At 37.2% G+C, this 144179-nt stretch overlaps 1 pseudogene; it reads right to left on the bottom strand.

Annotated features, from left to right (window-relative positions):
• Positions 1 to 45177: 45177 nt before the first annotated feature.
• LOC100353700 (ubiquitin-conjugating enzyme E2 E1 pseudogene) lies at positions 45178 to 107814 on the bottom strand (annotated as a pseudogene).
• Positions 107815 to 144179: the final 36365 nt, after the last annotated feature.

Raw genomic sequence — 144179 nt, 5'->3', positions numbered from 1 at the left:
ACAGAAAGATCATAATCATTATGAAAGAATAATAAAGCAGAAAATCACCCAGTAAAAGTACAAAGGAAATCCAAAGAAAACAATAGGAATATTTATGGAAAAATAGCAGGGCCAAGTCACTACTTATCAATAGTAACTTTAAATGGATATGACCTAAATTCTCCAATTTAAAAATACAGACTGGCTGAATATATTGAAAAAACAAGACCCAACTGTTTGCTGCCTTTAAGAAATACACTTCAACAACAAAGATAAATGCAGACTGAAAGTTAAAGTAAGGAAAAAGATACTCCATAATAACATCAACAAAAAGATCAAATGTAGCCCTCCTAATATCAGGTACAATTGACTTTATAGAAAAGACAATTAAAAGAGACAAAGAAGGTCATTATGTAATGATTAATAGCTCAATTCAACAGGAAGTTGTGACTACAATAAATGTACATGAACCCAGTGCCTTGGCACATGGCTATTTAAGTCAAATGTTAATGGATCTAAAGGGAGACATAAACTCCAATTTAATAGCAACTGGGGACTTCAACAACCTACTTTTATCAATGGAGAGATCAACTGGACAGAAAATCAACAAAGAAACAACAGGGCTAATCTATACTATGGACCAAATAGACCTAACTGATACCTACAGAATATTTCATTTCACTGTTGCAAAATACACCTTCTTTTCATCAGTGCATGGAACATTCTCGAGGATAGACCAAAAACTGAACTCCTATCATGCATCTTTTCTGATGACAAGGGAATGAAGCTGGAAATTAACAACCTAAGAATCTCTAGAAAACATGCAAACACAGGAAGACTGATCATTGCTCTCCCAAATAAAAAGTGATTCCCAGTAGAAATGAATAAGAATATAAAAAAATTCCTGGAAAAGAATGAGATGACAATATAGGATATTAAAACCTATGGATTCAGCAATAGCAGTGTTAAGAAGGCTTTATAACAATTAGTGCCTTCATCAAGAAATTTGAAAGGCATCAAATAAAACAGCTATAAATGTATCTCCTTTTTTTTTTTTTTTTTTTTTTTGACAGGCAGAGTGGACAGTGAGAGAGAGAGACAGAGTGAAAGGTCTTCCTTTGCCGTTGGTTCACCCTCCAATGGCCGCCGCGGCCGGCGCACTGCGCTGATCTGAAGCCAGGAGCCAGGTGCTTCTCCTGGTCTCCCATGGGGTGCAGGGCCCAAGCACTTGGGCCATCCTCCACTGCACTCCCGGGCCATAGCAGAGAGCTGGACAGGAAGAGGAGCAACCGGGACAGAATCCAGCACCCCAACTGGGAATAGAACCAGGAGTGCCAGCGCCGCAGGCGGAGGATTAGCCTAGTGAGCCGCAGCCATATAAATGTATCTCAATGACCAAGAAAAACACAAACCAAACCCAAAATTATTGAGGAAAGAAAGAATTAACATTAGAGAAGAAATAAAAAATATTGAAACCAAAAAAACAATCCAAAGATCACTGAAATAAAGAGCTGATTTAAAAAAAAAAAATCAACAAAATTGATTGAGTCAACTAACCAAAAAAAACATTCACTTCTTGAAAACCAGTTTTAAGAAAAGGAGTGCTCTGCGCTTAGTGGCACGTGCCCAAATACCAACCTGCTGCGTTCTCACTCTTCTCCCTGTGAGGTTCCTGCTGCATTGCCCTGTACCCAGCCATTAGGGCCCGTGACCAAGACTGCCCTTAGCTGCCCCTGCGCACACCAGAGGCCCACCAGGCCCGGAGGCCTCATGCTGTTCTTGGAGGAATTGTGGAAAGCAAGAACAGAGAGTCACGCCTGGCCCATCCGGTCACTTCATGGCAGTTGCAGCTTGGGGGAGCAGCTCCCTCAAAGCTATTTCTTAACCTTGAGAATTCTAAGAGTTACTTTGCTGGGGCCCGGGCCCAGGAAGCGTGTCCCTCGTTCACCACAGCTCAGGCACATGGGGAGTAAGAAGTGGCACAGGGCTGTGTGTGGAGGTGTGGGCTGGCGATGCACAGGGTGGAAAAGCAGGTTGATGAAGTCGCCTTACTGAGACTCATTCCTGGAGTTAGCTGGGCACAAGTAGTAAAGAAGATTCCTTCGACAGATACAGTGTTCTCAGCTCAGAGCAAACATAGCTCCCACAGGAAGAGTGAGTGCCAGGGTAAGCAGACTGAATACAGTTCTGTACCAGGACGTGCCCCTCAACCCCGGAAACGGCTTCTCCCGGCTCCCCAGTGGTGAGGAACAGCTGCTGTTCTCCGCTGACCTGAGCCTGTTCTTGAGCTCTTCACTTTTGGGGAGGCTGCCTCCCAGCACGCCCTGCGCCAAGGTAGGGAAGGCGTCTACTTCACTTTAAAGGGGCTCTCCACAGCTTCCCGTTGGTCTCCAGGTTTGGCCAAGGTTGCCCTCTGTGTGCCCATCTCCTCTGCCTCAGTGTGTCCTTGTAACATCAGCTAGTGTCATACAAAGGGCAAGGGAAGCAAACACACACCCAGAACTCTTGCTGGTCAGAGATTCCCTGAGTGTCTGTCCTCACCCAAGCCTGATCCATGTGCCTGTGTTGTGAACTATGGGACTCTGGAGAGCGATGGGGTGGGGACGGGGAAGTGTAGTTCTGTGAATGCCTGTGATTCTTCTGTTCCTGTTGGGGTCTGTTCTTAGGGAAGGGTAGGGGGAGCTTGACCTTGTGTCTTCATCAATAAACTCATTTACACAAAAAATAAAAAAAATTAAAAAAGAAAAGGAGTGTTCTGGTGCTGGCACTGTGGCATAGTAGGTAAAGCCACTGCCTGCAGTGCCAGCATCACATATGGGCACTGGTTCAAGTCCTGACTGCTCCACCCTGATTCAGCTCTCTGTTGTTTTCTGGAAAAGCAGTAAAAGATGGCCCAAGTCCTTGGGCCTCTGCACCCATGTGGTAGACCCAGAAAAAGCTCCAGGATCCTGGCTTCAGATTGGCATGGCTCTGGCCATTGTAGCCAATTGGAAAGTGAACCAGTGAATGGAAGACCTCTCTCTCTCTCTCTGCCTTTCCTTCTCTCTATGTGTAACTAATTTTCAAATAAATAAATCTTAAAAAAATAAAATCAGAGGTGAAAAAGGAAATTAACACAGAAATTTAGCACAGAACTAAAAACAATCATCAGGAATAAGTATAAACAGTTGTATGCCAACAATTTGGAAAATCTAGGAGAAATGGAAAATAAATACCTGGACACATACAATCTACCAAAGTTGAGACACAAAGTCATTGAAAACTTAAACAGACCAAAAATCATGACAGAGATTGGATTAGTAATAAAGACCTTCCCAATATAGAAAGGCCTAGGACTAGATGGTCTCACTGCTGAATTCAGGTAGACTTTTAAAGAATAACAAATTCCAATTTTTCTCAACTATTCAAAACAATTGAAAATGAGAGAATCTTCCCAAACTTCTTCTATGGGACCAGCATCACTTAATTCCAAAACCAGAAAAAGGTAAAACAGAGAGAGAACTATAGATCAATAAAACTAATGAATATAAATGCAAAAATCCTCAACAAAATACTACCTAATTGAATCCAACAACATATCATAAGCATCTTTCACCCCAACCAAATCGGATTTATCCCTGTTATGCAGGGATGGTTTCACATTTCCAAATCAACAAGTGTGATGCATCCCAGTCACAAACAGAAGAATAAAAACCATAGATTATCTCAATAGATACAGAGAAAGTATTTGATAAAATACAACATCCTTTCATTATGAAACTTTAAGCTAATTGGGTATAGAAGAAACATTTCTCAACACAATCAGGCAATATATGACATAAAAACAGTTGCATCATATTGAATGGGGAAAGTTAAAAGCATTTCCACTAAGATCTGGAACCACACAAGAATTCACTGTTTCATCATTACTATTCAATAGAGTCCTGAAAGTTTTATCTGGAGCCATTAGGCAGAATAACAAAATCAAATGGATACAAATTGTAAAGGAGGAAGTGAAATTATCCATGTATGTAGATGACCTGATTCTATATAAGGGAACCAAAAGAATCCACGGGGAGGCTATTTGAACTCATACGAGATTTTTGTAAGGTTGCAGTATTTAAAAATAAACACACTAAATCAATAGCCTTTGTATATACAGGCCATTTCATGGCTGAGGAAGGACTTCTAAGATCAATTTCATTTATAATAGTTACAAAAAAATTAAAAACCTTGCAATAAATTTAACCAAAGAGGTAAAAGATCTCAATGATGGCAATTACAAAGCATTAAAGAAATAGAGGAAGACACACACACACACACACACACACACACATAAGGAAAAAATCTTTCAAGTACTTGGATGAAAATAATTCATATAATCAAAATATCTGTACTACTGAAAGTAATTTACAGATTCCGTGCAATCCCAATCAAAACACCAACTGCATTCTTCCCAGATCTAGAAAAAAATGTCAAAAGTTATATGGAAACCTGAGATCCAAATTAGCTAAAGCAATTGTGGACAAACAAAACCAAGCTGGAGGCATCACAATACCAGAATTCAAGACATACTACATGGCAGTTATAACCAAAAAAACAGAAATGGGTACAATAATAGACATGTACACCAGTGGAAAGAATAGAATCCCCAGAAATCAATCCATGCATCTACAACTAAATAATATTTGGCAAAAGAATTAAAATCAGTCCCTGGAGAAAGGACAGTGTCTTCAACATATGGTGCTGGGAAAATTGGATATCAGCATGCAAAAGTATGAAACAAGGCCCCTACCTTACAACTTATTAAAAAAGCAACTTAAAATGGATCAAGGATTGGGGCCAGTGCCATGGCTCATTAGGATAATCCTCCACCTGCAGTGCCGGCATCCCATATGGGCTCTGGGTTCTAGTCCAGGTTGCTCCACTTACAGTCCAGCTCTCTGCTGTGGCCTGGGAGAGCAGTGGAGGATGGCCCAGGTTTTTGGACCCCTGCACCCGCATGGGAGACTGGGAAGAAACACCTGGCTCCTGGCCATAGCAGCCATTTAGGGGGTGAATCAATGGAGGGAAGACCTTTCTCTCTCTCTCTGTCTGTAACTCTACCTGTCAAAAAAAAAATGATCAAGGATCTAAATATCTGACCTGATACTGTCAAATTGCTAATGGAGAACATTGAGGAAACTCTGCAAGACATTGGCATGGGAAGACTTCTTGGAAAAGATGCCAGAAGCATAGGCAATCAAAGTAAAAAGAGACAAATGAGATTATATCAAGCAAAGAAGCTTCTGCAATGCAAAGGAAACACCTAACAATATGAAGATACAACAGACAGAATGGGAGAAAATATTTGCAAACTATGCATTTGATAAGGATTAATACCCAGAATCTATTAAGAGCTCAAGAATTAAACAACAAAACAAACAATCCATTTAAGAAATGGGCAAAGGACTTGAACAGGTATTTTTCAAAAGAAGAAATTCAAAAGGCCAACAGACACTTGAAAAAATTTTCAAGATCATTAATGATCAGGTTAATGCATATAAAATCCACAATGAGGTTTCACCTCACCTCAATTAGAATTGCCCTCTATAGTAATAATAATAATAAAAAAAAACAATAAATGCTGGCAAGGATGTGGGGAAATAGGTTCCCTATCGCACTTTTGGTGAGAATGCAAATTATACAGCCATTGTGGAAGACAGTATGGAGATTCCTCAGAAAGCTGAAGAATTGATCTATTGTAAGACCCAGCCATCTTACTACTGACAATTTATCCAAAAGAAATGAAATCAGCTTATGAAAGAGTTTTCTGTACTCCTATGTTTATTGCAGCTCAATTCATAATAGCTAAAATATGGAATTAACCCAGATATTCATCAACCAATGGTTTTGAAACAAATGGAATGTGCATCATTATAAAACTTAAAGAAATAATAAGAAAGGATTAGGTAGTGTGGGAGCATGGGCTGGGAGGGAAGGCAAGTTGGGGAGTATCACTATGCTCCTAATTCTGTATACATGAAATTTGTTCATCTTATATAAATATAGAAAATTGTGAAAATGAGAGAAACAAACAGTATGGTATTAGCATAAAAAAAACAACTAACAGATCAATGGATCGAACAGAGAACCTGGAATTAATACATATACATACATACTGCCAACTGATTTTTGATGAACATTCCCACACCATACAATGGAGAAAGAATACTGTCTTCCATAAAGGATGCTGGCAAAAATGATAAAGAGTGACATTATATACAAACATATGACCATATACAAAAATCAACTCTAGGTCACTTAAAGACCAGAATTTAAGACCTGAGACTATGAATTCGCTGAAAGAAAATGAAGAGGAAATACTTTAAGATTTTGGTGTAGGTGATAGTTTCTTGTATAAAACCCCCAAAGCATAGGAAACAAAAGCAAAACTAAACAAATGAGATCCTATCAAAGTCAGAAACATAAATTTGCAAGCTACTTATCTGTCAAAGGATTATATCAGCAGCTCAAAAAATTCAGCAACAGAAACAAAAGACAACAATTCCAGTTAAAAATTGGGGAAAGGACCTCAGCAGAGAGTTCTTAAAAGAAGAACAATACAAATGTCCAACAAATAGATGTAAGAAAATGCTCAACATCACAAGATACCGAGAAATACAAATCAAAACTGAAATGAGATATCACCTCAAACCTTTTCAAATGGCTATTGTTCAAAAGACAGAGTGTAATATATGCTGGTAAGAATTTGGAGAAAGGGGAATTTTTATACAATTTTGGTAAGAATGTAAATTAAAAAAGCCACTATGAAAAGCAGTATAAGGTGTTCTTTTTATATTTTATTTTATGTAATGAACATAAATTTCCAAAGTACAGCTTATGGATTACAATAGCTCCCCCCCATAACTTCCCTCCCACCCACAACACTCTCCTCTCCCACTCTCTCTCCCCTTCCCTTCACATCAAGATTAATTTTCAATTATCTTTATATGCAGAAGATCAATTTAGCATATATTAAGTAAAGATTTCAACAGTTTGCACCCACACAGAAACACAAAGTGTAAAATACTATTTGAGTACTAGTTATAACATTAATTAAGCACCTAAGAGTAATTGTGTGTTAATTACAGAGTTCAACCAATAGTTTTAAGTAGAACATAAAAAATACTAAAAGGGTAAAGTATTAAGTTCTTTTTTTCTTTTTTTTTGTTTGTTATATAGTTTTTTTTAGTTTTCTTGTTTTCTCTGCTTTTTTAAAACTTTTATTTAATGAATATAAATTTCCGAAGTACAGCTTATGGATTACAATGGCTTCCCCCCCCAATAACGTCCCTCCCACCCACAACCCTCCCCTTTCCCACACCCTCTCCCCTTCCATTCACATCAAGATTCATTTTCGATTCTCTTTATATACAGAAGATCAGTTTGGTATATATTAAGTAAAGATTTCAACAGTTTGCACCCACATAGAAACACAAAGTGAAAAATACTGTTTAAGTACTAGTTATAGCATTAAATCACAATGTACAGCACATTAAGGACAGAGATCATACATGAGGAGTTATTTTTAAGTTTCATAGCAGAACACATTAAGGACAGAAATCCTACATGGGGAAAAGCAGTCTTAAAAAACAAAAAAAATCCTGCCATATGACTCAGAAATATTATTACTGGGTTTATAGCCAAAAGATATGAACACATTGTATCAAAGAGATTCCCGTGCGACCTTGTTGATTAGTGGCACTGGTCACAATAAATAAAATTTGAAATCAGCCAAGGTGCCCATAATAAGATGAATGGCTAAAGAAAATATGGTATATATGTATAATGGAGCATTATTCAGCTATAAAAAATGAAATTCTGCCATTTGCAGCAAAATGGATGTAATTGGAGGACATCACATTGAGTGAAGTGAATCAGAAAGGAAAGGCAGATACTGCATGTTCTCCCTTTTATGTGGAGGTAAAATTTTAAAAGGAAAAAAAAACCTCAAAGACAAAAACAAATAAGAAATGCTTATGTATATAAGAATTGCTGCAAATGTAGTTTTTTCAAATGTTGTTGTATATCTTTGTCAAACCCATGGTGAAGAATGATATAATACTATAGTTTTAATGATATATGATTATTTAAAATATACCATATGTAGGTGAAATGGTTATCTTTTCATTTGATTATTGCTTATAGCTTTTACCTATATCCCCACTGAACCATCATCTTTTTACTTTTTACTTGCTGAACACTTTATTTAATGGAGCACAAAGCCTTTGACTATAATGCAAATTTTTAAAAAATGTTACCCCAAAAATAAAAAGGAAAGGGAGATGCAGGGAAGAAAAGGACATCATAATATTCTCCTTTTTTTTTTTTTTTTTTTTTTTTTTTTGACAGGCAGAGTGGACAGTGAGAGAGAGAGACAGAGCGAAAGGTCTTCCTTTGCCGTTGGTTCACCCTCCAATGGCCGCCGCAGCCAGCGCGCTGCGGCCGGCGCACAGCGCTGACCCGATGGCAGGAGCCAGGTACTTATCCTGGTCTCCCATGGGGTGCAGGGCCCAAGCACTTGGGCCATCCTCCACTGCCTTCCTGGCCACAGCAGAGAGCTGTCCTGGAAGAGGGGCAACCGGGACAGAATCCGGCGCCCCGACTGGGGCTAGAACCCGGTGTGCCGGTGCTGCTAGGCGGAGGATTAGCCTGTTGAGCCGCAGCGCCAGCCAAGAACATCATAATATTCTTAGAATTGTATCTGTTAACTACATTGAATCTGTTCTCTTGATATTAAATCACATTAACATGAAAATAAAATAGTACTAAAAATAAAAAGATAGCTTGTAGTTGGATGAAATTCTCAATGTATCCTTTGGCAAGAGTGATATACTTTAAGCAAGTAGGACTTCTTTTTTTAAGTACAGCTTTAGGAATATAGCAGTTCTTCCCCCCATACCTGCCCTCCCACTCCCACTCCCACTCCCATTCCACCTCCTGCTCCTCCCATCCTATTCTTCATTAAGATTCATTTTTAATTATCTTTATATACAGAAGACCAACTCTATACTAAGTAAAGATTTCAACAGTTTGCACCCACACAGACACAGAAAGTATAAAGTACTGTTTTTGAGAAGAAGTTTTGTAGTTAATTCTTATAGTACAACTCATGAAGGACAGAGGTCATACATGGGGAGTAAGTGCACAGTGACTCCTCTTGTTAATTTAACAATTGACATTCTTATTTATCACGAGGCTCTTGTCATGAGCTGCCAAGGCTATGGAAGCCTTTTGAGTCCCCAAACTCTGTCAGTATTTGGACAAGACCATAAGCAAAGTGGAAGTTCTCTCCTTCCTTCATGGAAAAGAACATCCTTCTTTGATGGCCCCTTCTTTCCACTGGGATCTCACTCACAGAGATCCTTCATGTAGATCATTTTTTGCCACAGTGTCTTAGTACGACTTCTAACCCTTGAGTTTCAGTCAAGGGGAGCAGGAGATCCCCTAATACTTCACTGAGAATCATGGTCACTGGGACTGCTGTTGTTTTCACTACGTGGTCCCCATTCCATGTACTATTCCTGCTGGGTCATTGCACAAAACAGTGGTTTCTGGTTCTGCAGATGTAATGCACCATGGAGATGGAAATGCACTTTTTTAGAGCATTGCTCCTGATGGCACTACTGTCGCATTTACATTAGGCCATTGCAGGGTTCTATCAGGCTGGCGGTTTTAAGATGGCACTGCATACAACATAGCCAGTGAATTTCACAATTTTGAGTCCCCTCATGCATAGCTATTGCTGTAAATTGGGCTCCCCGATTGAATGAGCTATTGGGTAGGATTTCATTTGGGTGAATCAGGGAATCCATAAACTACCCAGATAGTGGTTATAATGATAATCTGCTGAGAGAACAGGTAAATCAACTCCCAGAACGTCAACATCCATGAGAACAAATCATTGCCGTTTCAACATGAAAGGAGCTGAGCACAGCTTGTTATTAAATAGCCTTTTGGGTTCTCACAAAATAAAACTTTGTCAGATACCCAATATTGATTGTTGCCCTGGCCAGTTAGGCAATCACAGTCAATAATAAATACTATAGAACTGCAAAGTAGATCTCACTGTTGCACAATCCAGAGCCTCATCTCTGCCACTGAGGCTACAATATTCACATCCTGTCTGGCCAGTTTGGAAATGGTCAATAGCAAACTTTGGCTTTGCAAACTGACTGATTTTCTCTATTTGGAAGTCCATGACTTTCTCATGGTAGATGCTTTCTACTGAGCATTAATATTGAATACAAAAACCTATAGTGATCCCACTTCAGTCATATACCTCCAACCCAAATCAGATCTCCTTATCACTCATCTTCTTGTCTTTCTTCCCCTTTTCTAGACTTAACCAATTGGCCAAGTCATTTACTGCCTTGAAACAATCTTCAATGCATTTTAAATATAACTATAAATATTTTAACCTCAATGTTTTTAATGGTGAGGAAAAGGTATTCATATTCCCCAAATTGTCCATTGAATAAGTGGTAGAGCCAAGGCTTTGAATCTAGGCTCTATGATGCCTGGGTCCTTAAAGCATATGCATGTTCAGTAGTTTAGCTCTGTCAGGCAAGAATTACAGACAAATGTGCTTGCATGTGATATACTTGCCAGGTAGCTCATCCCATTTAAGAAGCATAAGAATGTGCAGAGAAAACAAACAAATGTGGGGAAGAATATACTATCTTAACATCAGATTTACTACTTCCATTTGAGTTTAGCTCTTCTGTGATTAGTTAATGATTTACTTTTATCAGATGTAAGTATAAGTTATTTTTACAGATATTGGAGGACACCCTATATAGTTTCAAAAATCTTCAGTGTAAGTGAAGGCAATGTTGATTCTGGCTATGGTGATACAGAATACACAGCAGCAAATTAGATGAGATCCTAAATTCCTCTATGCCCAATCCTAGGATTGTGGTGGAACTGCATATTGAAGTAAAATGTGTTTAGAATATTATTTGTTCTTGTCCATGACTAACATGGCCCATCATGTTTAATTTCAATTAAGAGATATTCAATTTAAATGCATATTCAGTCTTAATTTTAGTGCATTTGTCTATAAATAGAAGGCAGTGTTTCTCAACAGTATTTATTTATTTATTCATTTATTTATTTTTACCAATAGTAAGGGAAGTCTTGTGTATTAAAAAATATGATCTCAGCATTTCATAATCTTTGTGTAATTTTGAATTAACTGGCTCAAAGTATATGTCTGGCTCAAAGGAAAATGAAATTTAGTATCAGAATTCATATGAATATAAATTATACAGAAGTTTTGTTTTACATATTGTAAGGAACTGAAGAAATTTGATAAAGTTATCCATTGCTTTGCTTTTTTATTTGTCTTTTCCTAGTGACAAAAGAGATAAGCCATGGAGGAAAAACCTAAAAAAATTGAAAGAAGTCTGAATATCTTCCCTCTTTACAGACATATGTAGTAATTGGGGGCAGTATCTTTTAGCTATCTTCAGGAATTAGATTTCAGTTTTATCATTTCTGAGCAAATTTGCTTATAATAAGAAAATCTTCCACATACACATAAAGCTTAAGTTAACAAAAACTGTAGAATTAACATAAATCCCAATCCAACTCAGGTCCTCTGTGGATTTTCTTTTCATTAAATGGTATTTTTTTTCAATTTACCAAATTGCAGCATATCTGGTACTAGTTGGGGCTGGAATTCACGTGAAAAATGAAACAGCCATGATGCTCAGTATGCAAGTACAGTTTACCCAAAGTATGCAGGAACAATCTCAGAACGGGATTCAGTGGGAAAGAATGTGTTCAGTTTCACAGAGAATGTAAAATTCAATTGAACCCTTATTTTGTAAAAGCTTCAAAATACAAGGAGAGTCCTATGTGTTGAGACAGTAGGCCAAAGAGAATTAGATATGTAAAAATAGGGAAAATATTTAGAAAACAGAGAAAGTTAGCTTGATTAAAGGAAAGTGCTCAAAAGGGGAAATGTCTTTATTCTGTTATCTGATTTCCTCATCCACTTTATTATTATTTTTACAATGCATTTATTAGTTTAAAAGAGTTATGGGGGGTGGAGAGAAAGATCTTCCACCCACTGGTTCACTCCTCAAATGGCAACAACCGCTATGGCTAGATCATACTGAATCAAGGACCCTCATTCAGCTGTCCAATATGGGTGGCAAGGACTCAAGCGCTTTGTCCATCTTCTGCTTTTCCAGGCACATTAACAGGGAGCTGGACTGGAAATGGAGCCCTCAAAAGTCAAACCTGTGCTCATATGGGATGCAGGCATTGAAGGCAGTGCTTTAGCCTGCTGTGCACAGTGCTGGTCCCACATTCATTTTATTTTTAAAATATTTTTGTTAGGGATGGAGGAGTGGCCTAATGGGTGAAGCTCCTACTTTGGCACTGGTTCAAGTCATAGCTGCTTCACTTCCAATACAGATCCCTGCTATTGTAACTTGGAAAGCGGCAGAAGATAGATGAAACCTTGGAACCTTGCCACCCACGTGGAGGACCTGGAGGAAGCTTCTAGCTCCTAGCTTTGTACCGGCCCAGCTCCAGCTATTGTGTCCATTTGATGAGTTAGCCAGCAGATGGAAGATCTCAATTTCTCTGTCTGTCTGTCTCTCTCTCTGTAAACTCTACCTTTCAAAAAATGGAATCTATAATACATACATCTTGTCAAAGTCACCAGCTAACATTATACAATCCAATGATTAATTCTATGCCTACTGGGGGCTGGCACTGTGGTGCAGTGTCTTACCCTGGCCTGAAGCGCCAGCAATCCATATGCGCATCGATTCATGACCCAGCCACTCCACTTCCGATCCAGCTCTCTGCTATGGCCTGGGAAAGCAATAGAAGATGGTCCAACTCCTTGGGCCCCTGCACCCATGTGGGAGACTCAGAAGAAGCTCCCAGCTCCTGGCTTTGTATCAGCACAGCTCTGGCCATTGCAGCCAACTGGGGAGTGAAGCATCGTATGGAAGACCTCTCTCTCTCTCTCTCTGCCTCGCCTCTCTCTGACTTTCAAATAAATCAATAAATAAATCTTTAAAAAATTTTAAAAAATTCTATGCCTACATATTGAACACTTATTAGCAAATATCAGCTCAACTATTTCCTCCATGTGAAACATGATGTTCACTGGCTTTTTGCAATAGCATAATCCCTAATTTCTTTCTACCTCACTAGCAGCTCCATCTGAGTTGAATTATATTTACCTCTAATTTATAAATGTGGTTATATTTTAGAACTTGCTTAAGGCCTTCCTTGTCTTTATGTGATCTCTTTACTAGGTGATATCATTGGAATCAATGGTTTTAAATGCTATCAATACATGATCACTCCAAAACTTATATGTCTAATTCTATCATGTTGGATAAACTACATACCTGAATAATCCCTTGAGTGTTAAATAGATTCACAAATTTAACTCTCCATATTCAAAATGTGTCTCTTCTCCTAATTTACATCTCCTTGATTTCCTTATAATAAACAATCCATACATTAATTTTCTCAAGTTAAAAAAAATAATTCTGGAGCTGGCATTGAAGTACAGTAGGTTAAGCCACCACTTGTGACACTGGCATCCCATGTTGGAGCACCAGTTCAAGTCCCATCTGCCCTGATTCCAATCCAACTTCCAGAAAATGGACCTAAGAAGGTAGCAGATGATGGCTGAAGTGCTTGTGCCCCTAATATCATTTGTGGGAGACTGTTATCGTTGGCCTGGACCAAGCCTGGCTATTGTGGCCATTTGGTTAGTGAACCAGCAGATGGGAAATCTCTCTCTCTTTCTTATTTTGTCTCTTCCTCTCAGCTACTCTGCCTTTAAAATAGGTACTATTTTTTCTAAAAAACGTAATTACTATTACTTTACATAAAAAATCAAGTTGTTTGCAGTTTTATCTTAGAAATATATTCATGATGAGAATTACAAAACATTAAAGAAAGGAATAGAAGAAGACACAAAAAAATGGAAAAATCTTACATTTTCATGGATTGGAAGAATCACTATCATCAAAATGTTCATTATCCAAAAGCAGTTTATAGATTCAGTGAGATACCAATCACAATACCAAAGACATTCTTCTCAGATCTGAAAAAAATGATCTTGAAGTTCATATGATGGAGGCATAGGAGACCTCCCTCAAATAGCTAAAGCAATCTTATACAACAAATACAAAGCTGGAGGAATCACTAAACCAGATTTTAAGACATAATACAAGGCAATTATAGTCAAAACAGGCTGATACTGGTTCAAAAACTGATAGATAGACCAATGCACAGAAAAGAAATGCCAGAAATCCATCCAAACATCTACAACCAACTTATATTTGACCAAGGAGCAAGAACCAATCCCTTTTGCAATGACAGTCTCTTCAACAAAGTGGTACTGGGAAAATTGGATTTCCATGTGCAGAAGCATGAAGCAAGACTTTTACCTTACAGCTTACACAAAAATCCACTCAACATGGATTAAATATCAAAATCTACTACCCAATACCACCAAATTATTAGAGAATATTGGGTAATCCCTGCAAGACATTGGCACTGGCAAAGAGTTCTTGGGAAAAAACCCAGAAGCACAGACAGTCAAAGCCAAAATTAACACATGAGGTTATATCAATTTGAGAAGAAAACGCTCAGAAAAGTGAAGAGGCAACTGACAGAATGGGAGAAATTATTTGCAAGCTGTTGAAATGATAAAGGATTAATACCTAGAATATATAAGAGATCAAGATCAAGATCATATAGTTCTGTATGGATTCCTACAGACTTACTTCTAAGGGTATAGCTTACAAACTTGTCATGGGACTCCAAATCCCATTAAGCTTGGTGGTAAAAATGCCACCTTAATTATTAAAGTGATCATATTAAGTGTTAAAGTGAACATATAGATAGGATCAAGTGTCTAGTAATAATAATAGAATTAAAAAGCAGAAATGATCCAACATGGCAAGCAGTCCACACAGCAGACTCATAGAATAACAATATTTTTAAGTAATACTCTAACCTCAGAATCAGCCCTTAAGGCTTCCTGATCTGCCTGAAAAGCCTGTGAGAGCATTTCAGGCATGGAAAGCCAAGACACTGTGGCAAAAATGTTCTGCATGAAGGATCTCTGTGAGTGAGACCACAGCAGAAGGAAGTGAACATCAGAGAAGGATATACTTTTCTCTAAAGGGAGGAGAGAACTTCCACTTTGCTTATGGTCTTGTCTAAATACTGACAGATTTCGTAGACTCAAAAGGCTTCCATAAACTAGGCAGCTCATGTCAAGAGCCTTGGGTAATCACTGACGTCGTACGTAAGAGTGTTAATTGTTAAATTAACAACAGGAGTCACTGTGCTTTAACTTCCCATGCTGGGCCTCTGTCCTTGATGAATTGTATTATGAGAGTTAACTGTAAATCTAGTTCTTGAAGAGTTTCGTGTGTATGTGTGTGTGTGCGCGCACGTGCGCAAATTGTTAAAATCTTTAGTTAGTATATTGTTGGTCTTCTGTGTACGAAGTTAATTGAAAATGAATCTTAATGGAGAACAGAACTGAGAAGGGGAGAGGGAGGAGGGAGAGGGATGGAAGTGTGGGGGGCAGAGGACAGGTATGTTGGGAAGAATAACTATATCCCTAAAATTGTACTTATGAAATTTGTGTTCCTTAAAAAATAATAAAAAAAAAAATCCAAAATCCCACATACTTTAACCCTTCCACAACCAGTAATCAGGTGTAAGCTATCCCACCTTTAGCTGAGCAATTACTATAACCCTACTTCAGTCCATTTCTATGTACCAGAAAATGTAATCTTTCTGAAATTTAAGTCTGGAGGATAATTTCCTTTATGGAAGAGTAAATTATTAACAAATTAACTCTGTTACAGATAACCAAGTTAATTATTGAATATATAAATATAGAAGCCAACTGAAATAAAAGAAACTTTCAGAGTGTTCTGGAAAGTGAGAAAAGCATGCAGCAGATTTTAGATAGGAAATGAAGCATGGGAAAACAACCTGAATTGTTTTGTTTTTTTCTGACTTCTGTGCCTCTGCTATTAAACTCAGAGACTTTCTGGATTCTGGTTTCCAGTATCATAGGGTGAAATCAATCAGGGTTCTTGGATAAGACATTCACTGATGCAAATAGTCAAGAAAGTTAATCACAAAATCTATGTATAAAGCCTAGCAGGTCTAAAGTTGGCATCTAAACAATGTATTCAGTGTCATGCACAGATAGCCCTCAATTATGGATCCAATTAGTTCAGTCTGAACTGAGACTTTATTACAAGTCACTGGAGGTAAGAGAGAGTTTTCAGTTTGAGTCTAATACAATTAGTTGCCTAGTAAAACAAACATACGTATTGTTATCAGAGAAATAGAGTAGAATCTTTAATCTGCATGACTATACATTTTTATTGTTAATCATAAATTAGCTACTTAATATGAGAGACAAAGAGGGACAGATAGAAAAACAGATAGCTTCTTTCTACTGGCTCACTTTCCAAATGCTGCCAGGGCTCAGGAACTCAATTCAAGTCTTGCCTGTGGGTGACAGAGTACTGAGCTATCAACTCATACTTCCTATAGTTAGTTATCACGAAGCTGGAATCAGGAATCAGAAGCTGAGTTGAGGCCATGCATCGCCATATGGGAAATGGTGTTCCAAGTGGACTGTTAACCACTAAGCCAAACATCTGCTGAAAATACACACATACACACACACACACACACATCGTATGATAACCATGATATCAGAATTATAAATCAAGGACTCCATGGCAGCTATTATAATAATGATAAATAAGGTAAAAGAATTTACTCTAATAAAAAGATAGAACATATACAGGAAAGAGAAAATATAGATTAAAATCAAATATAAATTAGAGAACTGCAAAACCAACATTTCAAGTTAAAAAAATCCTGGATAGATTAAGTGACAAAAAGGAATTTAATGAGAAATTTCAGTGAACTCAAAAATAGATCAATAAACATTATCCAACCCAAATAAGAGACAGAAAAAATGTGGAAAAATAATTAAGAGAGTGTCATAGTTCTGGGGAACACTATAGAAGATTTAACTTGGGAGTAACTGAAATCTTAGAAGGAAAAGGATATGAGGAAGAAAAATTATACTTTAAAATCATCCCCAAATACTGAAAGACATTATTTATTAACCCAATGACCCAATGAAGCCAAAAGGGTTTAAATATGAAGAGAAGCATTCCTATCCACAGCTTAAATAACAAAATCAAGAGAAAGTCTGAAAGTACTTTTCAGTCAGTTACAGAGGGTTACATGGAGTTTCCTAATGTCATGGTTAGCACCCCAGCCTGAAGTCAGGTTACCTGTGTTCAAACATTGCCTCCACCATTAGAAGTGTCTGCCTCCTGGCAGAACAACAGACACGGGGTTTTTCAGGAATGACCAGATGCGATTCCAAGATTAGACCTTACAAGGGAAGATGCCTGTCCCACATGACGCTTGAAAGTAAAGCCAGTGTGTTATAGAATTTGAGGGTAGTTGCAGTCCAAGATAACCCCACTTGGACACATTTTTGTACTCCTAGTCCAGGTGCCTTCATTCTTAGGACTCTTCATCTGAGGCTTTCAGCCAAGTCTTCTCCAAATAGATTAGCAAAGGCATCATGATGGTTGGCAGGGGAGAAAGCTGAAGACATTTACCCCGTTCTGATTCACTACCAACTATTTTTCCATTTCTAGCCTTCTCCTTTTGTCCCCAGACGCAACAAATGATTGAAGCCTTTTATTCAGGGCTCTCTTGGCAGAGAAATTACCTTATGATCTGTGCTAGTGCACCTAACTCAAATCAGGTACACTCTTCCATGGCGGAAAACGGAACTGCTAGTGTTCTTGCTTTCGTGATTGTAGCCTCTTGCTTATGTCATTGCAGTAAGTGATTGTTACTTGTGTGTTGGCTTGTTGCTTTAATTGGATGCTCCAAAACCTGGCAGCTTAGCTCTCTCTGTAGCTCAGTTGAGTTTCTGACAAATTGGCTTGGCAAGCAGGGTAGTCAATTAAACACAATGCCATTGCAAAACCCAGAAGTCCTAAAGATGCTGAAGGGCACTTGGGTTGCATTAGCAGAGTCAGTTGAACCTTCGAAAGTGATGTTAGTGGATGTTTTTCAAGATTCTGAGTGTCCCAAAGAACATTTCTCAATGAGTGTTGGGCAGTGCTCGTGCAGTCAGTGGGTCACTTTACAAGCTCATTTGCCTCAGCGAGTGCCAACAGAGACAGTAGAGTATTCTTGGAGGATGCAGGCAGATTGTTCACGTCAGCATTTTGAGTCTGAGAGGGACCTTCCCTCCTTCTGTTTTGTCCCTGTCTCCCTTTGAAACTCCAATGATGGAGGTCCAACAGGGAAATTTGAAAATGCGAGGGAACCATGTTCTGCTTGTGACTCTCCAATATGTGACTGAATATAGAGCAGGGGTGTGTGGGAACTGTGAGGCCCCAAGCAGGTCCCTAGATCTGATAAGATATTAAAAAAAATCTGTTGTACAGGAACCTTATGAAGCCTCAGAACAATGCAATGCAATCAAATAAAAAAAAAAAAAGTATAGAATTTTTTTTTTAAACAGGCAGAGTGGACAGTGAGAGAGAGAGACAGAGCGAAAGGTCTTCCTTTGCCGTTGGTTCACCCTCCAATGGCCGCCGCAGCCAGCGCGCTGCGGCCGGCGCACCGCGCTGACCCGATGGCAGGAGCCAGGTACTTATCCTGGTCTCCCATGGGGTGCAGGGCCCAAGCACTTGGGCCATCCTCCACTGCACTCCCGGGCCATAGCAGAGAGCTGGCCTGGAAGAGGGGCAACCGGGACAGAATCCGGCGCCCCGATCGGGACTAGAACCCGGTGTGCCGGCGCCGCAAGGTGGAGGATTAGCCTAGTGAGCCGCGGCGGTGACGGTCAGTATAGAGTTTTAAGGTTGCTTTGCTCAGTGTCTCAGAAAAGACCATTGAGATTTAATAAGATCTCCCACCCAGCCACCGGGAGGTAATTTTGCTAAAGCTGGAAAGCGAAAGTGGCATGTGAGGTGCGTAACTACAGACACTCTCCTCGGAGTGACCTAACAACAGGTCTGTCATGACAACACCACACAAACAGCAGCAGAAGCAGCTGCCGCAGTCTGCCCCATACAACCTCTGAAAGAACAGGCTGGGGAACAGCTGTCCACCCCTCCCAGCTGCTCCACACAGCTCTCAGCCTTCTCCCCACCAAGAAAATACGTGGCCAAGTCCTGATGGACAGCATCTGTGACAGTCTTGGGTTCTGTTTATTCGATCTGTCTCTGTGGGCCTGGGGGTGAGTCAGAGGACACTGCCAGTCTTTATCTGGACCTATCCACTTTGAGAAATGAGCTGGACTTGGGCTAAGCTCAAGTTTTTCTCTCCTCAGACAGTACCAGAGGCCTGATGCCAAGGTTAGCCTCCAGCTGAGAGAGAAAGAAAAGTGCTCTTTGGTCCTTTTAGATAATGGTGTATAAGTGACTGTGACCCCTTAAAACGGGACACCAAATGAAGTTAATACAGTTAACGCTCTCTGGTTTGGAAGTTGATGCTACCACCACTGATAATCTTGCCCAGATAGGATTGTGGATAGTCCCTTTGTCAGTGTAGACCACTACTGTTACAGTTCTGAGGACACCACTGCTATAAAAATGATGTCCCCATGGATTTGGTCTACATGCATTTCTACTACTTTTTGCCCTACATTTTTCAGTTGACAGCTATAATTAAATGTGAAATTAATTTAAAATTATTAATGTTATCTCTAAAAACAAATAGTAATAATTAAATTATAATTTTGTAAGCATGAGATTTTACTATTAATATTATTTCAACATACCTATCTATGGCATGTGCACAAGTCTTCATTGAATCAATATAAATGTATTAGGCAACTATAATGTTTCAGGTTGTACTGTAGACTCAATCGCATGTAGATGAATTTCTAAAACAATGCTAATAGAAGTAGTTCCAGATAAATGATTAAGTAAAATTTGAAAAATGGCACAAATGAACATTAAAGTTAAGATGGGCCAACATACCTGCTTGCTTAATGTAGTTGCTACTATCAAATGGGAACAATCAATACCACTCATTTTGATAGATATTATGCTGAAAATACTGAACAAATTCATTTTATAAGCTCATTGAGCTTAGAATATTACATTAATTAAGCAGACAAATGAAATATGTTATAAATGCAAAGGGCTCCACATTGTGTTCTGTGAGCACAAAATGAAAGGTGTGTGCAAAATCAAGACAGCAAAGAATTTCTTGTGAGGAAATGATTGGAAAGCATAGTTCTAAAGAAACACAGGCATGTTCCGAAAATAAAGACAGTTGGCTGGTGCCACGGCTCACTTGGCTAATCCTCCACCTGCAGTGCCGGCACCCTGGGGTTCTAGTCCCACGTGGGGCGCCAGACTCTGTCCCGGTTGCCCCTCTTCCAGGCCAGCTCTCTGCTGTGGCCCGGGAGTGCAGTGGAGGATGGCCCAAGTGCCTGGGCCCTGCACCCGCATGGGAGACCAGGAGGAAGCACCTGACTCCTGGCTTCGGATCAGTGCAGCGCTGGTCGTAGAGGCCATTTGGGGGGTGAACCAATGGAAGGAAGACCTTTCTCTCTGTCTTTCTCTCTGTCTAATTATGCCTGTCAAAAAATAATAATAATAAAAAAAGAAAAGAAGGACAGTGGAGGAAAATTCCAAAGGGAAGGAAAGGTCTGAAGACATGCCTGGTGACAAGAGGTGACATCAGTCATTTGAAGAGTTAGAAGGGCCAAAGAGAATGAAGTGAGGCAAGAAAGGAGTAAAAGGCTGATGGAACCAGGGAGAAACCCACGGCTCATGCTGTGGATTTTAGTCTTTATGCAGAGAGCAGTGTGAGTTTTTAACTTGTTTTACACCTCAACTGAGGGGCTTGGTTTCATGCATTGAAAATTCTGCATCATGACTTGTGAAAACATATCGGGAAAATAAAGTGGAACAGAGGGCTGATTATTAATTCAGGTCTCAGAAAAAAAAAAAAAGATCTAGTGATGTGAATATACATCTTTTGTGACATATTTGGTAAGTAATCCCAGGAGCACAGAAAATAATGCCTATGGACAAAATGTGGATAGAAATAAAATAATAATGAGCATAAGACTAAGATTTGATGTACAAATGTGTGTGTGTGTGTGTGTGCATGTATTAATGTGTTTCTTCAGTGTCTTTGTATGGTTGGGGGTATGTATTCAAAATTATCCAGAAAAGTAACTCAAGAAAATAGGAACATTATTGACTTTGGAATTTATGGCCAAAATAAACTGTTCCAGAAAGTGTAGTGTTTTTCTTTTTAAAATTGATTTAGTTATTTGAAAGTCAGAATTACAGAAAAAGGGCAAGAGAGAGAGACAGAGAGAGATCTTCCATCTGCTGGTTCATTGCCCAGCAATGGTCAGGGCTGGATCACGCCGAAGCCAGGACCTAGGAGCTTCATATAAGTCTCCCGCATGCGTGGCAGGGGCCCAAGTACTTGGGCCATTTCCCAGGCCATTAGCAGGGAACCTCAGCGCCAGCGCCAGGGCTTTTTTTTTTTTTTTCCTGCGGTAGCCCCTTACCCTCTTTAATCCAGCTTCACTTTCCATGGTTTCAGTTACCTGTAATCATTCAAGCTCCCAAAAAACCTAAATGAAAAACACCAGTAGTAAGCAAGTCAACCTTGTGATTATTATGTTGAAATTCTGCATTGTCCCTCCCTCCCCTACCAGGGAGTAATCTTCCCCACATACAGCATCTCCATGCTATACATGCTAACTTACCCTGAGTCACTTAGCAACCATCTCAGGTATGAGATGTCTGTGTCAGGAACACAGTGCTTGTGTTCAAGAATTCTTTATTTTACTGACTAAGGTCCCAAGGTGCGAGAGTACTGATACTACAATTTGTATATAATAACAGGAAGCTGTAAAGTGCTTCCTTTAAGTGAAAATGTGAAAGCTCTTGATTTAACATGGAAAGGAAATAAATCTTATGCTGAGGTTGCTAAGATTTACAGAAAGCACAAATCTTCTATCTGTGAAATTGTGAAAAATGAAAAAGAAACTCATGCCAGTTTTGCTACCGCATTTCAAACTGCAGAAGTTGCAACCACAGTGCAGGAAATGCTTAGTTAAGATGGAAAAGGCATTATATATAGTGTTCAGTATTATCAGTACTTTCAGATCTGCACTGGGGATCTTGTAATCCATCCCCCAAGGATAAGTGGAGATTATTATTCAACTAACTTGTGATTGTCAAACAATAACAACATTTGAAACTATGAAGGTTTTGACCTCTGAAGGAAAGTAGCTGGATGAAAAATCAGAGAGAGGGTTGCACAAGATTTTTAAATATCTGCACTGCTTAGAAACACAGAATCTCTCTCAAATTAGCAGCTCAGACAATCACTGTCTCTACTGGGAAGATAAGCCTTGAGAGGAGGGCAGGGTCGCTTCCAGACACTCTCCAAATCTACCTTAACTTTTAAAATTAATGCTATAGGCTGTGATTTAAAGATGTCTTTGCGTGGCTCATTGTAAACAGAGGTGGTTCTTATCAATAAGATAATGTGGGAGACAGTAGAAAGACCCTGATACACTGAATTATAGTTGCACAATTTTCCATGTGTAGCTCCTAACAAACTGAAAAACAGAAACTCCCTAAAACTAGCAAAATTTAAATTTCCTTATGGCAGAAGGAAATTGGCAGTGGGAAAGAATATTTTCAAGCTATATAGTAGAATTGTTCCATAAAAATTCCTAATAGAAGCCAATATTCCAAGAGAGTTTGACATCATTGTAAAATTCATCTCAAATCTAAGTGTATTTTAAGTCTAAATCCTATCAACACCCAATTGTAAAGTGACAGATTCAAAGAGAAAGCATAGGCTATGCATTGGCAAATAAACCTATAAAAATATTTATTTAAAGATTTATTTATTTATTTGAAAGCCAAAGTTACATAGAGAGGGAGAGACAAAGGGAGAGGTCTTCCTTTCACTGGTTCACTTCCCAAGTGGCTAAACAGCTAGGATGGAACCAGACCAAAACCAAAAGCCAGGAGCTTCTTCCAGGTCTCCCACATGGATAGCAGACATTTTCTGCTGCTTTTCCCAGGTGATCAGCAGGAAGCTGGATCAGAAGTGGACTTTAACCAGTACTCATATGAGATGTCGGCACTGCAGGGAGCAACTTTATCTGCTATTCTATAATACCAACTTTCTGAGTTCAAAGATGAGTAGACATACACTCAATAATTTGTAAAGCCAAAAACATTTTGTTTCAAAAAACAGCTGGAATAATGAAAGACAAAATAAAAATATTACGAAATTATTTATCAGGGGTAAATTTTACACTAAATATGTATCTGTTTTTGCATTACCAGCCAGTAATAAAGAAAACATGAAAGATAAAAAGGCTGAGATAGATGAGACAAATAGTTAAAAACCAAACAAAATATTATAACATGTAAGAGATGTAAATAATTCCTTCAATATTAAAAAGATATACCTAAGAAAATCCCTTGAAATGCTCTTTAAAATATGAAAAATATTCTCATTGCCTTACTATTCGGCAGTTTGACCACAATATGGTTTCAAATGCTTCGGTGAAATTCTTCTTAAAGAAGAAAGCTAAATTGAAAATGTTTTAGATAAATATAGGCTGATAGAATTTACCATTAATAGATATACTCTAAATTATATTCATAATAGTATATTCCAGTTAGAGGGCAGGGTCACTTCCAGACACTCCTCGATTTTGCTGAACAAACTCCAAATCTACCTTAACTTCTAAAATTAATACTATAGTCTGTGATCTGAAGATGTCTTTGTGTGGCTCATTGTAAATAGAGGTGGTTCTTCATCAATAGGATAATGTGGGAGACAGTAGAATGATCACAGTACACTGAGTTAGAAGAAATGTAATCTCAGAAGAAAGTCTGTGATGCAAGAAAGTATGGCCATAAGTAAGCAATTATTTTATAGGTACATATAAAAGGCACTAAATACATAAAACAGTAAAAATAATGGACAAATTACAGTCTAATAAAGAGAGAGGGAGTAATTATTAAAATAAGTTAAGGGGGGACTGGCATTGTGGCACTGTGGTTAAAGCTGCTGCCTGTGATGCCAGCATCCTTTATGATTACAAGTTTGAGACTTGGGTCCTCCACTTCTGATCCAGCTCCTTACTAATGGACCTGGGAAAGTAGTGGAAGATGGAGCAAGTGCTTGGGACCCTTCTACCATGTGGGAAACCCAGATGGAGTTCCAGGCTCTTAACTTCTGCCTGGCCCAGTCCTGGCCATTGAAGCCATCTGGGGAATGAACCAGCAAAAAGAAAACTGCTCTCTCTCGCTCTCTCGCTCTCTCTCTCTCTTTGTGTGTGTGTGTGTATTTCTGTCTCTCAATTCTGCCTTTAAAATAAATAAATCAATAAATCTTTTAACAAATAAGTCAAGGAGGAGTATTTGATTTGTTGCTTAGGATGCCGTTGGAGATGCCTCTTTCCAGGGGGCTGGTTTGGGTTTGTATTTAACTCCCCACTTAGGATGCCTGCATCTCACATACCTGGATTTGAGTCCCACCTCTGCATCCTACCCAGCTTTCTAATAATGCACATCCTGGAGGCAGCAGGAAATGGCTCAAGCAGTTGGATCCCTGGCACCCATGTAGGAAACCTGCATTGCATTCTGGGACTCTGGCTTTGCCCTGGCTCATCCTAGGCAATTGCAGGAATTTGGACAGTGACCCAGCAGTTGGGATTTCACTGTTTTTACTTGTTTCCCTGTAGTCTGTCTCTCTCTCTCTCTCTGCTTCTTCAATGAAAAAAGTCAACAAAGACAGAAACATAGTTATTATGTTTTACTCACTTAAAATAATAATAGAGTAAATAATTTGAGAATAAAAAATTGGGAAGAATGGAAAATTAAAAACGAAAGCAATAAAAGAGTGAAAGATGAATATGAATGCTGGAAATATCATTATATGTGTTAAACCTATAAAATTGTCATTTAAAAATCATCATGTAACTGAAAAATAAAAATACTTCTAAATAAGTAGTGGATCAAAATCATAAGAAAAAGTAAAATTATTTGGAGTCAAACAACTATGAGTATTACATATTTAATTGGGAAGAATGAAATTAAAATAGAAATTTTTAGAATTTAAAAGAGGAACTTTAAGGAGCTTTCCTTAAATCTACAACTTACAATTTTAGTAAAACATAAAAAGACAAACAAACCTACACAAACCAACAGTAGAAGAAATGAACTAATTAACATGAGAATATGAGAGCTGAGATTAATTTGAATATAGGATTATAATGAAGAGACTGAGAAGTTTAAGAACATTCTTATTAATTGAAATAAATTGCTAAAATTGTTAATTTTTTTCAAAATGAATAAAAAATTAAAAAGTTATAAATAATATTCACTGGAAGGAGACAAATTTCTAGTATATACAACATGAAAGCTTACTAAACAAATTAAGGGAAAAAAAAGCTTTGTGTGATACTATAATCACTTAAAACAATTAGTAGCTTAAAATTTTCCAGATTTAAAAGGAAAAAAATTGAATTTCCTTTTATAATTTTTCCAGGAACAGATTATTTACCACCAAAAGTTACAAACCAAAACAACACTTTCTATAATACTTACAAATTAGTTTGAACTCCATTCCAAGACAAGATAAGAACAAATTAGAGGGGGCCGGCCCTGTGACGTGGCATGTGAAGCCACTGCGTACAGTGCCAGCATCCCATGTTGGTGCCGATTCGAGTCCAGCTGCTGCACTTCCGATCCAGCTCTCTACTATGGCCTGGGAAAGCAGTAGAAGTTAGCCCAAGACCTTGGATTCCTGAACCCTCATGGGAGACTTGTAAGAAGCTCCTGGCTCCTGGCTTTGGATTAGCACAGCTCTGGCTGTCACAGCCATTTGAGGAGTGACCTTTCTTTGTTTCTGCCTCTGCCTCTCTCTAACTCTGTCTTTCAAATAAATAAATAAATCTGAAACAAGCAAACAAAAAAGAACAAATTAGGAAGGAAAATTGTAGACCAGTTTCTCTTATGAACTTGCCTGCAAAATCTGTATATTAAGATAATCGAAAATGAATCTTGATGTGAATGGAAGGGGAGAGGGAGTGGGAAAGGGGAGGGTTGTGGGTGGGAGGGACGGTATGGGGGGAAGCCATTGTAACCCATAAGTCGTACTTTGGAAATTTATATTCATTAAATAAAAGTTAAAAAAAATCTGTAATAATAAAAATGAGAGTCATTCCAGAGTTGTGAAACTGGCCGGAGGCCTATGTGGCCTTTAGAAAGATCTGCACAGATTTTACAAGGACAGAGGCCGAAATTCTGAAAGAACAGAGGGGAGCAGTGTCTGCATGTGAACTGCAGGGCACAGGGAAATGAGGTCTGTATCAGACTCGTAAGTCTGAGAAGTTTCTACATATCCAGGTGTGACTGGCAGAGGGCGATTGGACGTATGGCACGGAGATAGAGGTGTGCCCCAGGAATGGTCACCATGCTGGAGCTGCTGAGAGCCCAGCCTGAGGAAGCGCACCTTGGTGCAGTGGGGAGCCTCTGTGTAGATTTTTCTGCACCCCAGCTGGAAGAGCAGATGAGAAGGCTGTCCGAGTAGGGCAGGAGGCCCACAAGAAGCGGGTCGGATCCCAGAAGCTGATGGGGGTGGCTGCCTCCGGCCGAAGGACAGAGAGCAGACACGGGGAGATGGGGAGCAGCCCTCTGCGGCTGGGACTCAGAGCACCTGCACTGCACAAGGAGGCCACAGGGGCCCGGCTCACCAAAGCCACCCGGGCTTCAGTTCGGCAGCCCTGCTGGGTGTCCTCACCCCCAGGTCTGTTGGCGTCCTGCTGTCCCTACACTGCCAGGTCCTCACCTGTCATCCTTGTCATGCCTGTGCATCGCAATCCTCTCCATGGAGGCTCCATTCTGGCCTCGTGGATTCACAGCACTTCACCTGAAATTTCTGTGACCATTCATTGTTCTGAAAATCGAATTCTTTAACACCTGGTCAGAATTGGCCCCACCGTTTATATGTGTTGGTCAGTCCCTCTTTAAGATGGAATTTGGCTGGGCCTTGGCACACAGGTTAAGCCCCTGCATGGGGTGCCCACATTCCAAATCAGAGCCCTGACTCCCCAGTTCACTGCAGATGCCAGCTTTGTGCTAGTGTGCACTCAGAGAGGCAGCAGGTGATGGCTCAAGTACTTGGGTCCCTTTACCCACGTGAAAGAACTAAACTGAGTTCCCAGCTCCTGGCTTCAGCTTGGCCCAGACCTAAATGTTGCAGGCATTTGGGGAGGTACACCAGCAGCTCTGTCTTTGTCTCTCTGCCTTTCAAATAATTATGATTAATAAATATTTTTTATTAAAAAAGTGAACCTAATAGTCTACATTCCAAAATAATGCATCATCATGGCCAAACATCGGCACCCTGAGCGGTGAAAAGCAGGGTTTCCGAGCAGACGGTGATTTGGAGAAGTCATGTGCATGGAAGGTGTCTCTCCTGCTGACGGAGAGGCCGAATGCTGGGAAGGTGGACGTCTGCTGTGGTGCTGCACTCCAGAGCACAGGCATGGGCCACTTGAGGCAGGGGCGTGGAGTGTACAAGCCTGAGTTGCTCACACACATCAATTTTTCTCCCAAATATCCTAAGAAGCAACCATTGCTACAAGTTACAAAGTCACAGGTGGCTTTTGGTCATGTTCTGCCCAGGCCCTCTCCCATTCGGGAATTTCTCTCCCTGTCCTGCAACTGCTTCATTCTTATGAAATCTTCTACTTCTTCCTTTTCGCCTTCATTTATTCCTGGGAAAAATGACCTTTCCCCCCTTTATTCTACCCAAAGGCTCCTCTTCATCTACCTCTTCATTGGCCTCTTACTATCCTTCTCCTTAATACCTTTTCAACTCAGAACTTAAATCCTTAGCCATTACAAGTTTTAGTTAAGCTATTGCCAAAGGCAAAGGAAGTTTAATTTGAAACTTTCCAGGAGGCTAAGAAAAGATATTTTAATATCGTTAGCATAGAGTATCTTTAGCATTGAAAGGGACTCTTTAAAAGTAAGTTTACACAGGGGCCGGCACTGTGGTGTAGAGGGTAAAGCCAGCACCTGCAGTCCCGGCATCCCATATGGGCTCCGGTTCAAGACCTGGCTGCTCCACTTCCTATCCAGTTCTCTGTTATGGCCTGGGAAAGCAGTAGAAGACGGCCCAAGTCCTTGGGTCCCTGCTTCTGCATGGGAAGACCCAGAGGAAGCTCCTGGCTCCTGGCTTGGGATCAGTGCTGTTCCAGCCACTGGGGCCAGTTGGAGAGTGAACCAGTGGATGGAAACATGTCTCTCTCTCTCTCTCTCCCTGGCTCTCCTTCTCTCTCTGTGTAACTCTAACTTTCAAATAAATAAATAAATCTTTAGAAAAAAAAGTAAGTTTACACATTTTGGGGCCAGGGTTGTGTCATTGCAGGTAAAGCTGCCACCTGCTGTGCCAACATCCCATATGGGTGCTGGTTCTAGTCATGATTGCTCTACTTTTTTTTTTCCTAGTTACAACATTCATGCCCCTTTATTGAATCAGAATTCAGAAATACAAACTGTTAACAGTGATAGTTTTAAAAATAATCAGGGAAAGTAAGGACATTTGGCATTAATAATTATTACCAAATTTTGGTAACTTTTGTCTCAGCACCTTTATTTATATTAGTCCTTCTTGCCTCTCTTTTCTATACCAAATCATATCATAGCTCTTGGCCAGATTCTACTTATCTGTCAAATCCTGTTCCAAATGGCAATCTCTCTACTCTACGTCACTTTGTTGTCTAGTTTACAGAGGTAAACACTGCATTACATCCCGTCTATCTGTTTGCTCCTCACCTTGTCATCTATAGATTTGCATGCAAAGGTAGAAATATGTATTCAGACATAGATATATGCAGACAAATATGTAACACACATCCTTATATAGGCAATGGTCTATACAGTATATTTTTTAAACCTTGGTCTCATTGGTGATTACTTTACTTCTTAATCAGCTCCCTGCTAATGGCCTGGGAAAGCAGTAGAAATGATCCAAGTGCTTGGGCCCCTGTATCCACATGGGAGACCAGAAAGAAACTCCTGGATCTTAACTTCAGCCTGGCCTAGCGCTTGCCCTTGCAGCCATTTGGGGAGTTAGCCAACAGATGGACGATGTCCCTCTCTCTGTGTGTCTCTCCCTCTTCTGTAACTCTGCCTTTCAAATAGATAAATAATTTTTTAAAATAAATAAATAAATGAGTTTATATATTTAAAAGAAAAAGACCCAAATTCTTAATCACATATACATGATTTAAGTCTCTTAATTCTTGAAAACATACATCTTTGCTTGGCAGCATGAGTCACATTGGAGTTTTAAAATGTGTGGCTACAGTTTTCATTGCTCAATGGACATTTTCTGATAAAAATTTTACCTCAAGGCAGCTAAGCCCACAGTACAAAAACTTTCTCTCATTTTAGAAGAGTGTGTAGAATCTACAACTAAAGAACAGAAAACTCTCCAGACAATGACAGGAGTTTTTAAGCTTCAGTGTCACGGAAAACCAAACATGTATGTTTATTTGAATTATGACTAAGAGCATTTTAATAAACACTAGATCTGTCTGTAAGACCTATGTTGATTGAAGAAAGAGTTTTAAAACTTTGGGGATGTTTCTTGATGTGAAAATACATTAAAATATGCCAGAAAAGAAAACTCTGCTTCCCTTAGTTTGTGGAAGCGAAGTATTTGTTTGGACTGTCTAATATTTATTTTTCCATATCCCAATCAAATGTTCTAATTACCTAGATGTTACATTCTGAATATTAGTATATATTTAAATTTGAACTACGTAAAACTAATGGTATAAACTTGTGTTCAAGCTAGAGTGCATGGAGATTTTATTTAAAGAATAATCCCTCTCTTATTTTGCCTATATACACATGTATGTATGTCTTCTTAATTAAACTAGCATCTCTACACATGATTTTCTATATACATATGCTACTTTGTTCAGCTATCTTTGTTATGAATATGTGCATAATATTTGAATAGGTGAAAAGTCATTTTTAAATAGGTGTTCTTTTTCACAGTAGTGTACTTACATACACAAGTATGTGTTGGATTATTCACTGAACTCCTTTCTCTCAAGAAAAACTCATCATAAAAGATGATGTGGTAATGACTTCCATATAATTTCTAACAAATAAAAGAATAGTTTTCAGATTATGGGGCATTTTTTCCCTCTTAGGGTTAACCTTAGTAAGATATTTAAAACATCTTTAAGAAAACGCTTATATAACGATTACTTTGAAACTGTATTATTTGCTGTGTTAATTTTAATTTTAGTATGTCAAAAATCACTTTTCCCAAAATGGAGTCATACCGTTTATATTTTACTTATGTTAAATAAAAATACTTATTGAAATATGCATTAAGAATAAAATGAGGAGTAAGATATTTTCTCACCAAGAATAGTCTTCCTAAGATTGTAAGAGAAGAGATAGATAGATGTAGATAAAAAGTAAAACTGCTAAAGGCAATGTACTTCAAGCAGACAGAGCAGCGATCTCAATGGCGGCTATCCATGAATTTTAAAGGAAGCGAACAAGAAAACCGGTGAACCTTTAACTGACATTTTTTAAAGTTCACTAGACTTGGGAGAGATTCTGGAGGATTTGAAAGCAGCAAACATGACTATGTTATTTCAAAAGGGTCAAGATAGAAGAAAAAAATATTATGAGAGCAGCAGGTTGAGAAAAGTCCTACTAACTGAAGCTCCATATTTAGAGAATATTAGAAAAAAAAGATTTCTTTTAATTTAAAATAACCAGTACAAATACACTCATTGGATAAAGGGCCTAAATAATATAAACAGCATGCAAAAAAAAATATAGATTTAAATTTAATGTCAAGATTGATACTGAAATAGGTCTTATTCAGTGGAAAACAGTGAAGAAAAGGAGAATAAAATGTAATGCCTGAAACGTTTTGAGAGGGTAGAGGAAAGAAGAAAAAGAACACACCTTAACTGTGCAAGACCGCTGGTTAATGTATGTAAAGGAAGACATCTGGTAAAGCATCAGAGGATTGCACAATGACTTTCTGGGTCGATTCCCTCTTTTAAACGTTTCTCTCTCTTTTTCTCTCTGTCAGCCTTGTTCTTTAAGGCTTTCAAATCTTATTTTCTCATAATAAGGAAGTGAGTTGTCACTTGCCCACTTCTGGGCTTGACTAACACCTTCATTCCAGTGACTGTCACTACATACAAATGTGCTTCAAAAAGTTTATGAAGATGGGATAAAAAAATGCTTATTTTTCACCTGCTGCCCACCCATGATGTGTATTAGAAAGAAACTGGAATTGGGAAGCAGAGTTGCGACTCGAACCTAATCACTCTGATTTGGGACCTGAGTGCCCCAAGCCGGGTCTTTAACTGCAACACGAAATGTCCTCGTAAAAGTATTGTTATATATAATGGTAAACAATTAATATTTGTTGAATGAGTAAATATACTATATGTTCAAATTTCCTTTTTTAACATATTAGAGATAATAATAGTTCTCAAAAATCATTTGCTTTTACTTAGAAATCGTGTACAAATGAAAAATAACAGTATTAGATTGGTGTGCCTATCTGGAAATATTTAATTCACATTTATATTTTAAATCTAGTAAGTGTATAGAGTAAGAACACAAGCATTTTTCTTATATATTAAATCAGTATTTTAATTTTCTTTTGTTTCCGGGCCTGCGCTGTGGTGCAGCGGGTTAAAGCCCTGACCTGAAGCGCCAGCATCCCATATGGGCACTGGTTCGAGTCCCAGCTGCTTTTCTTCCTATCCAGCTCTCTGCTATGGCCTGGGATAGCAGTAGAAGATGGCCCAAGTCCTTGGGTCCCTAGACCACTTGGGAGACCTGGAAAAAGTTCCTGGCTCCCGGCTTTGGATCGGCGTAGCTCCTGCTGTTGTGTCCATCTGGGGAGTGAACCAGTGGATGGAAGACCTCTCTCTCTGTCTCTACCTCTCTCTGCATCTCTGTCTTTCAAATAAATAAAATAAATTGTTAAAAAATTCTTTCTATTCTTTTGTGTCTTTTTCTTATTTATCCTTTTATACAACTCTTTAAATATCAAAACTTATTTTTAAGCTAATCTGTAAAAGAGACCTCCATGAGATCTAATGTTTGTTTTTGGGTTTCAGTAGCTTTTTGTCACAGTTCTCATCACAATTCTGTCTATGTTTGTAGCTTTAGCCATCATGCATAGATTCATTAACATGATATTAAAGCAGTAAAATGAAGACCATGGTATATCGTCTTCTCTCTCTCTCTCTCTTTCTCCCTCCCCCTGCCTCTCCTCTCTCTGTATAACTCTGACTTTCAAATAAATAAATCTAAAAAAATAAAGAAACAAAGAAATGAACTCAAAACTGTAACAAAAGAAGATAGGTAAACATTCATAGACACGGGCATTTGGTAGTTGGTAAGACACCGTTAGGGATGCCTGCATCTCATATCGGAGAGTGTGGGTGCAAGTGGCAGCTCCACTCCGGAGTCTAGCTTCCTGCTAATACAGCTTTCGGAGGCAGCAGGAGGTGTCTCAGGTGTTGAGTTCTTCCCACTCCACATGCGGTACTCGCATTACTTTCCCAGCTTCAACCCAGCCCCATTCAGGACATTGTGAGCATCTAGGGAGCGAATGGGTGTCCTCTCTCTCTAACACATTGTCTTTATTTCTCTCTTTCTTTCTCTCTCTACCTTAACAAATAAATAGTTTATAAGTACATAATTTTATAAAGAAGAGAAGAATGAAATTCACACATAGAATGAAAACTTATTTAAAGTATGTTAGCTGAGCTTAGGAAAAAATGTGTATACAGATTTTCCTTCAGGTAAAAATCTGACACTGGTAACATGGTGGAAAGCACCAGTTAAAAAATTGGAGAAAAAAAGTGCATCATGCTAACACCCTATCGCTTTTCAGAGAAAACAAAGATGAGCTAATGGTTTCTTAAATGAATATAATATTTAACATTTTGTTAATTTAATTTAATTCACATTCTGAAAATTCCACATTTATAATACTAACTTCAATATTTTATTATAAAGTTGCAGAATATTGTGGGACCATTAACATAGTTTATGATTTTTTTTCAGGGCTGGCGCTGTGGCATAGCGGGTAAATCTGTCGCCTGCAGTGTCGGCATCCCATATGAGCACCCAATCAAGTCCTGGCTGCTCTACTTCCAATCCAGCTCTCTGTTATGGCCTGGGAAAGCAGTAGAGGATGGCCCAAGTCCTTGGGCCCCTGCAGCTAGGTGGGAGACCCAGAAGAAGCTCCTGGCTCCTGGCTTCAGACAGGAGCAGCTCCAGCCATTGTGACCAACTGGGGAGTGAACCAGTGAATTGAAGACCTTTCTCTCTCTCTCTCTTCCTCTTCTTCTCTCTCTGTGTAACTCTGCCTTTCAAATAAATAAATAAATCTTTTTTTTAATATTTTCCCCCATCATGGACATTTCAGGTGAATGGAGCCTTGTTTCTTTTGTCTTCTGTCCTGTTTTTTCACTGTGCATAAGGTTTGCACAGTTCACATATGTGGTGGTGTATCAGGACTTTGTCCTTTTCTATAGCCAAATAATAACTGCAGCATTAAAATGTCACGTGTTTTTTCTCTACTTATCAGCTGAGGACATTTCAAAAGTGTATTTATTTATTTATTTTCCATTTATTAGAAGGGAGGTTGGGCAGAATCAGACACAGATCTTTCACCAGCTGTTCATTACAGAAATGCCCACAACAGCCAGGATTGGGCAACACCGAAATCCTGGATTCAGTCTAGGTCTCCCATGTGGGTTCAGTGACACAAATACTTAAGCCACTTACTGCCTCCCAAGGTGTTCATTAGCAGGTTATGAAAACACAAACAGAGCAAGAACTTAAACTCAAGTACTTCAATATAGAATGTAGGCATCCTTCATAACATCTTAATGGCTACAATAAATGCCTAACCCCAGCTGATGGACATTTGTTCCCATATGCTTACAATTATGAACAGGAACAGTATGAGGATTCCTGTGCAACATTTTATGCAGACCAATTTTCCTTTCTCTTTGATTTACAGCTGGGAATGGAATTGCTAGGTCATATGATAAAAATGCTACCATTTTGAGGGAAATACCAAATTATTTTCTGACATGGCTGTGTGGTTTTACATTTGCAACAAAAACGCATGCAGATTTTCCCCTCTCCACATCTCTACCAACTTTCTTTTGCTTGCTCGTTGAATATGGCACTCATAGCGAGTGTGAAATTTGGAGCCTCACTTTGATTTTGACTTGTGTTTTCCTCCTGGCTGATGATCTGCAGGATCTTTGCATGCACTTCTTGCACATTTTGCAGAACTTCTTTAGAAAAAATATATTCAGTATCTATACAACTTATTTGTTCATTATTTAATTAGGTTATTTATCTATTTATTGTTGAGTTGTATCTGTAATAAAAGTGTACTAGATTTTTACCAGTTATATGATTTGCCATTCTGTTGGTTGGTGTGTGTTTGTTTGCTTTATTTTCTTTTTGTTTTAGATTTACTTATTTATTTGAAAGTCAAGGTTAGAGAGGGACAGAAGGAAAGACAGAGAGAGAGAAGTCTTTTGTCCAGTGGTTCACTCCTGAGATGGCCGCAACAACCACATCTGGGCCAGTCTGAAGCCAGGAGCCTGGAACTTCTTCCAGGTCTCCCATGTGGATGCAGGGGACCCAAGGACCTGGTTCATCCTTCACTGGTTCCCCAGGCACATGTGCAAGTAGCTGTATTGGAAGTGGAGCTGGCGGGCTTAAATTAAAACCATATTTGATGTGAGTACTTCAGACTGTAGCTTTAACCTGCTGTGCCACAACACTGGTCCCTGTTTTACTTTCTTGATGCTATCATTTGTAGCATAAAGATTTGATTTTTAATTCAGTTTATAATTTGTGCTTTTGGTAGCAAATCTGATAAAACTGATTTACCCAAGGTCTAATGTTTTACTTTCTGTTTTCTTTCAAGAGATTATCATTTTAACTCTTACATTTAGATCTATGATACATTTTCAATTAATTGTATGTATGTGAGAAGTAGGGATACAACCTTATGCTGTGCATGATCTACAGTTTTCCTGGGACAACTTACTGAAAATAACTTTTTGTTCCAAATTGAATTATCTCAATACCCTTGTCAAAAATTAATTGTCTATAATCATATGACTATTTCTGGAATCTTGATTCAATACCTTTGATTTAAAAGTCTATTCTTATGCAAATATTATATTGTCTTGATTTTGCAGTTTTGTACTTAAGTTTTTTAATTGAAAAATATGAATCTTTCCAACTTGATTTTTTTCCAACATTGTCTTGGCTACTCCTTTTTCTTATATTTCATATGAGTTTGGGGATTGCATTATTAATTTCTTTTCAAACATCAGCTAAAGTTTTGATAGGAATTACACAGAAAATGTAGGCTAATTGGGACAGTATTGTCACTTTTACATGATGAAGTCTTTAGTCAATCAGCATTTGATTTTTTTCTATTCATGTATAATTTCAATAATGCTGTGTAATTTTTCATAAGTAGCTTCTGTGCTTAACTTCGTCTTTAAATTTTTCTTTATTTTAATTTTTTTTTTAATTTATTTGAAGGGCAGTGCAACAGAAAGGAGAGAGAGACAGAGGGGGAGAGAGAGAGAGAGAGAGAGAGAGAGAGAGAGAGAGTTTGATCTTCCCTCTGTTGTTTCAGTCCCCAAATGGCTACTACAGCTAGTGTTGGACCAGGCCTAAGCCAGGAGCCAGGAGCCAGGAGCCAGTAGCTTCATCTAGTTCTTGCATGTGGGTGGCAGGGCCAGGAACTTCCTCTGCTTTTCCCAGGCATATTAACAGGGAGCTGGATAGGAAGTGGAATAGCCAAGACGGGAACTCGTGCCCATATGAGACACCAACCCTGCAGGTTGCTTTATCCACTATGCCAAACTGGCCCCTAGAAGTTCACTCTCTGATGAATAATTAAGTTTACTGTCATGAATGAGTAATGGATTTTATTCAAATGCTTTCACTTCATCTGCCAAAGTGATTAAGATTTTTCTCATTTATTCTATTCTAATTCATATATGACCTTCATTGATTTTTATATTTTAACCAACCTTACATTTCTAGGATAAATTTCAGTTGGTCATGGTATAAAATTCCACTTATATGTTACTGGGTTTGGCTTGCTAGCATTTGGGGGCGGGATTTTTGCATCTATATTCACAGCAGATAGTGATCTGTCACTTTCCTTGTCATGGTGTCCCTGTCTGCCCCTCTCCCCCTGGCCTGGACAATACTGACTTCATAGGATGTGTTGGGAAGTACTCACAAATGTTGTTATCTGGAACTGCATTTTCATTTGTATATTTTTTTTTAAATTACTGATTCAATCTCTTTAAACATTATAGGCTTTTTCAATTTTACTATTTGCTTTTGAGTTACTTGATTATTTTCACCTCACTAGGAATTTGTGCATTTCATTGAGGTTACCTAACTTGTTAGCACAGACTTGTTTGTATTACTTTATTTCTGACAATTTGGCATTAACGGCACCTGTCTTCTGGTTTTAGTAATTTGAGTCTTCACTCTTTCTAAGTAGACCTAAATGCTTGTTACCATTGATTTTTTTAAAGAATCAATTATTTTTGATTGCTTATTTCTATAGATTTTCTATTTTATTTATTACGCTTCAGTATTTATTGTTCTAATATTTGTTTTGCTTTTTCTCTTCCATACAATGGATTTCTTTTTTTTAAGACTTTTTCCTTTATTTGAAAGTCAGAGTTACAGAGAGTGATAGAGACAGAGAGAGATCTTAAATCTGTTGGTTCACTCGCCATTTGGCCTCAATGGCTAGTGCTGGGCCAGGCCAAAGTCAGGAGCCAGAAGCTTCACTCTGGTCTCCCATATGCTTCACAGGAGCTTGAACACTTGGATCATCTTCTCTTGCTTTTCCTAGACCTTTAGCGGGGGACTGGATTGGAAGCAGAGCAGCCAGGACAAGAACCAGCACAAATATTGGATACTAGCATTGCAGGTGATGGCTTTACCTGCTAGTCCACAACACTGGCCTGAGGAATGAGCTCCTTACAAGTATTTATAAATTTTCAAATTTATTTTTGTTATGAATTTTTAATTTAATTTTGTTTTCATTGGAGAGCATACATTTTATAATTTGAAATAAATGTAGGACTAAACATTAAACATTTATTTTTTTTCAAAGATTTATTTATTTGAAAGACCCATATGAGATGCAGGTATTGTAGGTTGTGGCTTAACCCACTGAGCCACAATGCTGGCCCCTAAACAAGTTTAGATAGAAGTCTGAATATTATGTATTCAGAAAACACAAAATGATAGCTAGACAACTTAGTACAAAGAAACACTTTGAAGACTTGTGGTAAATAAAGATAAAACAACACTATGCATTTGCTCTTTTAAATAAATATTATGTTTTTATAATTTTTAAGAGTTGCTCTATTCATATTTTTCAGAAAATGCAATAAAGAAGAAAATGTGTACATATATCAATATAGGAAATTGAAAAAATATCTAGTTAACGTTTTTCTAGATAATTATTAATATCAGTCGGATCAGAAAGATCATTTATGGAAATCTGTTTCGGATACTTCAAAATGTTTTTTTTTTATTTTTTATTTATTTATTTTTTTATTTCACAGGTAGAGTCATAGACAGTGAGAAAAACAGAAAGGTCTTCCTTCCGTTGGTTCACCCCCCAAATGGCCGCTATGGCCGGAGCTGCGCCAATCAGAAGCCAGGAGCCAGGAGCTTCTTCCTGGTCTCCCATGCGGGTGCAGGGGCCCAAGGACTTGGACCATCCTCCACTGCCCTCCCATGCCACAGCAGAGAGCTGGACTGGAAGAGGAGCAACCGGGACTAGAACCCAGTGCCCATGTGGGATGCCAGCGCCGCAAGGCGGAGGATTAACCAAATGAGCCACGGCTCTGGTCCTGGATACTTTCCTTATGAAAGGAAAACATAATTAATAGTCCTATGTTTCTATCTACATGGACTTTTTTAGAAGATGACAGGATTCAGTTCCAAATGGAATCCAATATAATGGAATAAAGATAAAGAAAGTAACAGGATAGAAGTTTATAATAAATTATAGAAATGCTATAAACAGTTGACCTGAGAAGAAGGATATGTAATATTTATGGACTTAATAGTTGTAATTAATTATATGTTGAGCTGAAGAGCACAGATGCCATTCCTATTTCTGGTTTAGGTGAACTTTGAGTGAATGGTTGAGTCAAAATATTAAACACTAAAGAGGTGGGATGTGCCATAAGACTATCATGGGAGAGAGATTGAGGGATAACATGCATAAGGTTAACTTTTTTACTCAAACAATGGTAACAGCAAATTTAAACCAGAAAAACAAGCAAGACTATTGGAAAGTTGTAGAACAACACAAAATTAATGAGGTCTCCAGAACTAGATCTTCATAGTTGGCAGAGGCTATGGAAGGTCAAGCAGAGAACTCCCACAAAGTCATGCCACACAAGAATGGTGTGAATAGCATACCTTTGTGGCATGCCCACGGCTGGTCTCTTGGCACTGTCATGGCCTCCTGCACCATTGAAAGTTTCCATTTTTGAAACCTGAATTTCCCATGATTTCAAATCTCAGAGGGGTGCTCAGCAACTTGCCAAACCAACACCACATGTGGTCTCTTAGCTGCCAGAAAACATGGAGGGTGTTTTTGGCTTCCATCCCAGAAGACAAAGTCATGTTCTGCCACCTAGAAAGACATTTTGGATGTCCCACACCAATAAAATGAGTTTTCAGGTATTAGTTGGCCGAAAAGTAAAATAACAAATAAAATACCAATGTCCCCTACAGAGAGTAAGTGAAGTGGAGACTTGACCTATACAGTTGCCCATGTGACGGGAGCCTAAAAGGGTGCTTCTGACTTTGCACTCATCAGCTTTTGCTGCCACTAGAGTGGGTGTTTACTGAAGCAGTGACAATGGCTCAGATTATCCAGATAGTAAATCTAGATCAGGCAGAGGGACAATTGCAGACAAATCCAGGATCTGTGATACTTAAAACACTGGAAAAAAACACTATAGCAAAGTGGATTAGAACACAAAGTGGATTTCGAAGAAATAATCAGCAAAGCAGAACAGTAGCTTTCAACAAAATTCAAAAATTGGAATTTCAAGAGGAGAGATTAGAAAGTAGTGTTGAAAGCTATTGTAGCAAAGCAATACACCTATTGCAAACTAAAGTTAATGTCAGCATGTCCTGGACTGCTGTTGATTCAGTGAAACCTGATAACTGAGTTGATGATGAATGAATTAAAAGGATACTGAAAAATTTTCAGAAACTGTGAACAATGAAAATGTCTTCTTTGTTTTTACTGGGAGAGATGGAAGTGAAGAATGGAGCACAGGAAGAGAGATTTTGTTGCATTTTTACACCTTTGAATGTTTATTTAAAAGAAACATTAGGCCGGCGCTGCGGCTCACTAGGCTAATCCTCCGCCTAGCGGCGCTGGCACACCAGGTTCTAGTCCCGGTGGGGGCGCCAGATTCTGTCCCGGTTGCCCCTCTTCCAGGCCAGCCCTCTGCTGTGGCCAGGGAGTGCAGTGGAGGATGGCCCAGGTGCTTGGGCCCTGCACCCCATGGGAGACCAGGAAAAGCACCTGGCTCTTGGCTTCTGCCATCGGATCAGCGCGGTGCGCCTGCCGCAGCGGCCATTGGAGGGTGAACCAACGGCAAAAGGAAGACCTTTCTCTCTGTCTCTCTCTCTCACTGTCCACTCTGCCTGTCAAAAAAAAAAAAAAAAAAAAAAAAAAGAAGAAGAAACATTAATATGATGGTGGACATCTTGGAAAGGAACTGCAGATTTGGGGACCGAAGTCATTTGTGAGAGAGAACTTTGGAAGGAGATGGCTATAATTAACATTTTATAATTAAAGATTATAGTTATCAAAGTGTCTTGTTATTCTTTTTTGGTTTCTCCTCTCAACTTGAAACAGTTTCAAGGCGGGGGAGGGGGAGTGAGAAGGAGGGAGGGAGAGAGAAAGTAGTAACAATATAAGAAAATAAGAAGAAAACATTTGAAAATTGAATCACTGCAGAGGAGCAGACACAATGTATAATGTATTCTTCATTGCTATCTATCTATCTCTCTATCTATCTATTTAGGAAAAGACAAATACTTCTCTCATATAAGCTAAATATTTTGTAATAATACCTTCAGATAAGAAATTCACTGATGTCTTCACAGGCAGAGATGTCTTTACAAAGCATAGGTAATTAGGGTCTCAGGTTACATAGGAGCATCTAATGGTGCAATTAGTCCTTTAGGGAAGCTAGTTTCATTCCTCTATTGTTTCCTCTGTGGAGCATCCAATTTTAATACAACCTCCCTATTTACAAAACTTGCTTTGTACTTTGAAAGATTGCACTTAATAATTAAGGAATTTTTGCAGTTAGGATATACATATATATATAGTATATACATATACTATATATATAATATATACTTATATATACTATACTATATATACACTATATACACTATATATACTATATATATTATATATAATATACATAATATATAATGAAATCAGTATACATAACAGCATACATAAATTCTGATAGGTTCTATTCCTGACTAAACTTTTTTTTTTTTTTATAGGCAGAGTGGACAGTGAGAGAGCGAGACAGAGAGAAAGGTCTTCCTTTTGCCGTTGGTTCACCCTCCAATGGCCGCCACGGCTGGTGCATCGCGCTGATCCGAAGCCAGGAGCCAGGTGCTTTTCCTGGTCTCCCATGGGGTGCAGGGTCCAAGTACTTGAGCCATCCTCCACTGCACTCCCTGGCCACAGCAGAGAGCTGGCCTGGAAGAGGGGCAACCGGGACAGAATCCGGCGCCCCGACCGGGACTAGAACCCGGTGTGCCAGCGCCGCAAGGCGGAGGATTAGCCTAGTGAGCTGCGGCGCTGGCCTCCTGACTAAACTTTAATCATTCTCCTCTCAGGTCTTTTCTTGACTAAGCGCCACCCTTGCTAGACCTGCATAGTACAGTTTTTGCAAGAATCCTGCTGCTTCAGTCTAGCCAGAATCTCTGATGCTGGATAACCAGTCACTCTCAATATCAAATTAAATTCTTCATACTTCATACTTCATACTTCATACTTGTTTCAAACTTAGTGTTATTGTTCTGCTTAAGCATATGTATCAGTGGTGTTCGGACATACCAAGCTGTTAGTAGTTCACACACCACAGAGGAGTGGAAATCCTTTCGCTGTAGTGCTGTAAAGAGGTGTACATGTTAATTTTCCTGCACAGGCGGGGAGTTGAGAGTGGAGCTGTGGAACCTATAGCACTGGGGACAGGTAGACACTATGGGTGCTGCTCTTGCTCAATCTCTTCTCTATGTGAGAGCACCACTGTAATAAGGGCTTGATTGTACTGTGTTTCCTTTGGTGACTACAACACCAATGTGCAAAAACTAGAAGGGTTTGTACTTCTATGCCTTATGGTTGTCATAGTGATGATCTTTTCTGTCTTCTACATATTTGTAATCCTCCTCTGCTGCTGGAAACCAGAGCACCATTTTCTGCCTGACATGACAGTGCCTAAAAAAAATCCATTTTTATCGCTTTAAGAACTGTGCTTTGATTTTATTTAACATTTCTTTTAGTTTTAACATCATCTTAAAAGAACACTCATTCATATACTCTATAAATACACAAATATGTTTATTATATTATCAATAAAATAATTTTGGCTATAATTTTGTGTTTTCATTTAATAATAACTATATTCCTTGATAACTTTTCATTCATGTATGTGCCAAATTCACAGCAAAACTCAGTATCTTCAGGGTCTGATATTGTGGCATAGTGAGTAAAGCTGCTGCCTACAATGCCTCCCACATCCCATATGGGTGACAGTTTTGTTGTTGTTCCGCTTCCAATTCATCTCCCTGCTATTAGCCCAGGAACAGCAGTGGAAGCTGACCCAAATGTCAGCGACCCAGATGATTGCCCTGGCTCCTGGCTTCAGCCTGGCACACCCATGGATGTTACAACCATGTGGGCACTGAACCAGTGGACAGATGATATCTCTCTCTGTGTCTCTTTCTCTCCCTCTCTTTGTGGAACTCTGACTTTCAAAATAAATTAATAAATCTTTTAAAAAAGCTTCAGTATCCTCTGTCTGCCCATTTTACCTTCAATGACTGACACCAATTTAATTGACTTATTTGACCTTAGACATTTCTACGTTCTATAATATACATAATATACATTTTTACATAATATACATTTTAAAAAACTTTGGCTTAGATTTAATGAAATAATAATCATTTGGTTTCAACCTTTCTTATTAGATCAAAAGCAAACTGTTTTATGCTATGTATATTTTCTTTTACTGAAGGAAGTGATATTAAAATATAGAATATTACTTGAATTGGCACAATAATTATAATGACATAATTTCCCTCAACAGTTTTTATGCAATATGCTCATTCTTCTTTATCTTCTAGAGTTGAAATGTTTAAACATTTATATTTATTTGAAATTATTTCAGGGAAATGTATGGATGTGTATATCTTCCTCTTGAGTGTGTTTATTACCAAGTGCTATACAAATATCTAGCAACTTAACTAAAATTTTAAATGATCTACAGTATTTACCCTCATTGTCAAAACTTCCATTCTCTGATAAAAATTAGATAGAATGAAAGAATCAAAAAATTTACAAGGAATCTTTAGCCTATATTGGCAAGCTACTTTATACCAAATTTGCTGATTTAGAAAGTCAGGGAAGTACATTCTGTGGACAATTTTGCTCTTGAAAAATATCCAGATTAGTCTTCTATCTTCTTGTCACAATGATTCTTTGCATATTTCTTGCAGTATCTTTGCACAAGTCAAAGACATTGAATTCTATTTCTATTTAGACCAGTATGGCTGCCCTCTTTAAGATCTGGTTCATTTCACCCAAATGGCTATTGGAGTTAAAAAGGAATTGCCAATTTAGTAATCTCCTACTCTGCCCACTCCCTGCCAGTTTCCCCCAGGTCAACCTTTGATTGGATGAGAAATTTATGCAGTTTTGCACAAGTCTAATCAGAATGCATGCAGAAAAACTCCAAGGCACAATGGAGATGACTGCAAAAGCCCAGAGTTTATGTAAATAAGGGGGTGTTTGAGGCAGCCAATCTAGGTCTCAAAAAGCTTGATTTGAGTGTGCCCAAGAATAGCTAGAGAAAGCATTCCTGGTTTGCATTTTAGCAGATGAGCTCCTCTTGCTGATTTTTGCATCAAAGTAAGTTAGTTCAGCTCTTTAAAGAAATACAAAAGCTTATAGAAAACACATTTTTAAAGGAACTGCCAGCTAATTAAATTCATCCACATTTTTTGAGAGCTTTGTTATTACCTATAGAAAATAACCATAAGTGCTCTCTTTGTCAGGAATCAATTCAATCATCATTAAGTCAATCAAAAGAATCTACCTTTTATCCCCACTGACATTGATATGCAGCCATATGCTAAATTCTGTTTATTTTTTAATGTTTCTATGCAACATATTGAGTAAAACTAGCAGTTTCTCATTTCCCATTTTGCATAACTTAGAACAAGTATATTCCAAAGAGAATTTTTGGAAATTGCTTTTGAATATCATTATTTTACATGATTTGTTAACTTTAAAATATTGTTTGTTAGCACAGCAATAAATGAGAATCAAAGTAGTCCTCAACATAAGATCAATTCACTGAGCGACTCCTCATCTTACAGTTATTTCACTCATGATATTTCACTACAGGTTTTCATAAGTTTAATTCAAATCTTGAATCTTTTCACAATAAAGTAGATTGGTATATATATATATATATCAAAATACAATCATTACTCATTTCCTATATGGTGTCTTAGAGCCACATGTTCATTATATTTATATTTAAATATATGTATATATACACATAGAGGTTTCTATTTATATATAGTGACCGTCTCTAAAATATATGTTAAATATAAATATTCCTTTCCAAGAAGAGAAAACAAATTCCACATTTTAAAAGCTTTTACTTGAAAATCAGACTTATATAGAGAAAGGGAGAGACCAGGAGAGAGAGTCTCCCATCCACTAGCTCACTCCCCAAACGGCTGCAACAGCCAGGGCTGGGACAGAGGGACACAAGGTGTGGGGCCACCCTGCTACGTTCCCAGGTACCTTATCAGAGAACTGGATTGAAAGTGGAGGGGTCTGGACTCAAACTGGTTCCCATGTGGGGTGCTGGTTTCACAGGCAGTGGCTTACCAGGTACCCAATTTCCCCAATTTTTTAAAAAACAAAACATAGGTAGTCATAGAGGGAGTTTACATCAGTGGCCATCTATGTAACTTGCACAAAATTAAGCTGTTTTACAGACTATACACCACCAAATCCAAATGTCTAAATGCATATTCTTATCTACTTTCCGTTAATACTGCAAAACTAATGACAATTATGAAAGTCACCTTTACCAATTCTATCCACTATAGCAAGATGTCTTGTTGGCCGGCGCTGCATCTCACTAGGCTAATCCTCCGCCTAGCGGCGCTGGCACACCGGTTCTAGTCCTGGTCATGGTGCCGGATTCTGTCCCGGTTGCCCCTCTTCCAGGCCAGCTCTCTGCTATAGCCTGGGAGTGCAGTGGAGGATGGCCCAAGTGCTTGGGCCCTGCACCCGCATGGGAGACCAGAAGAAGCACCTGGCTCCTGCCTTCGGATCAGCGCGGTGCGCCGGCTGCAGCGCACCAGCCGTGGCGGCCACTGGAGGGTGAACCAACAGCAAAGGAAGACCTTTCTCTCTGTCTCTGTCTCTCACTGTCCACTCTGCCTGTCACAAAAAAAAAAAAAAAAAAAAAAAAAAAAAAAAAAAGTCTTGTTACAACAAAATCCTAGGAAATAGGACTAAATAATATATACCCTTCACTTTAACAACTCCCACTCTCCTCTCCCCATCCCTTAAAAATCATAAGCAGCTCTCTTCTGTGACAGACAAATAATATAAGAATTGTGAAAACCTAATTTATGTAGTGTAGCTCTTGCTCCACTACTGGGCCATTCTGTCACATTCTGCACTGTTGGTCACAATACTTCCCACCAAAGGGGTCAGCAGAATTACAGTCTGTAAGAGATGAAAATATGCAAGTGATGACTTTAGAAATGACGAGTGTTGGGCTCCAATAATCTTTCAGTACATCCAAGGAAATCATGCCCTGACTGTTTTAAGTTAAAGCAATGGATCCTTATGCAAAATGTATCCTTTAGAGGCTTGTAGGGATATTCAGGTATAAAACTATTACAGGACAGGACACCACTCATTTAACCCATCCTGGAGATCCTAAAGTGGGTGATCTCCATTCATAGAAGTTATTACCATTGGGACCAGGTTTGCATTGGAGTGATGGGTCGAAAGGGATGTCTGCCACTTCCTCTGAGTCCTCTTGGTGCTGCTGGAGAGGACTTTGGAGTTGTTGCTCATGCTGACTTTACCCTTCTTTTTCTTTATGTTTGTTTCTTGGTTCTCTGGTTGGAGGCTATAGATCAGGAAGAGCTGCGGTCGGCCCTTGTGTCATCATAGTGAAACCCCACCCTCCCTGCAAACAGCCCCTCTCTTTGTACCTGGTTCCTGTGTGCCACCACAGCAGCTGCTGCTGAGGGTCTGGTACTCAGCATTAACCTTGCTACAATATAAAAAAGTTTCAGTACTCTACAAATAATATATAATTATGTTATTATAATGATATTATAAAATAATATAAAAATATTTGGTAGTGCTTCCCTGTCAAGGGTTGAAGACACGTATTTATCAATAAATTATATCAGTTATTGCCACATAAAAAGATCATCATTTAGAGATGACTTTCAGCTTCCATGCCAACAGTAGTAAACAACTTTTAGTAAATTGAAAAAGGCTATACCCATCCTGAATATATGTCTATGCTTTAATTCCTGGTACCTGTAAATGTGATCTTATTCGGAGAACAAGGCCACTGCAGGTATGTCTAAGATCTATCCCAGATGACCAGATAGGATCTTAAATGTCATCACGTGTCCTTAGAAGACAGAGTTGGTATGATGACAAAGTCACTGATGGGAATGACAGGCCAGGAGCCGAGGCTGGCCTAAGGGTGCTGCGGAATGCTGGCAATCTCCAGAAGCTCAAGAGAGCCAGGAGCAAATACTTCCCCAGAGCCTCTAGGAAGAGCACCTTGATTTTGGAATTCCGCCCTCTATAAATGTGAAAGAACAGATTCTGTTTCTTGAAAACACCAAGGTAATGGTAATTTGTCAGAGTAGCCTCAGAAACTCATCCACACTCCTCAAAGCCTTTCTCAAAGACCTGGGCATTTATTTTCCTCTCTTTGACACTCCTGAGTATCAGATGTCCAGTGTGCTATAGTTCAGGTCTGTTGATAAACTGAAATTCTTTCATTCTTTTTTCTCTACCTAAAAAAGAGACTGAAATCTGAGATTCAAGACTTTTTATTTAGTAAGCACTGAAATTGCCAAAAATAAAGTTCTCGGTCTGAAGTTATTCAAGAGAGATGGATACTTTTATGAAAACCCATTTTGCGTGCCAAACTATTGAGTTACCATATTGTGAATTGGTGTTTGGAGCAAATGATTCAATAATAATTTGTTTGTAATGCTATTTAGTTTTTTTTTTTAAATTTATTTTATTTATTTGAAAGGCAGAATTACAGAGAAAGGAGAGGATTCAGAGAGAGAGAGAGAGGGAGAGAGAGAGAGAGGGGAAGAGAGAGAGAGAGGGAGAGATCTTCCATCTACTGGAGCATTCCCCAAATGGCTGCAATGGTCCCAGGCTGGGCCAGGCCAAAGCCAGGATTCAGGAGCTCCTTCTAGGTCTCCCATGTGAGTGCAGGGGCCCAAGCACTTGAGCCATCCTCTGCTGCTTTCCCAGGCCATTAGCAGGGAGTTGGATCAGAAGTGAAGCAGCGGAGACTCAAGCTGTGCCCACATGGGATGCCAACAGAGGCTTAACCTGCTATGCCACAATGCTGCCCTTGCTTCTTACTATTTTTTATTCTGTATAAGTTTCTTACATAATCTAACAAGTTGTAATAACTTGTCCAATGCAATATGCAGGGTTTTTTTGGCAACACATTTTTAAGTAATTCCTAAATAATCATAAAATACCACACTTTATGTGTTATTATAATTAAGAATAAACCTCATACATTAAAATTGTTCATCTTCAAAGCAAAATTTAGTAGTATATTTTTACATAAGTATTATGACTGTAGGTTTTATTACTCTACATAGACAAAGCAATCTTGCTTTGGAAATTCGACTAGAGATTTAGCTTGTCAGTTAAACTAAAAAAGAAAAAAGAAAAAAGAAAAAGAAAAGAAACAAAAACCCTAGTTCAAAAGAGACTCCCAGGTCTACCATAAATGTGCAGAAATTGTACATTATGAAGGTGAAGTGAACTCTTAAAGAACCAGTGCCTAGAGCAAAAGAGAGAGAGAGAGAGAGTCTGAGACCCACGACAATTCAGTGCATTGATGGATCTGAGCGCCCTGAAGTAGTTAGTACTTGATTCAAGGCAGAAGTGGAGTTTCTCCACTCTTCATGTTCAAGTAAAGACGAATGGGCTTTCATAATGGACCTTGCTCTGACAATGGGAATAAATGACTGTGATAGCTGAACACTTTCAAGGAGATCCAGTGATTCAATATGCAAAGTCTTTCATTTTATCATTGAAAGTGCAGCCTTGGATTATTACTGACAGCCGAGATGCAGTTACGTAAAGGTCATGCAGGCTATTGACAATAATAAATTCTAAAATTTGGTATCTTTTTGCTGAGGCCTACACCAAGCCATTTATCAAAACAACAAAAAAAAGGAAATACTTTATCACAGTCCAGTTTAAAACAACATAGGCATCTTTCAGATAATTTTAACATAAATATTAAAAATTTATAATTTTTAAGTTGTATAAATGAAGCAATTTTCTACCTTGTAAGTATATCAAATACTATAAACACTGTTAGTATAATGTAGCTAATATTAATATGCCTCTATTTGATAAAGGTTGATAATATATAGAAGTTTATTTTTACTATACATATATAAGGTTAATAGATACTCAAATTACTTGACTACCTAATTGCTGATTTTTTTTTTAAGATTTTTGCCTCAAAACAGTGACAAAACATAGTTTAATATGTCAGTATCAAATTGCTATTATGTTATTCACAATTATAATATGGAGAAATAGAAAATGTTTTTTCTTTTTTCTCAAAATCATCTTACTAAAATTGTCTTCTAAATGTGACAGTATATTTATTTCAATCCATAAAATTATTAATTTCTAACCTATAATTGATTGCAAATATCAACTTTTTGATTTTTCTTTTTTTTAAAAGAAGATTTTTTTATTTATTTGAAAGGCAGAGTTACAGAGAGGCAGAGGCAGAGAGACAGAGATTTTGCATCTTCTGGTTCACTCCCCAGTGGCCAACTGGAGCTGCGCAGATCCAAAGCCAGGAGCCAGGAGTTTCTTCCAAGTCTCCCACATGGGTGCAGGGCCCCAAGGACTTGGGCCATCTTCTACTGCTTTCCCAGGCCATAGCAGAGAGCTGGATCGGAAATGGAACAGCCAGCAGAATCTGGGGAGTGAACCAACAGATGGAAGCCCTCTCTCTCTGCCTCTCTGCCTCTGACTCTCTGTAACTCTGTCTTTCAAATAAATAAATAAATCTTAAAAAATAAATTCTCTCTCTCCTCTGTCTGTGTGTGTATGTTCCTCTCTTTCTCTGTAAATTTGCCTTTAAATAAATAAAATATTTAAAAAAAGAGAGAGGATGATTTCATTTGGTTTATACAATAATTACTTATTTTGTTACCCATAGATTAGTCACTTCTTATCATTAATGCATATATAGCAGGGTTGGGCTTATTAGCAATGATGCTAATGAACATGATATATTAATTGAATAGTAATTACTATATGGTAAGGACTCTGATTAATTCTTACAGTAGATCTGTGACCTAAGACCATTATTTTGTTTTTAAAGATTTATTTATTTATTTATTAGAAAGACAGAATTATAGAGGCAAAGAGAAAAAGAAAGAGTGAGGTCTTCCATCCAATGGCACACTCCCCAATGGCCGCTACAGCCGGAGCTGTGCAGATCTGAAGCCAGGATCCAGGAGCTTCCTCTGGGTACCCCACATGGGGGCAGGGGCCCAAGCACTTGGACCATCCTCTACTGCCCTCCCATGCCACAGCAGAGAGCTGGACTGGAAGAGGAGCAACCGGGACTAGAAACCAGTGCCCATATGGGATGCCAGTGCTGCAGACGGAGGATTAACCCAGTGTACCACGGTGCTGGCCAGCAATTAATTCTATATACACTCACTAACCAGAATGTTCTATTGATATTTTCTGAGATTATTGTGTTCTCGCCAATCATGAAAATAATAATGATGTAAGATTCACTTGAAATGTGTGCATGATTTACTCTACAATATAATTCTAATTGTTTGTGACATTTATTAAATGTGTAAGTATCTTTGGCTCACTCCCTCCATGTTATAAGTTATTTCACTCACATTACTTAAACTGCATATAATTTATCACTGTTGGGAGGAAATAAAAGGCTTTTTTTATGTGGGATGAAGAAATAAGTGAACCACAGTCTTAAGTTTTAAAGACAGGGAGATGAAACCCTTCACATGGAATTAGTTTGTTATCCCTTCAAAGACAGTTGTCCGTATCTTTAAAAGACAATGTGTGAAACATGAATTTAAGCATACTTTAAAGGAGAGCGTTTTAATATTAAAAGTAGGTTTTATTAACATGATATGTCAATATTAAATGCTGTATTTATATATGTTTAATAGGATGATTATGCAACGAGTGAGATATTCAAATTAACTATTGCTTTTCAACCAAAAAGATGAAAAACAACATAAAAATACAACCAGAGAACATGACTAAATAATTTAGTCATTTATCAGTTAATGTATTGAGTGGGTGTTCAGTGGCAGCACAATTTCAGATACTTGCTGTACAAAAATAAAAAAGAAAACTCTGCAGCTTTGGAGTTTGTGTTCTAACAATTACATTAAAGAAAATAGTTACCAGGCGCTGGTGCCGTGGCATAGCGGGTTAAGTCGCTGCCTGCATCCCATATGGGTGCCGGTTACAAACCCAGCTGCTCCACTTCCAATCCAGCTCTCTGCTTTGGCCTGGCATAGTAGTACAGGATGGCCCAAGTCCTTGGGCCCCTGCACCAACGTGGGAGACCGGAAGAAGCTCCTGCCTCCTGGTTTCAGATCAGTGCAGCATGGGCCATTGAGGCCGTTTGGGGAGTGAATCAGTAGATGAAAGACCTCTCTCTGCCTCTCCTTCTCTCTCCATGTAACTCTGGCTTTCAAATAAATAAATAAATATTTTAAAAATAGCTTATGGTACATTTTGTTGATTATTAAGTATCAGCTTAGTGAAAAGTTGGTTTAGGGGATTAATTTTTCTTCAGTTGTTCTTCAGGTTGCCCATAAATGCAATAGGGAATATATAAACAGTAAATTGTAAATATATAATAACTGAATTCATTGACAATACCATAATTAAGCTTTATATTTGATAAATATACTCCAAAATATACAAAATTTTCTTTGATTTTTGCATTGAAAACTAAACAATTTTAATTTAACTTCAATAGTTAATTCTTTTTTAAACATTTATTTATTTAATTATTTATTTATTTTAAAAGTCTAATTACAGGGCAGGGAGAAAGAGAGACAGATTTTCTATCCACTGGTTCACTAGTCGGAGGCTGAAGCCAGGCACCAGGAACTTCTTCTGGATCTCCCACATGGGTGGCAGGGGCCCTAGCACTTGGGCCATCTTTCACTGCTTTCCCAGGCCATTAGCTCGGAGCTGATTCAGAAGTGCAGCAGCCAGGACATGGATAAGTGTGCTTATGGGATGCCGGCATTGCAGGCATCCAACTATGGCACAATGTCAGCCCTAATAGTTAATTCTAATTAAATTAAATTTGAACTTAAACTTTTTCTTCATTTGAACACTTAGGCATATCTAGCACAAATTTACTGGGTTTTTGTAGTCTAGAAATATGAAAGCATCAAAACTCATAGTAAAAATCCTTTCTTAAATTTTATCTGTTCTTAGCTCAAACCAAATAAACAAATATTAAAGCGAAGTATCAAAATAGTTCATTCTGGAGGTCAGTACTGTGGCATAGCAGGGAAAGCCACTGCTAGTTTTTTTCCTGGCTGCTCCACTTTTTAAATTTTTATTAATACAAAAAGAACAGATTTAATGTATTTCATAGGCAGTTCTAAGTTGTTTCCCTCCCTGCCCAACCTCACTACTTCCTTCCTTTCCTCCTTTTTTGTTTAATTTTTTAAAGAATAATTTCAACCCCCTACATAATCACAGACTTAATTCTCAACTGACCATAATATTCACCAGATATTAAAGTAGAAAGATCATAAATCCACAGGGGTATAAACAAGGGCTAAAAACAGCAGTCATTTCACAAAATATCTGTTTCAATGACATATATTTTATATTCTTTATTAACTGTCACATAGCAGAGAAAAGATATGATATTTGTCTTTGGGGGTGGGCTTATTTCACTAAGCATAATAGTTTCTAGCTGCATCCATCTTGTTGTGAAAGAGAGGATTTCATTCTTTTTTATGACTAAATAGTGTTCCATATTATACTCACACCGTATTTTCTTATCCAGTCATGATTTGATGGGACATCTGGGTTGATTTCATATCTTACCTACTGTGAAGTGAGCCACAATGAATATCAGGGTACAAATAACTCTTTCAGATGTTGATTTCATTTCCTTAGGGTAAATTGGGATGGCTGAGTTATATCATAGATCTATTTTCAGATTTCTGAGGAATCTCAGTAGTGTCTTCCATAAATAGTATACTAGTTTACATTGCCACTAATAGTGGATTAGGGTATCTTTTTCTTCACATCCTCACCAGCTTTCATTGTTTTTTTTTTTTTTTTTTTTTTTTTTATTTTCTGGAGGATAAGCATTCTAACTAAAGAGTGAGGTGAAATCTAAATATGCTTTTTATTTGCATTTCCCTGATGGTTAATGATCCTAAGCATTTTTTCATGTGTCTATAGGCCATTTGTATTTCATCTTTTGATCTGTGGCACTGACATTCAAATAAAATAAGACATAAATCTTTAAAAAAGAAGAAAAATGCCTATTCAGGTCCTTTGTCCATTTCTTAACTGGATTGTTTGATTTGTTTCTTGAGCTCTTTATAGATTCTGGATATTAATCCTTTATAAGGGGCATTCTTTGCAAATATTTTCTCCCATTTGGTTGGTTAAGTCTTCCTTTTGTTGAGTATTTCCTTTGCTGCACAGAAGCTTCTTATATTTGTGCAATCCCATTTGTCTATTTTTGCCTTTATTGTCTGTGCTTCTGGGATCTGATCCAAGAAGTCTTTGTCTATGCTAGTGTCTTCCAGATTTTCCCAGAAATTTTCCTCCAGTGATTTGATGGTATACTGTCTTATTTAGACGTTTGATCCCATTTGAGTTGATTTTTGTGTAAGATGTGAGGTAGGGATCTTGTTTCATACTCTTGCATGTGGAAATCCAATTTTGTCAGCATATGGTGTTTGGGGGCTGCAGTTTGATTAAATTAAGTATAAAAAAATGAAGATCTATTCTTAGAAAGAATAATTTGTATTTGTTTTGATTCTGGTAAAAAACATAGTCCAAAATTTATAATTTTAAACATTTTTAGTGTATAGTTAAATGACAGTAAATGAACATGTTTTCTCATTCTGTTTATTTACTAAATGGCTACCATAAATTCACATTATCTCTTCAAAGTGGGTATGTGAGGGACAGGTTTTTGCTAGAAAAGGTTGACAGATGACACCTGCCCCCGGATAGTTGAGCTTGCAAGTATTTTTAATCTAAAAGTGGTTATTCAATAAAAGCTTTCACAATGAGGAAATCATTACTCAGATTTCTTAAAAATGAAAAAGAGAATGATGTATGTACTGTTGCACTTCTGGAAATGAAATGATATTTTATGCAGTAATTCTCCAAATGCTTGAAACTTTCGTTCAGTGATTCTCCTAGCACTGCTTTTCTAAACAAGTCTATGATTTTGGCACTTAGAGCAAGTTTGGGAATATTCATCACTGTTTTCCAATGTTACTATCCAGGGGAGTAAATTCATGCTACATTAAGGGTTGAAAGAATTGATGAAAAACATGTATTTCTTAATTCCTAGGAAATTATGGACCAGGAAGGGAAAATAGCTTTGAAGAGCAGTGCAGATCTAACATATGCTTGCTACCCAATTCATACTGAGACCACTTCAAGATTCCTAAACTTATAATTCAAATAAAAATGTGGTTATTTTGTACTGTGACTTGCCCATTATTGACATTTTAATGCTTCATGATTCCATTGACAGGAACAAATGTGGTTTAATTATCTCCCAGTAGTCAGTTGGTGGGTTGGTCGGTTTGCTCGGTTTGCTTTCCCTGCATTAAATTGTTGTTTTAATTGTTCTTGTCAGATGTATTTGGTTCCATATTCATGAGAGTCTTTCATCTTTTTGAGTAGACTTTCTAATATTTGGTGATATGCCTAAATATTGAAGCTTGCATGCCGTTTACAAAAGAGTCAATGCTAGATACTGTTTCTTCTTTACAGTTACATTATGTCTGTGTGAGTTAACTTCCCAACCAGAGTAACAACAAAAGAAAGTAATACAGAAGGGAACAATGTGATGAAGTAGATTCCTCTGAAACATTCACTCTTTGCTTGGCAAGATAGGGAGCAGAATATCAGTGCTCAGTTGTGGCATTGGTAGCTACAGCAGCAGCCAAGTTCTGGATTAGGGTCAGAAAAGGACTGAGCCAGTAAGAGTAACAGCTACAGTAAAACACGGCTTTCTAAACCTCCCAGCAGCTCTGAAACCCATGTAAAAATAAACTGATTATTCTATAGAGATTTAATTTGTGGATATTATTTTTCTCTAAGACCACTAGATGTGTTTGTATATAAGCTTATTTTGAAGAGTTAGAAAATTGAGTAGAATATTTTCCAAGTTATATGTGTAGTACTGTCTATATATGTGGAAAAAATTTCCACAATTTGAAATTTAAAAATATTATTATCTCCTTTCTAAAACTTATAAACATTGAACACATTTCTTTTAGCATTTACCTGGGCTATATTTTGAATGCTGTGTGTTCCTGAAATTAATATGTTGAAATCATAATCCTCAAGGTGAAGGTTAGGAGGTGAAGTCTTTCATAAGTTATTAGGGTCAGAAGGAATTAATTACACACAATTTTGCACTTTAGAAAACATTTATTTATTTATTTATTTATTTATTTATTTATTGTTATTTGAAGGGCAGAGAAATGGAGAGAGAACAAAAGAGAGACAGAGAAAGATCTCTCATTTTCTGTATCACTCTCCAAATGCCAATAACAACTGGGGGTTGAGTCATGCTACAGCAAAGAGCTGGGAACCCAATCCATGTGGGGAGCAGGAACCCACTTCTTGAACCTTCGTCACTGCCTCTTGGGTGTACACTGAGTGGAAGCTGGAACTGGAAGTGGAACTGCAACTCAATCTCACATACCTATGGATGATGCTATCCTAAGCAGTGTCTTAACTGCTCTACTAAAACCCCTCCCTATTTTTTGGTGGTTTTTCCTTTATGCAGCCTCCTCAGTATCTTTTCCACTTTTTTTCTAACCAGGTTTGCAATGCTACCTGTTAATTTTTGCCTAAAATCAAAGATATTAAACAATCTAAAATTTTATTTTTTGGTGTCAGAGATTATTTCAATGTAGTCCTTTCCCCCAAATTCTCAGAATCATTCATCCATTTTTCAATTTGGTAGATTTTTGTGCAGGTTTTAGATCCTTTTCTAAGTGTGGGGATTAGAACAGTGAACAGAACATTGGAGGACCTAGTACTCCCTGAACATATAATCTAGTGATCAGGACAACAACTAATACAGAGAGAGACTCATAAACCAGAGTTTATGAGTTTAGCTCAGAGTTAACAGACACTATTAAGACAATAAGGCAGGATAATAAGGAATTATTATACCTAAACACCTCTCCTTTCATGTACACACCCCCACTATGCACACACTCAGTGTGTAGTGGGGTGTGAGCATGAAAGGAGAGGTGTTTAGGTATAATTTATCTCTGACATTGCAATTTATATTTATCTATCATTGAAAGAATGTATCCAAATTCAGACAACTGGAAAGTGTAATCATAAAAAGTTATAAATCATACCATACATAATTCCCAATCCAAGTTCCAATATTTATCTGCCATTTAACTTCAGAATGTTTTCATTTGTTGATGTGGATCCTCTCTCATCTACATTAAAAGTACCTGACATTGTTAACACATGGAGAGATTTAACAGAGAAGAGTCCTATGAGTATAAGAGTTTATCTTGTTTTCCTTGCTTCAATTTTAGTGTATTAGTGTAGTGCATTAGTGAATTAGTTATAGAAATTAGTGTATTCATTGTAGAAATTATATTCTCAACCTCCAAGTCATTTCCAATAATCCTTTTATTCCCCCTTGTATCATTTTTATTTTTTAATTTAATTTTATTTTTTAGACTTTTATTTAGTAAATATAATTTTCCAAAGTACAGTTTATGGATTACAATGGCTTTTTCCCACCCATAACTTCCCTCCCACCCACACCCCTCCCATCTCCCACTCCCTCTCCCATTCCATTCACTTCAAGATTCATTTTCTATTATCTTTACATACAGAAGATCGATTTAGTATATATTAAGTAAAGATTTTAACAGCTTGCACCCACACAGAATATAAAGTGTAAAATACTATTTCAGTACTAGTTATAGCATTAATTCACATTGGACAAGACATTAAGGACAGAGATCCCACATGAGGAGTAACTACACAGTGACTCCTGTTGTTGACAACAATTTGACACCCTTGTTTATGGTGTCAGAAATTTCCCTAAGCTCTAGCCATGAGCTGCCAAGGCTATGGAAGCCTCTTGAGTTTGCTGACTCTAATCTTATTTAGACAAGCTCATAGTCAAAGTGGAAGTTCTCTCCTCCCTTCAGAGAAAGGTACCTCCTTCTTTGATGACCTATTCTTTCTACTGGGATTTCACTCACAGAGATCTTTCGTTTAGTTGTTGTTGTTTTTTTTTTTGTTTGTTTGTTTTTTTTTTTTTTTTTTTTTTTTTGCCAGAGTGCCTTGGCTCTCCTCTCATGGGCTCTTCAGCCAGATCCAAATGCCTTAAGTGCTGACTCTGAGGCCAGAGTGCTGTTTAGGACATCTGCCATTCAATGATTCTGCTGTGTATCCCACTTCCCATGTTGGATCGTTCTCTCCCTTTTTTATTCTATCAGTTAGTATTCGCAGACACTCATCTTGTTTGTGTGATCCCTTTGACTCTTAGTCCCATCAGTGTGATCAATTGTGAACTGAAATTGATCATTTGGACTAATGAAATGGCATTGGTACATGCCACCTTGATGGGATTGTGTTGGAATTCCCTGGCACCCTTATATAATTTTTAAAAAAATATTTGTTACTTATTTTTGAGAGATAGAGTTACAGACAGAGAGTGGAAGAGATGGAGAGAAAGGTCTTCTGTCTGCAGATTCACTCGCCAAATGACTGCAATGACCAGAGGTGGGCCAATCTGAAGCCAGGAGCCAGGTGCTTCTTCAAGGTCTCCCACAAGGGACAGGGGTCCAAGCACTTGGGCCATCTACTGCTGTTTTCCCAGGCCATAGCAGAGAGTAGGATCAGAATAGGAACCGCCAGGACATGAATCGGTGCCCATATGGAATGCCAGCAGCACAGGTGGAAGCATAATCTATTATGCCACAGAACCAGCACCCCTACTACCAATTTTAAAAATCACAATATATACATGGATGAAGAACACAACACAGTGTTAGGGGTCAATGTGGAACACTATGGGAATCAGTAACATAGCCTAGAATGGAGCAGGCAGTCAGTAGAAAGATGGGCATTCAATTTTCTGCTTGGTTCAGATTTGGTTTCTGATCCAGGGATTAAAGAAAGAGGAGAAAAAATAAAGGTATTTCTTTTTCTCAGGCTGGCACACTACTAGCGTCGTACCGAATGTATACTTAATACACTCTCTTGGCCTTGTAGTTAATGGAAATACCTCTCATATTCTGACAATAAGTTGACAGCAAGACCCAGTTCACAGTGTCACACAATTTCATCCTTTTAAGTCTCTCCCTAACTACTTTAGTGAAAAGGTGTAGAAAGCTGTTTCAAGGACTGCTAGCCAGATGACACTTTAAACTGGTAATGAAAGTATACATTTTTGAGTTTCCAATCTATCTGTGAATTCTGGAAAAAGAAATAATTAGGTTCACTACAAAACAGATGTGCTACACAGTGACCACACAGAAAAAGCTGGAGAGTTAAAGCTCAATAAATAGGATATGCTGCTTGCAAAGTTTCCATTGTGTTGTCCATTACATGTTTTATTCCTTTAACCTGCATATCATTTATGAACCATTTCTCATACACTCTTCAACCCAATGACTCCCTGATGAAAACATAAAGGTTATTGAATAAAAGAGAAGTTACTTGATGTGTTTAATATGATTGTCTTTTTCCAAAGCATTGTAGTGTGAAAGTACTTTAATATTATTTACATTAAAATATAGAAACTCCTATACAAATTTTCATGTTTATCTTCTGCTTATGAAGCAGTTTTACTATATTTTTTAAAAAATCAGTTAATCAATATTAACGGTAAGTGAGCTGGATATCCTAAAGAGAAATTTCTACATGGAGTGAGATACAGGTTTATTTTCCCTTATATATGTATGGATATTAAATTAGAAATTATTCTGTATTTATAAATATTTTACACTATAAATGATTTTAATAAATATAAGAAAATTAATAAGATGTGTAGGATATGCATGAAATTATATGAACTGGCACCCATATAAGATGCCTGTGGAATGGACAGCAGCTTAATGGGCTATACAATTTCACTGCCTGCCAAAAGCTATTATTTTGAAAGGTTTAAAGCCAATAAATCCTGAAACATGAAACTGCTATTTCAAATATACTTATTTTAAAATTTAAGAAGAGATGAAAATTTTTTAAACCAACCCATGGGATTGATTCTTTAAAGTCCTCAGGAAAACACAATGGTTAAGATAGTTTCTATAAACTTTTTATTTATTGTTTTATTTATTTACATAAAGGTAATATATTTCATCTCATACATACAGCTTTAAGAATATAATGTTTCTTCCCAACCACCCTGCTTTGCTCTCACTTTCCCTCTTCCTTGATTCCTTATTTTTTTCTTTAATATTTGGTGTTACAAATTTCAATTTGTTGAAATTTCACTATATTTTATAATCACAAGATTAATCCTCCATTACACAAAGAATCCCACAGGTAGTAAGTAGACAGACCGCTGTTCTTCAGGAGTATAGACAAGTATTATAATAATCAAATCTCAAGGTGTCAGTTTCACTCACATACATTACTTTTTGGGTACTTTATATACTAGCTACCAAAAATCAGAGAAATTATCTTTTGTATGCTGAAATTAGCATGAATTTCCAAGAATGGGATGGCTAATTTCTGAGGGATCTCCATACTGTCTTCCATAATGGTTGTACTAGTTTACATTCCCATCAACAGTGTATTAGACTATCTTTTTCTTCACATTCTCACCAGCATTTCTGGTTTTTTGATTTTTGGATGATAACCATTCTAACTGGGATGAGATGATGCCATTTTGGTTTTATTTGCATTATCCTGATGGCCAGTGTTCCTGAACATCTTTTGAAGTGTCAATTAGCCATTTGATATTCATCTTTTGAAAAATGCCTGTTCATATCCTCAAATCATGTCTTAACTAGATTGTTTGTTGTTGTTAAGTTTCTTGAAATTTTAATATATTCTGGACATTAATCCACAGATATATCATTTGCAAATATTTTCTCTCATTCCATTGTTGAGTGTTTTGTTTGCTGTACAAAAGCTTCTTATTTTGATGTAATCCCATTTGTCTATTTTTGCTTTTATTGCCTGTGCTTCTGGGGTCCAATCCAAGAAGTCTTTGCTTAGGTAAATGTCTTGCAATGTTTCCCCTGTGTTTTCCTCTAGTAATTTGATGGCTTCAGATATTATATTCAGTTCTGTGATTCATTGTGTATTTATTATTGGAGAGAGAGTGAAATATTTCTTCATATTTCTGTATGAGGTGACCCAATTTTCTAAAAATCATTTGTTGAAGACCCTGTCTTTTCTCCAGGGTGTGACTTTAATAAAGATTACTTGATTATAAATATGTGGAATAATTTCTGGCGTTTCTCATCTATTCCACTGGTCCACATGTCTATTTTTGTCCCAGTACCAGTGTGTTTTTATTTTAAATGTCCTATAATTTGTCTTGTAAAATGATACTGTGATACCTTTGGCTTTGTTTTTATTATTTAAGATTGCTTTACCTATTCAGGGTCCATTGTGTTTCCATTTTAATTTTAACTCCCTTTTTCCTAGATCTGAGAAGAATGTCCTTAGAATATTGAGTGGGATTTCAATAAATAAACTGTTTTGGGTGGTTTTGTCATTTTGATGACATAAATTTTGATATTTGCTGTTCCAATCCATGAACATGGATAAGTCTTTCCATTTTTTTGGTCTTCTTCTATTTCTTTCCTTCATGTTTTGTAGTTTTCATTGTACAAATCTTTCATATTCTTGGTTAAATTTATTCCAAGGTATTCAAATTTTTGTAGCTATTGTGAATGGGACCGATCTTACCATTTAATATAGAAAAAATAATTCATATCCAGAAAATATAAGAAGCAAAAAAACTCAACAAGACAAACAATAGAGTTAAGAAATAGGCTAAGGCTATTAACAAGCATTTTTCAAAGCATGAAATACAAATGACTAACTTGAAAATATGCTGAGGATCAGTAGCCATCAAATGAAAACCATGATGCATTACCTCATCCCAGTTAGAATGGTCATCATCTTTGCCTTTGTGTGTGAAATGTGTTCATATATGAAGTTAATCATTTATTATATGAAAATATAGAAATAAACAGGACTGCTATGGGTTAAATTTAATTTGGCTTCACTATAGGAACATCTTACAAAGAAAGAAAAGAAATAAATACATAAATACAAAATTCATATAGAAACATAAATTTTAGTTTTGTAGGCCCTTGTGACCTCTGCATATATTGCAGGTAAACTGAACATTCAAAACATCTGCTCTCTCTCACATATGCTATACACTTGTAATGACATGCATAAATAGAAACAGGTAGCAACAGAGAGCATAGAGCACTCATTTTTGTGCATTCCTTGTAAATTCAAGTCTGACTCATGTTTATACCTCAGCGGTTTTTGAAAGAAGATTAATGACATGAATATTTGTAAGGAAAATGTCTATGTGACCAACATTCATGCTGCTCTTGAATATCAGTGTCACGGTTCTTTGCAACAGCTGCCTTTTACCACACAACCCTATTTTATTGAGGCGACAGTCTGTCACATGTAACATTTATTTCTATTACTTCTTTTGCTGCTTTAATTCACAGTCTATTTTCAGGGTCTTTTCCTTTCCTTTTCATATGCTAATTTTATTTGAACCAATTAACATATCTAACAAATCCTGGAATTAATTTTTCAATTCAGATTGAGTCACATGTTTCCGCTGAAATATATTATAATCTTTTTTAATAGTTCTGTTTCCAATATGTACCCACATTTTGCCGCCAAGTTTATGCCTATAGCTACTTCATTGCTGATTCTCTCTGGCTTCTTCAATAGCCAACTTCAATAACTCAACTTTAATAATCGCAATTGTAAAAAATTCTTATTAAATTCTGATTTTAAAGATAATATCTAATATTTGGTAAGCAGATTTTTTGGAGGAATCCTGTTAAGGACTCAAATGAGATAGCCTTCTGTGAAGCTGTATAAGTGGTGATAGAACCATGAGAGGGATTTGGGAACTCTAAAATAAAGTTCATTTTAAAAATTATAACAACTGAGATGTCATGACCAGTAGGAATAAATACTGGAACTTCTCCTTCACAAAATACAAGTACTATTTCTTAAAATTGTGGTACACAATAACATATATGCCAGAAATCATTTAGTAGCATAGAAAAACCTTCTATAATCATTTGGAACTTCACATCTTTTATATTTAGCTTTCAGGGATATTCTACTTTCCAAAATTGCAATACAACTTATGGACAAAGTAAGTCAAAATCTACAAGCTATAGGATTAACTTTCCCTTATAGCAGTTTTTAGATTAGCATTTTTAAATTTATTTGTATCCTACACCATTGTAGCTTTGTTGAGATGTGAATTAAAGCTGATGCTTGTTTACTTAAACATTTTATTATCCCATAAAAATTAAAGATCTATAAATCAAATATGTAAGATATAAGTAAAATGTAACAGATAATGCTCTATTCATCACCTATCTTCATCACATCAGGTAAAATGTCATCAATTGCAAACAACAAAAAACCCAATTCACATTGACAAATTTCAAGTGTTAGTCATGTATTTCACATCCACACAAGGAACTGAGCCCATCAAGATTTTTTTTTTTTCCATCACAAAAATAAATGAAGATCTTTGATTATTTTAAATTAAGTGACCACTTGATGTCACTGAAATACTCTCAGCTGTGCCACTTCATCTGCAGGCTGACTTTCCTTGCAGTAGGAAAATTGATGCTGCAGTTGAAGATCTCACATTATTTTCCCACACTGTCCAGAAGAGAAAACATAATTTCTCCTAACCATTACCCAACATTTTGGCTTTATTCCAATTACATCAATTCAGGTTCAGATTTTGAAGTAACAATTTTTACAATAGGAAGTGCCAATCATGCTCCATTCGTGGAGGTAGCAGAGAGAAGCAGTCCAACTCTTTCTACTACCAGGCAAAAAATCATGAAGGAACAGATGACAAAGCAGTCAGCAAAGTGTACTGCACTCTTGCAATATAGACATAGCATAACTGAAGATAAATCATTTTAAAAGTCTGAAGTAATGGTCAATCAAGCCACCATAAGTATTTAATTATAGATTATTTCCAAACTACAAAAAAACAGTAAATGAACATTGCAACACAGCACAAATAATCTTCACATTCTTTCCAATGTAACTGAACTTTAACATCAATTTGGTTGTGAAAGAAGTTTTGCCCACTTTTTAAATACTTACATTTGAAAAGCGGAGTTACAGAGAAGGGGAGAGAGAGAGTGAGAGAGAAATATCTTCCCACATTGGAGAGCTATTCCCACTGCCATATGACACAATGGCTGGGGCTGGATCAGGCTGAACCCAGGAGCCCTATCAGAGTCTCTCACATGGGTGGCAGGGCCCCAAGTTTTTAAAAGATTTATTTTGTGCATTTGAAAGGCAGAGTCACACAGGGAGAGGGAAATAGAGAAAAAGACATCTTCCATATGCTGGCTCACTCTCCAAATGGCCTCAACAACTGGTGCTGGGTAAGGGCAAAGCAAGGAGCCTGGAATTCCATCCAGGTACCCAACAACGGGTTTTGGGGCAGCTTACCTGCATTCCCAGGCACATTATCAGGGAGCTGGGTAGGAAGTAGAGCTGCTGATACTTGGACAAGCTCTTTAATATTAGATTCTGGTGTTGCAGGAAGCAACTTAACCCACTGCATCCCAACACTGCCCCTGAAAATAGCTTTGTTTTGTTTTGCTTTGGGGTTGAATGACTGTGTATAGACTACAAGTCATAAATTTGTAGTAAAAGAAATTATTGCTTTTAAGAATAAAAAAATAAAGGTAAATGACTGAAGGTTAATTACACATTTAGCATTGCCGTGGAAAATAATGATTTAATGTCTGATTCAGTATATAACCTTGTTGTTAGGAGTGCTGTTCATTTAATACAGAGATAACAATTCCATAATGTTTTGTATATCTATGATAATTTGAGACTTGTTATTTTGCTCTATTTTCCAAAATTAATGTTTCTATTAATCTACAACTTTTTGTTTGTGTTTTAAATAGTTGTTAACATTGTAAGATTTAGTCCATGGGGTGGGTGCTGTGGCATAGCCGGTAAGGCCACCACTGGGCGCCGGTTTGAGTCCTGGCTGTTCCATGTCCGATGGAATTCTTTGCTCTGGCCTGGGAAAGCAGTAGAAGATGGCCCAAGTCCTTGGTCCCCTGCACCCACATGGGAGACTCAGAAGCAGCTCTTGGCTCCTGGCTTCGAATTGGCACAGCTCTGGCAGTTGCAGCCAATTGGGGAGTGAACCAGCAGATGGAAGACCTCTCTCTCTCTCTCTGCCTCTGCTTCCCTCTCTGTGTAACTCTGACTTTCAAATAAATAAAGTAATAAATCTTAAAAAGAAGATTTAGTCCATCAAGATAGCTATCAATAAAGTGAATAATATTTGCCTTCTGAGTATAATAAAAATAAAAATGATCTAAATTTTCATCCCTGTTTCTACTAGATTACAGTCATGATTTTGAGTACTCATATTATTGCTATGACATTGTTTCATTGATTTACAAGTATGTAAGCCTCTTACTATTTTACCCTGACTCTTTACTGTGTCATCTAAATTTCAATTATGCAGCTTTTCTTTCTATAGTATTTCTGTAGTGCACTGAAAATGGCATAAATTTGTATTTCTATTCAATTCCTCTATAGGTTCAACAACTTCACAGGTACTTTCATTTATTGACTGTTGTTTAGAGAATAGCTGTGAATATTTGGAAATGTTTCAGTGTGTGTATAGAATTCAATTGGAATTCTATTTGAATTCTAATGTGCATTTGAGAGTTTTTTGCATATGTAGATATATACATATATATATCCAACTTTGTGGGCAATTTGAACAACTACAACTGTTTTATGTATTATCAATAATATTTTATTGGGGCCAGCACCATGGCATAGTGGGTAAAGCCACTGCTGCAGTGCAGGCATCCCATTTGGATGCTGGTTTGAGTCCCAACTGCACCACCTCCTATCCACCTCTCCATTATGGCCTAGGAAAGCAGTAGAAGATGATCCAAATGCTTGGGCCCCTGTACCCGCATGGGAGACCTGGAAGAAGCTCTTGGCTTCAGATCGGTCCAGCTCTGGCGGGTGCAGCCATTGGAGAGTGAACCAGCAGATGGAAGAGCTCTTTCTCTCTGCCTCTGCCTTTCTATAACTCTGCCTTTCAAACAAACAAATAGATATTTAAATATATATGTATAAAAGAATGTTATATTTGTATTTATGAAAATTAATATCAAGAAATTTTATTTATTAATCATTTTAATGTATAGGAATAAATATACTCTACAGGAACGCAATTTCAGTAAACTTCTATATACCATTTTTTTTTAACTTTTATTTAATCAATATAAATTTCCAAAGTACAGCTTATGGATTACAATGGCTTCCCCCTCATAACGTCCCTCCCACCCACAACCCTCCCCTTTTCCACTCCCTCTCCCCTTCCATTCACATCAAGATTCATTTTCGATTCTCTTTATATACAGAAGATCAGTTTAGCATACATTAAGTAAAGATTTCAACAGTTTGCTATATACTATTTAAAGATAGGGATCACTGAAATGTCTAATAAACATGGGACCCCAAACTCTGCTCACCTCCGCATCAACAAAACTAATGAGAAAAATCATACCTCTGTATTTGTATGATATAATAAATAAAATTAAAATTTCATATCAGTGCTACCCTTATACTTGTTAAAAGTAGAAACGCTTACATGACCTCATTCCAAATACTTCTTCCTACTCTGCTCCTGCATAGAGTTTCCTATCAAACAACCTTCTTTATTAAAAGAATTAGGTATAAGTTATGTTTATCTATGAGTCGTATATTTAAATTCTCTGCTAGTCTACAGAATTATTCCAACGAGCTAACCACATTCTCCCACAGGAAATGAAGGCATGGCACCCTCTCTGATACTGCGATGTTTGTCCCCTCCCTCAGACCATGGTTTACTCTGTTCTCACACTCTCATGTGACTGCTGTATGACATATGCTGCCCTTGTTCCCCAGGCTGTGAACACTTGTGACTAATTATCTATCGCCATTCTCATCTGTCCAGAATTGTGTCATGTATCTGGCCATTCTTATGACTCTTGGGCAGAAGTCTTTCCATTTAGAACAAAATGAAAAGAAAATTATTAAAGCAATTTCATGTTTGAGTGTCATATGAAATCAGATTTGCATAGTCAGTAACAAGAACTATTAACCACACAAAACAAGAAGTGCATAAATTGCATTTTATTTTTACATCCAATTCCCTTACCACTGCATTAGTCACTGGGACACAAAAAAATTTATAAACACCTTAAAGACTATGTCACTGTAAGTGACTATGACTTGAAGCAACTTAGAGACTAATGAAAGATACAGAGATACCATTAATAAAATCAACAAGATGATAAACAGTGCTATGTAATCCCATTTTTTAATCTATTTTTCTACTGTGCCTTAAGGAAGAAGGAAAGATATAGTATCTGCCACATAGAATGCTTTCAGTGTGGTTACAAGAATAAAAGGCAAGTTTGCCAAATCAGAAACAGAAATGATAATAGATTTCTATAGTAAAAGAGATACCAGAAACTAAGGGAAACTCAAATAAATAAATAAATAAATAACATGATTATCATATTTTAATTGAGCTCATTATTTTGAGTTGTATATTGTATATTTACATAGTTGTATATATTGTATATTTACATAGAACTATAAGAAATTAAAAGAGGCCCCATGCACTCTTGTGTTTTCTTCCATAGTAACTTCTTGGATAGTTACACTCCAATATCACAGCCAGAAAAATGATACTAACACAATCAAAATGACAGTAGTTTCAGACCACGGTTTTCTCTCATGCTGCCCTCTATACTCATTTCCACTTCCTCTCCTGTCCTCACCACGTCTTTAAGCCCTGGAAACCACTAATTTAGTTTCCATCTCTATAATTTTATCTTTTAGCAATGTTGTATAAATGGAAGCAAACAATATATCTTTTTTCTGAGGTTGGCTTTATTTTTCAATTTTCTATAGACTGAATCTGATTTTTGTTTTTAGAAGTAGTACGTTACTTTGAGGATTAGGAATCAATTATATAAATATACTACAGCTGATTAGTCTTTACCCATTCAAGCACATCTTTCTGGCTTTGAGATATTGCAAATGAAGCTGCTATAAACAACTATATCTAGGAACATAAATGATCATTTTGGAAGGATGAATTCAAACAATTATTGGAGTATATGGTGGTTTTACTGTTTGTTTTTTTGTTTTGTTTTGTTTTGTTTTGAGGAAACTGACAAAGTGCTTGTACCATTTTCATTCCAAATACCAGAGTGCTGCTCAAAGGCTGGTGCTCACACACAATGGAGCTGATCAGAATAGCAAAGACAGAGGTTGATGACAAAGGAAAGAAAAGTGAATAATGTGCAACTACTGATTTCTCAAAAACTACTGTTCTCCTGAATTAAGGTGAGTTAGGATTTTTAAGGAGTCTGGATGGGAAAGCCGTGCTTGGGAGGGTGTGAGTAATGATGCGATGCATCAGGAATCTGAGGTAGGGGGACAGCAGTAAATGGCCAAATACTAAAGCCAGTTGAGCATCTGATAACAAAATGATTTTACAAATATCAGTCCAGTTTCTTGAGAGACATGCTGAATGGGGATTGATGGTTTAATTGGTTTTTGTTTGTTTGTTTGTTTGTTTTAATTTATTTGAAAGGCAGAGTTACAGAGAGACAGAGGGAGAGAGAAAGAAATCTTCCATTTGCTGGTTCATTCCCTAAAAGTCCACAAAGGCCAGGGCTGGGCCAGGCTGAAATCAGGAGCCTGGAGTTTCTTCTGGGTCTCCTACTTTGGGGCAGGGTCCCAAGCACTTGAGCCATCTTGCACTGCTTTCCCAGGCACATTAGTAGGAAACTGGATCAGAAGTGGAGCAGCCAGAGCTCGAACCAGGTCTCATGTGGGATGCCAGCATCGCTATGCCACAACATAGCCCTCGATGGCTTAATCTTAACATGGATGAGCACAACAGGATGCTCTGCTTGAGTGAGTGACTACAAAACATTATTTGGTTGGAATCTGAGAGAGGCAAAGCACTATGTTAAGATTCTAATGTTTCATTATCCATAATGAGGCCCACTTACTGTAATGCCTGTGATTAGTAAAGTTTATTCTACCCTTAATTACCTACACTTTGTTATACCCTGTTGTAAGTGATCTAATTGTCAGATTTGGGGTTGTCAATATTTTTACTTTAGATATGATTTTTTTTCAAGATTATTTTAGCCATTTTAGTTTCATTGCCTTTCTTTCTTTTTCTTTCTTTTTTTTTTTTTTTTTTTAATTTTTGACAGCCAGAGTGGAGAGTGAGAGAGAGAGACAGAGAAAAGTCTTCCTTTACCATTGGTTCACCCTCCAATGGCCGCTGCGGCTGGTGCGCTGCGCCAATCTGAAGCTGGGAGCCAGGTGCCCCTCCTGGTCTCCCTTGTGGGTGCAGGGCCCAAGCACTTGGGCCATCCTCCACTGCCTTCCTGAGCCACAGCAGAGAGCTGAACTGGAAGAGGATCAACTGGGACAGAATCTGATGCCCCGACCGGGACCAGAACCCAGTGTGCTGGCGCCGAGGCGGAGGATTAGCCTATTGAGCCACGGTGCCGGCCTCATTGCCTTTCTATATTTCTATTTTCCTTATCTTCATGCCTTCCATTTCCTTTCTTGTGTTACTGCACAGGATAGAAATGCTGGCACTATATTGAACAGGAATTGAGTAATGTTAGTTGTTTTTAGATGTTTGTTTAGTGTGGTAGATTAGAGATTTCTTGGGGAATAAGAGATGAGTTTGGGCATTTACAATTACAAATTTAATGTCCTTAGTAGCTAATAGGACTGTTCAGATTATCTTCCTTTTACTGAAAAACACATATGGTTTGTGTTTACTTAAAAATCCACTTCATTTGATTCATCATCTGTTTTTATAGACAGAATTGATCATTGTATTTTTCTTATTTTTTTAAAATTTATATATATTTATCTATCTATCTATATATGTATATAAACAAATGTAGTTGAGAGGCAGAGAGAAGGAGAACAACAGATACGGCGCTGATATACTCCCCTCCAAATCCCTCAACAGCAAGGAAAACACCAAACCTGGGAAGTCAATCGAGATCTTTCTCCGGGCAGGAACCTAATCATTTCATCTACCACTGCTGCCTCTGGGAGTCTGCATTTGCAATAGGTGAGAGTCAGAAGCTGGAGCCCAGGATCAAACTTAGGCACTCTGATATGGGATGCAGTTGTCTTATATGCTGGGCAAAAGGTTACATGCCTGTTACTCTTTTGAAACATTCCGAGTCTGCAGTAATTAGGGAGATGTAGCCTCATTAACACCCGGCTTCCCTACTCTGCCTTCTCTGCCCTCTCCAAAGGAGGAGTCCAGGGTTCCCATTCAGCTTTTGCTGACAAGGATGGAGCCTCAAAATCTTTTTGTGGTATTTTCTGGAATACAGAGGTTATTCTCTGGTTTGTTTTGTTTTGTTTTCTTTCTATTCATGGTTCTTTGGTCACAAACACCAGGATTTTGAGGAGTTTTGTCTACTTGTTGTTACAAGGTTCACAAGTTCCTCATCTCCAAGTTGTCAACATATGATGCAAAACCAAAAGCTAACCTCAGGAAAACTGCATGTGCAAATGCTATTCCGTCTCTGAGGTTTCTCTCATTCCTCTTTGTTCTTTCCATGTGTTGATAAAATGGTTAAATTCTTTTCATGCTAATTGTATCATAATCCTTAATGTTGGTTCAACCTGTTCTTCTTCCTCTTTTTTAAAATCCTGATATTCTGTCCTTTCTTTTATATATCTTTAACTGAAGATAGTATGATTAAGGATACTCTGCTGTGTCTATAGTTCAAAATGATCAGGGCCAACTTTATAAGCATGTAAAAAAACCTTTATGAGATTAAGCATAAAGAACATATGGATTTTTTTTTTTTGACAGGCAGAGTGGACAGTGAGAGAGAGAGACAGAGAGAAAGGTCCTCCTTTGCCGTTGGTTCACCCTCCAATGGCTGCTGCAGTCGGTGCTGCGCACCGCGCTGATCCAATGGCAGGAGGCAGGTGCTTCTCCTGGTCTCCCATGGGGTGCAGGGCCCAAGGACTTGGGCCATCCTCCACTGCACTCCCGGGCCACAGCAGAGAGCTGGCCTGGAAGAGGGGCAACTGGGACAGAATCTGGCGCCCTGACCGGGACTAGAACCCGGTGTGCCGGCGCCGCAAGGTGGAGGATTAGCCTAGTGAGCCGCAGCGCTGGCCAGAACATATGGATTTTAAAGTACCACTGTGTTATTATAGTTGAAGAAAACGCAATTTGGAATAATTTTTCATCTGATTTAGAATTATTTTGTGTGGGGGCCGGCGCTGTGGTATAGCAGGTAAAGCCGCCGCCTTCAGTGCGTGCATCCCATATGGGCGCTGGTTAGGGTCCTGGGTGTTCCACTTCAGATCCAGCTCTCTGCTATGGCCTGGGAAAGCAGTAGAAGATGGCCCAAGTCCTTAGGTCCCTGTACCTGCATGGGAAGACCTGGAGGAGGCTTGCAACTCCAGCCATTTCATCCAACTGGGGAGTGAACCAGAGGATGGAGGACCTCTTTCACTCTCTCTGCCACTCCTGCCTCTGTGAAACTCTGACTCTCAAATAAATAAATAAATCTTTTTTAAAAAAAGAATTATTTTGTGTGTAGGCAAGGAGATATTTCAGCATGTTTTGCATCTAATAAATGAGTATGATAATCACTAATTAAATGAGAATTCATAACTAGGCTATCATGATATCATAAGTCTAAATAGAGTTGAATTTCAAATGTTGCTTCAAATATACAAATTACATGTTATATTATTCATTATGTCAATGAATGCAAATAAAATTTTTAAACTATTAATAGAGCTAAACAATTATTATTCTCCATTCAAACTTCTCTTGAAGAACATTGATAATCAAATTGAAATATCAGAGTAGATACATTAAAAAGCGAATCAGTAATATCTGTTGTGTTTTAGATATGTTTTTCACCTGAATTAGCCTTTTTCTACACTTTATCTGATAATATGAAATTTAAATTATGTTTTGAATTTAAATTATGAGTTTAAAATCAAAATCTTTTTTTTACCTAGAAACCTTTTATTTGAGGAATACAAACACAAATTTAGAAACATAAATCATAGAGATTCTTCTGACCCTATCCTCCTTCCCACCCTCACTCCTACCCCTTTCTTCCTCCAGCTCCTATTCCCATTCTTACTTTTTAAAGAGATCTATTTTCAACTAACTGTATACTCATAAAATTAACCCTACACTAATTAAAGTGTTCAACAAATAATATGAAAAAAAAAACAAAACTAAAACTAAAATTGTTCCTCAACATTTGAGATAAGCACTGTTCAAAATCATTAATATCTTAGTGCAAAAATAAATCATGAGAGAAATTTTATTTAGAAAATTGTCTTTTTAGCTAATAAATTTTCCATATAACATTAATGAAATTCTGCTTGTTCATGGAGTTGAAGCTAAAGAATTAATAGACAAGAAATGTTATTTACTCAATGGGACAGTACTATATTTTCAAACACTATCCCAGTTTTAAATAACTGTATATTTTTCTAAAAACTCTTTGGTCATTCATAGTAAAATAGTTTTATTAGAACAATTTGTTTAGACTTGAAATATTTAATATTGTTTTGTTTTATTAAAATTAAATATCAAGTTCATATGGAGCATTTTAAAATAGTTTAATTTCACATATCTAATCTCGATATTAAACACAGAGAATGACAAAAAATTCTTAAATTTTAGTAATATTTATATCTAATGAAGCATTTTTCAAGGTAACTAATAACTTATAAACCTATATTTATCATAACTCTATGAAAATATCAAAATATTGAGATAAACAATATTTCCACTTTATTAAATTAGTGAGAAATCAGGTGGGAAATTACTGCAGAATGTGTTCTCTTCCATTAAAATAATCTCAGTATTAAATCACTGTTTTAAGATATTATGTAAAAATAATTTTAACCATTAAATTTCCTGTAGAATTTTGAATAGTATACAGGGTGTGAATTTTTACATATTGCTTTATTTTCCTGTGGCTAAGGGAGAAATTTTTTTCAGATAAATAATATCATTAAGAACGATTATATTTGTATAATTTATTTTTTATGATTTTATACTTTTATTTTTTGTATTTTAGAGACTTATTCAACTAATTAAACATATGAAAATGGGGTCTGACTCACAGACATTATCGAAACACCAGGGACACAGACACGAGAACTCATTATTCCACACTGTGTCTATATTCATATGATGAAGCTATATTATATTTAGGTTAAACTTAAGACTTCTTTCTGTGTTACATATTTATCTGAAATATACTGAACACTTCTTAAAAATATTTATTTATTTATAAGTTGTAATTACAGAGAGAGAGAGAGAGAGAGAGAGAGAGAGATACTCCATCAACTGGTTCACTCTCCAAACAGTTGTGATGGCAAAGGCTTGTCTAGGCTGAAGCCAGGAGTCAGGAGCTTCTTCTAGGTCTCTCACGTGAGTTCAGGGGTCCAAGCACTTCCGTCATTCTCTGCTGCTTTCCCAGACACATAAGCAGGGAGCTGGATCAGAAGTGGAGAAGCCAGGACTCAAACTAGCGCCTATATGGGATGCTAGTACCTCGGACAGCAACTTTACCTGCTGTACCACGGCACTGGCTCCTAGCTAACACATTAATAATCAGTTAATTCAGGGTGGGTATTTGGCCTAGAGATTAAGATACTTGTTAGTATGGACATCTGTATACCACATTTAAGTATCTGACTTCAATTCTCACTTCTAGTTCCTAACTCTAGCTTTCTGCTAATTCCAAAGACCCTGCAGGCAGCAGCGATGACCCCAGGAGTTGGGTTCCTGTTACCCCTTTGGGAGAACTTGCTTTGTGCTTCCAGGTCCCTGCTTTCCATGTTGTGAACATTTGGGGACTGAAGCTCTCATTCTGTCTCTCACTCTTTCTCTCTCTGTGTGTCTATGTCTATTAAATAAATAATCAGCTAATTTGATCACTTTCTATGTAAATTTTTAATCTTTCTCAACTAATGTTCTGAGGCCATCATATCTGATCTTTGATCCAATAGATACATAAAGAAAAACATGACAAACTCCTTTTGGCATATTTTAGTTTACAAGAAGGAAATCAGATACTAAACATGATCATTATATAAGTAAACCAAACAAGAGAATATATAAGCACAGTTTTTAACTGAAGTTTAACATTAGGTTGACTTAAAATCTATGAGGTATAATTGGTAGAAAGCACTCTGCATTTTGCTTATTGATTTTCTAATGAGGGCAAAACTCCAAAGCTCCTTATTGAGAGATGTTAGCTTTATTAACAGAAGGCAATGGGAAATCCTGAGGTCACTAAGCATTCATACTGCAAAAAGAAGATAAGTGGATGTCATATGTGTTAAATAAAGAATTGCCAATTTGTCATAAACTGCTGTGACAACTGCTGCCCAATTGTACATTTTTGTCACAGATTTCTCCAGCTGAATAAGGAAGTTACTGTCAAATCTGTTTGCCAGCTAGGAAAGAAAGGAAGGCTTGGTAAACCACAGGGTGGACTTGACACAGAGTGAAATTCCCATAGGTGTGAGTTGTACAGAGGAGGACACAATAATACACACTGCATGGAAAAACCCTGGCCACTGAGACATCAACACAAAACAGTGAGAGGAATGACAATGCTGTACTCCAGAGACCAGCTCACTCTTGAAATCTGTGCTTGCTGCCTCAATATTAGCATTATTTACAGAATCTAAGCCTTGGAAACTGAGAAGGTTTGTCATAATTACCAAGATTACAAGTTTTTTATTTGATTTGATTTTTCAGAATTTGAGCTCCATGACTAGAAATATTTTTCAACTTTTGTAAGATTTCTTGTCACTGTGAAGAAATTAACATTTCTGTTAGATAGCTTAATCACCTGCTCCAAAATAAATGTTTTTTAGTTCCGAAAATATGGTTCTCAGCAAAGAAAATATTTTTGAATAGTTGAACAAAGTGTTGGAGTCTGAACATGTAATAAATCTCCAAAAGCACTGTGCTTTTGTATTTCAGGTAGACTTCTGAAAATTATGTTAGATAATAACTGATTTTTCTGCACAAGGAAACCTTGGTTTTGGGGCCAGCACTGTGGCGTAACAGGTAAAGCCACCACCTGCAGTGCTGGCATCCCATATGGGCGCCTGTTCTAGTTCTGGCTGCTCCACTTCCAATCCAGCTCTCTGCTATGACCTAGGAAAGCAGTAGAAGATGGCCCAAGTCCTGGGGCCCCTGCTCCACATGGGAGATCCAGAAGAAGCTCCTGGCTCCTGGCTTTGGATCAGCACAGCTCCAGCCATTGCTGCCATCTGGGGAGTGAACCAGTGGATGGAAGACCTCCCTCTCTCTCTCTCTCTCTCTGCCTCTCCTCTCTGTGTAACTATGACTTTCAAATAAATAAATAAAGCTTTAAAAATGAAAAAAGAAAAGAAAACCTTGGTCTCAGAAACATATGGACCGTTTTATACTTTGATTTCAAAGAGGACTTAATGGATAGTAAAAAATATTCAGAATTTTTTGAAATAATCATTTTTATTTATTTGAAAGAGTTATGGAGAGAAGCAGAGCAAGAGAGAGAGAAAGAAGTCTTCCATCCCTCTGGTTCACTCCCCAAATGACTGCAGCAGCCAGAGCTGAGCTGATCTGGACCCAGGAGCCAGGAGCATCCTCCAGACTTCCCACATGGGTTCAAGAGCCTAAGGACTTGCGGCATCTTCTACTGCTTTCCCAGGCCACAGAAGAGAGCTGGATTGGAAGAGGAGCAGCCGGGACTTGAACTGGGGCCCATATGGGATGCTGGATCTAGAGGATGTGGCTTTAACTCACTGTGCCACAGCACCGGCCCCCAGAATATTTTTTTTGGTGTGGTTTATGCACAGTGCTGGTTATCTCTATAATGAATTTCTTTTAGTAGTAGTCACAGCTATATATTTTCTCCAAAAATAATAGAACATCAGAGCAGAATTTTAGTTTATCCAAATGAGAACACACTTATATTTTTAACAATTTTTATTACAATTGTTAACAGACACCTCTATTATGCATTTCAAATAAAGTTTGAATATATCCATACATTTTCATGTATTTCATATATAATTATATAACTCACATTTTTAATAAATTTAAATCATACATTAAAACTGTTATTAGCTAGATTTATTTCCTACATTTCAAAAGTCCTCTAGATGCCTTACATTTGATGAAAATGGTATTGTTTTCTTTTCATAATTCTTACTCAACCCATGTTAGTGTCTTCTTTCCAACAATTATTTTTCCTTTGTAGCAGACTTGAACCCACATGTGCTGATTTGTGTAAATGTCTAGGAGAATCATTCATCCTCTAGTAACAATTCTTAAGCTGTAGCACTGAACTTGAGAAACAACTCAAGCAAAGATGTGATTCCAAGAATATCATCACTTCATTTCAAGTATTAGGACTAAAAATATAATGATTTTATACTTAACTGGGTTCAAATTCATTAATAATATAAAGCATGCATATTAAAGAGATAATGAATAAAATTTTACAACCACTTATGGGGAATAAAAGGACACTATCAGTGTGGATGGAGGTGCTGAGTTTTGGGAATTCTCATTGACTACTGTTGGAGCTGTAAACTGGCATAACCACTTGTAGTTAAACAGAATAATACAGTAGCGAATTTCCACTCCTAGAGAGTACATGAAAGAAACTCTCAGATATGTGTGTTTGATTCTGCCTGGTTTCTTAATTTTCAATCCAGTTTCCTGCTCCACCCCCAGAAACAACAATTCTAAGTGGAGGCATATATAAGGTGCACAAAAGAGAATGGGGTTTGTCAAAAAGGTGATAGAGTTATCACATATTCACATGTGTGCAGGGGCCTCTCCACACACAGAAATACCCATCATGAGTGGGTTAGAGGGTTGCTTATAGAGAGAGTAGGGAAAAAAGCCTGAACAGTACTCCAAACTTGGTCAGGGTAAAATGAGAGTTCTCTTCCATTATCAGCATCTTTCATGAGGAAGGGAGTACTGCCTTAATAGAACAAACAAATGGATTGGGGTCAGCATGAGTGAAGCCATCTGGGGTTTTTATGGCACCTCCACATGGAATTTTCATATCCATGTGGTCATCATGGTGTCTCCTTTCTGCTGGCCCTGGCTGGCACATGGGTGCATATTGGGGAGGTGGATGTTTTAGACTGACTGGTAAAGAGATAACATTACATTACAAGGGTGGCAAGCATACAGCTCACCTTAACCATATCATACTTAGACTAGTGTATGAAAGTCTTCCTAGTAACCTTGAAAAACATCACAAGGATTCAATCAGGATATGGAAATCATCAATGTTTTTTTTTTTTCAAATAGAGCTAATTAAATATAAAGAATGGTTAACCACTTATAAATTTTGTTAACTAGTAATCAGAAAAAGCAAAAAAAAAAAAGAGTGATCTTTACAAATATTGAAACTGCAGTAAGCACAGATTCTCAGGAACTAAGAGGAGAGAAAGGAGATAAGAATGGAGGGCTGCCTGTTTACTTGACACATCACTGAGATATGAAGAAGGCATAGTGGGCTTGTTCCTGAAGTCTGAAAAAGAGGAACTAGATATATGATGCCAGTGACTGTAAACAAGGCACAGTAAGGCTCGTTTTTGGAGTTTTGGCAAAACTACAATGTGGATGCATCTATTGCTATGGGAAGGAATCTTTTTCATTGAGATAAAGATGCTGCTTAGGGGGCCTGAACTGTGGTGCAGTGGGTTAAAGCCCTGCCTGCAGCACCAGCATCCTTTGTGGGAGCCAGTTCAAATCCTGGCTAATCTACTTCTGATCGAGCTCTCTGCTAATGCACCTGGGAAAGCAATAGAAGATGACCCAAGTCCTTGGGCCCCTGTACCCACATGAGAGACCTGGAGGACGTTCCTGGCTCCTTGGCTTAGGATCAGCTCAGCTCCAGCCATTGCAGCCATTTAGGAGTGAATCAGCGGATGGAAGACATCTCTCTCTTTCTCTCTCCCTCTTCATCGCTACCTCTATCTCTACCTCTCTCTGTAACTCTGCCTTTCAAATAAATAAATCTTTCTTTAAAAAGATACTGGTTACTTAGGATGAGTCTCAAAGGAAGCTCACAGGACCAATAGGAAAAGAACAACATAAAGCAAGTTCATTTTTCACTCTCTGACCTTCTACTTCCCCTACAATAACCCACTTCACTGGAATCTCATCATAATCAGCTGCCGAAGGAAAAATGTGGTTTGCAGAGTCCCAGACTCAGAATAACATACAGGAAATAAATTATAGGTTTGGAGCTGAGGATCTGATAATTGCCCAAACTTGAGATAATCTAAATTCCATCATTGTGTAAAGAATACAGAATCATGGTGTGTTAATTAAGTTATATACTATACTTCTGAATTAGACATCTATTCTACTAAACAGTTTTCTCACTGGAATATAAGAAAAAGCATTTGTTTTTATAGGTCAGCTGGAGGACTTTTTGTCTGTGGTAGTGCAGAAGTTAGCAGCCCCAGCATGCACTTGGCTGGTGTGGTCTTCCTTCATGGTCCAAGTCTGTCTGAGTCTATTCCGTGTTTCTCATTTTGGAGCCCAGACTGTAAGACTAGCAGTAATGTCGTGATGACAAAAGTACATGATGGTGATCACGAAAAAAGGAAGTACTTTTAAGTCCTAGACTGGAATGGGCACCTTGAGTTCTGTTTACACCTCATTTGCCAAAGCAGATCACACGACCAAACCTGAAGTCAAAGAATGGGGAAGCTCTCCCTGCCATTGCCCCGGGACTGAGGTAATGTTAGACCTGTTAGAATGAGAGAGTAAAGGATGTGGCCAACAGTTCAGTTTACCATTATCGTCCCTCTTGGCCTTGGCCATGCTTATTACTACTCCTCCCACCTACAAAATGCACTCCCCCTCATTTTAGGATCCCGAAAACCTCACCTTAAAACCTTGAGAGTCTTGCTGTGGCCCGGGAGTGCAGTGGAGGATGGCCCAGGTGCTTGGGCCCTGCACCCCATGGGAGACCAGGAAAAGCACCTGGCTCCTGGCTCCTGCCATCGGATCGGTGCGGTGCGCCGGCCGCAGCGCGCCAGCCGCGGCGGCCATTGGAGGGAGAACCAACGGCAAAGGAAGACCTTTCTCTCTGTCTCTCTCTCTCACTGTCCACTCTGCCTGTCAAAAAAAAAAAAAAAAAAAAAAAAAAAAGAGAAAAAAAAAACCTTGAGAGTCTTATAATGCTGACAGGTCCTCAGGTCTGAAACTATGCTGGTTCCCAAGACCTAGAATTAAAAAGGTATCAGCAGCTCTGCACCCAGCAATACCCATTCAGAAAGTAACAGCAGTGATGGGATAATCACAACAAACACACCCTGAAAGTGAGGGTGGTGTGGCAGTCTTAGTCCACATGAATTTTCTGGTTGCTAAACACCCATAGGTGGCAGGAGAAAATATACCTTCTTAAGGTTCCATTTCTGCTCCCTGGGTGTGATTTCCTTGGCTATTCTTCCCCAAAGGATCTTGATTTTCCTCTCTGGAAGGCTGTTCCTTTTTCATTATTCCCCTTTTCCATTTCTGTAGGGGATATTGTATTGTAATATGCACTTTTTGGGCAACCTCTTCCCATCTCTATGTAAAAAGTTAAGGCTTAGATGTCTTCTAACATTACATAGAATCTCACTCTCTTTTGTATCAGGCTATCGATGTTTTTGTTTTGTTTTGTTTTGTTTTGACAGGCACAGTGGACAGTGAGAGAGAGAGACAGAGAGAAAGGTCTTCCTTTGCCGTTGGTTCACCCTCCAGTGGCCGCTGCAGTCGGTGCTGCGGCCGGCGCCCCGCGCTGAGCGCTGATCCGAAAGCAGGAACCAGGTGCTTCTCCTGGTCTCCCATGGGGTGCAGGGCCCAAGCACTTGGGCCATCCTCCACTGCACTCCCGAGCCACAGCAGAGAGCTGGCCTGAAGAGGGGCATCCGGGACAGAATCTGGCACCCTGACCAGGACTAGAACCCGGTGTGCCGGCGCCGCAAGGTGGAGGATTAGCCTATGGAGCCATGGCGCCAGCTGGCTATCAATGTTTTTGCCAATAGGGCACACTCTAAAAACCTTTGATGACTTCCTAGATATTTGATTCTAATCAAGTTAATGTGCTGAAAATCATAGGCACAATTCTGTTGATGATGTACCTCTGTAGATTTTTTTGAATACACCAGGCTTCTGTGGTTCTGTGCCATTAATCCCCTGGGTGGTCCTTTGTCCAGCTGATGTGGTAACATGGTAACATGTTATCACCAAAGTGCTAACAAACCTTTGAGATGGCTAGTGCCCAAACTCAGTCTTTGTTTCAAGGTCGTTTCTCAGTCTTTTATTTTGATTTCTCTCTACCAGTTAACCTAAATTTATGATCTTTTGCTGGAAAGAGAGGCTTACAAGGCAATGTTATTTTCCAAATCAATGTAGTTTGGTCTCTCTATAATACTTCCTTTTGTGTTAGTATAAATGGTCCAGTTTTTCTCTATCCTCATTGTGTGTGTGTGTGTGTGTATTGCCTATCAAATATAACTAAAAATAATACCTTCAAACTTGAAACATCCTGCTTAAAAATAATTTTTCTCAGCTTTGCTGAATTAGTAAGGACATACTACAATTTTAATCAACAGCATTACTGGGTACTTTGCCACTTTCTAGCCCAGACATTTAATCTGCTTCTAAATAGTTCTGCAAAGGCATCCCATTTATTCTACTAAATTCTATCTTCATATAAACCCCAACATCAAGCCCAAATAGAAAGGAAAGGGAAATTTGTCTGATAAGACCTTGGCAGGAAGTAGACACAGGAGGGAGTTGTGTATGAAGAACTGTATGTGGTTGTGTATATGTGTGTGTGTGTTTGTGTTTGTATAATAGTTGTAATCCACATAATGTGGGGAGCACGTAAGTGGAAGAAGCAGACAGTGGGAGGGGTACTAAATCACATTGCTCTTCACAGGAGATGAAGATGGAGAATGCTAACAAGGGAAGATGGAATGGAAGATGAGGCGAGCAGCATAGTCAAACAGAGTCTAACTCAAATTTCCCTTGCTCATTGCACACGTACTGGGGTAATCTTTATCTCCATGACAAGTATAAGCATCAAAAAGATTAATACCCCTGTGTAATTAAGGGATATTAATATGGAAGCATGAGAAACATTGATCACACAAATCAATGCAGGAAAGAACATAAACAGGTTTGTAGAGCACCACGAAAACTTAAGTAAAAAATTCACAAAATGGTTTCCATTTTTTGACACAGTACATAAAGCTAAGTAGTTGTTTAATACTACGTTGGAACAATTGGAAGAAATATTTAGGAGACTGGCTTCAGAAAGAAAGAAAAATGTTCCTTTTTTCTGCTTTTTTAACATTGCTTTATAATTATTAGGAAGAATTATGTGCCCTGATATTAGTATGTCAACGTGATGCTCACTATAATTTGTAATAATTCAAAACACATTGCTGCTAAATTTTTATATAATCAAAAAGCCAATTGGCTTGGATCATAGTAATTCAGATTAAACACCTAGATTTTGTAATTTTATTGCAATTATTAACAGAGATTTTTTATACATTTAAATAGGGTTTGATACATTATATATTTCTATGTATTTGATTTTTATACACATATAATCCATAGTTTTAAATAAATCTAAATCATGAAATTAAGTCCTAACTTCAAGCAAAATGACAGAACAATTACCTTTTGTTAAAAGGCAATTAATTGCAACAATATCAAGAGACTGCCTTTTGCCTTTCAAAGCACCAACAATAGCTCATCAAAGAACTGCTGCAGGTTTCTGGGACGCATGTTTGATGAACAGTGCCTCAGCACTGATATTATGCCTGTGGACTTAGGATGCAAAGGTTTAATTATTAAAGCACTGTTCAAAATGAGTATTAAGATCAATGTGACCATTTACACTCATTTCATTCTCAAGAGTTTTACAAAATAAACCTGTTGTCTCTATGTTTCCAGTTAACCCCTGGTTATTGTATGTACCTTGCACTGAGCTAAAAAAGAGTCAATAAATGGCTCCTAATCAGCCCTTTGGTGGCTTATCTATTAAATTAATTTGCATCATAACCCACTCATCTTTGAAGTCTTGTTGAATCAAATGGCCTTATTAAAAAAATCATGAGGGAGTTCCATGTTCAAACCACAAGGGTTTTTCTCATTAATTTAACAGAAAGCTTGAAAAACAAATTTAAATTAATTTTGCAGAAAACTCTTTCTTTGATTCTATTATTAGAAATAAAAACACTTCTAAGGATACTCTTTGGAATCAAATTTCCGTAAGTGAAGGGCACCATTGCAGGAATGTAATCATTACAGGTGTAGCTCATGAACTTATTTTTTCTGTTAATAGAGTTATATTTAAGGAGGACAAGGATTCAGCTAATCATGGAGAAGGAGACATAGTGAACAGCATGACAAGAAAGAGCAGAGACAGGATGGCATCCGGGTCCTTTTTACTTTTTTAAAATTTTTCTCCTGATAAGGTTCAGGACAACCTTCCCCTAAATATCCCACGTAGACCTTTGAGAAACACCAGAAATATGATGGTCATTCTGATCTTCCAAATTTCCCTGCTGAATCAGATTATATAACTGAGAAAGATGTCACTCCTTTCTCCCCTGAATCGGGTCATAAGACCATCAAAGGACAGGCACCCACCCTATAGTCAGAGGTAAAGAACGTGCTTATCTCTGAAGGCAGTGATACAGAGAGGAGTCTGGACAAATGTTTAACTGACTTCCTAAAGGTTTACTAAAATTAGACGATATTCTCGTTGTCCAAACATTCATTTTTCACAAACATCCCCTTCTTCAAATTTATCATAAAATACATACCTATATGTTTCCTTCTTTCTGTGGATATTTATTTCTGAAGCTCCCATGTTACATAAAAATTATGGTAAATAAATCTGTGGGCTTTCCCACCAACAGCGGGTTAGTGTCCCTTTTTCCCCACATCCTCTCCAGCATCTATTGTTGGTAGATTTCTGAATGTGAGCCATTCTAACCGGGGTGAGGAGAAACTTCATTGTGGTTTTGATTTGCATTTCCCTGAATATTTTTTCATGTGCCTGCTGGCTATTTGGATTTCCTCTTTTGAAAAATGTCTATTGAGGTCCTTGTCCCATCTCTTAAGTGGATTGTTTGTTTTGATGTTGTGGAGTTTCTTGATTTCTTTGTAGATTCTGGTTATCAACCCTTTATCAGTTGCATAGTTTGCAAATATATTTTCTCATTCTGTCGGTTGCCTCTTCACTTTCCTGACTTTCTTTTGAAGTACAGAAACTTCTCAGTTTGATGCAATCCCAAATGTTAATTTTGGCTTTGACTGCCTGTGCTTCTGGGGTGTTTTCCAAGAAGTCATTGCCGGTACTTATATCTTGCAGGGTTTTTCCAATGCTCTCTAATAATTTGATGGTGTCAGGTCATAGATTTAAGACTTTAATCCATGTTGAGTGAATTTTTGTGTAAGCTGAAAGGTAGGGGTCTTGCTTCATGATTCTGCATGTGGAAATACAATTTTCCCAGCACCATTTATTGAATGACTGTCCTTACTCCAAGGATTGGTTTTGGATCCTTGATCAAATATGAGTTGGTTGTAGATGTTTGGATTGATTTCTGGTGTTTCAATTCTGTTCCATTGGTCTATCCATCTGTTTCTGTACCAGTACCATGCTGTTTTGATTACAACTGCCCTGTAGTATGTCCTGAAATCTGGTATTGTGATGCCTCCAGCTTTGTTTTGTTATTTAGTTATTCGAGGCCTCCTGTGTCTCCATATGAATTTCAGCATCATTTTTTCCAGGTCTGAGAAGAATGTTTTCAGTATTTTGATTGGTATTGCATTGAATCTATAAATTGTTTTTTGGAGAATGGACATTTTGATGATATTGATTCTTCCAATCCATGAGCATGGAAGATTTTTCCATTTCTTGGTATCCTCTTCTATTTCTTTCTTTAAGGTTTTGTAATTTTCATCGTAGAGATCTTTAACGTCCTTGGTTAAGTTTATTCCAAGGTATTTGATTGTTTTTGTAGCTATTGTGAATGGGATTGATCTTAGAAGTTCTTCCTCAGCAGTGGCATTGCCTGTGTATACAAAGGCTGTTGATTTTTGTGCATTGATTTTATATCCTGCTACTTTGCCAAACTCTTCTATGAGTTCCAATAGTCTCTTAGTAGAGTTCTTTGGATCCCCTAAATAAAGAATCATATCATCTGCAAAGAGGGATAGTTTGAGTCCTTCTTTCCCAACTTGTATCCCTTTCATTTCTTTTTCTTGTCTGAATGCTCTAGCTAAAACTTCCAGAACTATATTGAATCGCAGTGGTGAGAGTGGGCATCCCTGTCTGGTACCAGATCTCAGTGGAAATGCTTCCAACTTTTCCCAATTCAATAGGATGCTGGCCGTGGGTTTTTCATAAATAGCTTTGATTGTATTGAGGAATGTTCCTTCCATACCCAGTTTGCTCATGAAAGGGTGTTGTATTTTATCAAATGCTTTCTCTGCGTCTATTGAGATATGCATATGGTTTTTCTTCTGCAGTCTGTTAATGTGGTGTATCACATTGATGTTCTGCGAAAGTTGAACCATCCCTGCATACCGGAGATATATCCTACTTGGTCTGGGTGGATGATCTTTCTGATGTGTTGTTGCATTCTATTGGCCAGAATTTTATTGAGGATTTTTGCATCTATGTTCATCAGATATTAGTCTGTAATTCTCTTTCAATGCTGCATCTTATTCCAGCTTAGGAATTAAGGTGATGCTGGCTTCATAGAAAGAATTTGGGAGGATTCCTTCTTTTTCGATTGTTCTGAATAGTTTAAGAAGAATTGAAGTCAGTTCTTCTTTAAATGTCTGGTAGAATTCAGCAGTGAATCCATCTGGTCCTGGGCTTTTCTTTGTTGGGAGGGCCTTTATTACTGTTTCAATTTCTGTCTCAGTTATGGGTCTGTTTAGGATTTTCTATGTCTTCCTGGTTTATTTTAGGTAGGTTGCATGTGTACAGGAATCTATCCATTTCTGATAGATTTCCCTATTTGGCTAATTTTTTGTAATTTTTTTTTTTTTGCATTCAATCCTGTTGATTTCCTCTCTGATTTTAATTATTTCCCTTCTCATACTAGATTTGGGTCTGGTTTGCTGCAGATTTTCTAGATCCTTGAGATGAACTGAAAGCTCATCTATTTGATGGCTTTCCAATTTCTTGATGTAGGCACCTATTGATATAAACTTTCCTCTTAACACTGCTTTTGCTGTATCCCGTAAGTTTTGGTATGCTGTGCTGTTATCCTCATTTACTTCCAGAAATTTTTTTTTAATTTTTATTTAATGAATATAAATTTCCAAAGTACGATTTATGGATTACAATGGCTTCCCCCACATACCGTCCCTCCCACCCACTACCCTCCCCTTTCCCACTCCCTCTCCCCTTCCATTCACATCAAGATTCATTTTCGATTATCATCAGCTTAGTATACATTAAGTAAGGATTTCAACAGTTTGCTCCCACACAGAAACATAAAGTGCAAAATAATAGATGATTTTTTTTAAATGATGATGAAATCAGAGCAGACCTATTGTCATGTTTAATCCCAGTGAGAGTCAAGTTGGGAGTTGATAATTTCTTTTTTATTTCTTTTTTATTTATTTTTTTTTACAGAGGATCAGTTTAGTATACATAAAGTAAAGATTTCAACAGTTTGCACCCCCATAGAAACACAAAGTGAAATATATTGTTTGAGTACTCGTTATAGCATTAAATCTCAATGCACAGCACATTAAGGACAGAGATCCTACATGAGGAGTAAGTGCACAGTGACTCCTGTTGTTGACTTTACCAATTGACACTCCTGTCTATGGCATCAGTAATCTCCCTATGCACCAGTCATGAGTTTCCAAGGCTATGGAAGCCTTTTGAGTTCACCGACTCTTATCTTGTTTAGACAAGGTCATATTCAAAGTGGAGGTTCTCTCCTCCCTTCAGAGAAAGGTACCTCCTTCTTTGAAGACCTGTTCTTTCCCCTGGGATCTCACTCGCAGAGATCTTTTGCCAGAGTGTCTTGGCTTTCCATGCCTGAAATACTCTCATGGGCTTTTCAGCCAGATCCGAATGCCTTTAGGGCTGATTCTGAGGCCAGAGTGCTATTTAGGACATCTGCCATTCTATGAGTCTGCTGAGTATCTCACTTCCCATGTTGGTAGCCAGAGCTATTAGGCAAGAAAAAGAAATTAAAGGGATACAAACTGGGAAGGGAGAACTCAAACTATCCCTCTTTGCAGATGACCTGATTCTTTATTTAGGGAACCCAAAGAACTCTACTAAGAGACTATTGGAACTCATAGAAGAGTTTGGCAAAGTAGCAGGGTATAAAATCAATGCACAAAAATCAACAGCCTTTGTATACACAGGCAATGCCACTGCTGAGGAAGAACTTCTAAGATCAATCCCATTCACAATAGCTACAAAAACAATCAAATACCTTGGAATAAACTTAACCAAGGACGTTAAAGATCTCTACGATGAAAATTACAAAACCTTAAAGAAAGAAATAGAAGAGGATACCAAGAAATGGAAAAATCTTCCATGCTCATGGATTGGAAGAATCAATATCATCAAAATGTCCATTCTCCCAAAAGCAATTTATAAATTCAGTGCAATACCAATCAAGATACCGAAGACCTTCTTCATCTCACTAGTCCAACTGATCAATTTCAGTTCACAACTGATCACACTGAGAGGTCTAAGAGTCAAAGGGATCACACAAACAAGACTAGTGTCTGCTAATACTAACTGATAGAATCAAAAAGGGAGAGGACAATCCAACATGGGAAGTGGGATACACAGCAGACTCACAGAATGGCAGATGTCCTAAACAGCACTCTGGCATCAGAATCAGCCCTTAAGGCAGTCAGATCTGGCTGCAGAGCCCACAAGAGTATTTTAGGTATGAAAAGCCAAGACACTCTGGCCAAAAAAAAAAAAAAAGACCTAAATTAAAGATCTCTGTGAGTGAGATCCCAGTGGAAAGAACGGGGCCATCTCTGGGGCCAGACTTACATGATTTCCCCAAAACAACACGAAGAAATAGAGACCACCTCTCAGAATGCACATAGATAAGACCCCAAGAAACACTGTAGTTGGCTGGATTAATGTGATCATGGATTCGGATGTTTTGATCAGTCGGGCATCCTTGGAAATTCATGGCAAGGGGGTCTGCTGAAAGGAACGGGGTTTTAGAAATTAAAAAAAAAAACCGTTATGAACTTCGAAAGAAAAGAGGGCTGCCGAGTAAACCCAAACAATAACCGTCCCCTGCCTTGCTCTTCCAAATCCAGTCCACAAACACGCACACACACACACTCACACTATTTAACTCAATACCATTGTCTGTGTAGCCTTGATGGTTTTGCTCTCATCTCTGTCATAGGCAGAATTCTAGGGGTGGGGGAGGTGAATCTTCTAAAATTCCTGTTTTCACTTTTTATTCAGGCCAGACCTGTCTTTCTCAAATCTCTCTACTCACAGTGTTTTTGCTAAGGCCAAACAAAACAAGGACAGAACTAGAGATATCTGTCTACTGGACCACCCCCTAAATGCCTGCAATTAGCCAGGAACCAGGAGCCAGGAACTCAAGCAAGGTCTCCTGCTTGAATGTCAGGGATCCAACTACTTGAATGATCACTGTTGCCTTTGGTGGCATTAACAGGAATCTGGAACCAGGGGCAGGGCAAGGATTTCAACCCAGCCACTCTTATTCTGGCTTTGCAACAGTGACAACTTTTTGCCAAACCTCTGCCCAAGGTCGTTTCATTTTTTAAATTTTTTAAGATTTTATTTGAGAGTAGAGCTACAAACGGTGAGAGAGACAGAGAGAGAGAGAGAGAGAGAGAGAGAGATACAAAGACAGAAACAGAGGGCTCCCATCCTGCTGGCTCACTCCCCAAATGGCCGCAAGGGCCAGAGCTGTGCTGATGTGAAACCAGGAGCCAGGAGCTTCTTCCAGGTCTCCCACGCAGGTGTAGGGGCCCAAGGACTTGGTCCGTTTTTCACTGCTCTCCCAGGCCATAGTAGAGAGCTAGACTGGAAGAGTGGCAGCTGGGACTAGAACTGGCACCCATATGGGGTGCCGGTGCCACAGGCAGAGGATTAACCTACTGTGCCATGGCACTGGCCCCCAAAAACGTTTTAACTCTGAGTATAAAGGGGGGGACGCAGAAATATTTTTAAAGTGTTTTGTCATGGTTTGAATTATATTTAAACAGTATCAATTTAGATGCTTACCCAAAGAATAGTCAGTGGTAGAAAATAAGTGGATCAAAGTAGATATCTATTCATGTTTCAAATAAGCAAATGAAGTGCATAAAACTCTTTATAATGTGTGGGGAGCAATCCGGACTGGACTGAGTTACTGGAATTAAGACTTATTCTATGCATCTGCTCTCCCACAATATGGCGCTGGGAGAGAAGTAAACAGCTTCCGCACAGCTGCCTCCAGTTCAGCTAATAAACTGTAGGACTTGCTCCTGATTGGAGGAGAGCAGCGTACTCGGCGTGTGGGCAGCCGAGTTAGGATTGGCGGAGGAGGACTATAAAGGAGGAGAGAGACGGCATGCACGAGGAACATCTAAGGGGAACATCTAGCTGAAGGAACACCTGTGCAGCCCCCGAGACGAGCCGGCTGGCGGTGTGCCGCTCCCCTGCGGAAGTGGGGAATGTGGCCAGGGGGAACTGCCCTTCCACGGAGGTGGAAGGGATAGTAGCCAACCCGGGAAGAACCAGCAGCAAACCCGGGGAGGGCTGAGCAGACGAAAGAACAGCGCAGGGTCCTGTGTCGTTCCTCCACGAAGAGGGGGAGCGACATAATGGTGCCGTGACTCGGATAGGAAACCTAGGACGGATAGGAAACTTAGGAGGGAAGAAACGGGAAGAACTGGGAAAATATCGGAGAGAGAGACTAGCAAACAGCCTAGGGAAAATATTGGAAAGAGAGACTAGCAAACAGCCTGGGGAAAAGCCGGACGAAAAAGGTGCCGGAAGAAGCTATTGAAAGCCTAGGCATAGACTCAGATACGGACTACGGGGGGAAGCTGGGAGAAATCTCTAAGGTCGAAAGCGAAAGTGAAAGCTAGAACAAACAGACTCGGATGCGGACTGTGGGGAGAGGCCAGGAGAAATGAGGGAGGAGTATTGTTGGAAGAAAGCTTGGGGAAACATATCGGGTAGAGAAAAGTGTTAGGGAAATTGAAGCCGCGGGGGGCAGGCCAAGGCGGAAACGGAAGCCACTTTGGGATTCTCAAGTTAGCCCGGGAATAGGGGGCGAAAGGTTGAAACCAGAAGCTGAAACGTAAGCCAGATTGGGATCCGTCTGATTAGCCCGGGGAGCAAAGGACGGGAAGCCAAATCGTGGGGCGGAGACGTATGCTGGGTTGAATTCGCCAGGCTAGCCCGGGGAACTTAGATTGAATGCTAGTGGTGGACACGTAAGCTACGCTGTGTTACTCGCGGAAGCCGCCGCGTGCAGAGAGAGCACGGGGCGTGAATAGATAGGGAACGGGGCTGGCGCGAGGCCATGGTTCAGACGCGAAAGGGTTAAGTGCAAGACCGCGGAGTATTCGCGCAATGCCGAACCGCGCAGATGAGAGAGGCGCGGGCTGAAGCGGCTCAGAGCCGGCGAGGCGCCGAGAAGCAGCCTCGGGGCGGGCGCAGCCAGGAAGCCGCGGGGATAAGAATGAGAGCGGGAAGCTGCGGGGATAAGAGAAACAGAAGTTTAGAAGTAAAGTGAGAGAAATAGGAATGCTGGAAGATAGAAGTAAAATGGGAGAAGTAGGAATGCCCGGAGATAGAGAAATAGAGAAATAGAAAGGCCTCCCCTCAACATGGCAGTGAGAGAGCTTGGATTCGGTCTGCCTGATTAAGTGAGGCGATGAGCCCCTGCAGGCAGAGCAGAGCATGCGCTGCAGGGCACCAAACACAGGCACGCATCAGCGCCTAAAAACCTCCTCACAACATGGTGAAGAGAGGACCCGGATTCGGTTTTCCTGATTGATAGGACTTGTAAGAACCTGTGGCAACTCTAGCAAGTAGAGCAGAGTGTGTGCCGCGGGGCACCGAAGACAGGCGCGTATCAACGCCAAAAATAAAAAGAAAGGGGGATCTGTGGGGAGCAATCCGGACTGGACTGAGTTACTGGAATTAAGACTTATTCTATGCATCTGCTCTCCCACAATATGGCGCTGGGAGAGAAGTAAACAGCTTCCGCACAGCTGCCTCCAGTTCAGCTAATAAACTGTAGGACTTGCTCCTGATTGGAGGAGAGCAGCGTACTCGGCGTGTGGGCAGCCGAGTTAGGATTGGCGGAGGAGGACTATAAAGGAGGAGAGAGACGGCATGCACGAGGAACATCTAAGGGGAACATCTAGCTGAAGGAACACCTGTGCAGCCCCCGAGACGAGCCGGCTGGCGGTGTGCCGCTCCCCTGCGGAAGTGGGGAATGTGGCCAGGGGGAACTGCCCTTCCACGGAGGTGGAAGGGATAGTAGCCAACCCGGGAAGAACCAGCAGCAAACCCGGGGAGGGCCGAGCAGACGAAAGAACAGCGCAGGGTCCTGTGTCGTTCCTCCACGAAGAGGGGGAGCGACAATAATGAGAAAGGAATTTGTCTAACTTTCTGAGAATGATTTTATATGGCAATATCATCCTGTCACAAACAAAAAATAAACTATCATCATTTCCATATTGTATTATACTGGTAGCTGTAGTTAAGGTACTAAGAGAAGTAAAGAACTAATATGAGCAAGAATGTGTTATAGATTCAAGGTGTGTGTTGCTCTGAAATCCGCATGTTGAAACCAAAACCCTACTGTGACAACATAAGAGGCAGGCCTCTAGAATGTGACTAAGCCTCGAGGGTGAATGGTATTAGTGAACTTACAAAAATGCTGTAAAAGACTAGCTAAGCCTTGTTTTGTGTGAGTGTGTGCGTGGGCAGGTATGTGGATGTGTACCTACTGTCTCTTCCTCCATGGAAAGACATAGCATTCTTCCCATCCAGAGGACTCAGAATTATTCAAAGCACCCTCTTGCAGGCCAAGAGCAGTCCTTACAAGTGCCCAAACACCCCAGATCCTTGATGTTAGACTTTCTAGATTTCAGAACTCTAAGCAATAAATTCATGTTCTTTATAAACTAGGAAATGTGGCATTTTTTCATAGCAGCATGAATAGACTAAGACAAGGTTCAAAGAAAAAAACAAGTTCATCATTATTTACAGTTAATGAAATTGCTCCACTGGAAATCATTGAACATCTACAAATATAATTAAGACATGAGTTTATAAATTATGACCTTGTAAAGCAGCAATGAACATTTATACAATGTAATTTGAAAGTATGCAATGATAGTAGGAACAAAAATTATAAGTTACTTAGAGATTAATGTATTTAAGATATTTTTATATAATCATAATTAAAGACATAAACATTTTCCTAAGTGAATGAAAAGATGTGTCTTGTTCACTGGTGAAAAAATATGCAAATGACCCATTTATTGATTTAATAACTATTTAATGTTGTGTATAGTCTTTCTAATGCTCTTAACTCATCAAAAAAACCACCAGAAGTATTAAGGAATATCAGCTAGCTCTACCATGTTGTACTATAAAGGTAGATTTTGCAGGTTTACTAGAAAAATCTTCTAAGCAATGTTCAATTAGGATTTATCTGACTTAGCAGTGAAATGTGCAAGTTATAACTTTGAACCAATAATGAAGGAAATATGTTCAAAAATAAAATATAAATATGTACCTGCTATTGACTGATAATATATCTGGTTTTACTCTTCTCTAACAAATGATATAATAAAATAAAAATAATCTAATTTTAAAAATGGATATACTCAATGAAAATGCTTTACTAATGTATTTCAATATCAGATTTTAATTCTAAGTAATTATTTAGAAGAATCAGCAGTTTAGACTAATAAGAAAAATAGTCTTTTAATTATGATAGGTTGGTCTGTTGCACATTTGACTCATTGTTCCTTTTAGATTACAATGGGGCTCAATTATTTTTAGCATAATTTGAAGTTGGAAAATAATTATACAAAGAAAAAAAGTGTTTGTTGCTTGATATTTAAAACACAAAAATGAACGCTGATTCAGTGTCACTGAGAAGATGATAGTCAATTGTGTGTCTTTTAAACTGACACATCGATTTCCTCTGATTACTCATTAGTTTAATTTTCTATTTATTTATTTATTTATTTATTGACAGGAAGAGTGGACAGTGAGAGAGAGAAACAGAGAGAAAGGTCTTCCTTTTCTGTTGGTTCAACCCCCCAGTGGCCACCACGGCTGGCACGCTGCGGCCAGCGCGCCAAGCCGATCCGAAGCCTGGAGCCAGGTGCTTCTCCTGGTCTCCCATCTGGGTGCAGGGCCCAAGCACTTGGGCCATCCTCCACTGCACTCCCGGGCCCCAGCAGAGAGCTGGACTGGAAGAGGGGCAACCGGGACAGAACCCGGCGCCCCAACTGGGACTAGACCCAGGGTGCCAGCACCGTAGGTGGAGGATTAGCCTAGTGAGCTGTGGTGCCGGCCTAATTTTCTTAAAATACTAATAATATCAACTCTTTTTAAAAAGATCTATTTATTTACTTGAGAGGTATAGTCACAGAGAAGAGGCACACAGAGAGAGAGATACTCCATCTCCTGGTTCATTCCCTAAATGGCCATGACAGCCAGAGCTGGGCAAGGCTGAAGACAGCAGCCTGGAACTTTATCAGGTTCTCTCACATGAGAGTCTGGGACCAAATTACCTGGGCCATCTTCCACTGGCTTTCTACTGCATTAACAGGGAACTGGATCAGAAGTGGAGCAGCAGGGACTCAAAAGGCATGCTAGTGTCTCAGGTGGCAGCTTAACCTGCTGTGCCACAGCATTGACCTCACATTAACTCTTAAAGTATAAGGAAAGTAAATTAAAGTATGGTATTTTTAGGATATGCAATAATCCTTGACTTAGAAAAAAATAAAAACAATTATGAATCAAATCAACATATTATGTTTGATGCACATTCATGTATATTGAATATGACTGAATGGAGACATAAGGAAAATAAAACTTCGTTTTTGCACTATTTTTCCATAAAAATAATAGAAAGTGTAAAGCAAGTCTTTAAGATGTTATACTATTTTTGAAGCATAGAGCAGATAACTAGAATTAATATTTATTTTCATACTTTCTTTATATGAATTTATTCAAACTTTAATCTCTTATTATAGTCATATACATAACAGTGTTAAAGGCAAAGAATGTACTCCTAATTACCTTCACAGCTGATTCATGCTGTCTCCATTCATGTTTAAATCTTCCAATAATTTTTTAATAGTCCAGGATAATTTTTATTCACAAAAAGAAACTGAAGAAGTAAGTTGCTTACTTGAAATGTAATTAAATTTTTAACAAATTTAAGGTGAAATTGTTATTTTACAAGGCTGAATATTCACATTGTCAAGCTCTTTGTGTAATAATGTAGTGCTCATTTTAGAGAAAGTGTTTAATAGAGAAAAGTGAGGTGTTTCTAACATTTATTTTGCTAGTTAAGAACAATTTAGAACACAATTAAGTGATAATCTCCCATTCTCTCTTCTTTATTTTCCTCCTATCAATCCACAAGCCAGGAAAATAATCATTGTTTTGTTTAATACTAATCATTTCTAAATGTAATAAACTTAGCTTTTACTTAGTTACAAAACATATTAAAACATTCATTCACTCTGAGGAAGTCATTTGTAACTTTCAGAACTTGACATGATCATTATAATTTGTTCACTTAATCAACATGCAATTAACTCTTCCCATAAAACAAAACATTCATGTACATTTGCATATGTTCTTTTCCTGGAGTTCTGCATGTGGACATTTTGAACTCTAACACATTCAACCAGGTCTCCCATATGGGTAACAGGGATCCAAGCACTTGAGCCGTCATCTGCTACTTTCCCAGGCCGTTTGCAGTGGGCTGGATGGGACCTGGAGCAGCTGGAACACGACCAGTACTCATATGAATGCCAGTGTTTCAGGCCAGCGGCTTTATTTACTACTGCGCATGCTGGGCTTCTGGTTTCTTGAAATTTACTAGGGCAGTAAGTTTTAAAAACCTTACTCCATCCTTCAAATTGCTAAATAGATATAAATTAATAAATTTGTAGTCTTTTGTTTTATATTTTATACATAATCCATTTTTTGATTGTATAGGTTTATTGAAAAAAAAAGTTCCCTAAAAAAGTGTGATTCTGAAATACCAAAAATTTATTTTATTTATAATAATGTATTTTCAGATTTTCCCTAAAATTAGGAAATTGGATGTGTAAAGATGATGCTGAAAATATATATCCTTGAAATAGTTATAAACAGTCTCCATTATAATATTTTTAATAATTTTTCAGATAAAAAGAGTAAAAAAGAAACTGATATAGGTAACTACTTAATACTGAGGTAGATAATACTTAGGTAGATAATTCACTACTATTTTAAAATATGACAAAATATTCCATATTTTCAATTATAAATGGAATTTCCATAGATATTATTAGTATTTGTATCCATCAGCAATATATGAATGAATATTACTGACCTTAAAAACAATTCATAAAGATTTGCTAAATTAAAACATCTGATTTGGGATGAGAGGAGATAGAGAGATCGTAAAAAGTACCATCTTTTTCTTTCAAAGCTTTTATTTATTTGAGAGGCCGAGTTACAGACAGAGAGACAGAGGGAGGTCTTCTATCCTCTGCTTCACTCCCCAGATAGTTGCAACAGCCAGAGCTGGGCCAATCCACAGCCAGAAGGCAGGAGCTGCTTCCAGATCTCTCATGTTGGCACATTGGCCATCTTCCATTGCTTTCTCAGGCCATAAGCAGAGAGGTGGATCAGAAGAGAAGTAGCCAGGACATGAACTGGTGCCCATATGGGATGCTGATGCCAGCCCCAGAAAGTACTCTCTTCTTTAGTATTAGGAAAGAAAGCACACTGGAATTGGGATGAGAAGCGTAATTTGTCAGACCACAATATTAATTTTAATTACCTACTCTTCACAAAGTAAAATGTTTTTAGAAGTAAGTTAGAGAAGGGTGTAAATTTTAGGAAGCAAGTTTTTTGTATTATTATTTTAAGTACCAATGAATGTTCATCACTAGCTAAGACTATTTATGATCTAATAAAGTCACATATTATTGCTATGTAAATAAAATAGATTGTAATTTAAGCACAGATGTTATGTTCTCATTATGAATGTCAAGACATTAATGATTCATTGAAATATTGTTTTAGGACAGTTTATCCTGAAACTGGACAATTGAGGTATGACTTAAGATTCTCATTCTTTTCTTCTTTTGCTGGGTAACATTTATTTCATTGATGGTATGTGATAAGAGAGGGCTCCTTAGGTCCCTACCTTGATTCAGGGATTCTAGATTGGAAACTATAGAGAGACAGAGAGATTCTCAGTGCATTGGGGAACTGATTGAGGTCATGGACTCCCGAGTAGCTGAAAGGCTTTCTCTTCTGATGTTCTTGCAAGTGTTGATTGTCCAAGGAGCTATAACTCTTTGGCAGCCATGTATTGTAAGATCCACCACCCTGTTGCTGTAGCCAACTGCATTATCATCCCAGAAGATGAGTTTGAAAGAATGATTGTTACAGCCAAGGCCATCTTGGCAATGAAGGAAGAAAGAGTGTGTTTTACTGCTACAGTCACAGGAGATAACCAGGTCTACAGTTTAGCCTAAGATGTCCTGCACTCCAATGTGTGCATCTCTCACCTTTTTGTTTGCATATTTAGCTGTTCTTCAAGCAAATTCATGATCATGTTGAGGGTGGGCACACAGAAGACTATGCCATTGAGCTTCTTCTTGAGAGATCTTCCATGCCCTGGTTCACTCCCCAGATGGCCGCAATGGCTGGAGCTGTGCCGATCTGAAGGCAGGAGACAGGAGCTTCCTCCAGGTCTCCCACATGGGTGCAGGGACCCAAGCACTTGGGCCATCATCCACTGTTTTCCCAGACCATAGCAGAGAGCTAGATTGGAAGCAGAGCAGCTAGGACTCAAACTGGCACCCAACGGGATGCCAGCATCATAGGTGGCAGCTTTGCCTGCCAGCCCCGCCAGTGAGCTTCTTTATTAGCTCAGGGGTGACCTTGTTTATGGCCTTGTAGCACAATGAGATCCAGGGATAAGGTTCTAGATAGCCTCATGGCAATCATGACACAGACTCCCAGAGGGGACAACAACACTCTACTGCCTGGCAATGGTAGTATGGGATCTGATCATTAGCCCCTCCTCACTGCTAAAATTGTCATCTTTAACCTTGGCAGGGTGGCTAAGCAATTAGTGGAACAGGAAGCCTTGCTGACCATTTCGTGAGAGCTGTTGTATTTTCAAGGTTCATATTCATCACAAACTTGGAGTCATCCTAAGAGGGAATAGAAAGGATGATGCATTTTGCTCTACTTTCAGGTTAGTCCCAGCCTTCACCATGATAGTAAAGACACTGGTTTATTACACAACATTGTTAGCACCAACACCCCCACATTTGATGGAATCTCACTTCTGGAACATGGAAATGGGCTTCAAAATGAGGACAAGCTTCTTATTCTCCAGCTTGATGGTTCTATCGAACTTGTCACAGGTAGAATTATACTGAAACACATAGACCAGACAGTTGAGGTCATTGATGGTAACAACATCCATTCTGCTGGAGTTAGAAGAAGCCCTGGTGACCAGGTGCCTAGTATGGACACATATGTTTACTCCACACAGCACCATTTGTCTCAGTGACACAACTGGCACTACTGAAATACATATGACTATCTGTCCAGTGAGAAGAGGCACAGACCTGTTTTTTCATTTCTTCAGGGACTCTAGCATAATGTAATGACTTTGGCATCTTAAACATTTAGCTTTGGTCTTTTAAGCCTCCATGGATATTTAAATGTTTATAAAAAGGACAGAGAGGCAAAAGAAACACTTTTAAATTCCTCCTTCTTGTATTTGGATTTCAACTTCTCATAATATACAAATGTTTTCTTTCTACTTTAAAGGAGTTGAAAGTATCAAATGATAGAAAATGATTAGTACAACTGACCTAGTGATAGTAAATTTACTTTGAAGGAGTAAGGAAACAAAACACTGTGACTGCCACTTTCTGCTGTATGTATTAAATTAGCCACCACCACTTACAAAGGGAGAGATGCAATATCTATGTACATAAAGTTATTGATCTAAAAACAGAAAGAAATTAAAAAACAGCAACAACAAAAACAGGGGCTGGTATTGTGGCATAACAGGTTAAGTTGCTGCCTACAACACCAGCATCCCATATGGGCCCTGTTTCGAGTCCTAACTTCTCCACTTTCTATCCAACTCCCTGCTAATGTGCCTGGGAAAAGCAGTGGAAGATAGCCCAAGTCCTTGGGTCCCTGCACACCCATGGGAGACTGGGAAGAAGCTTTTGGCCCCTGGCTTCAGTGTGGCCGAGCACCAGCTATTGTGGCCATTTGGGAAGAGAACCAGCAGATGGAAGGTCGTGCTCTCTCAAACTCTCCCTCTGTTCCTGTATCTCTCTCAAGTAAATAAAATAAATTGAAAAAAAAAAAAAAAAGCCTGAAAAGACAAAAAAAAAAATAGAATGCTAAGTATATTGATGTGTTATCATTATGGACCATGGAATCTCAGATGATTTGGTTTTGTATGTATGTCTAACATAAGCCTGGAAACATCTGAGAGAAATGTTTTGCAGAGATCCCCAGTGGCCACAACCACAAACTCCACAAGGGTGGTGAAGTATCAGATCTGAAACACCCAAATTGCACATTTTTCATTAGCAAGAAATTCCTTGCTTCATATTCAGTCAGAGCTTGCGTTCTTGGATGATACAGACTGGACCACAAGTAAGCAAAAGCCTACTTTCTAGGTAAGAATTTCTTCCAGTTATAACTTCAAGTGTGTCTGAGCTTCAAAAGAAAAATTTGAAAATTAAAAAAGTAGATGTTTCTCCTATTCATGAGCAGTTTATAGAGTAAGACTCTTTTGTTTAAAGTTGAATGAAGAAAGAGGAAGAGGGGTCAGCTATTTGGTGGGGAAGCAGGTTAAGGCATTGCTTGGTATGCCTACATCCCATATCAGAGCACCAGCTCAAGTTAATGCATCTCTGTGCTTCTGATCCAACTTCCCGCTAATGTCCCAGGGAGGCAGTAGATGATGGCCCAAGTACTTGAGATCTTGTCACCCATATTGGAGACTTTGATAAAGTTTCTGGTTCCTGTTTTCTGCCTGGCTTAGCCCCTACTATATGGGGCAATTAGGGAATGAACCTAGGCATGGAAGCTCTCTCTGTGTCTCTCTAGCTCTCGCTCTCAGTCACTTTATATTTTAAATGACATAAATATTTTTTGAAAAAAAATGAATATGCAGCAAAAGTAAAAATGTTGTTGCTTTTGAACCAAGCAGGTATAGTTGATACTGTAATGATTTTAACAGAATCTGGAGTTAAAAGGTTGAGTTCAAGTAATAAAACTGCTTGCAGGTAGAAATCATTAGAATTTGGTTTTTATTTTTGTTTTTGTCTTATCCACTTCTCCTAGTTCTAATAAATTATTTTTAAGTCACAACACACTAAAGGCATAATACTCATATTTCAACACAAAGAATCTAAATAATTTCTCATCATGAGTGCACCATATGATATTACTTTTGTTTTAAATTCCCTAACTCCTAATTAAGTTTTCCAAAGCAATAGCAATGTAAGTGACTTGATTCTAGATGAATAATGTCATGCTCAGTAAAAATTATTAAACTCTGGCATCTGTAGAATAATATGGCACCTGTTTTATATTGTACACATCAGGAGAACACTCCAAGGAAAATAAAGTCTAATATAATCATTATTAAATGTTTATTAGTCACAGCTCAAAATCTCATTAATTATATTGCTGTTGAGAAACACCTTTTTTCCCCTGCACAAACACCTTTAAGTTTGATAATTAAAACTTTGGATGTCAATATCTTTCTAGCCCAAGGTAGTAGGTATTACAGTGATTATCTGGAAATGAAAGCTAATTTCTTGGCATTTGGTTTTCTGACTCAGAGCTTAAACTACATATATTTTCCCTTTTAAAACTATCCAACTGAATACTTTTAAACTGTTGTTTCTTCTTTGAGATAAAAAATGGAGAAAGAATAAAACACAAAGTAAAGTACAATGAAATACATTGTTGACTTTATGTAACATTTTGACATTTAGAACACAGCAATTATTTCCTTGTATTTTTCTCAGTGTTCATGAGAAATAATTGTGACATGATAAAAATAAGAGAAATGAAGTGTTTTTGTTGCCTTTAATGTGTTGGTTATTGACACAAGCACCTAAAATATTAAATTAATGTGAATTTGAATATCTCTGCTGAAATCAATGTGCAGAATTTTAGCATAACATTAGAACAATATGGTCAGGAATTAACAACTTGAAAACTTCATTTAGGGAAACCAACAAATTTACTAAATCTTACAGCATTGATTATTATATAAACCTTCATGAATCTTAATTGTGAGAGTGTGGTACTTTGGTTAGGAGAGTTTAATTCTTAATGATATTGCATCAGAAATGATAAAAACTTCCAAATATATAGCAAATGATCATTGTAAATTCCACTCCAAAATACAAGTAATAATTTTTTCATCTGTAGCATCTGGAAACAACACTCCCCCTTATTTAGGGGAACTCCAAATTCTTCTCAGACAAGAAATCTCAAAAAACTTGTTTAACTCTTCAATTCTATTTTTACTTAACTCTGTTTAGCAAATATATTTTTCAAATATATTTTAATATTTTTAAATGTATTTTAACAAATATATCTTTCATTTCCAAAATTAATAACATACAAAAAAAAAAAAAAGGGAAAATAGCTCTATTTCCAAACTGCCCTGAATCAGCAAGCAGTAGATAATTAGATTTCTTTAGGGCTATATATTACACAATTTGGAAGACTTTCTGTTTTAAAAATAAATTGTCACACACACACACACACATACACACATGCACTATGAAATACTACTCAGCTGTAAACATGAATAAAATCCTGTATTTTGCAACAAGATGGATGCACTTGGAAACCAGTACACTTAGTGAAATAACCAAATCTCAAAAAGACAAATACCATGTTATTGCTGATCTGTGGTAACAGAGAACCAAAAAATATAATGTGCAGGAGTGAAATGGACATTTTGAGATTCGATGATTATTTTCAGCCTTTGTCTCTACTTTTGAGGAACAGAGTTCTTTTTTTCTTGCTATTTGTTGAACTCATCATTTAGCATAGAGTTAATTTATGAGTATAAAGTAATATGAAAGCAGCTTATTATAAAAATTGAGGGAGGGAATAAGAGAGGATGGAGGAAGAAGTGTGGGAGCAGGAGTAGGAGGTAGGGTGGAGTGGGAAATGTCACTATGTTCTGAAATCAGCATATAGGAAATACAAAACATTTATTTATGTTAAATTTTTAAAAGATAAATAAATAAAAAGAGTTTAAAACCTAATACAAGCCTAGGAACAAAAAGTCAGATACGTAGTGATTACTCTTTTATGACTGAATGAATTACTGTGAATTTCAGATTTTGAAAGTATTGAATAATAACACTATGGAAATAAAACTATGGAAAATGACATATTTGTTATCCTGATATACCTTTTTAAGATTGTTGTCATACTTTTGGTTGTCTTCTATTGCCTTTCTGTATAGAAGTGGCCAAGATACCAATGTCCCACATCAAAGTGCCTACATTCAATAATCAGCTTTGACTCCTGATTCCAGCTTCCTTCTACTGCAGAACTGTGAGATTCAGCAAGGATTGCTGAATAGCTGGGTTCCTGTCACCCATGTGGGACACCTAGATTGTGCTCCTGACAGTTGGCCCAGCCTCAGCCATGGAGGCAGTATGGGGTGTGAACTAGTGAATGGGAACATTCTGTGTGTGTATATGTATATGTATCTACCTGTTTCTGTCTCCCTCTGTCTCTTCGTCTTGCAAATAAAAACTAAACAATTTTGTAAAAGTGTGTTGTATTATTTTCTATGGAAAGAATAAATAGTTCAGTTCTCCTCTTGAATGATTCAACAATTTAATAGATTGGATAATTTTGAAAAATTCTGATTAAAACAGTATTGTCCTTTAATGTAAAATTTTGTGTTTATTGCCATATTTCTTCTACTGCGAAATGTCAGTTCATGGCCAGTGCGGCGGCTCACTAGGGTAATCCTCCACCTGCAGCACCGGCACCCCATCTAGTCCCTGTAGGAGCGCCAGATTCTGTCCCGGTTGCTCCTTTTCCAGTCCAGCTCTCTGCTGTGGCCCGGGAAGGTAGTGGAGGATGGCCCAAGTGTTTGGGCCCTGCACACGCATGGGAGACCAGGGAGAAGCACCTGGCTCCTGGCTTCGGATCAGCGTGGCACACGGGCTGCAGTGGCCATTTTGGGGGGGTGAACCAACAGAAAAGGATGACCTTTCTCTCTGTCTCTCTCTCACTGTCTAACTCTGCCTGTTAAAAAAAATATATCATTTTATATCACTGAGTTATATCATTAACCTGCAGATACATATTGTCTTTTTTTTTTAAACTTTTATTTAATGAATATAAATTTCCAAAGTACGACTTATGGATTACAATGGCTTCCCCCCCATACCGTCCCTCCCACCCACAACCCTCCCCTTTCCCACTCCCTCTCCCCTTCCATTCACATCAAGATTCATTTTTGATTATCTTAATATACAGAAGATCAGCTTAGTATACATTAAGTAAGGATTTCAACAGTTTGCTCCCACACAGAAACATAAAGTGAAAAATAATAGATGATTTTTTTTAAATGATGATGATTTCATCATCACATATTGTCTTTTGACCTTTCATATGTGTTGTTTAATTTGTATTTTGTATACTAATCCTTTAATGTTCATGTGAATCACATGTATCTTCTACTCACTTGTGTTTATAAATTCTCACTGCTATTTTATAATTTGATTCATGAAATCTGTTATTTAAATATTTTTGTGTACTGAAAAGATAAATTACTTAATTTATAATTTTGTACTCTGTATCTTTTTAAAAACTTTTTCTGGAGCAAGCATTGTGGCACAGAATATCTGCATCCTATATAGGAGTGCTTGGGGCTAATGCCCCCTCTGCTTCTGGCACAGCTTCCTACTAATGACCTGAGAGCCAATAGATGATAGAACAAGAATTTCACTGCCTTTCACCCATGTGGGAGACCTGGGCCTGACCCAGTCCCAAGTGTCACTAGCATTTGAACAATGACCCAGTGAATGGAAGATATCTCCTTCTCTCTCTCCTCTTTTTCTGTCATGTGTCTTTTAAATAAATAAATAAATAAATCTCTAAACATATTTTTAAATTTATCTTAAGGTTATAATCACATTTTCTTTTATTTTTATAATTGATTTTTTAAAAATTTTTACTTGAAAGGCACAATTACAGAGAGAGATGGAGAGAGAGAGGAGAGAGAGAGAGAGAGAGAGAATCTTCCATCTTTTGGTTCACTGTCCAAATGGCCACAATGGCTGGGGCTGGGCCAGGTTGAATCCACGAGTCTGGAACTCCATCTGAGTCTCCCACATGTATGTCAAGAACTTAGCCATCTTCTGCTGCTGTCCCAGGTATATTAGCAAGGAGCTGAATTGGAAGTAAAATAGCCAGGACTTGAACTGGCACCCATATGCTTAACCTGCTATATAAAAATGCTAGCCCCTATGTTCTTTATTTTCATTATCACCATCATCATATTATTATTATAATTATTACTATAATAATTACTACTAAATTTATTTTTATTTTATTTGAAAGACAGTGCAACAAACAGTAGAGATATATACTGTCCACTGGTTCATTTCCCAAATACTAGATAGTCAGACTGGGCCAGCTCTGTGCCGGGCTGAAGCCAGGGGCCTAGAAATCTATCCAAGTCTTCCACATAGATGACAAGCACCAAGTACATGAACTATCATCAGCTGCTTCACAGGCTGTGTATCAGCAGGAAGCTGGATGAGAAGCACAATAGGCAGGTCTTAAACCCCAGTGCTGTGGTATGGGATTCCCGCATTGTAAGTAGCATCCTAACTGCTGCACCGAAAGCCTGCCCCACATCATTATCTGAAAAATATTACTCCTAAGGGCTAGTTTTTCTTAAATCAAGAGAAATTGTCATTAACATTTTTGGGGGAATATGAAAGATTTGTCTTATTGAATTCTTTATATGGATTTGAGTTTTTTAGTGAAATGAGTTAAAGCACACATTTATTTGCATGTATAATCATATGTCCTATAGTATTTAGGATTTAATCAATATTTTGCCCATTGGTTTGCAATGCTATTTCTATAATATATTATGCATCTATGTAAATGTATTATTACTTTTTAAAAGATTTTATTGATTTATTTGAGAGGTAGAGTTACAGAGAGAGGGAGGGGAAGAGAGAGAAAGGTCTTCCATCCACTGGTTCACTTCCCAAGTGGCAGATGCCAGAGTCCAGCTCCAGCCAGTCCAGGGGTCCCAAGGTGTGAGAGGTGTCGACACACAAAGAAATGAGAGACACACTCACAGCAAGGCTGATGGCATGGCTCTGGCTCTGGGGCACCAGACTTCATTTTTATAACATAAGTCACATAATGATTATTTCTTCTTACAATAACAAGCCTGTTGTCCATTTTCTTAGAACCATTGACCTTGTATTTTTGTTGCCTCTAGATTCTATGTCTGCATCTAGTTATAATTTCTTTGATTTTCAAGGGCATGTTCAGAGCATGGGTTACAATCACAGACAGGTGCAAGACAATAGGCTACCCACACAAGCCAAGGCCTGGAGTTCTGTTGAGCTATGCAGAAACTGGCTACACAAGCTAGAATATAGAATACTACGTCCTAATCTAATCTTTACTAAAGCCCCAATGTTTAAAGCAGGCCCCCTTTTTTAAATGTATCCCTTCTTTTGCAGTTCTTTCTGTAACTCTTTAATTTCTTTCTTGTACTTTTCTAAAGGTTCACTTAGATCTGTTTCACAGTTTTGACATACTAACCATTGTTTTATTTGTTGTACATATTGAATTAAAGCTTTAATAACATTTATCTTTGTTTTAGTGGGAAACATATACCAGGGAGCCTGTTGCCTTTTAATTCTTATCCACAAACAGCTCAACCTTGAGTAAGCATTAACCTCTTTCTCCTACACTAACATTCTGCTTGATTAAAGTTCTACAAAGGAATGGACATTTTAGGGATTTTGAAATTAAGCACTCTTCCCTAAAATTAGAAATACAGCAATCATTAGCGGGACCACCAGGAAGCTCTGGCTTTCTTAAGCAGAGTGCAGTTCCCAACAAACCTAAAACCACAAAGAGGACCGCAGCTGTCCTCTCGCCTTGCTGAGACAAACCTTCAGCCAACCAAAGTTGCCTTGGCCTCACCAGGCAGAGGCTTAGCCCACCAAGCCACAGTGCTGCCCCAAATATATTATTTTTAAATCTTTATTTTTTCCATGTATTATTTTGTTTATAGTTGCAAAGATCAAAATTTATCATGTGTTATCTTTACATTAAACTCTGTCATTAGATGGCATACTCATATCTTTCAAAATTGTCTTAAATATTCTTTATCCGTTACTCTAATGAGGATCTGTCGTTTACTTGCTTTGTTTTGAAAGATGGTGTCATTCAGAGGAGAGATACAGAGAAGGATCTTCCACCTGTTGGTTCACTCCCTAAATCAGTGCTGGGCCAGGTTGAAACAAGGAACCAGGAACTACAGCTGAACTCCCACGTGGCTGGCTGGGCCTCAGGTACTCTCATGCCATCTTCTACTGCCTTCAGAGGCACAGGAAGCGGAGTAGCCTGAACTGCAGCCAGCACTGTTAGGTGATGCCGGTGTTAGAGACAGCGGCTTAACTCACTGTGTCACACTGGCCCAACGTGTTTGTTTTTTTAAGAGCACAAGACAGTGCAAATCTGGGAACATTTTGTGTGTGTGTGTGTGTGTGTGTGTGGTTAATCATTACAATTTTTTCTTAGCTGCATAGGCCTTAAAAATTTGATTACCGTAGCCAGATGGTTTTGCTTTATTTTTGTTTGAAGATTTATTTATTTTTACTCGAATGGCAGAGTTACAGAGAGGCAGAGAGAGAGAGAGAGTCTTCCATCTGCTGATTCACTCCCCAGATGGCTGAAATGGCTGAAGCTGTGCCAATCTGAAGCGAGGAGCCAGGAGTTTCTTCTGGGTCTCCCACGAAGATAAAGGGGCCCAAGCACTTGGGTCATTTTCCACTGCTTTCTCAGGCCATAGCAGAAAGCTGGATCAGAAATGGAGCAACTGGAATTCGAACCAGCGCACATATGGGATGCCAGCACTTCAGGCAGCGGCTGTATCAGCTACACCACAGCACCGCCCCCACCCCTCCAGATGATTTTAGACTGATGGTTCAAATGTTCAGGAAATATAATTTTCTATCTAATTTTGGAATGAAGTTGGACCTTTTTGCTTTTAGTATCAATGTTTCTATAAGCAGTGTTTCTAGATCGGTCTCTAATAGGTACGAAATTTAATTGAACATTCTAATTTTAGATATTTCAAGGTCTATTTCCCCCAAAGTTACTTGAGCAACTATTCTTTCCTGACAACATTGTTTTTTTTATTTTTATACTTTTTATTTCTCTGCTGAGTTCCTCCAAATATCCATTAATTGTTGCTTTACTTGTTGGACATAATTATTAAAACTTAGCATCATTATTTTCTGAATCACTAAGTGAAATAGGGTGGCTGTCCACTAAATTTTTCTTTTTGGCTTGAGAATGGCTCACATAGTTCTGTTCCTTCAGAGTCTAATAATTTTAGATTGCTTTCAACAAACTGGGATGTTAGACATAAACCATACAGATTCTGTTATACCTCTAAGATAGATTTATTTATTTATTTATTTATTTTAATTTGTGAGGCCAATGTTGTAGAGTAGCTGGTAAAGTGCCAACTGAAATGCTGGCATACCATATGGACCCTGGTTCATGTAGCAGTTGTACCACTTCCAATTCAGTTACATGTCAATGCCTGAATAAAGCAATGAAGGATGGCCAAAGTGTTTGGGCCCTTGTCACCCCTGTTCTAGACCCAGATGAAGCCCCTGTCTCCTGGCTCCTGGCATCACCCTGGCTCAGTGTTGTCTCTTGTGGCCATTTGGGGAGTTAACTGGCAGATGCAAGAGCCCTCTCTTTCTCTTTCTCTGTGCTATTGACTTTCAAAATAAATAAACAAATACCTAATTTTTTTTAATTTTGTTTCATGAGACACATAACTCAGGATACTCAATCTACAGTCTCTGTATTTTGAGTGAGAAGTTAATCCTGAATTCAGTTATTTTATTCTTACCTAAACTAGCTAGAGTCCTCCCCATGTAAGCATCAATTAATGGTCAGTCATCAATTCGGGCAGATGTTACTTTCCGAATAAAGAATTTTTCTTCTCTGACTCTTCATTGTGGGCCCTTTATACTTTCCAGTGGTTCCTTCCACCTGGCATCTGTTTCCTGAGTTCACAAGAGTAGTGAGTAGTTCACAAGGATCCAGCTCACCCTACTACACTGGCAAGCCAGGATCCTGACTCAGGCTAGCAGCAATGAAAATTCACCCCAAGCTATTTCATTTTTCTCAGTGTCTGTATTTGGGTTATTCTTCAGTATCTTCAGATATTTGGGTTTACTGCTTTTGTCTGTTTTTCTAGAACTTATAGTGTTTATCTACAGAAGAGCTTGTCCAACAGGAACTTACGCAGCCATATCCAAAATAGTGGGATTCAGGCCACGCTATCCCAAATCAGTAGTTGATGAAACCACAGGAGAGAAAGGACTCCCCAATCTTCTCCCATCATTCTTGAGTGAATAGGGCATAAAATCTAGAAAAGAAATTTCTGACCTTCCTTTGAAGGATGTCTTAATATCTGCGTATGAACAATGTACACACCATAAATGGAACAAAGAAACACTCTCACCTCTGAAGACACAGGGACATAAAGAAGACTCTCATCAAAAAAAGCCTTGTTCAGTTCTCCCTAGTTTGCTACTAATAAGTAATATTCTTTTTGTCTAATCCTACTTCTCTACAATTAGCCATGTTTTCATTAAATTTAGCACAAAAATATACAGGCTTCTCTATTTCTTTGGCTCTTCATTTCCAAAGTTCTCTGGATCATATAAAATTTTGTAATAAAAATTTGAATATGGGGCCAGCACTGTGGCATGGCTGGTAAGGCCACCGCATGCAGTGCCGGCATCCCATATGGGAGCCATTTCAAGTCCCAGCTGGTCCACTTCTGATCCAGCTCTCTGCTATGATCTGGGAAAGCAGTAGAAGATGACCCAAGTCCTTGGGCCCCTGCACCCACTTGGGAGACCCAGAAGAAGCTCCTGGCTCTGGGTTTCAGATCAACACAGCTCTAGTCATTGTGGCCATCTGGGAAGTGAACCAGCAGATGGAAAACTTCTCTCTCTCTCTCTCTCTCTCCCTCTTTATTTCTCCATCTCTGCTTCTCTGTAACTCCGACTTTTAAATAAATAAATAAATCTTTTTTTTTAAATTGAACACCCCTATCCTGCATATCTGTGCTTTGTTATAGATATCGCAGTTATAGAAACAGTGATTAAAAATAAATATATTTCTTTCCAACCTCTATAAAAGCAAAATCTTAATACCATCAAGCCTAATTCTAGCATCGGTATATGATTCTAATACAGCCTTAGCTTTCGTTTCATATTTCTTCTTGTTATTGTTTTAACTTTGGCAAATTCATCAGTAACATAAGCATACTATAATATTTCCTGTATCCAGATAAATTTCTTCAGCACATTTCACAAATGCCTCATTTACAGTGCAAGGAAATATTTCATTCATTTAATATAGATGGGCCTTTTTCGAGATATATCTAATATATTGGCATCCACTATTTCCTTTCAGCTTATTTTTAGTGCAAGTATAACAGACATTAAAAATCCAACAGGAGCACAGGAAAATAAAGCATTCGTTCTTATTGTGTTTCATCAAAGTTATAAAGATATTTAATCATTCAAGGAGAGATAATTCAATTTTCAATTCCTTTGTTGAAGGAAATTAGTTACATTTTCTAGTTGCAAATCTGCTCAGGGATAAAGGGAAAATATTATATAAATTAGAAGGCAAAGCATTTGGGTGGATTTCAAAAGATATTGAACTTGATATTCCCCTCTAAACAAAGTAATATACATGCACTTTTAAGTTTCTGCACAATGTAAAAATATTTTTCTCTAAATCGGCTTAGGAGTTTTATTTAAAAACATACAAATCAGTGGTGCGATGCTTATCTCCATCAAGATGCATATTTCTTTACATAGTTATCTTTTCAGACAATCTAAAACTTTTAAAATATAGATAGCAGAAAATGGGAATAGCTAACTTCATACTCTCAGGGAGCTTAAAGATGATTGGAAATACAGAAAACAAACACATTCAGCTTCCTCTTACTCATCATGTTAAGTGTCATAAGGACACAACATAAGTGCTATAAAAAAGTAGACGAGAAGAGTACTCAAATTTTAAAGAAAGTTGAAGATGATTAACAAAAAAATAAATGTCGGAACTAGCACTTAAACTTAAAAAAAATGAAAGGGATGGAGGCCTAAAACAGTCCACAAAAAAGAGTAATAGCAAATAGTTACATGGTTTTACCAGATAATATTTGAAGTTACATATATTTACCAGATAATGCTTGACGTGGCTTGCATTTGCTTTGGTACTGAGAATCTTTGTATATCAGATTTATTCTTACCTATAATAGCTAAGTTTAAATTTACACTTTTAATATTGGTCATAGTTAATCTTGTCTGTCACTTGAATAAATGACAGGATGTCCAGAAACCTGGTAAAATATTATTTCTGGGTGTGTCTATGAGGACCTTTTTCTTTTCAAAGAAATTAGCATTTGATCTGTAGATTGAGTAAAATAAAGACTTCCCCCTTCCATGTGGGTGGCCATCATCTAACCCATTGAGGACCCAAATGGAGCAGAAATATGGAAAAGGAAGGATTCGCCCTTTTTCTGCCAAACTGGTAAAACAACATTGATCTCGGACACCCATGCTCCTAACTCTCGGTTCTTCACCATCAGCCTCCTAGCTCCAAGCCTCAAAACTGCACCATCAGCCCATCTATGTCTTCTTGCTTTTGCCAGATAGTGGTACTTCTCAGCCTCCATAATTACATGAGCCAAGGACTTACACTAAATCATACACACACAGTTGATTCTGTTATTTTGGAGAACCCAGACAGAACGTCTGAGCAAACTATGTCTTAAGGAGGTCAGGTAGCTTTCTTAACAGCACATACGAAATCGGAGCAGAGCTGGAATTCAAGGTCAAGCAGTGTCTGTGTGCTGTCCAAGTATTTGATCTCTATCTGATAGTGCCAGGCTTAAGCATGACACAAATTTTCGCAAGTTGAAAAATGGAATCATTCTTCACAGAAGTAGCATGAGCAAAAGCACCTGCCAATTTGAAAGAAATATATCCTAATGAGTCTAGTGAATTGATCTCAAGGTGGAGTGGTGATTATAGAAGACACCCTCCTACACAGAAAGAATGAGTTAATTAAATCAATATGATCACTTAAGTTTTCTGTAGTCAGACACCATTTGCCTTATTTGTATTCAGTCGCCCAGAGAAATATTTAATTATCACCAATCGTAGTATGGCTTTAATACATAGGTATTTTCTATATGAACAGAAATTACCCTATCTGGAGAAGTAGTTACTCTGCCTTTCTCACCAGTGAGAAGGCAGAGAATTGGGACTGATTGCACAATAATAAATCTTGGATGATAAATATGAAATTTCTATTAATATATGGAAAGAAATTTCTCAGGCACAAGACGCAAACACTAGTATAACTTTTAGAAGTGAAGAAAAATTATAACTTATACATACATATATACTGTATTAAATGAGTTTTAACTAATATTATGCCATCTAGATATTATATAATGATAATGATATCAAAAGTTATGTCATATCTATAGTAACCAATATTCTTTCACACTTTGTGCTTAGAAGAATTTTATAAAAACAGACAAGGTTTAGGAACTCAGTGTTTCCATGGTTTCAGAGTAAAACTAATGGTTTCACGATCAAATAAAGAGGCATGAAATTTCACAGATCCTTGAAAAATTACAATAACAATGAAATATTGATTAAACATATGTGTCTTCCTGGAAATTGGATTTTAAAATTCAAGATAATAAAATATTGGCATTCTAGTAAATCTTCTTCAAAGTGCAAGCTTTTGAATCAGAATAAAAGATGATAATGTTTTTAAACATAATATATTCATTATGTAATCATTAAAAAAGTTTCAAAGAATAAGATAAATCTGGCAAATATTAGACCGGCGCCACGGCTCACTAGGCTAATCCTCCGCCTTGCGGCGCCGGCACACCAGGTTCTAGTCCCAGTCAGGGTGCCGGATTCTGTCCCGGTTGCCCCTCTTCCAGGCCAGCTCTCTGCTGTGGCCCGGGAGTGCAGTGGAGGATGGCCCAGGTGCTTGGGCCCTGCACCCCATGGGAGACCATGATAAGCACCTGGCTCCTGCCATCGGATCAGCCGTGGCGGCCATTGGAGGGTGAATCAACAGGAAAGGAAGACCTTTCTCTCTGTCTCTCTCTCTCTCACTGTCCACTCTGCCTGTCAAAAAAAAAAAAAAATCTGGCAAATATTGAAACATCCCAAAAGACAACAAATTCATGAATTCTTTCATAGTTTCCTAGAAAGGCAAATTTTGAGGTACTTGTAATTCACTAAATTTAGTATTAACCATTATTTTAATTTATTCATTATATTCATATTTAGAACTTACATAAAATTTTTTGAGGAAGAATAAAAACATGAGGTTGCTTTTTATCTTCAAGTATCTCTCAGTTTAATGAAACTGTAGACATGTATTTGCAATTTAAAATATGTGGTAATACAAGATCAAAAGGGACAGATACATAAACATAGGATTCAAATGAGTTATCCTAACCTAACCAAAATTGGCCAAAATAAAAATTTAGAGAAAGATTTTCTATTGTCCCTAATCTGTTTCATGTGGGTGTGTATGTGTGTGAGTTAATGACTAAATATGCCTTCAATATTGCTAAAATTAAGTTTGGCCTAATGCCATTAATTATACTGATAAAAATTACTTCACATTTGTTTACTACTTTAAATAGGCTGATGACCTGGAAAAGCAGTGGAGGGTGGCCCATGCGCTTGGGCCCCTTTACCAAAATGGGAGACCCGGAACAAGCTCCTGGCTCGTGGCTTCTGGTGGGCCCAGCTCTGGCCATTGAGGCCGTTTGGGGAGTGAGCCAGCACATACCTCTTTCTCTCTGTCTCCCCTTCTCCCTGTCTATAACTACCTTTCAAATAAACAAACAAATAAATCTTTAAAAAAATCTATTTTTTTTCTCAAAAGAAATTATCTCCTTCTGGATATAGCTTGTGAATCATATTTTCGTGGGGAATGAGAGGAGTCTATTATTGTACCAAATATGTAGTATTCTGCAAAACTGGACGACTACAGAAATGTAGTGACAGTGTTCCGAATTACTATTGTACTTGCTTCAGAGATATGTGCTATATGGAAGGAATAATATTCAAGATATATAAGGAACTCCAACAATTCAACAGAATGTAAATAAATAACTGTGAAAGATGCAGAATATAATGCATCTAAACGGACATCTCTCAAAAGATCTACAAAACACTTAATGAAAAAGTGTACATCATCACTAATCCTCAGGGAAATGCAAGTTTAAAGCCCTGATGAGGTAGCACCTTACATCTGAAAGCATAGCTTTTATGAAAAACCAAAGATGAAGAGTTGGTGAAGATGTGGAGAAAGGGAAACTGCTATATACTCAGAATGGGCAGGTAAACTTGTTCAGCCAATATAGAAAATAGCATGAAGAACTCCTAGATTTTTAAAAATAGAAATACCATATAATATGGCAATCCTATTACTTGGTATGTACAAAGAAAATTAGTAAATTGTATAAATACCTGAACTCCCATATTTGTTGCAGTATTACTCACAATAAGCAAGATATGAAATCAACCTAAATGGTCTCTAATGAAAGAATGGATAAAAAAATCTGAGACCAGTGTTGTGGTCTGGTGGTTTAAGCCACCATTGCTCCATTTCTGATCCAGCTTCCTGCTAAAGTGCCTGGAAAAGCAGTGGAAAATGTACCAAGTACTTGGGACACTGCCACCATGGACTTGGCTGTTGATGCCATTTGAGGAGTGGACTAGTATATGGAAGATTCTCTCTCTCTCTCTCTCTGTGTGTGTGTATGTATGTATGTCTTTCTCTTAAAAATATAAATAAATGGTTAATTTAAAGAAAGAAAACATGACATGTACAAACAATAGAATATTATTCAACTCTAAAAAGGAAATTCTGCCATTTTAACAATGATACAGAACAATCCCCAAAACTAGTTGGAGGAGTTGATATGGAACCCCCAAATCTGGATGCACTCACCCAAGCCACAGTCACTGACTTTGGGGTGGTGCAAGAAGGGAGATGCTTACTAAAGGGAGCAAGTAGCCAGGCTACTATCACTTAGTGACTCCACGACTCCCTGAGGGGTTAAGACTGAAAATTCTTACAGAAAATAGTGGAGGGTGAGAGGCACATGCCCATCTCAGGCTCAGGTTTCTGACTGCTGTACTGTGCTTGTGGCTCTCCTTGGATTCAACGGCAATATTGTGTTTGTTCAGGATTTTTTTTTTTTTTTCACAGTGAGAAACGAGGACACCCAGGGCTTTATTTTGTAATGCAGAGGCTGTTCAGGAATTTTTATGATGGTACAATGGGCTCTAGTTAGTCAGGGGAATACATGTGAGAGGTAGTTACTTTTTGGTCAGGAATTAGATACAAAAAAAAAAAAAAAAACAAAAACCAAAAAACAAAGACAAAAACAAAATTTCTCAAGACAAGACCAAATACCAACATGTTATCTATCAGAAATAAATGACCTCATGATTACCTTGACCAGAGAACTTGTGGGGCAGTGGTATCACTCCTTCAAATCCTGAGCCAATTTTAGTTAGAAAGTGATTTGAAATTGTAAAAGCAGGACAAGGAAACTGACTAGTGTGAGGTAGCTTGGGAAAACATGAGGGACTAGGACCTGATGGTATCTGGCATCAGCATTCAAGGAAAGGTACCAGGGCCCAAGTTCAAGAACATGGGTGACCCTGGAGGATGTTATGCTTCACAGAGATGAATGAGGCACAGAAAGACAAATGCTTTACATAATCTCACTTAGTCATGGAAATATAAATTGAAATCATATAAACAGAGAATAGAATGGTGTTTAACGGGCACTTCAGACAATGAAGTAGGGAGAATGGGAAAATGTTGATTAAAGTATATAAACTTTCAGTTAGGAGAAATAAATTCCGGAAATCTATTTTACAGCAAGACTGATTATATAAGAGTAATGCATATTTGAAAATTGCTGAAAGAGTAGATATTAAATATTACTACCTTAAATTAATCATCATACAACATTAGTTATCAAAATGAAAATATCAGGTTGTAGGACCTAAATATATGAGATTTTTCATTTGTCAATTAATATATATATTATATATATATATATATATATATATATATGTGGTGTGTGTGTGTGTGTGTGTGTGTGTGTGTGGCATTAGCCTCATGAAGAGGGAGTAAATACAGGAAGATGTTGTTTGCCCTAGGATCATGTCATATAGAACTTTGAACATCATAGGTATTTTTATTTTTATGTTAGTGTAATAGAAACTAAGATTTTAAGAAAGAAACTGTGGTTGTGATCAGATTTACACTTTATGAATATTCCTTGAAATGTAGTAGAAATGAAAAAGGGAAAAGCAGAAAGCAACAGTAAGAAAGATGTTTTAGTAAAACAAGTAAGCAAATGATTATGGTTAGTGTTGCTAGCAGTGGGGATAGAATTGAGTAGATTAAGTCATTGACTCACTGATGAATTTATTCAAAAATTAGGTTGTGGAGTGCTTACTACTGTATGCTCTAAAATATGATTAGTTGGTTTTTACGATCACATGGCTGAGCATGTGGTAGCAGCAGCATTGGGGGAGAGTATTTTGTATACTGCTATCTGAGAAAAGATCAACATTTGAAATTAAAAGTATGGATTCTACTAAATTTGTAATGCTTTTGCATTATGGCTAAGTAAAAAAAGTTGTTAAATTGAAACACTGTAAGTCAGGGACTTCTGTACTTTTCTTTGCATTCTTCACACTGGACAGTTAGAACTAAATAAGATCCTCATGAGGTTTTTAGTTTAATAGGAAACTCAAGCATTCAAAAATAAAAGTTGATTAAGAGACTGAATAGTTTGAATATATTTTTCCATTCTGAAAGTTGTCTATTAATTCAGTGTTATTTTGTTTTCAATATGCACAATGTTTCAGTTTGATATAATCACGTTTGTCAATTTTTGCTTTTTATTGCTTCTGATTTTGGGATCATATCCAAAATAATCTTCACACAAACCAAGAGATTAATATCCAGAATATATAAAGACAGAAAAAATTTTAACAGTAATAAACTAATATTAACAATAACAATTACTACAATTCAATTTTAAAACGCAGTGAATTATCAGAACAGACATTTCTGAAATGAAGACATTCAAAGGAACCATAAGTGTTTGAGAAAGTACTAAGCTTCATTAATCATCAAAGAATTGTTAATCAAAACCAAATATCATATCATACCCTACTAAGTTATCAAAAACTATGCACTCTTGGTCGAAAAGTAAATAATACAATCATTAAGGAAAGCAGTGCAGAGATTCCTCAAAAAAAAAATAGATATGCACTTCTATATGATCCAGCCACTCTATTCCTCAGTACATATACAAAGGAAAGAAAATCAGTATTCCAAAGGGATATCTGCTTTCCCATGATTGCTACAGCACTATCTACAATAGCCAAGATATGAAATCAATTTAGGCATCCTCAACAGATGAATAGAAAAATACATTGTGATATATATATATATATATATAGGAATTATTCACCCATAAAAGAGTATGATATTCTGTGACTTGCCACAATATGGATGAGCCTAGAAGACATCATGTAAAGTGAAATAAAATAGGCACAGGCACAGAAGACAAATATTACAAGATCTTATTTATATGTGGGAGCTTAAAAATAGATTTCATAGATAGAGGGTGGAATAGTCATAATCTGAGGCTGAGAAGGAGAAGGGGAGTGAAAATAGGATGGTACACAGATACAAGGGAGCAGTTAGACAGCAGCAGTTAATGTTCTATGGCATAGTAACTAACTATTGTTGATATCAGTAAATTGTGTATACCAATATTGCTGGTAGGGAGGATTTTGAATGTTGTCAACAAAAAGAAATGATAAATATTTGAGATGATGGATATGACAGTTACTCTAGTTTGATCATTACAAATTGTGTACATGTTTTGAAATATAACACTACACTCCATTGCTTATGTATAATTGTCATATGTAAATTAAAATTGCATATATATTAAAATCTTTGAAGGGAATCAAAAAGAAACTACTAGAATGGAGATATGCTTTAAATCACACTATGAGACATTGGCATCTCAGGGAAAGTGACATTTTACCTGCAATTAGAGAATCAGAATGACTCCCTTCAAGCAAGTGATAAAGAACAGAGAGTATAAGGCAAAGCTGATGAAAACACATGAAAAGGAACATCCTTGGTAACGATATAGTGAATTTGAATGAAAAAAAATTGGAAGCCATTCCCATAAGTAAAATATGTTTAAGTAAAATAATCCAGATTACTTTTTAGATCATATGAACTATTGTGGAAAATGGATCAGAGTGGGGAAGAGTGGTCAGGGTGATTTTCAAGCAATTAATGGTATGAACTAATTAGAAGAATTAAATAATTTTAATGAAGTTCAACATATAACATTTTCTTTCTGGTTGCTGTTGTTTTGTAATTGCTTGACTATCATTATTTGATTTACATATGTAAGAATACATGTATTTATTAAATCATATCTTGCAAATAGCCAGAATAAACTTAATACAAATAATGTTTCTAGTTCTATACTTCTGTTAATATGTTCAATGACTCTATATGACATCCAACATTGTAGGAAATAGGGAAACTACCAAGTACCTCTCTTTTGTTGAAGATGGATGTGCCAAGGGTGCATCATTTGGGCTTTCCCAGTCTTTCCTGTTCTCACAAGGTAGGTATGGATCTCAGCTGTCATTATAGAAATCTTCATTATCGAAATGAGAATGCTTGTATTTAATAAGAATAAATTGATAAATGAAAATGGATTCAACATGAGGTGTACCCTAATTTTAATCTGAGTGAAATAATCCTAGCCTGTAAGTCTAATAATTAATAATATACCCTATACTAGAGATCTTGTCATACAAATAAAACTGATATAAATTTTAAAACATTTTGCAAAATTATGCAAAAAATAAAAAGAAATAGATGTAAATAATGTCAGTTTGTAAGTTAATAAATTGGCTAAAATACTATTAAATACTGTTATCCAAGCATTTTATTGCCAAGACTATTTTTTATATTCAATGATTGATAGGGAAAGGAGTCAAGTAATGTTACCGAAAGAAAACTTGAATGTGTCCTATTTTAAATGTGAGAAATGGTAAGTCCCGAGAACTTTAATAGCAATCTTCATGCACTAAAGGGTATGAACTATAATGAAATAGTTATTTCTGTTACAATTCTGATAAACATTTTCAAGTGTTGGAACAAAGTGATAGAATTTTTACTATTTGTTTTATTTTACTATGTGCTTTTCCATTTTTAAACCACACGGAGCTCTCCTGAACTCGATGAGGTAGTTATGGGTTATTTTGTTTCAAATAAAATCTTGTCACTTTAAAACAGTTTTTTCCATTTTTTAAACTATGCATATGTGGTGGTTAAAAATCATGTTTTCAAAACAATTTTGACAATTTATTGGTCAATCAAATATTTAACCTTTTCAAAGTACAATGTAATTGGCAGCTTCCTGAAATATTCTGTTCTGCTGAATCTGTGTGGGTGGATTATATTTGTAGTAGTTTTGCCTCAACATTGTCCTCTAGTGTGGAAATTTGGGCTGGATTCTTCCGGTTTTTCTATGCACAGCAATGTTTCTCATAGAAGTGAGACTGTAGGAAAGTACAAAGTAACATAAAATAATTCAATGTGAAACAAAAAAAAATATATGAGAGCCTGATTTAATCAATCCATGAATTTACACATAAACATTCTCATTTCTTTTTTAAATAGGGGAATTTGGGAGCAATAAAGTTAAAAAAAAAAACAAAAGAACATATTCATGAGTTATTGACATTCTTCATTTGCTCATGGTACACTTTTGAACATCTTTCATAATATTTACACATTTTATTTATATAAAGGACCTTCAAAAAATTCATAGAAATGTGCATTATGAAAAATTTATTCAGGGATGTTAACAGCATTTGCAATGAAATAAACATCTTTTAATTCTGTTTACTATGAACTTTTTGAAGCATATATTTTTAAGTATTGTGAAATATGCTTATTATACCATAAGCTCATTTAGTACAGCAACAGCACAACCTCCACAGTCTGTTTGCTCACCTTCTGTCCTCAGTCAATGATTATTATATTGAAATTCAGAGTTGAACACGTTGACTCCTACATCTGAATAAATTTCAGCAGGTATTGCTCTACCCTATTCATGGTTCTTTAAGTTCTAACCTTTCACCTTGGCAGCTTGCAAATGGAAACATAACCAGTTTTAATTGCTTCTTTCCCTAATGCAGCACATTTTCTTCAGGTATATCAACCATAGTACATTCATCATTTTTCTTTTTGTTAATACTTATTTATTGTCATCTTCTTCAAAGGTGGAGTGACAGAAACAGAGAAACAGATATCTTCTATCCACTGGTTCACTCCTCATATGCCTGCAACTGACAAAACTGGGCTACACTGAAGCCAGGAGCCAGGGACTCTGTCTGGGTATCCCATATAGGTGGCAGGGTTTCAAATACTGGAGAAATCATCTGCTGCCTTCCAGGACACATTAGCAGGAAGCTGGATTGGAAAGCAGAAGTGCCAGAGTTCAAATCTGCACTCTGAGATGCAGGCACCCCAAGCTGTGTCATAACACTGCACCAGAAAGTCCCGCCTCCCCATCATCTTTCAGAGGGAATGTTTCAAACTGGTAAAGTTCCAGATACCCTAATAGCATGATTCTTTATCCAGAGGCTATGTTAGATTCCATAAACAATCCTGAATCTGAGATTCTGTTACCAGTGGAGAGAATTGGAGAAAGTGGTGAACAAATATGTAAATTAATTGTTCCATGCTAAAGTCAAAGAGGACAGACTGACATTGAAAAGGGTATTTTGGCTGGGTTTGATCTTAATTCTCTTTATAGATTCTCATTGATCTGGTTCTGAAGCAATTACTTGACAAGGACATGGAAAATCATAAAGGAGAGGCTCAGCTAACGACAGTATAAAGACACTAGTGATAACTGGTCAGAAATATGATCAAGGGCAATTTGGGTTGCTTTAATCACTCTGTATGGGTTTCTGAATTGTGCTAATGATGTTCACATTTGTGTGTTATTAAGCTCCATTTTATATCAGCAAGTGCATGCCAAGAATGTAATAACAATTCAAAATATTAAGAGGACAATTATTTTATTTTCTACTTCTGTTTTATATTTTTGCAAATTCTAACCAACATTAAAATCTGCGAAATTTACGTTTTAATACTTCCATGAACTGCTTTAGATATATAAAATCTAAAAAGCAATACTCATGTAAATTAATACTGGTTTTCTTATTATTTAATCAATCAAAATGGAATAAATTAAACTCAATAGCATTATTAAGTTTCTGGTATTGTCATTTTGAACACACTAAACTAAAAAAACCTATTTAATTGTCTGCATATTTTATTAGGATAAATTAATTATCAGTTGCTGTTAAGAACAGCTCCCAAATCCCAGTGACTTAACACAATAATAGTTTATTTCTCCTTTACATTGTAGTTTGTCTCTATTATGATATGTCTACAGTTCTGCTGTCCTACAATAAAAATTTAGGAATCTGGGCTATTTTGGATTTTCATTTTACTCTAGGGTGGACTCAGAATTCTTCACTGGATCCTCTGTGTACATTTGGCATTGATAACTTACAACAGAGAATAAACATTGCAACCAAGTCTATGAGTGTGTAAAACACGCCCTTCCACTACAATCCTTTAGACAAGTCACATAGCAAGTAAGGAAGCACAAGGCAGCTACAACTATGTGAAATACTGTGTTTCAGGTTTCCCAGGATTAAGAAATATGAATTCACGAGAAATCACCCAAACCCTGTCAGGTATGTAAGACAGTCTCTTAGTGGTAAACATAAGCAGATGAAAAGGTATGTGCATGATGTGATTCAAGCCTGAAATGCAGTACAATTTTAATTTTATGAATAAATGGATTGCTGACATTTATTTTTCCATTTTTGGCACTTAAAAATGTGACAGAAGCTATTTTTTCAAACACCAAATAATGTATTCTCTTGATTAGTTCTGAAACTTTCAATTATTATAGGTTTTGTGTATCTTGTTCTAATGTGTTATTTACCCTTGATTTAAATTTCAACTCACTTTATGACTCTAATGAGACACATAGAGAAGACACTATCAATTCATATTAGAAATTCCCTAAATCCCTTTACACTGATTCCCAAAATAAGTAACATCAGCCTCTGAGAGACTCAATGCTAATTTTTATTGATGGCTACCATCAGGAAATTAGCTAACAATGCATTCTAAGTTTCATTTTAAAAAACAATAGAAAGGAAACTAATGAGCATGCTGGCATTATAATGTTATGCTAAAAAATTCCAAGAATATATTATTGGAGCACTCTGTAAATATCAATTGTTTTAAAATTAAATGCATAAAAAGTAACAAACTGTCTGTAGAAAAAATTATCTAATTCTCTTTTACTAAGTTTCATATTTAGTTAAAATATAAGTAAGTATTAATTTAAATATGTGGTAGGTTATTTTAATTGAGATTATTTATTTATTTGAAAGAGTTACAGAGAGAGAGAGAGACAGAGATCTTCCATCTGCTGGTTCACTCTCAAGATAATTGCAAAGGGTGGGATCAGGCTGAAGACAGAAGCCAAGAGAGTCATCTGGGTATCCCACATGAGGGGCTGGGGCCCAAACACTTTTCCCTGGCCATTAGTGGGAAGTAGAATTGAAAGTGGAGCAGTCAGGACATGAACCAACACCCATAAGGCATGCAGGTATTGTTAGGCAGTGCCCATTGCTACTATACCACAATGCAGGCTCCAAATAAATGATTTCTTATTACAGGATAATATTGAACTTGTATTTCTGTCATTATTAATATAATATTTTACACTTATCTATATTTTGAATATTTACATATACATTGTTAGAGTATATATGCATGCTCATAAATTCATTTTCTAATATTTTCTATTTCTATTGATTTACTCAAAACTTCATTTATTTTCACTGAAATTTCAAGTAAAGTGCTATGTCATTGGTCATAATATAAAACAATTTTCAGGTTCCAGAAGTATTTCATTCATATAAATTAAAATATTATAATTTTGCAATTCATTTTTTATGAGTAAATGTAAGAAATGGATGTAACCACAGATAGGTTTGAATTTATTTCTTAAAGTAAAGCTAGTTTGATTTCTTATTGAATTTAAGTAAATGAATCTATCAGAATTATTTTCCTTCTTTCAATATTTCATAGAATGTTTGACTCTCTCCTGACTTTTTTTGTGCTACTTCCCTTCCAATTGTGAGTTGTTGCTGGTGCTATAAAGAAATGTAATCACTTGGGTTGAAAATGGTTTGATTTCAATAATATGTGTAGATGATTTAAATGCAACTATCTTTCCACTGAAACAACATTTAAATAAAAATTAGAGAAATATGGCTTGAGGGATAATTATTGCCATATGAATGAAGTTGAATGAAGAATGAGAAGAAATTTGTTGGCCTAACACATAATTTAAATACTAGGCATTAACATTCAATGGGTTTGAGTTACTAAGTAATCAAGGGATGAATTGCAAGCATTCATATTTTGGGAAATAATACTAGTAAAATGATAATGTAAAGAAGCACAGAAATAGCTGGAATAGCTGAATTTCAGACCTATTTTGGTGCTTCTATTTGGGTTCATATATTAGAAAAAGTAGAAATGTCTCTATGTAACATCAGCTTTTTTGTTTCACTACAGCAGCAAACTGATTTCTGTCAAATAAGTAAGTTGAAATGAGATATTAAATTTGGAGGATGGAATTAGCAACAACATAATAGAGCATTATTTGAAAAATAATCTGAAAAGAAACTTAAATGACAACTGATATCTATAAATTAAAATAGAAATAAATGCCCAATTATTTCCATCATTTTAATTCTAAAATCATATTACAAATAATGTGTATAATACAAAATAGATTTTATCACCAAGGAACAACTGCACAAATCTATCAGTCTGCTATATGCTAATAGAAAAATTCAAAATTTTGGTATCTTTAAACAACAGATATTAACTTCTCAGATGGAATATATGTTTATCACAGATTTTGATATCTTTAGGGCTTCCTTACACATCCTTATCACTTAGAAATCAAGGCTGGTGAAGGAACTACTATAGCTGGCCAATATTGCTTCAGAATAAAACAACATTGGAAGGGCTCACATTTTCAAATAAATGTTTGACTTTGATGTGGCCAACACCAGAGCTAATTTCAAAGTATACTCTGTGTCAAACACCTACCTATCAAGTAGCCAGAATCTATTAATGTGGTGTATGATTCTGAGGTAAGAGATGAAATACTCCTGAATCAGAACTAGCTACTACAACAGGTTCTAAACCATGAAGCATGCAATTCCAAATGGCTCCTGTATTACAAAGCCATGCAAATACAAGTAGGAGGATACAGAATTCTGGAACTCTCCCTAAGGTCATGCAGACTACTCCAAAGAATATGTGTGGAAACACGATCACAAAACTTAAAAATAAGTATATATAATTTAAAATTACTTTGATTGTCGCTGTCCTATTGATTCTCCTATTGGTGTACATAATGTGCTGTTATGATATCTTATTTCTTCAGCAGCATTTTATAAGAAGAATCCAGAAAATGAAGTCATAGATTTATTCTTCTCAAAGAGGTGAATTGAGAATGAAGCAACTGTGGCAGTCTGAGTCTTCTGTTTACCAACACACATTAAATACCTAATAAGTCGCACATTCTCTTAATTTTAAATACCTTTTTTCCAACATCATGTGTGATGATCATTCATGCATACAATTTCTTTGACAATGTGATCTCAAGAAAGTAGCATAGGGGTTTTGGTAAATGGGTCAATCAACTATTGAATTATTCATCCAAAGAAGAGTGGAGCCCAATTCCACTAGAATTCTTTTTTTTTTTTTTTAAGATTTATTTTTATTTTTTCGAAAGGAGTCACAGAGAGGCAGAGACATAGAGAGAGGAGGTCGTCCATCTGCTGGTTCACTCTCCAGATGACCACAACAGTCGGCAATGGGCCTATCCGAAACCAGGAGCCAGGAGCTTCTTCCAGGTCTCCCACGTGGATGCAGGGACTTAAGGACTTGCGCCATCTTCTACTGTTTTTTCAGCCAAAGCAGAGAGCTGGTCAGAAGTAGAGCAGCCGGGACTCCACCAGTGCCCTCATGGGATGTCAGCACTGTAGGCGGTGGCTTTATCTACTGTACTACAGCATCGGCCCACTCCACTAGAATTCTTGAGGATCTGTGTAGAATATGAATAGATTATCTCCTGAGAAATGGATGGAAGGGGAGGTTATCCACCAAATCTCATATTTTCTTGGCCAACACTTGTCCTGTGATGTAGAAATATCTTACACATTCAGGTTTGTCCATGCATGGTTGCTTGATCAGATTCAAATAATATCTTCTATCAGAGAAGTCCTGGGACATAAAGTAAAACAGCAAGTAGTGCTTTTGAAGGTATTTTCAGTGAAGTTACACCTGTTCCAAACTGATATCTTCAAAAATAATTGGCATACAATGTGGTCTGAGATGATTTGTTGCAGGACACGGAAGTGACCAGTTAAAGACCATAACAAAGCAGCTGTGGTAAGCCTGATAGTCCTCTCCTTCTCTCCTCCAGCTTTTCTTACATGAACGTCTTCCGATACCCAGCTTACACTGAATCACCATATCACGTTTATTTGAAGTGGTCCATTTCAGTATTGCTTCCTCATTTTATATTCCCTTTGTCTAGACTTACTGCTCTGCCTTTGCCCCTGTTAATGCTGTACTTGGAAGATCCAGAAACCATCTTCTCATTAAACACTGTTCTGTTTGTGCAACTTGATGTAAAATGAGCTGAACTTTCCTTGCCTTCTGTCTGTATTCTCCACAAAATGAATAGGCAACTATATCAAACTTCACTGAGGGTGTGGAGTTAATATCTTTTGTTGTTGTTGCAGCTAGGAGGATACATTTTGTAACTATGTGTTAAATACCACATTTTCCATGTCAGGGGAGAAACCATCAAGATATTTTTTTGTGGACTGCCATTGTTTCAATTATCAATGGTGCTAAGCAGGCTTTCTGCACTTAGGTCTACTTTTTCCAAAACTCTATTCTAAAAACTCATTTTTAAATTTTTACCCTCCAGGGTCCAAATTCCTAAGATACATATAAGGACTCCAAAAGTCCATGGAAAATTCACACTACATTTTAATTGAATTTATCTACAAAATTTCTGAAGCCCCTTTGTATATAATGTTCATATTCTCCATGCACAAATCTGTTTAATTAATACATTTCCCCAAATTTGAGGTGTTCAGCTCTCAGTAATATTCCAAGAATCTTCAGTGGTGGATACTCATATATCAGAAATATAGACGCTTAAGTAAACACATACATGTACATACACAGAAGAATTGCACTGCTTGGGGACTGGTTGTTTTTCTACTTTGCATACTTCTCAGCTTATTTACTTCATTGTAATTTAGCTTAATGTGGTTTTATGCAGATATTACATTTTCTTTTGACTGACATAGAGAAATTTATTATGAGAATTTTCCTACCTTGTCTGGGATCAGTTTGCATTGGCTCAGGTGGCTTGATAGAGACTAGATGGCCTTATCCACCTGTCTGTGATTGAACCGCTAATTCCCTCTTAAAGTCTCTTATTTGTCAGAGCTACTTTGTAACAACCTGTCATCCTTCTCCAACAGATTCTATTGAACTTTCTTAAATGCAGCTGGCTTCTGAGAGTCTATCAGTCAACTTTTTGCTGCTAGAATTAAAATATTCAAAAGGAACTACTAGTTTGGAGGTTCATGGTTTAATATCAGGTGACCCCATTGTTTCCAGCATTGGATAAGGTTGGAGGATCACAGAAGGATGATCACATTATAGGTCAGGAAACACTGGAAACATGCTTCTCCTCCATGAGCATATGTTTCTCTTTATAACGCCAGCATGCTAACGGGGTTCTACCCAAGCAACCTAATCCCATCCAATCATTTATAAGGTCCTACCTTCAGATACAATAATTTGGATCAACCCTACACCTTTGTTAATCAACCATTAACATTAATCCATTAATCATTAACATAAGAGTTTGCAGTTTAAATATTTGTATGAGCTTTGGGACCAAAGTCTTGCTCAAAACATAGCAAAGACATAAAATCATAAATATCCACTTTGACTTACTTTTATTGGTCTAGCAAGTCGCAAGGACAGATCAGCTATATGTGGTGAAGATAAAAATCCATCATCTTATGATGAAAGAGAACATATTTGTACAATGATGAAAAGAATTGTTTTTTTTTTCACTGTTACATATTCTCCAAGATTAATGATATTACTAACACATTATGGATGAACATAATTTTTGAATGGATGAATGAATATTTTGTCATTGTGTAAAATTTAAAATTTTTTATAAAAGAAATGGTCACTTAGTATTTACTATTATTTTGCCTTACCTCAGACCATCTATAAAAATTTTTATAAAAAAAGACTCTTAGAATTTCTTATTTGCATCATTGAAAATACTGCTTTACATTACTATTCTGAAATATCATGTTGGCTTTTAAATAATTATGTGTAGCAGCATTAAAAACTGAGATTAAGAGCACAAAATTCAGTGAATGTTCTGATTTGAACTTATGTGTTTGAAATTGATGAATATTTTATAGATGTCTGATTTATGGATTAAGGTGATCTATTGTGAAAAGCAAGGATATGGATTTGGTTTTTCTTTTATTAAAATCCAAGATTATTTTTTCCTAAATATTTTTAAAATCTGTTGGATAGTTAGTTACCTATGGCATGTCCTTCATTATTTCACAGCTCTTTCAGTGTGGTCTCTTTTTCTCTTTGGATTTTTTCCTGGGATTGCTGTTTTTCACAAAATGAAGTTGGATACCTAAGTGAGTTTTTTGTTGTTTCTTCAGAGGAGATGTTGGCTCTCTCACTCACTCTTTATTTTCCTTTCATGTTCTGTCTTTGTACTTTCCCTTTTTTCTATGTGAAAGAAAGGAAGAAGCTGAGCTTGGATCCTGTCTTTTTCTTCCTCTTGATATTTCTCCCATTCTTCCTTTTATTCTCTGCTTATTTACATATGAAACAGATCTGTGATGCTGCACAGTTGGTGGTTACTCCACTGCCAGAGGTAGCATCTCTGAAATTAGAATAAAATAATTCATCTTAAATATTTAGAATGAATGAGGCTACTTTAAAAGTCACAGAAAATTGTTTCATATAGGTAAACAATACCATCAATCAAATACCTTCTAATATCTAATAAAATACTGTATGATTCAACACACATTTTAACCAAATAAATACTGTTTATCATCAAGGTGAATAAGGAATAAAGAACATTTCAGAATCAACAGACATGAGCAATAGAGAAGGAGCATTCCGGGAGGCCAAAGCAAATTCATCAATAATGCGTTCAGATAAAAATCTCGAGAAACAAAAATTACTGTTTTCTTTTTTGGACTCTGATTCAATGGTGCCTTACCCTGGCAGAGACTGTTTCTTTTTATTTGGCAGTCTTACAGTGAGTTAAGTCATGTGCCAGACAGTGAATAATAACAGATCCATATGCTAAAATAATGAAGAAAAGAAAGCAAATGTTGAATCACATAGTTCAAATCCTGAGGGATTTGGAGTGCCTTGTACTTGTTACAAAAGTGGTCTTATAAGTATTCTAATCCAAGGTTTGTTATTCAAAGACAAATGGAAATTTTGCAATATTAATATTTTCATATTTAAAAAGAATCACAAAAAATTAACAGATAAGCCAGATTCTTCAAGAGGCCTTCATTGATACTTGACAATGACTGAAAACATTAAACACTGGAATAAAATATGCAATACAAACACCAGTTAACTTATTACCAGGAAAGATTTAGTTGATAATTTGTAAAATATCAATGAGTTAAATTCTAGTTCTTTAAATATAAACCATTTAAATTATTATGTTTCCAGATTCACCTCACTTATAAATTATATGAATATTTCAATTACACAGTTTGTATGTAAATACTAATATTCCACAACTATTTTAAATAATGTACAAATATATTATTATATTGAATTATATTATTATTATATTAAATTATATTATATATAAATTATATTATAATGACAATATTTCTTATTTGTTAAATATTTACTGAGTGTCTAGTAAAAGTCAAACAAGGAAGATGAACACAACATCAATGCTAATGGAGCTTCCTGTAGCAGCAGGAAACAGACAACATTCAAGTCAAACTATTGAATAATAATAATGTGTTAGATAGTAGTAAGTGACATGAAAGTGACAAAATTGGAGAAAGAGTAGTCAGTGGCTTTTATGTGTTGCATGGGGATGGCCTCTGGGAGGAGTGACAGAGTTAATGCTTTCTTGGTAAGAAATAATGCAAACATCTACTGTAAAAATTTTGTAACAATGAAGGAAAATCCTTTTAAACACTAAGAGATGGCCCATAGTGGAGTTTAATTGCATAAAGATAGTCAACAAACTGGGTGAATGCTTAATTGAGCCAGCCTTCTTCAAGGTTGGGTTGAAGATTTGAACAAGAATCACAATATATTGGTAATCTTAGTCCAAACAACGAAGCCTATATGAATCATAAGTGCATTAATTTATATACATTTTAAAAAAATAGCAGAAAGAATATAAACTAGTAAAAAGTCTTTCTCCCTATAGACTGTAACTGTCCTCATCAAATAATTTGTTGAAATGGTTATTAGAAATACTACTTAGTCTTTGGCCAGATCTTTGTGTGGCTGAGAGGTGGTTATGATTTTTTAGCCATAAGATAGAACTTTATCATTTGGAGCAGTCCAACAGGAGCATAATTATAAGGAATAAGGAAAGAAAAAAATGAAAAAATAGTATATATATTTATTTATTTCAGTTATTTGAGAGACAGTAAGACAGAGAGACAAAAAAGACCCCAATTACTGGGTTCAATCCCTGAATGGCTGCAATGTGTTAGACCAATCTGGAGTCACAGACTGGGTGCTGGAGTCACAGCAAGCCAAGTCATCCCTGCTAGGAAGCTAGAAACATAAATGAATCCAGGACTCAAACTGAAGCATTTTGATATGTGATGTGGGCATCCCAAACAGTGTCTTAACCATTAGGCTAAATATCCATTCCAGAAATCACTCTACTGATAAGGAAGAAACTTACAAATTATAAACCAGTTGATTAAATATGCATTTTCTTTTTTTTTTCCTATGAAGAACTCAGATTGGAAGAGATCATTTTTCAGTGGATTGAAATTGATTTCCTTCAAGTATTTTGAAGAAGTTATTACTAACAATAATTTTAGTCTGATAACACATAAGATTAAAGAAGTGATTGTAAAGGGGTTCAACTAGGGAAATTGAAAATAAAACTAAACCACTGTCTATCTTCTAAACAAAGTTGACAAATAACAATAATAGTAATATTTACAGAACGCTATACACCACTATAAAATAATCACTTCACTTATGTTACATTTTATAATATATAGATCACTGTAAAAATTAAAAGATGGAATGAGACAGGAAGGAGGAGGAAGGGTGGGAGTGTGGGAAAATCACTATGCTTTTAAATCTGTATATATTAAATACATGAAATTTGTTTACCTTACATAAAATTTAAAACTTTAGAAAACACTAATTTAAAACTTTAGAAAACACTAGTTTCTTCATTTTAAACTTTCAGAAACAGGACACAAATTGACTAAATAATGTGCCTAGTGGTGCAGACTTAGTAAACCGTAAGCTAGAATGCATATCTTGGTGTGTTTCCAGAGCTACTGCTTTTTGTGTTTGTTTTTTGACTATTAAGACTTTGTAGTAAGTGCAGAAATGCTGAAGTCAGGAGATTCAAATCAATCTACTTTTCCAGCTCCAATTCCCAATCTCAATTAATTAAAAATGGCCAGTTTTGTGGATATTTTAAGAACTAATCTTTAATTTCTTTGATATTCTCTGTGATTTTTTGCATTGACTTTTTCAACTGTGATTTAACAAATGTCTCTTTTCCTTCAATTATGTCACCTTATCTTTACATATATTGATGGCCTGTTTTCAGGTGTATAAATGATTATGATCATTATATATCCTTGTTGAATTGAAATTTCTTAGTACTGTTTAATATCTGTCTTTGTCTCTTGTAACCTCTTTTGGCTTAAGGTCTATTTTGTTTAACATCATAATAGTACAGCAACTTCTACTCTCTTTTTGTTGCTCTCTACCTAACTCTTCTCATTTTGTTTACCATTTACATGGAATAGCTTTTTCATCCTTTTGTTTTCAACTTATTTGTAATTTCAGATTTAAAGTGAGTCTCTTTTACCTAAAATTTAGTTGGATCATGTTTTCCTTTATCCACTTGACAATGTATTTCTTTTGATTGGAGAGTTAAGATCATTTAAATATAATGAGCATTCCCCCTCCTATTTGTAGGGAATATATTTCCCACAGTGGATGCCAAAAATTGCATATAGTATGGATCCTGACACATAGTTTGTTTTCCATATACATGTGTATACATACATATCATAAAGTTTAATTTTTAAACGAGTACAGTAAGAGACTGAAAGCAGTAACTTGGCTGGCACCAGTGCTCACTGGGCTAATCCTCCGCCTGCGGTGCCAGCAACCCCAGGTTCTAGTCCCGGTTGCTCCTCTTCTAGTCCAGCTCTCTGCTGTGGCCTGGGAGTGCAGTGGAGGATGGCCAGGGTCCTTGGGCCCTGCACCCACATGGGAGACCAGGAGGAAGCACCTGGTTCCTGGCTTTGGATTGGCGCAGCATGCTGGCCATAGTGGCCACTTGGGGGTGAACCAATGGAAGGAAGACATTTCTCTCTCTCTCTCTCACTAACTTTGCCTGTCAAATAAATAAATAAATAAATAAAAAGCAGTAACTAGTAAAAAATGGAACAACTCTAACAATATGTTGTAAAAAAAAGTTATGGGAAACTGGTTGCTGTCTGTCTGTCTCTTTCTCTCAAAACTTTCTGATTCATATAAAAGAAATTAAGTCTGTTATATATACTCAGAAGTATATAAAGATAAAGTGTCAGGTACAAGCAAACATTCACTAACATGGTGAATGATTTATTCAGCTTTTGTTGATCTGATCCATGACTATATCTCCAGGTTCATTTATGAAACTTTTAGGACTGAATTCTTTCAGTTTTAATGAGTTTAAGATTCCGTCAGTTCTGAATTTTTCATCTCCTGTAAATTCTCTGGAAAACTCTCTTTGGTACAATATCACATATATAATCCCAGAATTTCCCCTCTTGCTTTAGTCTATTGGGCTGAAAAAAACAAAAACCAACGACTGGGTGGCTTCGCACACAGACATTTGTTTTTTACAGTTCTGACCCTCCAACCCTACCTCCCCAACACATACCCCATTTCTTACTCTCCCTCTCAAATAAACATCATTTTTGAAAAGCTGAATAATTTAAGCATACATAAGAGCAAAGTTAAAATTATATGCATGTGAGGATCATGTTTCACTACTTTTTTGATTAGTTCTTTCCATGTCATGTGTACCGTAACTAAAATAAATAATTAAACATCTCATTTTGGATGTGAGGGTGATCCGGCTCTGACATCTGTCACCCCATTGACCGCCAGGGTTGATTCAGCTGACCTGGCTGGCTAGGCTCCCTCACCGCTCCATGTGGGTCCCTCCCGAAGCTGCGCTCTTGGTCAAAGAGGACAACCTTCCCCGCTAGAGGAGGACCAAACTTTGGTCAAGGGAAATGAGTAGCTGTGCTCCCCTGCTAGAACCTCCAAACAAGCTCTCAAAAACATCATTTGGTATAAGTTTTAACTTTTCAGTTGAAAAAATTTCTCTTAAAAATTTGAAGTGATTGGAAATAAAAGCTAATGTGGCAATATAATTCTGAATTCCAACCACAGATAAAAGAAATTTGTGATATTATGCTTATTATTCACTTATAAAAATAATTTGTTTATTTGAAAGGTAGAGTAGTGTGTGTGTGTGTGTGTGTGTGAGAGAGAGAGAGAGAGAGAGAGATCAATTGGTCTTCCACGTGAATATACAAAACACTGTGACTGGGTGGTCCAGGCTGAAGCCAGGAGTCAAGAAGTCAGTCCAGATTTCCCACATGGGTGACAGAAACCAAAGTACTTGGGCCGTCATCTGCTGCTTTCTCAGAACATTAATGGGAATCAAGATTGGAACAGGAGTTGATACTGAATCCCACACACTCCTATACATGATGCAATTGACCCAGGTAGAGGCTTAAGCTGGGGCACCACAATGTCCTTTCCAAATATAATTATCATGCTAACAATAATTTTCTACCTACACGTGAAATAGATAAGAAGGACATAATATTTTATAGACCAAGGAGGTGGATATTTTGAATGACAGATGTACATAATTAAAAATAATAAGATTTATCCTTCATTTTATTTTCAGTTTTAATAGTGGATAATGTCAGTGGCAAACTTTTTTAAAGATTAAAGCTTTCATTTTTTCCCTTTTAATGTAGAAATAACAGGTCTTTGTTTTGATCATCTTAGTCACCCTGGTGTTTGACTTTATGCTTAGCACTTTGTGAATGATCAGTAAATATTAGTCCATTCTAAAAAAGCTTGAGTGGGTAAAGTTATCCCCCAAATGGCTGAATTGCTCCATGTATATATTCAAAATCATTTTGTCAATTATCATACTTTCCTGCCACCTATTACTTTCCCAAACAACAAAAATGTTTTAGGTAATGGTAATCTTCAAGGCCGGCCTGATGAATGAAGTAAATGTATTGGTGTCTATATCCTTGAGTAATAATTCTCCCTTTGAAGCAAGACTGGCCCTGTGTTAGGTGTTGATCTGTATCTACCTGAAAATTCATACAAAGTCCTATCCTACCCCATCATCTCAGATTCTTTATTTGTGGAGAGAGTTTTCATAGTCAAGTCAAAGTGAAGGCATTAGGGTGGGCTCTAATAAAATGTGACTTCAATCATTACAAAAAGAAGAAATTTACACAAATACACAAGGAGAATATCATGTAAAGATAAAATCAAATATCTGTAAGCCATGGATTGGCCAAGATTGCCCAAAGGACATCAGAGGCTAGGGAAGAGCTAGAGAACAGATTCTTCCTCCCAAAGCACTGGGCCTGCTGATATGTTGGATTAAACATCCAGCTTCTAGAACTGTGAGCAGATGAGTATCTATTTTTTTTCCCAAAGAAACCTTTTATTTAATGAGTAGAAATTTCATAAGTACAACTTTCAAGAATATGGTGATTCTTCCCATCATATCCGCCCTCCCACCCACCACCTCCTCCCCCTCTCATTCCCAGTCCTATTCTCCATTAAGAAAAAAAAAAAAAAAAAAAAAAAAAAAAAAAAAAAAAAACAAGCAAACCAAACAACCCTGTTCCTTCACAGTCAAGACAAGGGCTGTTCAAGTCATTTTTTCTCAAAGTGTCAATTTCACTTCTATAGATTTCAAGTGCTCTATTAGCACAGATAACAGCACAAGAAACCTAATATACTCTGCAACTGTGTGTGTGTGTGTGTGTTGTTTATTTTACATTATTTGTGTACTCACTTATTTATAGCTGGGTCTTGATAGACAGAATAGGATGTGATACTTTGTGACTTCTGTGGACACATCATAAAAATCCTTGCAAAAACAAACAAACAAACATCCTTGCAATTTCTGCCAGATCTTTGTAATTCTCCTTCTCATGGGAAACAATTGCCAATAACTGTGATTAACCTGAGATTGCTGTCCTATGAAGGCAAGTTGGAAGGTCAATGCAAATATTCTCTGTGAATAGTCATTGGAGAAAAGAGATTTCTGAGCTGTTGGATTCAATACAGCCACCACAGCACAGATGCCACGTGTGTGAATAATGAAGCCACCTACAGTGTCAGTCCAAGTTGAATCTTCAGATCATACCAGTCCCACTTGACAAGTGACTGCCACTATATGAGACACTCACCATGAGACTAATCCTGAGAAGCTCAGTCAACCCACCATACCACGTGATCTCTTTATCCATTGTTTTAAATCATTAGATTTTTGATAGGTTTGTTAGACAGCAATAGATAATTGGGACACTACATTTGTATAGTTAGGTTTGTGTAGATTGGTATTTTTTTTTCAATCTACTGTTGCCAGACCAGTGGCATCGGCATAACAGGAACTCATTTAAAATGAAAATCCCTAGGTATCATTCTAGAAACTGAATCAGAAAGTCTAGATGCAGGAGGGCTCCACAGTTTTTTATGTTAATGAATCCAGCAGGTGATTCTGATTGACTCTCCAGTTTGAGAACCACTTTAAATTCTTTATCATCAAATCTTATATTCATTCAGGTTGATAGGCAATAGTACAGATCTCAAAATGGCTTAAGAAGTACTTGCCATATCTGTCCTATACCAAATTTTCAGCTTCTTCCTCCAAGCCTCATCATGAGGTTCACATTCCTGGCATGGGACTTTCCAGTAACCCTCATTTCCCATACATTCTGATCTAGTCATGAATCCATGCACTTCCAGAGAACCAGTGCCTCTTGCTGATTTTGTCTTTCTTTCTCTGTTTTCCTGCTAACCGTCATATTTTGCTGAACTGCATTTACTCCCAAGAACACTTGAGGACTTCTTAACTAAATCCTTTCCAGTTAACAGATCATCAGTGCATTGCATGTTTTCTACAGGTCACTAGTCGTGGTTGAAGTTGCACACTTGTTTCTGCAACTATTTAAAAGTATGGCTCTACCCACAATGGACTGTAAACTCATCAGACCAGGAACAATGTTAGCACAGAGGGAGAAAGATGAAACTCAAAAAACTGATTTCTCACCAAGAAATTAAAATAGCAATATGTACATTTAAGCAATTATCTTACCAACAACAGCTTATAAAATACAATAATGTTAGATTCTCTAAGTTCTGCTTTAAAGCAAAACATATTTTTTCTCTATTTTATGCATGTCATGCTTTTCCCAAAAGCCATGTGACCTATTCAAACACAGAGCGTGTTTTTAAACTTAAAATTAAAATTTTTCCTATTACCATGTATCTAATAATAGCTGTGTCAATTCACGTGCTTTATATGATAATTTTGCATGCGTATTAAGATATAACAATTAAATCACATATATGTGAGAAGCACTTTTTTAAGGAGCTGTTTTCAACATATGTAACATTAAGCATGTTATGGACAATGAGCAATCTGAGTGATCACCTATCAACATGTTCCAGCAGGAATTAGGAGGACCCATGCAGTACCAGATATTAATTCCTTCTTCCCAGATTATTGTTTCAAGAAGGCCTGGGAAGATTCAGAAAAAATGACCAAAGTGAGCCATGTGTTGGGGTGTAGTCTTGGAACGAACTCAAAACAGTGACAACATATGTGTGCAATTGTTATTCGTAGTTCTTCAGACTAGCTCTGTTCTCCCACAACTGGAAGCAGTAAGAAGGATATATAGATGATAGATAGATACATAAATACATACATGATTGATTTACATGAGAGAAAGGAAGAAAGAGAAAAAGATATAGAGATAGAGATGAGAGAGATAGAGAGAGATAGAGAGAGATAGAGAGAGAGGGAGAGGAAAGAAAGAAAGAAAGAAAGAAAGAAAGAAAGAAAGAAAGAAAGAAAGAAAGAAAGAAAATGAAAGAAAGAAAGAAAGAAAGAAAGAAAGAAAGAAAGAAAGAAAGAAAGAAAGAAAGAAAGAAAGAAAGAAAGAAGGAAGGAAGGAAGGAAGGAAGGAAGGAAGGAAGGAAGGAAGGAAGGAAGGAAGGAAGGAAGGAAGGAAGAGAGGGGCCAGTGCTGTGGCGCAGCAGGTTAATGCCCTGGCCTGAAGTGCTGGTATCCCATATGGGTGCGTTTGAGTCCCAGCTGCTCCACTTCTGATCCAGCTCTCTGTTATGGCCTGGGAAAGCAGTAGAAGATGGCCCAAGTCTTTGGGACCCTGCATCCGCGTGGGAGACCTGGAAAAAGTTCCTGGCTCCTGGCTTAAGATCGGCACAGCTCCAGCCGTTGCGGCCAACTGGGGAGTGAACCAGTGAATGTAAGACCTCTCTCTCTCTCCCTCTCCTCTCTCTGTGTAATTCTGACTTTCAAATAAATAAATAAACCTTCAAAAAAAAAAAAAAGGAAGAAAGGGAAAGAAAAAAAGGAAAGAAGGAAGGAAGAAGGGAGGGAGGGAGAAAGAGAAGAGGGTTTATGAGGGAAATTCATTCGTGTGATTTGCCACCTGACAAATGCTGTGACGGCCCAATGGGAGCTGAAAACTCTGAGATGCCATGAGCATGACTCAGACAAAGTCCAAAGTCTCAGAACCAAGGATATCTGATGCTAAATTCTCAAAGACCAAAAATCTTCAAGGTCAAGGATGGCGTGGGTAGTGGAAAAATGCTGGAATCCTAAAGTCAGAGAGCCCAGAGCTGTGGTTTCCAAGGTAATAGGAAGAGTGACAGAGCCTCAAGAGTAAAAGATCATTTTGCCTTTACTGGCTTTGCTATATCTGGGCCTCCAATCACCTAACAGTACCTACTTACATTAAGCATAGATCTCCTTCACTTTTCCAACCACTCATTTGACCATCTTTTCTGGAAATACCCTCACAGTCACTCTCAGAAGCAACGCTTTACCAATTCTCTAGGTATCCCTTAAATCCAGTCATAAAATCAGCCATCGCACACACATTTCCAGCTATGAATAGGGCTAGCAGGAAATATGAGAATATTCTCACAAAAAAAAAAAAAAAAAACAAGTTTTAAAAGATAAAGATGGGGCCAGGGCTGAGGCATAACTGGTAAAGGTGCCGCCTGCATTGTTGGCATCCCATTTGGGTGCCGGTTCAAGTCCTGGCTGCTCCACTTTCAATCCAGCTCTCTGCTACAGCCTGCAAAAGCAGTGGAAGATGGCCCAAGTCCTTGCCCCCTGCACCCACGTGGGAGACCCAGAAGAAGCTCCTGGCTCCTGGCTTCTGATCGATGCAGCTCCGGCCATTGTGGAATGAACCAGCTGATGGAACACCTTTCTCTATGCCTCTCCTACTCTCTTTGTAACTCTGCCTTTCAAATAAATAAATAAATCTTTAAAAAAAGATAAAGGTGGCCAGCGCCTTGGCTCACTTGGTTAATCCTCCACCTGTGACGCCAGCACCTTGGGTTCTAGTCCTAGTTGGGGCGCTGGTTCTGTCCCGGTTGCTCCTCTTCCAGTCCAGCTCTCTGCTGTGGCCTGGGAGTGCAGTGGAGGATGGTCCAGGTCCTTGGACCCTGCACCTGCATGGGAGACCAGGAGGAAGCACCTGGCTCCTGGCTTCGGATCGGTGCAGCTTGGAGCAGCGCGCTGGCTGCAATGCGCCAGCCGGGGTAAACCAATGGAGAAAGGAAGACCTTTCTCTCTGTCTCTCTCTCTCACTGTCTTAACTCTGCCTGTAAAAAATAAAATAAAATAAAATAAAATAAAATAAAATAAAATAAAAGTAATAAAAAGTAAAAAGTAATCATTTTACACACTGTTATTTGTTTAGCAAGATACAGAACAAGATAGAATAGAGTACATTTTAAGTATTTAATGAAACTAAAATTATTTTCAGTTCTTGTATTTTATTTCAATTATGTAATTATTTTCCTTAACTTAAAATTTGATTTTAGTAAATGTTTCATTCATATTTTAATACTGGGCTCTGTACATCTATTAAAAAACTATAATTATATATTTAATTTTGAAATGCAAACAAATAAAACATATAGGTTTAAATGTAAGAATAATATTGATTCCCACATAACCAGGATGCTTTTTAACAATTAAAATAGTTACAATGTGCCCTATTTCATGCTTACCTCCTCAAAATGAATTCAGTGTAATTATTTCCTTATTTTAAATTTTCTTTACCTGTTCATACTGTTTGTATATATGTAAGTATAAATGCAAGATTTTTCTATTTTTGAACTTTACAGGGAAGAAATTTTCTTTGTATTTCCTTTCATTTCTTCATTTAGTTTGATCTTAGATTCCAGGGTTAATTCATGCTTTAGTTTATAGTTCTATTTCATCCAAATAATGCAGGAGATTTTATTTATTCTTTCTACCTTTTAAGAAAATTTCATCGATAATACTGTCATGTATACTTGACTTTATTCCTTGATGCATACAAATTTCTCACATTGTATAATAGGGATATCATTATTTACTAGTACATTCAATTTAACATTATTTTTCATTGGGCAGATTTGCCTCATTAATTATATATAATTATATATATATATATACATTATATATATATATATATATATATACACTTTTTCAGTGATGTAGATTTTTAAATACATTTTCCCAGTTTGGGACTTGTCTTTTCATTCATTATGATGATTTATAAAGAAAAGTGTTACAATTTATCAAAGCTGAATTTATTACTATTTTTTCTGCAGTTTTTCCTTAGTTTTAAAAGCCTATTCCAGAATGAAGTAAAGAAGATAATCTTTATTTCTCTCTTAAAACTTTAGAGTTTTGACTTTTACATTTAATGCCTTAATCCCTCTGGAATGGAGTTTGGTTTACTTTGTCAGGTTGTAGTCCACATGCATTTTTCTCTACATAGATGCACTTTAAAAATGTTTATTTATTTATTTATTTGAAAGGGATATTTACATACATTTAGAAAGGTAGAGACACAGACACAGATTATTCACTCCTGACATGGCTGCAATGACTAGGGCTGGGATAGGCCAAAGACAGGAGTGTGGCATTCCATCCATGTCTCCTATGTGACTGACATGTACTTGGGCCGTCTTCCACTGCTTTCCCAGCTGAATTGGAAGTAGTGAAGCCTGGACTTGAACTGGTGCTCTGCTATGAGATGCTAATGTTGCAAGTGGTGGCTAACCTGTCTTGCTACAATGCCAGCTCCATGTTCATTGTTTCATAGAATTTATATATCACTCCACTTTTTCTGCAATGACTTAAAAAACAGTCAACAACAGGAGTCACTGTGCACTTACTCCTCATGTAGGATCTCTGTCCTTAATGTGCTGTACATTGTGATTTAATGCTATAACTAGTACTCAAACAGTATTTTTCACTTTGTGTTTCTATGTGGGTGCAAACTGTTGAAATCTTTACTTAATATATACTAAACTGATCTTCTGTGTATAAAGAGAGTTGAAAATAAATCTTGATGCGAATGGAAGGGGAGAGGGAGCGGAAGAGGGGAGGGTTGTGGCTGGGAGGGAAGTTATGGGGGGGGAAGCCATTGTAATCCATAATTTATGAATATAAATTTCCAAAGTTTATATTCATTAAATAAAAGTTTACAAAAAAAACAGTCAATACTTATCAGTTTTCCATCAGACTATCTCTTCTATTCAATGTATTTATCCATACACCAACACCACAATTGTTTATATTCTATAGCTTATAATAATTCTTGACAGTTTTCAGGACAAATCTATTTTTTGAGAAATCTACAGTAATTCAAACACTAAATTTTATTTATGTAGTTCTAAGCAATTTTGAAGAAAAATATAAAATATTTATTTATTATTCTCTAAATTAATATTTTTTCTTAATACCCTGGGCTTTAATTTTCTCTCTCAGTGTGATCTTTATTGTTAATGTGGTAAAATATGATATGAAGATAATATGGTCTTCATAATCAGACATGGTGTAATCAAGCATAAAGGAAAGGAAAGGATATATGCTGGTAACGGCTGGACACAGTACCACTTTGCTTTCTGCTCCAGCTAAGCACAGTTCCTTCTGATTGGCAACTCTGGTTCTTTGTTTTGATTGTGCTAAAAAATAAACAACATAATGTGTGTTCTATTCTTCCACTTTTTAATTGATTCGATTTAGGCATAGTATACATTTCTTCAGCTACAGTTATCAAAGCAACAAAGTTTATGAACTCTACTAATAACTATGAGGTGTGCAGTGGTTGGGAGAGAATTATGACGGTAAAAACTAGTCCTACCCCTTAAGATTCTTATGGAGAACAGAAATACTGGAAGAATTTCAGTTAGAAACACATTCCACAAATTATTTTTATTGACTTCTACACTATTCACTGTTTTTATACTTACTTATTAAAAATATGTTTTGCAATTTAAAATAACAAGATAACTTACAAATGTGCACACGGTAAACAAAGTGAAATGTAATTAGAAAAAATAAATTCTCTGTGTGTATGTGTGTGCAGACATATATATACATGAAAAAAAGAAGATGAAACCTGGAATAATTATAGGCACAACCTTTACATAATAAACATGAGTCATAAAGTGAATAAGAAACTAGCTAATATCTGTAACAGGGAGAATCAAGTTGTAAGATTTAAAATTTCCATAATTTTTCTGAGAAAACTGTAAGTAGTCTAAATATTTAGTTCAAAAAAAGTATCTTATTTATTATAAGATTCTAAATTGAATTTCTGTATATTACCTGTTTCTGGCTATAGAATTTTCATCTGAATGAATGAATAAACGAACCAATGCAAACTGCTTAAAATAAATGTTATGTCATTGTTTTTCCAATAAATATGCTATATCTTAAATGTCCATGTAATTATCTTCAACATTTATAAAATTTTATTTTGTAGTAATACATTGGTTATTCAATTTAAATAAATTGTAATTATTTATTTTCATCAAATTATGGAAATGATTGAAGGTTATTTGTTTTGATTTCCTGTTATGAAATGGATTGCTGAATGTTCTAACATCTATAATGATTTTTCATAAGCGACATTTAGGGAAGACAATAAGGACATAATGTTTATTTTGATTGAATTTGCCCTTAGTCATTGGCTTCAATAAACTAGAAAAAAGTCTAATTTCCTAGTGTGCTATTACCAGTCACAAGAAATATCACTGTACATAAGTACAGTCATAATTTTTTAGTCATCTTCTAGATATGATACATCAGGGATAAAGACTCAGTTACTACCTTGAGTTCATTATTATGCTGCTCTATGGTGGTTGCAATGATCAGTGACTTCTGTATGATAGATAACGTGCTGTAATGTACCTTCATTTATCTGCCTGATTTTATTTCTCCTTCCTTAGCATATTTCCCAGTTGTTGTTTTACTCTTTCCTGAAAGTGGTCTTATTTATATTATATGTTCCCTTAATGCCATAATATTATAATTGTTGTTGACTCAATCTGTCAGTCAGCCAATATGTATATATAAAATTGAGCCACTAAAATTCCTCTTAATTGCTTTGAATTACAACTGAATCCATGAGCAAATGACCAAGATGCATTAACTACTTGTTCCAATGATTCTAAATATTTTAGCTCTATGCTAAAAAAAAAATATGAAACAAGAGCAGCTTTCTTCTTGTTGCATTCTGTCATTTGTCATTATTTCTTTTATTTATTGCACAATCTTGGTACTATTGAACATACAGTTTTACATTCATGCTACTTAATATTCAAGAACACTTGTTGGCCGGCGCTGCGGCTCACTAGGCTAATCCTCCAGCACACCGGGTTCTAGTCCCGGTTGGGGCGCCAGATTCTGTCCCGGTTGCTCCTCTTCCAGTCCAGCTCTCTGCTGTGGCCCAGGAAGGCAGTGGAGGATGGCCCAAGTGCTTGGGCCCTGCACCCGCATGGGAGACCAGGAGGAAGCACCTGGCTCCTGGCTTCGCATTGGTGTGGTGCACCAGCCACAGTGTGCCCGCCGTGGCGGCCATTTGGGGGGTGAACCAACGGAAGGAAAACCTTTCTCTTTGTCTCTCTCTCTCTCTCACTGTCTAACTCTGCCTGTCAAAAAAATAAATTAAAAGAAAGAACACTTGTTGAAGGCATATCATTTTCAGAAACTATTCTAGGTGACTTAAATGATTTGAATAGTCTGTAAATCAGTAATAAAATACATTCAAGGTACTTTCATCAATAAAGTAATAGGAAATTTTGGGAAATAATAGACTTTTTTCTCACTGTGTTCTTGAGGTTTTATACTAAATAAACTTACCTTTCAAACTTAATATTCTTTATTTTTTAAAATATCAATTACTTTATATTCATTAATAAAGGATAATTGTCATCTATCAATTATCCATTTGGGGAGAGTGCTGTGATGTGACTGGTGAAATCACCACTTGAGAGGCCCACATATTTTATCAGAGTGCCTGGGATCAACTCTTGCTTCTTCATGCTGATTAAGCTTCATGCCAATGCACCTGGGAGGCAAATGGGAAACCTAGAGTTTCTGGCTTCAGCCTGGCCAGCCCCGGCTGTTGCAAGCATTTGGAGTGTGACCTAGTAGATGGAAGACATTCTCTCTCTTCCTCCCTCTCTCTCTCTCTCCAATTAATGAAAATCAATAAATAAACATTAAAAATAATCACTACAGAGTAGGGATCAACCCTGCTGCTTATAAGCATTTATACACATCCATAACACTGGGCTTTAAAAAAATATCCTTAGTACAGTCAAGGTGGGAAACCACAACAAACATCAGGTCGATTATAATGTGTAAAATGGGTTATTCCAAAAAAGCTCTTATCTCAATGTGAAATAGTTTAATGATGATCTCAAAATTATGATTTCAGCTGTTGGATTGATACATGCCTATTGTTAAATTTGCATTTTACCACCATTCTCCTGTGTGAAGTAGATTATATTTCTTAAATACATTTGTCTGAACTCATCATGAAATCAGGAAAGTACTATCCATGCCACATGTTGACTTGAAGTATTAACTTGATAATATAAATAAAGGATTTGGCACAATATCAGGTACATACTAAGACTTGCAAAGAAAGTAATTTAATTATAAATAACAGGTATTGACTATATATTATTTTGCTTCTTTCACAAAACATTTAAAGAAAAAGAGAGCAACTTTCATATATGAAGACCTCTACAGCTGAAATTCCCGTAGAGTTTATTGTCTGAATCCATGCAATTTAAGAGTGAAGGGGCAACCATTAAAAATTTTGCCAAAGCAACAGGCTGAAATCAAGCCAAGCAAGGAAATCCTAGACTTGCGAAAGCTCTAAGTGGGGTTCTTCAGAGACTGAATAGGGATTGGAATCACTCTGTCTGATTCTGACTTACACACAAGATATTCTACCAACAAAGCAGATATATTAAAGAGCAACAACAGTCAACACAAACTTATGTCACTGGCCACTTTGAAGTAAGCCAGATGAGAGAGAGAATGTTCATTCTATAGCTCTCACAATGAGTGGGGCCATCTCTTTTCCCCAAGGGCTATAATTAGGATGGCCCAGTCCCCATTTTTGGTCTGTCTTGAAAACAGAAAGCTTAGAATCCCACAGATCATGATCATTGTTAACCATTAGTCAAAACATGCATCTGAAAATAATGGACTGTCCTTGCATTTTACAGAGATTCCTTAGAAGTTTCTGGGATCAAATTTCTAAGTTATAGGTTAATAAAAATGTAATTTCATCCCTACTATGGGATGTTATGGCCTCCTTTCTGGCATCATATCCATGGGAAAATGATCCCTACACCCCCACTTCCTACCCCACCTCATATCATAGAACAAGTTCTAGATTATTTTCTGAGGTTTTGCAAGTATTGTATTTCCTCCCTGGTACGAACCACAGATGATTTGATACCATTCATTTCTTTGGATGTGTAAATATTGATTGCTTAATTTCTGCAAAATGTAAGCTCTCAGTGGGCTGCATTTTGTTTGTCACTGCTGTGTCCTTAATGATTAGAAGATGGATTGGAATAATTGATGCTTAGTATATATTGGTGCAATGAATAAAATATTTGCTTCCAAAGTGAAAGTTTAAAAAAAGTTTACTATCTCAGTTAGTTTTGGAAACCATTATAAAATAATGATGCTGACTTGGAATGTGGGTGAGAAGTAAATGCCAAATTCACTTTTAGTAATCGAAAGTATTACAGCTAAGAAAATATTGGAATAGCAAAACTGGCCAACAGTGTACTTTTTTAAGACAAAAATGAAATAGAACAGACATATCTGTGAATGAGACAATATTAGTAAACATGTAAAAAAGCACACTAATGCGGTTTATGAAAATCTAAATATAATATACCTGAATCTAATGTCTGAATGAGAACAAGGAGAATCAAACACAAATTGATGAAATATATGTTAAGTTAAATATAAATGATGAAAAATATTGTTAAGATTAAGGCTTATTGACATATAGTCCAAATAGATATGCTATGTATTATTTGTATGTAAATAGAATTCTGAGAAATATACTGAGAATCTAGTATCTTTTATAGATGTTAAGATGAGCTTCATTATCACTCATTTTAGACACACTCCATGTCCTTCTTTGGTTTAGATATATCATATGTGTTTCAAGGGTTAGATAGGAAGTACAAATGAATCCTGGGAATTTACAGTAGAAGAACGTGATGTCTAATGCTTCTTAATGTGAAAATGGAATGCTGGAAACAATGTTAGCATTCATATTGTGAGCTTATACTTGAGCGTTAGAGTCATGAAATCTGTTTAATGACATATCATTTTCTACATTCATTCCATACCTTATTATTTGAACAGCATTATGTTTCTCACATAATACCATATCATTTATCAATTTGTTTTGACAGAAATAACTAAAGCAACGAGACAATTCAACACACAGGTCATCATGGGTAAAACAATTGTATCTTTCAAAACAAATGTAGTGCAATATTTAATGTGTTAACAGCTGGTTTAAAGTTGGTATTTATAACTTTACCTTTTCTCCAAAGACACGTTTTATTATCTTTTGTGATCACAAGAAGGAGATGAATAAAATATGAGGTATAAAGCAATAACACATATGACCTTTATACTCTATTACAAGCAATATGCATTTCTTCTGATATAGGCATCCTCTGAAATATCAGCTCTAAAATCAACAAGCTGCACAAAAGTAAATGATTTAAAAATTATCAATGAAATGCATTTGACTGTTAATCCTGAAGTGAGATTCAACTTTCCCATGCAAAATAACTTTATTCATTGTTTACAAAACATGAACACTTTATTCATTATCTTTTTTTACTATTTCTCTCATCAGCAAAGTGATAGTGGTAATCTCCTGATCCTAAAGGTAGGTTTGGGAGTTCACAGTGGGTAACATAGGGAAATTTTGACCTTTCATTTGGAAATGCATTGGAAAATGCTCCCTCTTCTTTTGTACGCAATACCATAGAAATGTTAGCATTGTGGAGGTCCGATGTAATGCCTGCATTTGAAACCATGTGGGAAATATATTGCATTCCAAGGCAGAGATCATGTAGGGAAAATAACTTTGACCCTTGGAGGGGGTCAAATAGGATTTGCTCCTATTCTAGCCAGCATTGTACCTACTTCCAGCTCATTTTTACAAGGTAGATTCCCAGAAATTCTGCTCCTTTATAAGATCCTCTGATTCTGCACACTTGCTCCTGCTGTCCTAGATACTATTCTGTTCTTGCCCTTTGAAGTCAACCTCACCCCTCTGCCAAGAATGTTCCCCTTTAACTCTAGCATGTTAGGTGGTTGGCATTGCTATTATATGGATTATTACTATGGATTATTATAGTTTGCTGGCCTATAATTTCTATTCTAGTATGGAAATTAATGTGCATCATAGACATTAATGTAATGTAATGTTCCAGTTTCCTCATGAACATTTTTATGACATTGTTATTTTCAACTGTCAGAAATGAAAAACAATAACTCATAACTGCATGATGATCTGTGTCAAAATAAAAAGCAGAGTCTAGTGGCTGGCAGTGTGGCAAAATGAGAAAAAATCACCACCTGCAATACCAGCACTGGGTGGTGTCCTGGCTGCTCTACCTCTGATTCAGATCCCTGATAATGGCCTGGGAAAAGTGGAGGAAGATGGTCCAAGTGCTTGGATGGCTGCCACCCATGCAGGAAACCCAAATGATGTTCCTGGTTTCTGGCTTTGGCCTCGGCCATTTCAGCCATCTGAGCAATGAACTAACAGTTGGAAGATCCCCTTCATTCCCCCCCCCCACCTCTCTCTTTCCCTGTCTGTCTCTCTCAGTCTCTCTTTCTCTCTTAAAAATAAAGGAGCATCTATACCTACAAGTCCATCCTTCTCCCTGCCACTGTCACTTGCTGTTTAGAACTAAACTCTGAAAGTCTAACCAAACAACCTCTTGACGTGGGAAGTGGGAACTGGAAAAAGATTGAAAGTTTAGATTAAATTTGAATTTCTTTCATATTGTAGTTGTAGTAGGAAATAAAGAATTGGTTGTTACTAGAGTCCGTTGTTCAATATATGCATCCTCCCCACAAGGTCAATAAAGCTCTGACATATACTAGATCCCGTCTCAATTCCCAAGCCTACACATCTCCAACTCTGAACAAAGAACACAGAGTGAAAATAACACAGGCAAAAAAAAAAAAAAAAAAAAAAAAAAAAAGGCAGAAATGTGACTGCTCCAGATTACCATGGGGCCTTGCTTTGTTTACATGTGGAATAAAATTCCCATAGCTGGAGGCACTTCTTTGAAATGAGATAAAATAATTAGCTTCCGAAAATTACTATTAAAATATACAAATGGCAAAGCCCTCATTAGCACACTGTCACAGTTCATTTTATCAAATTAAGGAGTTAGTGCTCTCTGGGGTCTGCAAATAAAAGAAAAAATGGCAGTGTGGCTTGGGAAATTGAAAATACCTCAGCCAGGGCGCTGGGTAGCAAGGGGAATTCTACAGAGAACTTCACCTTAGAGTGTGACCTCCGGAGGGATGGTAGGGACGCTTGGAGAAGCACGGTGCCTGAGGTAGGCAGGCTGCACTGAGACTGAAGCCAATGCTGTTTTATTCACTACAATTTCACCTCGAGTTGTTTCTGATATGGTTGTGCTTAGGATCAATCAGGACATATAAAATGTATCCTTTAGTATTTTCAAGAAGGTTGGATAGAAGAGTTGATGTGTAAACGTTACTAGATT

This window comes from Oryctolagus cuniculus, chromosome 8 (genome assembly GCF_964237555.1).
Source record: "Oryctolagus cuniculus chromosome 8, mOryCun1.1, whole genome shotgun sequence".
In the NCBI taxonomy this organism is placed as follows: domain Eukaryota; kingdom Metazoa; phylum Chordata; class Mammalia; order Lagomorpha; family Leporidae; genus Oryctolagus; species Oryctolagus cuniculus.
This window is presented reverse-complemented; position numbering and strand designations above follow the sequence as displayed.